Here is a 144,179-nt window from a genome sequence, read left to right as displayed (position 1 = left end):
GGTGTGCGCTCAGCCTCAGACGTTCCGCGCTTGCAGCTCTGGGTGTGCGCTGTGATGTTCTCCTGACTTCTTGTGTCTCCCGCAGTGAAGAGCCGGAAGCCGTCCATCGGAGAGCTGATCCTGCGGCACACTAACAGCCCCACGCGGGCGCGGCAGGCGGCACAGATGGCCTTCCAGCATGTCCGGGACGGGCAGGTCCTCCACGCCCTCTCGGGGACGTCCATCTTTAAGACCTCAGCAGAGAAGCAGAACGAGGCGCTGCGGGTCAAGAACGCCGTCTACTGTGCCGTCATCTTCACCGAGTTCATGAAGGAGCTGGCGGCCATCACCCAGGAGCACGCGGTGACCTCGCCGTATCCGGAGGCCGAGGAGTGAGCGGACACTCATGTGGTGTAACCACTCCCGGGGTCCGCGGACCTGTGACTGCCCCTCCACCACCCCGGACCAGGCAGTGGAGCCGTTATCAGGGGGCAGCTCTTCTCGGACCAAAATCGCCATCATCTGCGTCACAACCACCGGGGGGCGCAGTTTTTAACTTATTATTGCAGGTGTCTGTGTATATAGCTGTCTGTACATGTGTATATAGCCATATTTATAGACACGCTGCCGCACTGTGTATACGAGCCGTTGTGGCCTGCGCGGGGTGGACGGGTGGTCCCGGCCCTGCGGCAGCTTCTCGCCGTGTGTTGTGCTGTCCGTCATAATGACTGTGCCATAAGAAACGAGCCACTGTCCTGCCATCTGCTGCTCAGCACGGGAACTGCAGCGGAGACTCCGCCGTGTGCGAGACCGCTGCGCCCGATCCAAGATTGTAGTCTGATGTACGGTCTGTGAGTGACGGTCTGTGAGTGACTGTCACTGCGGCGTCTACGCTGTAACCTGCAAGAGTAGAGCGGCTGTGACATTGGGGGCCCGCGCTCCGCTCACCTCCAGAGCAGCTGTCACATCGGGGCCCGCGCTCCGCTCACCTCCAGAGCAGCTGTCACATCGGGGCGGTCTCTGCCCCGGTGTCTCTGTGAGTCTGATATTGGCACATTGACGCTTTTCAAACAAACACACATCCGAATTGTGAGCGCAGCTCTGGGGGTGACTGGAGGAAAAGGCATGATGTGTGACACCATTGGTGTGCAGGTGGGTGGAGTCTCATCGCGGCTTTTTAGTAAATGATTTTATTTTATTTTTTATTTCGATTGAATTTGAGAATGACGAATCTGATCCTGTATGAATTCTGTCTCATTAATCAGATTAATTGGTAATTATAGCGGCCGGGAGTCTGTACAATCCGCAAGTCTGTACAATCCGCGAGTCTGTACAGTTGTGATGATCTGTACAATCCGCTCTGCTCCGTTTGCCGCTGTTGGCGGTTGTTTACATTGCCTCCTGTGTACGAGGTGTCGGCGCTGCGGTTGACGCACGGTTTGTCGCAATTTTTACTCTCACGAATCATGTGTGAGGTCTGCGCAGACTAAGCTCTGCAGACGCTCTCTGCGCGGACTTTCTCGCTGTTTTGCACATTTAGCTTCCTGTTGATTTTATGTTTTGTGTTGCCAAATAGAAATAAGAGCGGTCCCGGCAGATGCTACATAGGAGTTGGGCTTCCTGCGAGGGGTTAGCGGTTGGGCCCGCGGGGTCGGAGGTTGGGACAGCGGCCGGGCCTATGGAGTCAGAGGTTGGGATGGCGGCTGGGCTCCCCATAATTTCCCCCCCAGGGTCGGAGGTTGGGACAGCGGCAGGGCCCCCCAGGGCTGGAGTTGGGAAGGTTGGGATGGTGGGGTCAGGGGGTTGGTTCGGTTGCTGAGCCCACGGGGTCAGAGGTTGCGATGGCGGCCGGGTCCCCGGGGCGGAGGTTGGGATGGTGGGCCGGGTCAGGGGGTTGGGACGGTGGCTGGGCCCGCGGGGTCGGGGGTTGGTTCGGTTGCCGAGCCCACGGGGTCAGAGGTTGGGATGGCGGCCGGGCCCGTGGGGTCAGGGGGATGTGACGGTGGCCGGGGTCATGGGGTTGTGACAGTGGCCGGGCCCGTGGGGTCAGGGGGTTGGTTCGGTCGCCGGGCCCACGGGGTCGGAGGTTGGGACGGTTGCCGGGCCCTCGGGGTCAGGGGGTTGGGACGGTTGCCGGGCCCTCGGGGTCAGGGGGTTGGGACGGTTGCCGGGCCCTCGGGGTTGGGACGGTTGCCGGGCCCACGGGGTCGGAGGTTGGGATGGCGGAGTCGGGGGTTGGTTCGGTTGCCGAGCCCACGGGGTCAGAGGTTGGGATGGCGGCCGAGCCCGTGGGGTCAGGGGGATGTGACGGTGGCCGGGGTCATGGGGTTGTGACAGTGGCCGGGCCCGTGGGGTCAGGGGGTTGGTTCGGTCGCCGGGCCCACGGGGTCGGAGGTTGGGACAGTTGCCGGGCCCGCGGGGTTGGGATGGTTGTCGGGGTCAGTGGGTTGGGACGGTTGCCGGGCCCTCGGGGCCAGGGGGTTGGGACGGTTGCCGGGCCCACGGGGTCGGAGGTTGGGACGGTTGCCGGGTCCTCGGGGTCAGGGGGCTGAGACTGTTGCCGGGACCCGGGGTGGAGGTTGGGACGGCTGCCGGGCCTGCGGGGTCAGGGGGTTGGGACGGTTGCTGGGCCCGTGGGGTCAGGGGGTTGGGACAGCGGGGTCAGGGGGTTGGTTCGGTCGCCGGGCCCACGGGGTCGGAGGTTGGGACGGTTGCCGGGCCCTCGGGGTTGGGATGGTTGCCGGGCCCTCGGGGTCAGGGGGTTGGGACGGTTGCCGGGCCTACGGGGTCGGAGGTTGGGACGGTTGCCGGGCCCTCGGGGTCAGGGGGCTGAGACTGTTGCCGGGACCCGGGGTGGAGGTTGGGACGGCTGCCGGGCCTGCGGGGTCAGGGGGTTGGGACGGTTGCTGGGCCCGCGGGGTCAGGGGGTTGGGACAGCGGGGTCAGGGGGTTGGTTCGGTCGCCGGGCCCACGGGGTCGGAGGTTGGGGCGGTTGCCGGGCCCTCGGGGTTGGGATGGTTGTCGGGGTCAGGGGGTTGGGACGGTTGCCGGGCCCTCGGGGTCAGGGGGCTGAGACTGTTGCCGGGACCCGGGGTGGAGGTTGGGACGGTTGCTGGGCCTGCGGGGTCAGGGGGTTGGGACGGCAGCCGGGCCCACGGGGTCGGAGGTTGGGACGGTCGCCGGGCCCTCGGGGTTGGGATGGTTGCCGGGCCCTCGGGGTCAGGGGGTTGGGACGGTTGCCGGGCCCTCGGGGTCAGGGGGTTGAGACTGTTGCCGGGACCCGGGGTGGAGGTTGGGACGGCAGCCGGGCACGCGGGGTCAGGGGGTTGGGACGGCAGCCGGGCACGCGGGGTCAGGGGGTTGGGACGGCGGCCGGGCCCGCGGGGTCATGCTCATCTCGCTGCACGTTTCTTTGTTTTAATTATTTTTTGCTGTAAGGGTTAAAAGGGAATTTAGGTGCCAGGATCGGGTCCATCAGGATCTGCTCCGTCCGGGCGTCACCCGTCTACCACGCTGTCCTCCCCCAGACAAGATGGCGTCCTGGCCGCCTGCGGTGCACTGCCAGGAGTCGCTGTGTTGCCCTCTGCGGCCGTCGCTCCGGGGGAGGGGATAACGAGGGGTCACATGAGCGGTCGCGCTGCCGCCTTCACACTGACCTATAGTGAGGTCCAGATGACGACGTCCAATAAATTGTGTCAATGATCCCTGTGTGGTCGTCTCTCGTGCTGTCGTCGTGGCGCTTCCATGTGGATCAGGCCATAGCAACCAACCAGATTCCAGCTTTCATTTGGCTTGGAAGTATAAAGCTGATTCGTTGCTTTGTTCAACTCCTCCTCCACATGGGGTGTAGTTAGCAGCAGCAACCAGTAAGCTTGTAGCTTCCTGACAGCCAATCAGATCACAGCTTACATCTACTGCCCTGCATAGGAAATAGCTAAGCTGGCAGCTGATTGGTTGCTGTTTTTCTCCTCAGCGTTGGCCGCTATGTTGAGGGGACATCTTGGGCACAGACTGACCGCCATGTCTAGTGAAGACATGAGCCGACTGGAGGCTGTGAAGAGCCACGAGGAGGAGTATGGCGCCAGGGCTGCCCTGTGCTGTGGCCCCTGCTGCTCATGCTTTAAACCAAAAAAAGTGGCCTTGGCGGAAGTGCTGCGGGCCCTGGAGGCTCAGGAAGGGTCCTCTCTACACTGTGAGCGGGACGCAGGGCCCCGGCCCATGATTCTGGGAGGACTGGACGCCATTCTGAGCTTATACACCAGGTACGGTCAGGTAACCATGGCAATGGGGAGGGAGAAAACTGCCGCGCAAAACCAAATGGGGCCCGCTATCTGCAGGACACACGGAAAGGAAAACATGGCCACCTCCACTCACTGATCCACTGCAACGAGCCGTCGGCCGTGACCGGAACGTCCCTGATGCATCATGACTAGTGATGAGCGAGTGCACTCGTTACTGGAGATTTCCTGAGCACGCTCAGTGTCCTCCGAGTATTTGTGACTGCTCAGAGATGAATGATTTACAGCTGCTAGCCAGCCTGAGTACATGTGGGGGTTGCCTGGTTGCTGGGGAATCCCCACATGTACTTCTGCTGTCTATCAGATGTAAATCGTTCAGCTGCGGCGATGAAAACGAAATCTCCGAGCGCTAAAGAATACTCGGAGGACCCCCGAGCATGCTGGGAAATCTCGAGTAACGAGTATATTCACTCATCACTAATCATAATGAGCCGTCTGCTGTGAGCGGAAACTGCTCTGTAGTGACCGGGTGTGGGGGTGTCTGGCTCTAACTACGGGGTGTGGGGGTGTCTGGCTCTATAACGATGGGGTGTGGGGGTGTCTGGCTCTATAACGATGGGGTGTGGGGGTGTCTGGCTCTAGTGACGGGGTGTGGGGGTGTCTGGCTCTATAACGATGGGGTGTGGGGGTGTCTGGCTCTAGTGACGGGGTGTGGGGGTGTCTGGCTCTAGTGACGGGGTGTGGGGGTGTCTGGCTCTATAACGATGGGGTGTGGGGGTGTCTGGCTCTAGTGACGGGGTGTGGGGGTGTCTGGCTCTATAACGATGGGGTGTGGGGGTGTCTGGCTCTATAACGACGGGGAGTGGGGGTGTCTGGCTCTATAACGACGGGGAGTGGGGGTGTCTGGCTCTATAACGACGGGGTGTGGGGGTGTCTGGCTCTATAACGACGGGGTGTGGGGGTGTCTGGCTCTATAACGACGGGGTGTGGGGGTGTCTGGCTCTAGTGATGGGGTGTGGGGGTGTCTGGCTCTGTAGTGATGGGGTGTGGGGGTGTCTGGCTCTAGTGACGGGGTGTGGGGGTGTCTGGCTCTATAACGACGGGGAGTGGGGGTGTCTGGCTCTATAACGACGGGGAGTGGGGGTGTCTGGCTCTATAACGACGGGGTGTGGGGGTGTCTGGCTCTATAACGACGGGGAGTGGGGGTGTCTGGCTCTAGTGATGGGGTGTGGGGGTGTCTGGCTCTGTAGTGATGGGGTGTGGGGGTGTCTGGCTCTGTAGTGATGGGGTGTGGGGGTGTCTGGCTCTAGTGACGGGGTGTGGGGGTGTCTGGCTCTATAATGATGGGGTGTGGGGGTGTCTGGCTCTAGTGACGGGGTGTGGGGGTGTCTGGCTCTATAACGGTGGGGTGTCTGGCTCTAGTGATGGGGTGTGGGGGTGTCTGGCTCTAGTGACGGGGTGTGGGGGTGTCTGGCTCTATAACGACGGGGAGTGGGGGTGTCTGGCTCTATAACGACGGGGAGTGGGGGTGTCTGGCTCTATAACGACGGGGTGTGGGGGTGTCTGGCTCTATAACGACGGGGAGTGGGGGTGTCTGGCTCTAGTGATGGGGTGTGGGGGTGTCTGGCTCTGTAGTGATGGGGTGTGGGGGTGTCTGGCTCTGTAGTGATGGGGTGTGGGGGTGTCTGGCTCTAGTGACGGGGTGTGGGGGTGTCTGGCTCTATAATGATGGGGTGTGGGGGTGTCTGGCTCTAGTGACGGGGTGTGGGGGTGTCTGGCTCTATAACGGTGGGGTGTCTGGCTCTAGTGATGGGGTGTGGGGGTGTCTGGCTCTATAATGATGGGGTGTGGGGGTGTCTGGCTCTAGTGATGGGGTGTGGGGGTGTCTGGCTCTATAACGACGGGGAGTGTGGGTGTCTGGCTCTGTAGTGACGGGGTCGGGGAGTGTGTGGCTCTAGTGACGGGGTGTGGGGGTGTCTGGCTGTGTAGTGATCGGGTGTGGGGGTTTCTGGCTCTAGTGTGGGGGTGTCTGGCTCTAACAATGGGGTGTGGGGGGGTGTCTGGCTCTAGTGTGGGGGTGTCTGGCTCTAGTGACGGGGTGTGGGGGTGTCTGGCTGTGTAGTGATGGGGTGTGGGGGTTTCTGGCTCTAGTGTGGGGGTGTCTGGCTCTAACAATGGGGTGTGGGGGGGTGTCTGGCTCTAGTGTGGGGGTGTCTGGCTCTAGTGACGGGGTGTGGGGGTGTCTGGCTGTGTAGTGATGGGGTGTGGGGGTTTCTGGCTCTAGTGTGGGGGTGTCTGGCTCTAACAATGGGGTGTGGGGGGGTGTCTGGCTCTAGTGTGGGGGTGTCTGGCTCAATGGGGTGTGGTGGTTTCTGGCTCTAGTGTGGGGGTGTCTGGCTCTAACGATGGGGTGTGGGGGGGTGTCTGGCTCTAGTGAGGGGTCACAGGGTGACAGATGCTCCTCGTGTCGCTCATGCTCTTTCTTTGTTGTCAGGAAGTCTCACACTGAACCCAGAGAGCCGATTTGCTGCCTGACGGAGCCGCAGGGTCCTGTGTGGCTGATCCAGATGTGCAGAGCCTGCGACACCCTTCACTACCAGCCCAACTACATCGAGCACTGCCTCCTGGAGCCCCCCGATCAGAGACCCTACAGGACACGGTGTGTGAGGAATGGAACGTAGAAAGCACATGGCGACCACGCTCTCCCCTCGCTGACGTATTTGCCCTCAGCAGTAGAGATGAGTGAATTTGTTCGGGTTCCCTCTTATTCAGCGAGCTGCAGGGGGAACCCGGCTTCTTGGATCGCGCTGGCTGATCGGCACCACAGCTGTATGTGTCGCGGCTGAGTCCCAGTCACCACACATGCGTGGAGAGCCCAACACACAGGCCATCTGTGTCACTGCAGGAGGAAGATCATCTCATCAGCACCGGATGTGAGGACTCGTGAGCCTCCTCCTGCTAAAGAAGGTGGTCGGCTCTCAACGACTGTTTAGACCAAGTCCAGGCGCTCGGTGATTCAGCCCGGCGACACGTCTATTTCCACCGTCACTCCTGCCTGTTCTCTCATTCTCCACCCCTCTCGTCTGTGATTGACAGCTGCGGCTTCATAGAGGGAAAGTGCAGAGAAATGATTGGCCGCCATGAAGGACCGAGCGCCTGGAATTGGTCTGAACAATCATCAAGTGCTGAGACATTCTCTTTAAATGGCTGATAATAGGGAGTAATAGATTGTAGGTCTTTTATGATAGAAAAATACTTCACGTGACACAACTACAATACATTACAAAATAAAACACAACTGAACAAAACATAAGAACAAAACTCCAATCAGACGACAGAATCACAAAGAATGGAACCAAAATGGAGAAAGTTCATGACCTACAAATCTGAGACAAGAAAGAAAAAAAACTCAAATAAAATAAAGAAAACAATACTAAAAGGGGGGAAAATATAACCATAGCTACATGAATACCCCCATAAAATAAATAGTATAATATCATGTAAGACTCCCAGCCCAGCTTCATTCATACTGCTATATACAACCCCAACTACATTCACACCGTCCTATATACAATATTATATACAATATATACACTATAAACACATTATACTAAACCAAATATTATACAACACCACAAACACAACAAAACCCTGCTGGTCCCACTGCCTTACCTTACAGCCCCCCATTACACCACCACATTCACCCTACAACAAACCTAAACACAACACAGTGTACAACATTAACATTTGTTTTTTTATTATATTTCCATTTTATTTTATATATATATATATATATATATATACACACACACACCTACTCTAACTATCCCGCCACCCCTGATCCAGCTCTGGCCACAAAGTTCAGGAATTATCCGAGCTAGGATCAGGCCCCAAAGTTTTTCCCCATGCGGGGCCTGGGCCAGGCCAGATCAGTCTCTTATCACCGCCATTGAACCCCCCAACCCCCCCACCCAACCTAACTAAGACCCTCTATTATACACACTATATACAATACAATATATACATAAACCAACATCACAGAACACAACCTACATTCTCACCACCCGAGGCTCAAGTTCGATGCCTGCAAACCTATTCAGGGAACAGAAATACAAAACAAAAATCTAGGGTGTAAAGACATCGGCCCACCACCAGGATATAGGAGCGCTAACGGACTAAGGCACCCTGAAGGAGAAACCCCTCCAGAGATGGGCCGCCCTCTGGGCACCCAGTCTTTCGCACTCCAGAGAACGCACCTTCACCAGGACACCTAGGATGCTGCTACAAACTTAATCTACACGGAGGATTTTACTCTGCGTCGAAACTAAAACTCGTGCGTTCCACGTGAAATACCTGACCACTGCGCTAACTAAGAAAAAGTGGCTCGGTCCCTTCTCCCGAGGTCTCTGAACGCTCCATAGGCCCACTCGGCATAGGACAGAGTGGCCAGCCGCGGCCAACCAATGGAAGCGCCCACCCTGTTGTACACCTCTGTATTAAAGGGACAATGAAGCAGGAAGTGCTCCATGCTTTCCAGCATGGTAGTACAAGCCTCATGGGGACAATTCCTGTCCTAGGAGCTCCTGTACTTCAAATTGTCCCTCACATACAACTTACCTTGGAAGCAGCCCCAAGTCAAGTCCCAATGCTTCTTGGGGATCCTGTTAGCATTTAACAAACTCAACCCAACCTCTAGATCCCGACTCGGGCAGTCCCAGAGGACCAATGGTCTCTGAAAATGCGAAAACAAGGCCCGCATGTCGAGCAGTTTCCTCCGGAGGGACCTCACCTCCCACATTCTCAGACCCCACCGGCGCATCATTTTCAGAACCGGGGTAACATAAGCCGGGAGATGCCCATGCGGTGTGCGAAGATCCTTGAACCTTTCCCCTGTCTCCCATTCCTGGAAGAAAGGCTGAAACCATCCCTTGCAGGAGAAAACCCATGGAGGAGCCCTCTCTTTCTAGAGGTTTGCTATATTAACTTTCAAAAAGTTATTCACTGGGAACACCACGGGATTCACCATATTCAACCCTCCTAGTCTCGTGCGATAAGTGACCTCCCGCTTTACTAGGTTCAGTCTATTCCCCCATAACATGGGGAAGAACAGACTGTAAACCTGTGTCCAGAGAGGCTCTGGCAAGACACAGACGCTGCCCAGGTAGATTAGCAAGGGGAGCAGGAAAGCTTTGCACAGGTTAACCCTTTCCCTCAGGGTCAAAGACCAACCCTTCCATTGGTCCACTCTTTGGGCAACAATTTTGATTCTGCTTTCCCAGTTTTTTGTGGGGTAATCACCCTGGTCAAATTTGATGCCTAGGACTTTGGCATGTTCTTACGGTTCAGGGAGGGTGTCCGGAAGATCAAACATAGGATCCCTGCCTCCCAGCCAGAGACTCTCACACTTATCATGGTTGAACTTGGACCCGGATGCCCCCGAGTAGCTCTCCACTTCTGACATCACCACCATCGCCTCTTGCGAAGAAACAAAGACGGTGATGTCGTCCGCGTAGGCCACTACCCTCAGGCTAGCCTCCGGCGCCACTGGTCCACGATCGACCCTTCTGAGGAAAGGATTGATCGCAAAAGAGTAAAGCAAAGGGCTAAGAGGGCAGCCCTTACGGACACCAGATCCTACCCTGAAAGGTTGTCCAATCCACCCGTTTACCAGAGGGAAAGTCTCAGCCCCTGCGTACAAGGTCTTCAGCCAGTCCACAAACCCTCCAGGCAGACCATACCTCAAAAGAGTGGACCAGAGGTACTCGTGGTCGACCCAATCAAAGGCTTTTGCCTGATCCAGAGTCCGCAAGAACCCCTTCCAAAGGCCCGCCCTGCTTTGCTCCACGGCCTCTCGGACACAAAGAACGACAGCGAAAGTGTTACGGCCAGGAACGCAACAGTGCTGGGCCTCCGAAAGGAGCTGTGGCGCAAACTTCACCAACCTCTTGAAAAGTACCTTAGCCAAAACCTTCCTGTCCACATTGAGAAGTGCTATGGGACGCCAATTCTCAATGTGTGACGGATCCTTACCCTTTGACAAAATGATCAAAGCTGACCTCATTAATGACCCCAGCAGAGTGCCCAAGGAGAGACCCTTATTAAACATCTGAGTCAAGAGGGGGACCAAGGAGTCCCTAAAGGTCCTAAAGAAATCGGATGTTAAGCCATCCGGACCTGGCGATTTTTTTGGGCCTGAGTCCATCGATCGCCAGTCTCACTTTCTCTTCTTTGATCGCTTCTGCCAAACCGCCCAGCGAGATGTCAGCCCCTGGCTCAGGAACAGCCAGGAAAGCCGATATCCTGTCATGATCCAGTTCCTTCCTTCCCAAGACGTGCGAGTAGTAAGAATTGACGACCTCTAAGATCCCTGATCTGGGCCTTCTCAGGGATCCCGTACTGTCTATCAGCCCTGTCACTATCTTACTATTCACTGACATCTTGCAGCTTCTGTAAGGGTCGAACGAGTAATACTTCCCGTAATCCCTCTCAAAAACCAAAGATGCGTGCCTATCGTACTGACACCTCTTCAGAAATGATTTCACACTGGAGATCTTGTGGCTACCCCCAGTCGAGACAAGATGCTCGAGTTTCCTCCTCAGGCTCTGATACAGGCAATCCCTGTTCAGGCTTCTGAGGTTCGAGAGTTGCCGGAAGAATCTCGCCACCCAATGTTTGAACATCTCCCATCACTCTGACTTAGTGTTACTTAAGGTACCTTCACACATAACGATATCGTTAACGATATCGTTGCTTTTTGTGACGTAGCAACGATATCGTTAATAAAATCGTTATGTGTGACAGCGACCAACGATCAGGCCCCTGCTGGGAGATCGTTGGTCGCTGAAGAAAGTCCAGAACTTTATTTCGTCGCTGGATCTCCCGTGGACATCGCTGGATCGGCGTGTGTGACACCGATCCAGCGATGTCTTCACTGGTAACCAGGGTAAACATCAGGTAACTAAGCACAGGGCCGTGCTTAGTAACCCGATGTTTACCCTGGTTACCATCCTAAAAATAAAAAAAACAAACAGTACATACTTACCTACAGCCGTCTGTCCTCCAGCGCTGTGCTCTGCACTCCTCCTGTACTGGCTGTGAGCGTCGGTCAGCCGGAAAGCAGAGCGGTGACGTCACCGCTCTGCTTTCCGGCCGCTGTGCTCACACAGACAGTACAGGAGGAGTGCAGAGCACAGCGCTGGAGGACAGACAGGGGTAGATAAGTATGTACTGTTTGTTTTTTTTACTTTTAGGATGGTAACCAGGGTAAACATCGGGTTACTAAGCGCGGCCCTGCGCTTAGTTACCCGATGTTTACCCTGGTTACCGGCATCGTTGGTCGCTGGAGAGCTGTCTGTGTGACAGCTCTCCAGCGACCAAACAGCGACGCTGCAGCGATCCGGATCGTTGTCTGTATCGCTGCAGCGTCGCTTAATGTGAAGGGGCCTTTAGGCCCAGCAGCGGTACCTGGCTCTGAAATTCCTCAAAGGACTGTCTTACAGCTCAAGGAGTGAGGAATTCAGCTTCCAATAACCTCTTCCCATCCGAGGAGTCCCTGTAACGCTCAGAGAAAACATAATCAAACAGTGATCAGAGAACTCAACAGCCGACAACGGTGAGGAGATGGCCTTCTCCTTCAAATAAAACCTGTCTAACCTAGATCTGCACTGACTACCTCTAAAAAAGGTGAATCCCGCGTGGCCTGTGTTGTGCTGGATGTGGACATCCACCAGGCGTGCCTCACTATCCTATTTAGCATGGCACTATCGTAAGCCAGCCGGTCACCGGAACCTCTATCACAGGATCTCGTGACACTGTTGAAATCCCCTCCAAAGACCACCTGCCGACTCGAAAATAAGAAAGGTTTGATCTTCATGAAGAGACACTTGCGGTCCCACTTGGACTTGGGACCATAGATGTTAATAAGCTGAAGCTCCTGTCCCCCCATGGAGACATCTAGGATCAAGCATTCAACTGCTGCGGTCTTAAATAGGACCGAAACTCCGCTATATGGCTCGGCTGCAAGAGACCAGTAGGAGGGCCCGTTCCTCCACTCCTGCCTTTACGCATGGTTGATAGGTCAGTCAACCAGGTCTCCTGCAAAAACAAAATGTCGGCGTTAAGTTGGCCGAGAAAATTAAAAGCCGCGTACCTTGCCGTTTCTGACTTTATGCTGGCAGCATTAATGGTTGTCAGCATCAACGGGGTGGGTGCCACCATCATGATTTATTGAATTAGACAGCCTTTTTCCCACCCCCAACAGCTTCTTCCTCTGACAATGATGAGTTTTTAGTGTGCTTAAGACAAACAGACTCATCCATTCTCTCCTTACATACACTCTGGCCCTTGTCTGGTGGACCTGAGGTAGTCCCATCCCCCCAGAAGGCTTTGTATTTGCCCCCTGAGAAGAAGACCCAGTGACCTCCTGAGCCCCAACTACCTTGTCTGCAACCTCCTGCTCCGGGTCCCCATCGCGCTCTCAGGAGGGGAGTCTCGGAGGGCCCGGAACCGGTTGAGAGATCCAACAGAGGGCGGGCGGCTGGACCTTCCAATGGCACCTGGATCAGGGCTACGGAGTCAGAGGGGTCGCACTCCAAGGAGGAGGCTCGAGGCCCGGACCCCTTCTTATCCTTAGTTGTTTTCCTGTTACCCTTTTTCTTTTGCTGTGACCACTCATCCTCTCCCTCATCCAAACTGTCACCGGATGAAGGTTCCTGGGCAGACATGGCGTCCTTTTCCTCCTTCGTTTCAAGTCTCTTGACTTCCTCGCTCAATTTGCTGTCTTTAGGATCCTCAGCTGCAAGTGAAGCACGCGGGTCAGAGTTTAGGGTCATTACTCCCTGCCCCCTGTTCCCATGGCGCTGCTCCTGCCGCCTGATATTGGATGGCGGCAGCCTGCTCCTCACCGGTTCCCTGCCTCCTCTGCCCCTACTGGTCCCTTCACCGGTGAGATTAGTCCCGGCTTTTGCCTGTCCCGCACACGCCAATTTCAGGACCGCATTGGCAAAGGAACGTGGACAGCGACTGAACGGTGACAGAGGTCACCACACAAGTTACACCTAATCCTGCCACAGGTCGCAGCGAGATGGCCGAGGTCCCCACACTGCGCATTTCTGGGTGGTACGCTGCGCACTGTAGTGTGTGGGGCTGCCGCACCTGTGACAGACCTTAGGCTGCCCCCAGTAGAAAATCAAGATCCTGTCCCTCCCCAAAAATGTTGAGGAAGGAATATGGGTAACGGTGTTTCCTGAAATCTTCAATTTCACCATGAAGGTCAAGGCCCCTGACCAGATACCATGGTCGTTGAGGGTCTTCTTGGGAATACCGACGATGTTGCCGTATCGACCAACTCAGGTGGAGATGTAAAAGGGGCAGCACCGCTTACCTGCCCAGGTCTCTGAACAAATGCCCTACAGGATGCAGCCAGCCCCCGTGGCAAAGATATCGGCAACACAGGTGCAAAATACCAAATAGACAGCCACTCACAGTGTAACTATTAATGAAGGGGGTGACTGCTTAGTATGTGTTTGAACAATAGAGGCCTGCATAGGGCGCTGTTCACATGCAGGTAATGCATAGTGTCTGGTTCTCAGTCTACTAGTCACGCCCATACTATTCAGTTAGGTGGGCTGGCCAGCACTTTCTCAATGCATCCCATGTGAACACCCATGGAGATGTCCATACAGGAAAATGACTCGTTACTGGTCAAAACAGTCACCTTCCTGACTGAGCTCTGGCAGGATTTCGCAACTGGAAAGAAACCTTGCCATTCAGGGCGACCCCAAGCCAGCTCGTGGCGAGACCAGAAAAGCTCAAGGCCCTCCGGTCTCACGAAGCTGACATCGAAGTAGGAGGTCCCATAGGGATGGATCAAGGCAAAGATGTCATGTGCCGCGAAGCCCATCCCCAGCAGGAGCTCAGCAACCTTTGACCGATCAGGACAGGCATCCTTGCTTACCCACTGGAGACGGGCCACGTTCCTACGGTTACTCCTCTGCCCCGGTGTCGGCAGAGACCAGACAGTCTCTGCCCCTCTATCTCGGAAGGCGGAAAGACCGTGTCTCTCTATCCAGAAAGACAGATCAACCTCCCTCCCCTCTACATTGATGGAACTCTCCCCTCTCCTCAGGGCGTCCAGGAAGCGCTGCTGCAAGTCACCATCCTCAGGGTCACCAGACAAGGGTGCACTACTACCCCCAGCAGTGACAGTTCCTGAATAGCTTGGGGCCGAAGCCCCCGCCACCGCTGGGGGGGCAGCGGGACCACTACCTGCTTCCCCTCCACCAACAGCAGTAATGCTCTCCTCATTCACTCCACCACTACTCCCATCATTCACTCCACCACTACTCCCACCATTCACTCCACTACTACTCCCATAATTTTCTGCACAGCTCCTTTCATTCCCCTTAGCATTATCGCCACCTTCCGTCACCCCATTCCCATTACTTTTACCACCATTAGTTCCACTGTTCTCTGCACCTTCCACAGTCACATCCATCCTTCCTCCCTTGTTTCTAGCCTCTGTACTCACACCTGCTGGACCGGGGGAGGAGTGCAGCACCACACCCAGTTTCCCTTGATCAGTGCTGGCTCCCTACTGTATTTCTGGAGCACCGTGCCCCCTATTCTCCTGGGAAGACTGTTTGTCAGCCACCTAGCCACAGACTTCGGGGGATTAGTGTCTTTTTTTTGCCACCGGGGCACACTGCCCCCCTGTCGTAGCGGTGCGCCCAGTATTCTTGGCAGTTTTAGTTTTTCCCTGCTGTTTTTCTGCAGGAACAGTCTTGACACACGGCTCCCCTGTCCCAGACACGTGCCTCTTCTCCTCTGTTGAGATGCACTGCATTGTCACAACAGTGCACCCCCCCTTTTGCCGCAACATGTGCCTCAGCCCTGCCCCCAAACCCCCGGCGTCAGCCGGCTCAGCCACAGTGAGTAGGGATGGAGTCTTCCCACACCGTCCCCCTCTTGCAAAGGTGTTTTCATCCCTCCAGGCCCCGGTGTTAACAGGCGTAGCCACAGAGGGCAGTGAAAGAAACTCCATGGGGTCCTCTTATGTCCGTCACCGTGAATACCTCCACAGCCTCATCCCCTGCACTGTTCCCTGCACAGACGGCAGCACCGCCGGACGTCCTCCTCCTCTCCCCACCTTGTCTATGACCCGGACCCAGTGCAGAGCCCGTGCCTTTAGGTTTGATGGGGTTTACACAGGAGGTGGTAGGTGTAACATCAGGCATTGGTACATATTGGTAACTTACGTGCAGTCTCCTTCTTCCTCTTTCTTGGTCTCCTCCATTGGTTCGTCCTCACCAAAGGAAAAGCGTTTCAGGTCAACAGGAGACTCCAGCTCTCGGATCTCCCTCAGCAAACCACACTTCTATTACTCCGCTGACACTCCGGCCTGTGCTGTCGTAGTCCTCTGCCGTGCCGGGAGGCCGCTTCCCTGTTGTCGGCTCTGTAATTCACTTTCCCGGCTTCTTCCAGCACGTGGGACTCCAGTCACGACTTCGTCCTCTTCCTCGTCGCTTAGGACGCCGGCTGGCGGTTCTCCTGAGGTATTTAACCCCTTCAGTTCTGAGAACCGCTGCTGGTTCTTAAACTTCTCCAGGAAGGGATCTGCGCTTTTCTCAATCCCCTCCCGGAGGAGCACTAACCGGACCACCTCATTTCTGAGGCCTCCTGCTGCTCCTCCTTTGGCCAGGTTAGTGATTTGCCAGCGTCCTCGTACTCGCGCAACATGGCGACCACGCGGGAGGAGAAGGAACTCGTAGACTCACTGGAGCTCATCTACCCCCAGGATGTTTCGTGGCTCTTCTTCCTGGGGTTCCCTTGTCTCCCTCTCTGGGTGGACGATGAGCCCTCTTGGGGTTGGAGTAGTTGGGTATGGTCTTCCTCAGCCGTCCTGATCTCCTCACTCTCTATTCGGCCGGTTGCTGCTACTGCTCTCTGTCCCCTGACGGCATACAACAGAAGGGGAACAGAAGCCTGGGAAGCCATGCCGGCCTCCCAGGAAGCCTACCTCTCCCTGGGGAGAAGAGAGGCAGACTCTGGGCCTCCTGCTGGAAGTGCTGGAGCTCCTGAGGAAGGTGCTACTCCTAGTAGGGTGTGACAGGGAGTACTAGATTGTTGTCACCTGTCCTACAGTCTCCTCCCCAGTAATGTCTGAGTAATAGACTGTATCTTTTTTCCTCTCTGTTTTCAGTGCTGGTCGTATGTCCTCCTCACACTGAGTCAGCACCGTTTCCATGAATGTGATCTTCTTGCATTTGGATTTGCTGGGCCCATTACCCACAGTCTGGAGCCCACTGTGACCGGTCACCCCAGGAGGTCGGGGGGAGTTTTCCCTTAGCATTAATAATAAAGCATATGTTCTTCACCACAAGACCTGTCTGTGTTGATCAGTGAATTGACAAAGGACACCCATTGTATGTCGTAGAGGGCCGCAGCTGTCCTGAAATCTGGGGTGACAGTCATGGCAGTAAACTCCTCCAGCATCATACAGGAGTCTGGCCCCCACACGGCAGGCAGGTTGGATGCGGAGCCACATAAAATTAAAGTTTCTGCCCCCCCCCACCCCCGCTGTGATAGGGGCAGAAGCACTGTGTAGTGCCGTCATATGACATCAGCACTGGATGCAGTCTGCTCCTCGGAGGCGGAGCTAAGGAGTATGAGCATGGGTGGGTTTAAAATGAATAAGAAAATACTTGAGCAGATATATTGGGCCAAAGAAAAGCTCAGTGTCCCGGCCAATGGCCATACAGTACTGGAACACATGACAGGGTGGGGTACAACACATCGATGGCCCACTAACATGAATCGCCTGTGACACTCTATCCTGAGGAAGATGCAATTCATAAACCTGAAGAGCAGCCATTCGTCCGCCTAGCCACGCCCACATCTCCACCCACATGTCACAAGTGGCAAACGGGCATAAAATTGCCAACTTTGTGGCAACTACTTCACATTGTAAAACTCCGTCCATTTTTAAGATACAATATGGGGATAACAGAAAATAGCAAAAGAAATACAATTTTTTTTTTGCATGAATACCCACAGTCCAATCCTGCATTCACCGGCCTCCAAGTACAGTGAGTGTATAGACTCCATAAGGGAGTGAATAGTTTTACAAGACACCTGCCCCTCCCCCGGCACAGGTATCACACACCGCTCTCCTCCCTCCCATCTGCTGCTGGACACACATCCTGGCCGTAACCTGGAGCCGGAGACAGGATCTGCTAGTTGTTGTTAGTAACCAGATCTGTACACAGAGGAGAAGACAGCGGGGGAATCCGCCATGATCTCAGGTGAGCGATGGGGGCGGGGGATACACAGGGGTCTCTACATGATGTCAGGTGTATGTACAGGTGAGTGACAGGAGGACGGGGGGATACACAGGGGTCTCTACATGATGTCAGGTGTATGTACAGGTGAGTGACAGGAGGACGGGGGATACACAGGGGTCTCTACATGATGTCAGGTCTATGTACAGGTGAGTGACAGGAGGACGGGGGGATACACAGGGGTCTCTACATGATGTCAGGTGTATGCACAGGTGAGTGACAGGAGGACTGGGGGATACACAGGGGTCTCTACATGATGTCAGGTGTATGTACAGGTGAGTGACAGGAGGACGGGGGGTACACAGGGGTCTCTACATGATGTCAGGTGTATGTACAGGTGAGTGACAGGAGGACGAGGGATACACAGGGGTCTCTACATGATGTCAGGTCTATGTACAGGTGAGTGACAGGAGGACGGGGGGATACACAGGGGTCTCTACATGATGTCAGGTGTATGTACAGGTGAGTGACAGGAGGACGGGGGGATACACAGGGGTCTCTACATGATGTCAGGTGTATGTACAGGTGAGTGACAGGAGGACGGGGGGATACACAGGGGTCTCTACATGATGTCAGGTGTATGCACAGGTGAGTGACAGGAGGACGGGGGGATACACAGGGGTCTCTACATGATGTCAGGTGTATGCACAGGTGAGTGACAGGAGGACGGGGGGATACACAGGGGTCTCTACATGATCTCAGGTGTATGTACAGGTGAGTGACAGGATGACGGGGGGATACACAGGGGTCTATACATGATGTCAGGTGTATGTACAGGTGAGTGACAGGAGGACGGGGGGATACACAGGGGTCTCTACATGATGTCAGGTGTATGTACAGGTGAGTGACAGGAGGACGGGGGGATACACAGGGGTCTCTACATGATGTCAGGTGTATGCACAGGTGAGTGACAGGAGGACGGGGGGATACACAGGGGTCTCTACATGATGTCAGGTGTATGCACAGGTGAGTGACAGGAGGACGGGGGGATACACAGGGGTCTCTACATGATCTCAGGTGTATGTACAGGTGAGTGACAGGATGACGGGGGGATACACAGGGATCTCTACATGATGTCAGGTGTACGTACAGGTGAGTGACAGGAGGACTGGGGGATACACAGGGGTCTCTACAAGATGTCAGGTGTATGTACAGGTGAGTGACAGGAGGACGGGGGGATACACAGGGGTCTCTACATGATCTCAGGTGTATGTACAGGTGAGTGACAGGAGGACGGGGGGTACACAGGGGTCTATACATGATGTCAGGTGTATGTACAGGTGAGTGACAGGAGGACGGGGGGATACACAGGGGTCTCTACATGATGTCAGGTGTATGTACAGGTGAGTGACAGGAGGACGGGGGGATACACAGGGGTCTCTACATGATGTCAGGTGTATGCACAGGTGAGTGACAGGAGGACGGGGGGATACACAGGGGTCTCTACATGATGTCAGGTGTATGCACAGGTGAGTGACAGGAGGACGGGGGGATACACAGGGGTCTCTACATGATGTCAGGTGTATGCACAGGTGAGTGACAGGAGGACTGGGAGATACACAGGGGTCTCTACATGATGTCAGGTGTATGTACAGGTGAGTGACAGGAGGACTGGGGGATACACAGGGGTCTCTACATGATGTCAGGTGTATGTACAGGTGAGTGACAGGAGGATGAGGGGATACACAGGGGTCTCTACATGATCTCAGGTGTACGTACAGGTGAGTGACAGGAGGACGGGGGATACACAGGGGTCTCTACATGATCTCAGGTGTATGTACAGGTGAGTGACAGGAGGACGGGGGGATACACAGGGATCTCTACATGATGTCAGGTGTACGTACAGGTGAGTGACAGGAGGACGGGGGGATACACAGGGGTCTCTACATGATGTCAGGTGTATGTACAGGTGAGTGACAGGAGGACGGGGGGATACACAGGGGTCTCTACATGATGTCAGGTGTATGTACAGGTGAGTGACAGGATGACGGGGGGATACACAGGGGTCTCTACACGATGTCAGGTGTATGTACAGGTGAGTGACAGGAGGACGGGGGAATACACAGGGGTCTCTACATGATGTCAGGTGTACGTACAGGTGAGTGACAGGAGGACGGGGGGATACACAGGGGTCTCTACATGATGTCAGGTGTACGTACAGGTGAGTGACAGGAGGACGGGGGGATACACAGGGGTCTCTACATGTTGTCAGGTGTATGTACAGGTGAGTGACAGGATGACGGGGGGATACACAGGGGTCTCTACATGATGTCAGGTATACGTACAGGTGAGTGACAGGAGGACTGGGGGATACACCAGAGTCTCTACATGATCTCAGGTGTATGTACAGGTGAGTGACAGGAGGACGGGGGATACACAGGGGTCTCTACATGATCTCAGGTGTATGTACAGGTGAGTGTCAGGAGGACGGGGGGACACACAGGGGTCTCTACATGATGTCAGGTGTATGTACAGGTGAGTGACAGGAGGACTGGGGGATACACAGGGGTCTCTACATGATGTCAGGTGTATGTACAGGTGAGTGACAGGAGGACTGGGGGACACACAGGGGTCTCTACATGATGTCAGTTGTATGTACAGGTGAGTGACAGGAGGACTGGGGGATACACCAGAGTCTCTACATGATCTCAGGTGTATGTACAGGTGAGTGACAGGAAGACTGGGGGATACACAGGGGTGTCTACATGAGCTCAGGTGTATGTACAGGTGAGTGACAGGATGACGGGGGATACACAGGGGTCTCTACATGATGTCAGGTGTATGTACAGGTGAGTGACAGGAGGACGGGGGGATACACAGGGGTCTCTACATGTTGTCAGGTGTATGTACAGGTGAGTGACAGGATGACGGGGGGATACACAGGGATCTCTACATGATGTCAGGTGTACGTACAGGTGAGTGACAGGAGGACGGGGGGATACACAGGGGTCTCTACATGTTGTCAGGTGTATGTACAGGTGAGTGACAGGATGACGGGGGGATACACAGGGGTCTCTACATGATGTCAGGTATACGTACAGGTGAGTGACAGGAGGACTGGGGGATACACCAGAGTCTCTAGATGATCTCAGGTGTATGTACAGGTGAGTGACAGGAGGACGGGGGATACACAGGGGTCTCTACATGATCTCAGGTGTATGTACAGGTGAGTGTCAGGAGGACGGGGGGACACACAGGGGTCTCTACATGATGTCAGGTGTATGTACAGGTGAGTGACAGGAGGACTGGGGGATACACAGGGGTCTCTACATGATGTCAGGTGTATGTACAGGTGAGTGACAGGAGGACTGGGGGACACACAGGGGTCTCTACATGATGTCAGTTGTATGTACAGGTGAGTGACAGGAGGACTGGGGGATACACCAGAGTCTCTACATGATCTCAGGTGTATGTACAGGTGAGTGACAGGATGACGGGGGATACACAGGGGTCTCTACATGATGTCAGGTGTATGTACAGGTGAGTGACAGGTGGACTGGGGGATACACCAGAGTCTCTACATGATCTCAGGTGTATGTACAGGTGAGTGACAGGAGGACTGTGGGATACACAGGGGTGTCTACATGAGCTCAGGTGTATGTACAGGTGAGTGACAGGATGACGGGGGATACACAGGGGTCTCTACATGATGTCAGGTGTATGTACAGGTGAGTAACAGGAGGACTGGGGGATACACAGGGGTCTCTACATGATCTCAGGTGTATGTACAGGTGAGTGTCAGGAGGACGGGGGGACACACAGGGGTCTCTACATGATGTCAGGTGTATGTACAGGTGAGTGACAGGAGGACTGGGGGATACACAGGGGTCTCTACATGATGTCAGGTGTATGTACAGGTGAGTGACAGGAGGACTGGGGGACACACAGGGGTCTATACATGATGTCAGTTGTATGTACAGGTGAGTGACAGGAGGACTGGGGGATACACAGGGGTCTCTACATGATCTCAGGTGTATGTACAGGTGAGTGACAGGAGGACTGGGGGATACACAGGGGTCTATACATTATCTCAGGAGTATGTACAGGTGAGTGACAGGAGGACTGGGGGATACACAGGGGTCTCTACATGATCTCAGGTGTATGTACAGGTGAGATACAGGAGGACTGGGGGATACACAGGGGTCTATACATGATGTCAGGTGTATGTACAGGTGAGTGACAGGAGGACTGGGGGACACACAGGGGTCTCTACATGATGTCAGTTGTATGTACAGGTGAGTGACAGGAGGACTGGGGGATACACAGGGGTCTCTACATGATGTCAGGTGTATGTACAGGTGAATGACAGGAGGACGGGGGATACACAGGGGTCTCTACATGATGTCAGGTGTATGTACAGGTGAGTGACAGGAGGACGGGGGGATACACAGGGGTCTCTACATGATCTCAGGTGTATGTACAGGTGAGTGACAGGAGGACGGGGGATACACAGGGGTCTCTACATGATCTAAGGTGTATGTACAGGTGAGTGACAGGAGGACGGGGGATACACAGGGGTCTCTACATGATGTCAGGTGTATGTACAGGTGAGTGACAGTAGGAATGGGGGATACACAGGGGTCTCTACATGATCTCAGGTGTATGTACAGGTGAGTGACAGGAGGACTGGGGGACACACAGGGGTCTCTACATGATGTCAGGTGTATGTACAGGTGAGTGACAGGATGACGGGGGATACACAGGGGTCTCTACATGATGTCAGGTGTATGTACAGGTGAGTGACAGGTGGACTGGGGGATACACCAGAGTCTCTACATGATCTCAGGTGTATGTACAGGTGAGTGACAGGAGGACTGGGGGATACACAGGGGTGTCTACATGAGCTCAGGTGTATGTACAGGTGAGTGACAGGATGACGGGGGATACACAGGGGTCTCTACATGATGTCAGGTGTATGTACAGGTGAGTAACAGGAGGACTGGGGGATACACAGGGGTCTCTACATGAGCTCAGGTGTATGTACAGGTGAGTGACAGGAGGACTGTGGGATACACAGGGGTCTCTACATGAGCTCAGGTGTATGTACAGGTGAGTGACAGGAGGAATGGGGGATACACAGGGGTCTCTACATGATCTCAGGTGTATGTACAGGTGAGTGACAGGAGGACGGGGGGATACACAGGGGTCTCTACATGATGTCAGGTGTATGTACAGGTGAGTGACAGGAGGACGGGGGGATACACAGGGGTCTCTACATGATGTCAGGTGTATGTACAGGTGAGTGACAGGAGGACGGGAGGATACACAGGGGTCTCTACATGATCTCAGGTGTATGTACAGGTGAGTGACAGGAGGACTGTGGGATACACAGGGGTCTCTACATGAGCTCAGGTGTATGTACAGGTGAGTGACAGGAGGACGGGGGATACACAGGGGTCTCTACATGATCTCAGGTGTATGTACAGGTGAGTGACAGGAGGACGGGGGATACACAGGGGTCTCTACATGATGTCAGGTGTATGTACAGGTGAGTGACAGGAGGACTGGGGGATACACAGGGGTCTCTACATGATCTCAGGTGTATGTACAGGTGAGTGACAGGAGGACTGGGGGATACACAGGGGTCTCTACATGATCTCAGGTGTATGTACAGGTGAGTGACAGGAGGACTGGGGGATACACAGGGGTCTCTACATGATCTCAGGTGTATGTACAGGTGAGTGACAGGAGGACTGGGGGACACACAGGGGTCTCTACATGATCTCAGGTGTATGTACAGGTGAGTGACAGGTGGACTGGGGGATACACCATAGTCTCTACATGATCTCAGGTGTATGTACAGGTGAGTGACAGGAGGACTGGGGGATACACAGGGGTGTCTACATGAGCTCAGGTGTATGTACAGGTGAGTGACAGGATGACGGGGGATACACAGGGGTCTCTACATGATGTCAGGTGTATGTACAGGTGAGTAACAGGATGACGGGGGACACACAGGGGTCTCTACATGATCTCAGGTGTATGTACAGGTGAGTGACAGGTGGACTGGGGGATACACCAGAGTCTCTACATGATCTCAGGTGTATGTACAGGTGAGTGACAGGAGGACTGGGGGATACACAGGGGTGTCTACATGAGCTCAGGTGTATGTACAGGTGAGTGACAGGATGACGGGGGATACACAGGGGTCTCTACATGATGTCAGGTGTATGTACAGGTGAGTAACAGGAGAACTGGGGGACACACAGGGGTCTCTACATGATCTCAGGTGTATGTACAGGTGAGTGACAGGTGGACTGGGGGATACACCAGAGTCTCTACATGATCTCAGGTGTATGTACAGGTGAGTGACAGGATGACGGGGGATACACAGGGGTCTCTACATGATGTCAGGTGTATGTACAGGTGAGTAACAGGAGGACTGGGGGATACACAGGGGTCTCTACATGATCTCAGGTGTATGTACAGGTGAGTGTCAGGAGGACAGGGGATACACAGGGGTCTCTACATGATCTCAGGTGTATGTACAGGTGAGTGAGAGGTGGACTGGGGGATACACCAGAGTCTCTACATGATCTCAGGTGTATGTACAGGTGAGTGACAGGAGGACTGGGGGATACACAGGGGTGTCTACATGAGCTCAGGTGTATGTACAGGTGAGTGACAGGATGACGGGGGGACACACAGGGGTCTCTACATGATGTCAGGTGTATGTACAGGTGAGTGACAGGAGGACTGGGGGATACACAGGGGTCTCTACATGATGTCAGGTGTATGTACAGGTGAGTGACAGGAGGACTGGGGGACACACAGGGGTCTCTACATGATGTCAGTTGTATGTACAGGTGAGTGACAGGAGGACTGGGGGATACACCAGAGTCTCTACATGATCTCAGGTGTATGTACAGGTGAGTGACAGGAAGACTGGGGGATACACAGGGGTGTCTACATGAGCTCAGGTGTATGTACAGGTGAGTGACAGGATGACGGGGGATACACAGGGGTCTCTACATGATGTCAGGTGTATGTACAGGTGAGTGACAGGTGGACTGGGGGATACACCAGAGTCTCTACATGATCTCAGGTGTATGTACAGGTGAGTGACAGGAGGACGGGGGATACACAGGGGTCTCTACATGATCTCAGGTGTATGTACAGGTGAGTGACAGGATGACGGGGGATACACAGGGGTCTCTACATGATGTCAGGTGTATGTACAGGTGAGTAACAGGAGGACTGGGGGATACACAGGGGTCTCTACATGATCTTAGGTGTATGTACAGGTGAGTGTCAGGAGGACGGGGGGACACACAGGGGTCTCTACATGATGTCAGGTGTATGTACAGGTGAGTGACAGGAGGACTGGGGGATACACAGGGGTCTCTACATGATGTCAGGTGTATGTACAGGTGAGTGACAGGAGGACTGGGGGACACACAGGGGTCTCTACATGATGTCAGTTGTATGTACAGGTGAGTGACAGGAGAACTGGGGGATACACAGGGGTCTCTACATGATCTCAGGTGTATGTACAGGTGAGTGACAGGAGGACTGAAGGATACACAGGGGTCTCTACACGATGTCAGGTGTATGTACAGGTGAGTGACAGGAGGACTGGGGGACACACAGGGGTCTCTACATGATGTCAGTTGTATGTACAGGTGAGTGACAGGAGGACTGGGGGATACACAGGGGTCTCTACATGATGTCAGGTGTATGCACAGGTGAGTGACAGGAGGACTGGGGGATACACAGGGGTCTCTACATGATGTCAGGTGTATGTACAGGTGAATGACAGGAGGACGGGGGATACACAGGGGTCTCTACATGATGTCAGGTGTATGTACAGGTGAGTGACAGGAGGACGGGGGGATACACAGGGGTCTCTACATGATCTCAGGTGTATGTACAGGTGAGTGACAGGAGGACGGGGGATACACAGGGGTCTCTACATGATCTCAGGTGTATGTACAGGTGAGTGACAGGAGGACGGGGGATACACAGGGGTCTCTACACGATGTCAGGTGTATGTACAGGTGAGTGACAGGAGGAATGGGGGATACACAGGGGTCTCTACATGATCTCAGGTGTATCTACAGGTGAGTGACAGGAGGACTGGGGGATACACCAGAGTTTCTACATGATCTCAGGTGTATGTACAGGTGAGTGACAGGAAGACTGGGGGATACACAGGGGTGTCTACATGAGCTCAGGTGTATGTACAGGTGAGTGACAGGATGACGGGGGATACACAGGGGTCTCTACATGATGTCAGGTGTATGTACAGGTGAGTGACAGGTGGACTGGGGGATACACCAGAGTCTCTACATTATCTCAGGTGTATGTACAGGTGAGTGACAGGAGGACTGGGGGATACACAGGGGTGTCTACATGAGCTCAGGTGTATGTACAGGTGAGTGACAGGAGGACTGTGGGATACACAGGGGTCTCTACATGAGCTCAGGTGTATGTACAGGTGAGTGACAGGAGGAATGGGGGATACACAGGGGTCTCTACATGATCTCAGGTGTATGTACAGGTGAGTGACAGGAGGACGGGGGGATACACAGGGGTCTCTACATGATCTCAGGTGTATGTACAGGTGAGTGACAGGATGACGGGGGATACACAGGGGTCTCTACATGATGTCAGGTGTATGTACAGGTGAGTAACAGGAGGACTGGGGGATACACAGGGGTCTCTACATGATCTCAGGTGTATGTACAGGTGAGTGACAGGAGGACTGTGGGATACACAGGGGTCTCTACATGATCTCAGGTGTATGTACAGGTGAGTGACAGGAGGACTGGGGGATACACAGGGGTCTCTACATGATCTCAGGTGTATGTACAGGTGAGTGACAGGAGGACTGTGGGATACACAGGGGTCTCTACATGATCTCAGGTGTATGTACAGGTGAGTGACAGGAGGAATGGGGGATACACAGGGGTCTCTACATGATCTCAGGTGTATGTACAGGTGAGTGACAGGAGGACGGGGGGATACACAGGGGTCTCTACATGATGTCAGGTGTATGTACAGGTGAGTGACAGGAGGACGGGGGGATACACAGGGGTCTCTACATGATCTCAGGTGTATGTACAGGTGGTGACAGGAGGACTGTGGGATACACAGGGGTCTCTACATGAGCTCAGGTGTATGTACAGGTGAGTGACAGGAGGACGGGGGATACACAGGGGTCTCTACATGATCTCAGGTGTATATACAGGTGAGTGACAGGAGGACGGGGGATACACAGGGGTCTCTACATGATCTCAGGTGTATGTACAGGTGAGTGACAGGAGGACGGGGGATACACAGGGGTCTCTACATGATGTCAGGTGTATGTACAGGTGAGTGACAGGAGGAATGGGGGATACACAGGGGTCTCCACATGATCTCAGGTGTATGTACAGGTGAGTGACAGGAGGACTGGGGGACACACAGGGGTCTCTACATGATGTCAGGTGTATGTACAGGTGAGTGACAGGAGGACTGGGGGATACACAGGGGTCTCTACATGATGTCAGGTGTATGTACAGGTGAGTGACAGGAGGACTGGGGGATACACAGGGGTCTCTACATGATCTCAGGTGTATGTACAGGTGAGTGACAGGAGGACTGGGGGATACACAGGGGTCTCTACATGATCTCAGGTGTATGTATAGGTGAGTGACAGGAGGACTGGGGGACACACAGGGGTCTCTACATGATCTCAGGTGTATGTACAGGTGAGTGACAGGTGGACTGGGGGATACACCAGAGTCTCTACATGATCTCAGGTGTATGTATAGGTGAGTGACAGGAGGACTGGGGGACACACAGGGGTCTCTACATGATCTCAGGTGTATGTACAGGTGAGTGACAGGTGGACTGGGGGATACACCAGAGTCTCTACATGAGCTCAGGTGTATGTACAGGTGAGTGACAGGAGGACTGGGGGATACACAGGGGTGTCTACATGAGCTCAGGTGTATGTACAGGTGAGTGACAGGATGACGGGGGATACACAGGGGTCTCTACATGATGTCAGGTGTATGTACAGGTGAGTAACAGGAGGACTGGGGGACACACAGGGGTCTCTACATGATCTCAGGTGTATGTACAGGTGAGTGACAGGAGGACTGTGGGATACACAGGGGTCTCTACATGAGCTCAGGTGTATGTACAGGTGAGTGACAGGAGGAATGGGGGATACACAGGGGTCTCTACATGATCTCAGGTGTATGTACAGGTGAGTGACAGGAGGACGGGGGGATACACAGGGGTCTCTACATGATGTCAGGTGTATGTATAGGTGAGTGACAGGAGGACGGGGGGATACACAGGGGTCTCTACATGATCTCAGGTGTATGTACAGGTGAGTGACAGGAGGACGGGGGATACACAGGGGTCTCTACATGATCTCAGGTGTATGTACAGGTGAGTGACAGGAGGACTGTGGGATACACAGGGGTCTCTACATGAGCTCAGGTGTATGTACAGGTGAGTGACAGGAGGACTGGGGGACACACAGGGGTCTCTACATGATCTCAGGTGTATGTACAGGTGAGTGACAGGAGGACGGGGGATACACAGGGGTCTCTACACGATGTCAGGTGTATGTACAGGTGAGTGACAGGAGGAATGGGGGATACACAGGGGTCTCTACATGATCTCAGGTGTATCTACAGGTGAGTGACAGGAGGACTGGGGGATACACCAGAGTTTCTACATGATCTCAGGTGTATGTACAGGTGAGTGACAGGAAGACTGGGGGATACACAGGGGTGTCTACATGAGCTCAGGTGTATGTACAGGTGAGTGACAGGATGACGGGGGATACACAGGGGTCTCTACATGATGTCAGGTGTATGTACAGGTGAGTGACAGGTGGACTGGGGGATACACCAGAGTCTCTACATTATCTCAGGTGTATGTACAGGTGAGTGACAGGAGGACTGGGGGATACACAGGGGTGTCTACATGAGCTCAGGTGTATGTACAGGTGAGTGACAGGAGGACTGTGGGATACACAGGGGTCTCTACATGAGCTCAGGTGTATGTACAGGTGAGTGACAGGAGGAATGGGGGATACACAGGGGTCTCTACATGATCTCAGGTGTATGTACAGGTGAGTGACAGGAGGACGGGGGGATACACAGGGGTCTCTACATGATCTCAGGTGTATGTACAGGTGAGTGACAGGATGACGGGGGATACACAGGGGTCTCTACATGATGTCAGGTGTATGTACAGGTGAGTAACAGGAGGACTGGGGGATACACAGGGGTCTCTACATGATCTCAGGTGTATGTACAGGTGAGTGACAGGAGGACTGTGGGATACACAGGGGTCTCTACATGATCTCAGGTGTATGTACAGGTGAGTGACAGGAGGACTGGGGGATACACAGGGGTCTCTACATGATCTCAGGTGTATGTACAGGTGAGTGACAGGAGGACTGTGGGATACACAGGGGTCTCTACATGATCTCAGGTGTATGTACAGGTGAGTGACAGGAGGAATGGGGGATACACAGGGGTCTCTACATGATCTCAGGTGTATGTACAGGTGAGTGACAGGAGGACGGGGGGATACACAGGGGTCTCTACATGATGTCAGGTGTATGTACAGGTGAGTGACAGGAGGACGGGGGGATACACAGGGGTCTCTACATGATCTCAGGTGTATGTACAGGTGGTGACAGGAGGACTGTGGGATACACAGGGGTCTCTACATGAGCTCAGGTGTATGTACAGGTGAGTGACAGGAGGACGGGGGGATACACAGGGGTCTCTACATGATCTCAGGTGTATGTACAGGTGAGTGACAGGAGGACGGGGGATACACAGGGGTCTCTACATGATCTCAGGTGTATGTACAGGTGAGTGACAGGAGGACGGGGGGATACACAGGGGTCTCTACATGATGTCAGGTGTATGTACAGGTGAGTGACAGGAGGAATGGGGGATACACAGGGGTCTCTACATGATCTCAGGTGTATATACAGGTGAGTGACAGGAGGACGGGGGATACACAGGGGTCTCTACATGATCTCAGGTGTATGTACAGGTGAGTGACAGGAGGACGGGGGATACACAGGGGTCTCTACATGATGTCAGGTGTATGTACAGGTGAGTGACAGGAGGAATGGGGGATACACAGGGGTCTCCACATGATCTCAGGTGTATGTACAGGTGAGTGACAGGAGGACTGGGGGACACACAGGGGTCTCTACATGATGTCAGGTGTATGTACAGGTGAGTGACAGGAGGACTGGGGGATACACAGGGGTCTCTACATGATGTCAGGTGTATGTACAGGTGAGTGACAGGAGGACTGGGGGATACACAGGGGTCTCTACATGATCTCAGGTGTATGTACAGGTGAGTGACAGGAGGACTGGGGGATACACAGGGGTCTCTACATGATCTCAGGTGTATGTATAGGTGAGTGACAGGAGGACTGGGGGACACACAGGGGTCTCTACATGATCTCAGGTGTATGTACAGGTGAGTGACAGGTGGACTGGGGGATACACCAGAGTCTCTACATGATCTCAGGTGTATGTATAGGTGAGTGACAGGAGGACTGGGGGACACACAGGGGTCTCTACATGATCTCAGGTGTATGTACAGGTGAGTGACAGGTGGACTGGGGGATACACCAGAGTCTCTACATGAGCTCAGGTGTATGTACAGGTGAGTGACAGGATGACGGGGGATACACAGGGGTCTCTACATGATGTCAGGTGTATGTACAGGTGAGTAACAGGAGGACTGGGGGACACACAGGGGTCTCTACATGATCTCAGCTGTATGTACAGGTGAGTGACAGGTGGACTGGGGGATACACCAGAGTCTCTACATGATCTCAGGTGTATGTACAGGTGAGTGACAGGAGGACTGGGGGATACACAGGGGTGTCTACATGAGCTCAGGTGTATGTACAGGTGAGTGACAGGATGACGGGGGATACACAGGGGTCTCTACATGATGTCAGGTGTATGTACAGGTGAGTAACAGGAGGACTGGGGGACACACAGGGGTCTCTACATGATCTCAGGTGTATGTACAGGTGAGTGACAGGTGGACTGGGGGATACACCAGAGTCTCTACATGATGTCAGGTGTATGTACAGGTGAGTGACAGGATGACGGGGGATACACAGGGGTCTCTACATGATGTCAGGTGTATGTACAGGTGAGTAACAGGAGGACTGGGGGATACACAGGGGTCTCTACATGATCTCAGGTGTATGTACAGGTGAGTGACAGGAGGACTGTGGGATACACAGGGGTCTCTACATGAGCTCAGGTGTATGTACAGGTGAGTGACAGGAGGAATGGGGGATACACAGGGGTCTCTACATGATCTCAGGTGTATGTACAGGTGAGTGACAGGAGGACGGGGGGATACACAGGGGTCTCTACATGATGTCAGGTGTATGTATAGGTGAGTGACAGGAGGACGGGGGGATACACAGGGGTCTCTACATGATCTCAGGTGTATGTACAGGTGAGTGACAGGAGGACTGTGGGATACACAGGGGTCTCTACATGAGCTCAGGTGTATGTACAGGTGAGTGACAGGAGGACTGGGGGACACACAGGGGGCTCTACATGATCTCAGGTGTATGTACAGGTGAGTGACAGGTGGACTGGGGGATACACCAGAGTCTCTACATGATCTCAGGTGTATGTACAGGTGAGTGACAGGAGGACTGGGGGATACACAGGGGTGTCTACATGAGCTCAGGTGTATGTACAGGTGAGTGATAGGATGACGGGGGATACACAGGGGTCTCTACATGATGTCAGGTGTATGTACAGGTGAGTAACAGGAGGACTGGGGGATACACAGGGGTGTCTACATGAGCTCAGGTGTATGTACAGGTGAGTGACAGGAGGACTGGGGGATACACAGGGGTCTCTACATGATCTCAGGTGTATGTACAGGTGAGTGACAGGAGGACGGGGGGTACACAGGGGTCTCTACATGATGTCAGGTGTATGTACAGGTGAGTGACAGGAGGACGGGGGATACACAGGGGTCTCTACATGATCTCAGGTGTATGTACAGGTGAGTGACAGGAGGACTGTGGGATACACAGGGGTCTCTACATGAGCTCAGGTGTATGTACAGGTGAGTGACAGGAGGACTGGGGGACACACAGGGGTCTCTACATGATCTCAGGTGTATGTACAGGTGAGTGACAGGTGGACTGGGGGATACACCAGAGTCTCTACATGATCTCAGGTGTATGTACAGGTGAGTGACAGGAGGACTGGGGGATACACAGGGGTGTCTACATGAGCTCAGGTGTATGTACAGGTGAGTGACAGGATGACGGGGGATACACAGGGGTCTCTACATGATGTCAGGTGTATGTACAGGTGAGTAACAGGAGGACTGGGGGATACACAGGGGTCTCTACATGATCTCAGGTGTATGTACAGGTGAGTGTCAGGAGGACAGGGGATACACAGGGGTCTCTACATGATCTCAGGTGTATGTACAGGTGAGTGAGAGGTGGACTGGGGGATACACCAGAGTCTCTACATGATCTCAGGTGTATGTACAGGTGAGTGACAGGAGGACTGGGGGATACACAGGGGTGTCTACATGAGCTCAGGTGTATGTACAGGTGAGTGACAGGATGACGGGGGGACACACAGGGGTCTCTACATGATGTCAGGTGTATGTACAGGTGAGTGACAGGAGGACTGGGGGATACACAGGGGTCTCTACATGATGTCAGGTGTATGTACAGGTGAGTGACAGGAGGACTGGGGGACACACAGGGGTCTCTACATGATGTCAGTTGTATGTACAGGTGAGTGACAGGAGGACTGGGGGATACACCAGAGTCTCTACATGATCTCAGGTGTATGTACAGGTGAGTGACAGGAAGACTGGGGGATACACAGGGGTGTCTACATGAGCTCAGGTGTATGTACAGGTGAGTGACAGGATGACGGGGGATACACAGGGGTCTCTACATGATGTCAGGTGTATGTACAGGTGAGTGACAGGTGGACTGGGGGATACACCAGAGTCTCTACATGATCTCAGGTGTATGTACAGGTGAGTGACAGGAGGACGGGGGATACACAGGGGTCTCTACATGATCTCAGGTGTATGTACAGGTGAGTGACAGGATGACGGGGGATACACAGGGGTCTCTACATGATGTCAGGTGTATGTACAGGTGAGTAACAGGAGGACTGGGGGATACACAGGGGTCTCTACATGATCTTAGGTGTATGTACAGGTGAGTGTCAGGAGGACGGGGGGACACACAGGGGTCTCTACATGATGTCAGGTGTATGTACAGGTGAGTGACAGGAGGACTGGGGGATACACAGGGGTCTCTACATGATGTCAGGTGTATGTACAGGTGAGTGACAGGAGGACTGGGGGACACACAGGGGTCTCTACATGATGTCAGTTGTATGTACAGGTGAGTGACAGGAGAACTGGGGGATACACAGGGGTCTCTACATGATCTCAGGTGTATGTACAGGTGAGTGACAGGAGGACTGAAGGATACACAGGGGTCTCTACACGATGTCAGGTGTATGTACAGGTGAGTGACAGGAGGACTGGGGGACACACAGGGGTCTCTACATGATGTCAGTTGTATGTACAGGTGAGTGACAGGAGGACTGGGGGATACACAGGGGTCTCTACATGATGTCAGGTGTATGCACAGGTGAGTGACAGGAGGACTGGGGGATACACAGGGGTCTCTACATGATGTCAGGTGTATGTACAGGTGAATGACAGGAGGACGGGGGATACACAGGGGTCTCTACATGATGTCAGGTGTATGTACAGGTGAGTGACAGGAGGACGGGGGGATACACAGGGGTCTCTACATGATCTCAGGTGTATGTACAGGTGAGTGACAGGAGGACGGGGGATACACAGGGGTCTCTACATGATCTCAGGTGTATGTACAGGTGAGTGACAGGAGGACGGGGGATACACAGGGGTCTCTACACGATGTCAGGTGTATGTACAGGTGAGTGACAGTTGGAATGGGGGATACACAGGGGTCTCTACATGATCTCAGGTGTATCTACAGGTGAGTGACAGGAGGACTGGGGGATACACCAGAGTTTCTACATGATCTCAGGTGTATGTACAGGTGAGTGACAGGAAGACTGGGGGATACACAGGGGTGTCTACATGAGCTCAGGTGTATGTACAGGTGAGTGACAGGATGACGGGGGATACACAGGGGTCTCTACATGATGTCAGGTGTATGTACAGGTGAGTGACAGGTGGACTGGGGGATACACCAGAGTCTCTACATTATCTCAGGTGTATGTACAGGTGAGTGACAGGAGGACTGGGGGATACACAGGGGTGTCTACATGAGCTCAGGTGTATGTACAGGTGAGTGACAGGAGGACTGTGGGATACACAGGGGTCTCTACATGAGCTCAGGTGTATGTACAGGTGAGTGACAGGAGGAATGGGGGATACACAGGGGTCTCTACATGATCTCAGGTGTATGTACAGGTGAGTGACAGGAGGACGGGGGGATACACAGGGGTCTCTACATGATCTCAGGTGTATGTACAGGTGAGTGACAGGATGACGGGGGATACACAGGGGTCTCTACATGATGTCAGGTGTATGTACAGGTGAGTAACAGGAGGACTGGGGGATACACAGGGGTCTCTACATGATCTCAGGTGTATGTACAGGTGAGTGACAGGAGGACTGTGGGATACACAGGGGTCTCTACATGATCTCAGGTGTATGTACAGGTGAGTGACAGGAGGACTGGGGGATACACAGGGGTCTCTACATGATCTCAGGTGTATGTACAGGTGAGTGACAGGAGGACTGTGGGATACACAGGGGTCTCTACATGATCTCAGGTGTATGTACAGGTGAGTGACAGGAGGAATGGGGGATACACAGGGGTCTCTACATGATCTCAGGTGTATGTACAGGTGAGTGACAGGAGGACGGGGGGATACACAGGGGTCTCTACATGATGTCAGGTGTATGTACAGGTGAGTGACAGGAGGACGGGGGGATACACAGGGGTCTCTACATGATCTCAGGTGTATGTACAGGTGGTGACAGGAGGACTGTGGGATACACAGGGGTCTCTACATGAGCTCAGGTGTATGTACAGGTGAGTGACAGGAGGACGGGGGATACACAGGGGTCTCTACATGATCTCAGGTGTATATACAGGTGAGTGACAGGAGGACGGGGGATACACAGGGGTCTCTACATGATCTCAGGTGTATGTACAGGTGAGTGACAGGAGGACGGGGGATACACAGGGGTCTCTACATGATGTCAGGTGTATGTACAGGTGAGTGACAGGAGGAATGGGGGATACACAGGGGTCTCCACATGATCTCAGGTGTATGTACAGGTGAGTGACAGGAGGACTGGGGGACACACAGGGGTCTCTACATGATGTCAGGTGTATGTACAGGTGAGTGACAGGAGGACTGGGGGATACACAGGGGTCTCTACATGATGTCAGGTGTATGTACAGGTGAGTGACAGGAGGACTGGGGGATACACAGGGGTCTCTACATGATCTCAGGTGTATGTACAGGTGAGTGACAGGAGGACTGGGGGATACACAGGGGTCTCTACATGATCTCAGGTGTATGTATAGGTGAGTGACAGGAGGACTGGGGGACACACAGGGGTCTCTACATGATCTCAGGTGTATGTACAGGTGAGTGACAGGTGGACTGGGGGATACACCAGAGTCTCTACATGATCTCAGGTGTATGTATAGGTGAGTGACAGGAGGACTGGGGGACACACAGGGGTCTCTACATGATCTCAGGTGTATGTACAGGTGAGTGACAGGTGGACTGGGGGATACACCAGAGTCTCTACATGAGCTCAGGTGTATGTACAGGTGAGTGACAGGATGACGGGGGATACACAGGGGTCTCTACATGATGTCAGGTGTATGTACAGGTGAGTAACAGGAGGACTGGGGGACACACAGGGGTCTCTACATGATCTCAGCTGTATGTACAGGTGAGTGACAGGTGGACTGGGGGATACACCAGAGTCTCTACATGATCTCAGGTGTATGTACAGGTGAGTGACAGGAGGACTGGGGGATACACAGGGGTGTCTACATGAGCTCAGGTGTATGTACAGGTGAGTGACAGGATGACGGGGGATACACAGGGGTCTCTACATGATGTCAGGTGTATGTACAGGTGAGTAACAGGAGGACTGGGGGACACACAGGGGTCTCTACATGATCTCAGGTGTATGTACAGGTGAGTGACAGGAGGACTGGGGGATACACCAGAGTCTCTACATGATCTCAGGTGTATGTACAGGTGAGTGACAGGATGACGGGGGATACACAGGGGTCTCTACATGATGTCAGGTGTATGTACAGGTGAGTAACAGGAGGACTGGGGGATACACAGGGGTCTCTACATGATCTCAGGTGTATGTACAGGTGAGTGACAGGAGGACTGTGGGATACACAGGGGTCTCTACATGAGCTCAGGTGTATGTACAGGTGAGTGACAGGAGGAATGGGGGATACACAGGGGTCTCTACATGATCTCAGGTGTATGTACAGGTGAGTGACAGGAGGACGGGGGGATACACAGGGGTCTCTACATGATGTCAGGTGTATGTATAGGTGAGTGACAGGAGGACGGGGGGATACACAGGGGTCTCTACATGATCTCAGGTGTATGTACAGGTGAGTGACAGGAGGACTGTGGGATACACAGGGGTCTCTACATGAGCTCAGGTGTATGTACAGGTGAGTGACAGGAGGACTGGGGGACACACAGGGGGCTCTACATGATCTCAGGTGTATGTACAGGTGAGTGACAGGTGGACTGGGGGATACACCAGAGTCTCTACATGATCTCAGGTGTATGTACAGGTGAGTGACAGGAGGACTGGGGGATACACAGGGGTCTCTACATGAGCTCAGGTGTATGTACAGGTGAGTGACAGGAGGACTGGGGGACACACAGGGGTCTCTACATGAGCTCAGGTGTATGTACAGGTGAGTGACAGGAGGACTGGGGGATACACAGGGGTGTCTACATGAGCTCAGGTGTATGTACAGGTGAGTGACAGGAGGACTGGGGGATACACAGGGGTCTCTACATGAGCTCAGGTGTATGTACAGGTGAGTGACAGGAGGACTGGGGGACACACAGGGGTCTCTACATGAGCTCAGGTGTATGTACAGGTGAGTGACAGGAGGACTGGGGGATACACAGGGGTCTCTACATGAGCTCAGGTGTATGTACAGGTGAGTGACAGGAGGACTGGGGGATACACAGGGGTGTCTACATGAGCTCAGGTGTATGTACAGGTGAGTGATAGGATGACGGGGGATACACAGGGGTCTCTACATGATGTCAGGTGTATGTACAGGTGAGTAACAGGAGGACTGGGGGATACACAGGGGTGTCTACATGAGCTCAGGTGTATGTACAGGTGAGTGACAGGAGGACTGGGGGATACACAGGGGTCTCTACATGATCTCAGGTGTATGTACAGGTGAGTGACAGGAGGACGGGGGGTACACAGGGGTCTCTACATGATGTCAGGTGTATGTACAGGTGAGTGACAGGAGGACGGGGGATACACAGGGGTCTCTACATGATCTCAGGTGTATGTACAGGTGAGTGACAGGAGGACTGTGGGATACACAGGGGTCTCTACATGAGCTCAGGTGTATGTACAGGTGAGTGACAGGAGGACTGGGGGACACACAGGGGTCTCTACATGATCTCAGGTGTATGTACAGGTGAGTGACAGGTGGACTGGGGGATACACCAGAGTCTCTACATGATCTCAGGTGTATGTACAGGTGAGTGACAGGAGGACTGGGGGATACACAGGGGTGTCTACATGAGCTCAGGTGTATGTACAGGTGAGTGACAGGATGACGGGGGATACACAGGGGTCTCTACATGATGTCAGGTGTATGTACAGGTGAGTAACAGGAGGACTGGGGGATACACAGGGGTGTCTACATGAGCTCAGGTGTATGTACAGGTGAGTGTCACGAGGACTGGGGGATACACAGGGGTCTCTACATGATCTCAGGTGTATGTACAGGTGAGTGACAGGAGGACTGTGGGATACACAGGGGTCTCTACATGAGCTCAGGTGTATGTACAGGTGAGTGACAGGAGGAATGGGGGATACACAGGGGTCTCTACATGATCTCAGGTGTATGTACAGGTGAGTGACAGGAGGACGGGGGGATACACAGGGGTCTCTACATGATGTCAGGTGTATGTACAGGTGAGTGACAGGAGGACGGGGGCATACACAGGGGTCTCTACATGATCTCAGGTGTATGTACAGGTGAGTGACAGGAGGACGGGGGATACACAGGGGTCTCTACATGATCTCAGGTGTATGTACAGGTATGTAATCTGCCTAAATTTATTTGCTTTAAATCGTTGGACTCTAGAATGAATCCAGCCACTGTACCATCCCCTGGTGACTCCATAAATGTGGTGAAACATGTTGAGTTGACTAGTGCGATAAATGTATATGTTCTATTCTGCCAGACAGGTGTCGGACCCCGGGATGCCACCCATTACGTACAATAAATAGAGCATCGAGCATAGAGCAATTTCATGTAAACTAATTTAGGCAGATTAGAGACTTTATTTTCATAACTTAAAGTCGTTTTTAATATAGATAATAAAAAATTTACATTTTAATGCTTTCTTGTGAGGATTTATTTGGGGTTCTTCCCAGTTTGTTAATAATGAATACATCCCTCCAAAGCCTTTTTTCATCCTCAAATTTGGAGTTTGTTATGCCGGTGTTAATGTCTCTTTATTTAAAGCAGTACATAGTACACAATATCCTACGGATCCCAGCCAGGAACCATATACTCCAGTTTACAGTCACTAAACACGCCAGTCCACCTCCTGAGACTTGTTACCGTGGGCGACCGCACTGCTGTGTACACTGTGGGGTGCCAGGCTTTTCAGCTGCCTTGGCAGTTCGGCTCCGCTGGCCGGTGTTGCCTCTTACAGGTGGAGCGCTGCAGAGCCTCCTTCTCCTGACACACCCAAAGCCTATACTGCAGGGTTTTTAACTTGAATTTGTGGCCTTCAGATACATGGCAAACCCAGCTAGGAACTAAACGGACTGCACCACTACCATCCTGTAGTCTGTTTCAAAACACAAAAGCCCAGAGCAGGTTTTCTTAAATCTGCCTTGGACAACCAGTATGTCCAAGACCTATACTTACTTTAGACTGTATTGCAACCACAGCTACGCCTGTGACTGCAATGCACTCTCATGGCTTCAATATGCCTCCGTGCGCATCCTGGGGGAAGATACAGTGACCCTCACATGTAACACAAGTCACTGCCTCACAGCATTGTTACATGAAGCAGCGAGTTTTCTGGTTGCGCAGTGTTATATGAGGCAGTGAGCTTGCGGATTACCCATTATTATATGAGGCAGCGAGCTTGCTGGTTACCCAGTATTATATGAGGCAGCGAGCTTGCTGGTTACCCAGTATTATATGAGGCAGCAAGCTTGCTGGTTACCCAGTATTACATGAGGCAGTGAGCTTGCCGGTTGCGCAGTGTTATATGAGGCAGTGAGCTTGCTGATTATGCAGTGTTACATGAAGCAGCGAGCTTGCCGGTTACCCAGTATTACATGAGGCAGTGAGCTTGGTGATTACGCAGTGTTACATGAAGCAGCAACCTTGCCGGTTACCCAGTGTTACATGAGGCAGCGAGCTTCCCGGTTATGCAGTGTTACATGAAGCAGCGAGCTTGCTGGTTGCTCAGTATTACATGAGGCAGCGAGCTTGCCGGTTACACAGTATTACATGAAGCAGTGAGCTTGCCGGATATGTAGTATTACATGAGGCAGCGAGCTTGCCGGTTACCCAGTATTACATGAGGCAGCGAGCTTGCCGGTTACCCAGTATTACATGAGGCAGCAATCTTGCCGGGTACCCAGTATTACATGAGGCAGCGAGCTTGCCGGTTGCACAGTGTTACATGAGGCAGTGAGCCTGTTGGTTACGCAGTGTTATTTGAAGCAGCGAGCTTGCCGGTTATGCAGTGTTACATGAAGCAGCGAGCTTGCTGGTTACGCAGTGTTACATGAAGCAGAGAGCTTGCCAGTTATGCAGTGTTACATGAGGCAGCGAGCTTGCCAGTTACACAGTGTTACAAGAGGCAACGAGCTTACCGGTTATGCAGTGTTACATGAGGCAGCAAGCTTGCCGGTTACACAGTGTTACATGAGGCAACGAGCTTGCCAGTTACACAGTGTTACATGAGGAAGCGAGCTTGCCGGTTACACAGTGTTACATGAGGCAACGAGCTTGCCGGTTACGCAGTGTTACATGAGGAAGCGAGCTTGCCAGTTACACAGTTACATGAAGCAGTGACCTTGCCAATTTCACAGTGTTACATGAGGCAGCGAGCTTGCCAGTTACACACTGTTACATGAGGCAGCGTGCTTGCCGATTACGCAGTATTACATGAGGCAGTGAGCTTTCCGGTTACACATTGTTACATGAGGCAGTGTGCTTGCCAGTTACACAGTTACATGAAGCAGTGACCTTGCCAGTTACACAGTGTTACACGAGGCAGCGAGCTTGCCAGTTACACACTGTTACATGAGGCAACAAGCTTACCGGTTATGCAGTGTTAAATGAGGCAGTGAGCTTGCCGATTACGCAGTATTACATGAGGCAGTGAGCTTTCCGGTTACACATTGTTACATGAGGCAACAAGCTTACCGGTTATGCAGTGTTAAATGAGGCAGTGAGCTTGCTGGTTTGTTGTGAATTCTGTGGCTGAGTTCACTTCTGTGGTCACAAGTGGTATTGCAGTCTCTGGGCTTCCTCCCTCAGGTGTTTTGGTGAGCTCGTTGGCTGCCTTGCTATTTAGCTCCACCTGAGTCTGTCTTCCTTGCTCCTTGTCAATGTTCCAGTGTTGGATCTGAGCTACTGCATCTTTCCTTGGGCCTGCTGCTCTGCTAGATAAGTGCTTCTAGTTTGTTTTCTGTTTTTTCTGTCCAGCTTGCTATTAACTTTTGCTGGAAGCTCTGAGAAGCAAAGGGGTGCACCGCCGTGCTGTTAGTTCGGCACGGTGGGTCTTTTTGCCCCTTTGCGTGGTTTTCGTTTTAGGGTTTTTTGTAGACTGCATAGTTCTCTTTGCTATCCTCGCTCTGTCTAGAATATCGGGCCTCACTTTGCTGAATCTATTTCATTCCTACGTTTGTCTTTTCATCTTGCTAACAGTCAGTATATGTGGGGGGCTGCCTATTCCTTTGGGGTATTTCTCTGAGGTAAGTCAGGCTTGTATTTCTATCTTCAGGCTAGTCAGCTCCTCAGGCAGTGCCGAGTTGCATAGGTAGTGATAGGCGCAATCCACTGCTGCTTATAGTTGTGTGAGGATAGATCAGGTACTGCAGTCTACAGAGATTCCACGTCTCAGAGCTCGTCCTATTGTTTTTTGGTTATTGCCAGATCTCTGTATGTGCGCTGATTACTGCATGCTGTGTTGCCTGATTGCCAGCCATAACAGTACAAGGAGCCAACCAATGATTCCCAATAGAGGGAAAAAAGAAATCCTGACATCATTTTTTTTTCTTAGCTCTGTCTTCAGTCTTTTTTTTCCCCTAGACATTAGAGTGCTTCAGGACACAGCTGTGGACATGGATATTCAGGCTCTGTGCTCCTCAATGGATAATCTCGTTGTAAATGTACAAAAGATTCAAGATACTATTGATCAGAAATCGATGCTAGAACCAAGAATTCCGATTCCTGATTTGTTTTTTGGTGACAGAACTAAGTTCCTGAGCTTCAGAAATAATTGTAAGCTATTTTTGGCCTTGAAACCTCATTCTTCTGGTAATCCTATTCAACAGGTTTTGATTATTATTTCTTTTTTGCGCGGCGACCCACAGGACTGGGCGTTTTCTCTTGCACCAGGAGATTCTGCATTGAGTAATGTTGATGCATTTTTCCAGGCGCTGGGATTGCTTTACGATGAGCCTAATTCAGTGGATCAGGCTGAGAAAAATCTGCTGGCTTTATGCCAGGGTCAGGATGATATAGAAGTATATTGTCAGAAATTTAGGAAGTGGTCAGTACTCACTCTGTGGAATGAATCTGCACTAGCGGCTTTGTTCAGAAAGGGTCTCTCTGAAGCTCTTAAGGATGTAATGGTGGGATTTCCTATGCCTGCTGGTTTGAATGAGTCTATGTCCTTGGCCATTCAGATCGGTCGTCGTTTGCGCAAGCGTAAATCTGTGCACCATCTGGCGGTATTGTCTGAGAGTAAACCTGAGCCTATGCAGTGCAATAGGACTATGACTAAAGTAGAACGGCAAGAACACAGACGTCTGAACAGACTGTGTTTCTATTGTGGTGATTCTACTCATGCTATTTCTAATTGTCCTAAACGCACTAGGCGGTTCGATAGCTCTGCCGTTATTGGTACTGTACAGTCCAAATTCCTTTTGTCCATTACCTTAATGTGCTCTTTGTCATCGTATTCTGTCATGGCGTTTGTGGATTCAGGCGCTGCCCTGAATCTGATGGATTTGGATTATGCTAAACGTTGTGGATTTTTCTTGGAGCCTTTGCGGTGTCCTATTCCGTTGAGAGGAATTGATGCTACACCTTTGGCCAAGAATAAGCCTCAGTACTGGGCCCAGCTGACCATGTGCATGGCTCCTGCACATCAGGAAGTTATTCGCTTTCTGGTACTGCATAATTTGCATGATGTGGTCGTGTTGGGGTTGCCATGGCTACAAACCCATAATCCAGTATTGGATTGGAACTCTATGTCGGTAACCAGCTGGGGTTGTCAGGGAGTACATGGTGATGTTCCATTTTTGTCTATTTCGTCATCCATTCCTTCTGACATCCCAGAGTTCTTGTCGGACTTTCAGGATGTATTTGAAGAGCCCAAGTCCGATGCCCTACCTCCGCATAGGAATTGTGATTGTGCTATCGATTTGATTCCTGGTAGTAAATTCCCTAAGGGTCGTTTATTTAATTTGTCCGTACCTGAACACACCGCTATGCGCAGTTATGTGAAGGAGTCCCTGGAGAAGGGACATATTCGCCCATCGTCGTCACCATTGGGAGCAGGGTTCTTTTTTGTAGCCAAGAAGGATGGTTCGCTAAGACCGTGTATTGATTACCGCCTTCTTAATAAGATCACTGTTAAGTTTCAGTATCCCTTGCCATTGATTTCTGACTTGTTTGCTCGGATTAAGGGGGCTAGTTGGTTTACTAAGATTGATCTTCGTGGTGCGTATAATCTGGTGAGAATCAGGCAGGGAGATGAATGGAAAACGGCATTTAATACGCCCGAGGGTCATTTTGAGTATCTGGTGATGCCGTTCGGACTTGCCAATGCTCCATCTGTTTTTCAGTCTTTTATGCATGACATTTTCCGTGAGTATCTGGATAAATTCTTTATTTGTTTACTTGGATGACATTTTGATCTTCTCAGATGATTGGGAGTCTCATGTGAAGCAAGTCAGAATGGTTTTCCAGGTACTGCGTGCTAATTCCTTGTTCGTGAAGGGATCAAAGTGTCTCTTCGGTGTGCAGAAAGTTTCATTTTTGGGGTTCATCTTTTCCCCTTCTACTATCGAGATGGATCCGGTTAAGGTTCAGGCCATCCAGGATTGGACTCAGCCGACATCTCTAAAAAGTCTGCAGAAATTCCTGGGCTTTGCTAATTTTTATCGTCGCTTCATCTGTAATTTTTCTAGCATTGCCAGACCATTGACCGATTTGACCAAGAGGGGTGCACTTCTCAAAAAATGTCGGTCATTTGGGTGGTCTGTGATCGCTTTTCTAAAATGGTCCATCTGGTGCCCTTGGTTAAATTGCCTTCCTCCTCTGATTTGGTGCCTTTGTTCTTCCAGCATGTGGTTCGTTTACATGGCATTCCTGAGAATATTGTTTCTGACAGAGGTTCCCAGTTTGTCTCGAGGTTCTGGCGAGCCTTTTGTGGTAGGATGGGCATTGACCTATCTTTCTCCTCGGCCTTCCATCCTCAGACTAATGGCCAGACCGAACGAACCAATCAGACCTTGGAAACATATCTGAGATGTTTTGTTTCCGCTGACCAGGATGATTGGGTGTCATTTTTGCCGTTGGCTGAGTTCGCCCTTAATAATCGGGCCAGCTCGGCTACCTTGGTCTCTCCATTTTTCTGCAATTCTGGGTTCCATCCTCGTTTCTCTTCAGGACAGGTTGAGTCTTCGGACTGTCCTGGTGTGGATTCTGTGGTGGACAGGTTGCAGCAGATCTGGACTCAGGTAGTGGACAATTTGACCTTGTCCCAGGACAAGGCTCAGCTTTTCGCTAATCGCAGACGCCGTGTGGGACCCCGACTTCGTGTTGGGGATCTGGTTTGGTTATCTTCTCGTCATATTCCTATGAAGGTTTCCTCTCCTAAATTTAAACCTCGTTTTATTGGTCCGTATAGGATTTCTGAGATTCTCAATCCGGTGTCTTTTCGTCTGACCCTCCCAGACTCCTTTTCCATACATAATGTATTCCATAGGTCGTTGTTGAGGAGATACGTGGCACCTATGGTTCCATCTGTGGAGCCTCCTGCCCCTGTTTTGGTGGAGGGGGAATTGGAGTATATTGTGGAGAAGATTTTGGATTCTCGTGTCTCTAGACGGAAACTCCAGTATCTGGTCAAATGGAAGGGTTATGCTCAGGAAGATAATTCCTGGGTTTTTGCCTCTGATGTCCATGCCCCAGATCTTGTTCGTGCCTTTCATGTGGCTCATCCTGGTCGGCCTGGGGGTTCTGGTGAGGGTTCGGTGACCCCTCCTCAAGGGGGGGGTACTGTTGTGAATTCTGTGGCTGAGTTCACTTCTGTGGTCACAAGTGGTATTGCAGTCTCTGGGCTTCCTCCCTCAGGTGTTTTGGTGAGCTCGTTGGCTGCCTTGCTATTTAGCTCCACCTGAGTCTGTCTTCCTTGCTCCTTGTCAATGTTCCAGTGTTGGATCTGAGCTACTGCATCTTTCCTTGGGCCTGCTGCTCTGCTAGATAAGTGCTTCTAGTTTGTTTTCTGTTTTTTCTGTCCAGCTTGCTATTAACTTTTGCTGGAAGCTCTGAGAAGCAAAGGGGTGCACCGCCGTGCTGTTAGTTCGGCACGGTGGGTCTTTTTGCCCCTTTGCGTGGTTTTCGTTTTAGGGTTTTTTGTAGACTGCATAGTTCTCTTTGCTATCCTCGCTCTGTCTAGAATATCGGGCCTCACTTTGCTGAATCTATTTCATTCCTACGTTTGTCTTTTCATCTTGCTAACAGTCATTATATGTGGGGGGCTGCCTATTCCTTTGGGGTATTTCTCTGAGGTAAGTCAGGCTTGTATTTCTATCTTCAGGCTAGTCAGCTCCTCAGGCAGTGCCGAGTTGCATAGGTAGTGATAGGCGCAATCCACTGCTGCTTATAGTTGTGTGAGGATAGATCAGGTACTGCAGTCTACAGAGATTCCACGTCTCAGAGCTCGTCCTATTGTTTTTGGTTATTGCCAGATCTCTGTATGTGCGCTGATTACTGCACGCTGTGTTGCCTGATTGCCAGCCATAACACTGGTTATACAGCCTTGCATGCATAGTTGACCCACTCTCACCCATCATGGACACACTACAGAATCTTAATTTGCTTAGTGGACCATAGATTTCCTATCCACTACACAGCAACCATGATTTTTTTGCTTGGATGAAATATGAACACTAAAGTCGATCAGTGAACTCCGACACCCCCGTTGGATGTTGAAGCTAATGGATCAGCCAATGATACAGCACAGAGCATGGAGGAGCAGCACCATAGGCCCATTAATAAGAGGTTGTTCATTAGTGGACTACCCCTTTAATAACATAGTACTCTGCATCACAGTAACATACCTGATTATATTGGCATAATACTACTGTGCGGGGGTTTTGCTAGGGGGCCACAACACTTAGAGAATGAAACACAAAGTACGGCCATCGGAGATATTCCACCACAAGAGGGTCAGTGACAGCATTCAGCAGATATGACCGTCTAAGACACCACAGTGGAGTCCATATAATGGTTCTGCCTTTCTTGTAGGAGGGCAGCGGAGCCATATTTAATGCTCTTACATTTTTCTGTAAGGTAGATAATGTGTCCATGATGAAGTCACTGTAGGATCGCTACTTCCAACAGGTGCGTTATAGAGTTCAAGTCCTCTTTTTCTCTGAAGAGGTCATTTGCATAATGATGTCACATGATGGTTGGTGAGGAACAGGTTTCTCCCATCCCTGGTGATCAGGTGATTGGTGAGGATCAGATTTCTCCCATCCCAGGTGATCAGATGATTGGTGAGGATCTAGCTTATTGCACCCACTGGTGATCAGCTGATTGGTTAGAATCTGGTTTATCCTGCCGCTGTGATCAGATGGTTGGTAAGGATCTGGTTTCTCCCACACCTGGTGATCAAATTATTGGTGAGGATCTGGTTTCTTCCTCCACTGGTTGTCAGATAATTGGTGAAGATCCAGCTTCTCGCAACCCCAGTGATCATATGATTATTGGCATCTAGTTTCTCCCACCAATAGTAATCAGATTACTGATGAGGATCTAGATTCTTCCTCCACTGATGATTAGATGATTGGTGAGGATCTGGTTTCTCCCACCCTTGGTGATCAGATGATTGTTGAGGACCTGGATTCTTCCTCCACTGGTTATCAGATGATTAATGAGTATCTGGCTGCCTCCTCCACTTGTCATCAGATGATTGGTGAAGACCTGGCTTCTTCCTGTACTGTGGTGATTAGATGATTAGTGAGGATCTGATTTCTCCCACCACTGGTGATCAGATGATTGTTGAGGATCTGGCATCTTCTTCCATTGCTCATCAGATGATTTTTGAGGATCTGGCATCTTCCTCCACTGGTCATCAGATGATTGGTGAGGATCTGGCATCTTCCTCCACTGGTCATCAGATGATTGGTGAGGATCTGGCATCTTCCTCCACTGGTCATCAGATGATTGGTGACAATCTGTCGTCGATTGGTGAAGATCTGGCTTCTGCCAACCCTGATGATTAGTGAGGATCTGGCTTCCTCCAACTCCAGCTTCTCACAACCCTGGTAATCAGTGATCAGGTGTCTGATGTTGGGGTCCCACCATGTTTAACTTATTATTTTTAGTGGGCTGTACCACATTTTGCCATCTGACCCAATTATTTCCACATTACCAGAGGATATTTGGTCTTTTGGTTGTGTCTCCTGTGTCTCTGAGCCTCATCCTGTTCTCATGTATAATCTATGATGTTTCTGATATCTTTTACACCGCGGCTGTGCTGCATCTGGACGCTGCTGATTCTTAAATGTTCAATGACTGTAAACTGAAGCGCAAAGCTCGCACTCCAGGTAATACAGTGCACACCACTTGTGACAGCAGCATGGCGTTCTGTAGAACATCCAGCGTTCCCATCATTCAATTCTATGGAGGGTGATCTACACAGGTAGACGTTCCTCAGCTGCAATCACACATTAGTTGCATCTCGTTGTGTTTAGAGTGGTCGAGTCCATGCCCATTTCTAGATCACCGCGGTCATACTCATCTCCTGCCGCATCATCAATGGTGTCACCTTAGTGGCAGATCCCCTCCATAGCACTTGGCATCATGTGGTGTAATGGCTGTGATTCGGTACATTGGGCTAGGAGGAACTTGTGCCAATTTGTCCACAGAGTGGAGAGAAAATGAGCAAGACGCACCATAATGTCCAGATTTTTCCTTACAAGCTAAAATGCAGACGAGTCCATGGCATTCAGAACTCATGTGGAAGCCCAATCAAACACCAACCAACTCATTCATACAAGATAATCTAGACATTTGCCTATGATTTCTTTTGGACACATAGCACATGTTGATGAAACTGCTTTGGATATTATGTCCTCCATGTTTTGGCCTCTAGGTCATTAGTGGGGGGAGCTTGTGGTTTTAGGTGGTTATTGTCAGGATAATGTATAAAATGGAGTTGGATTTTTCATTTTCCCCGTTATCACACATGCTGTGGGCTAGTCCAACCCTCCCCCCCCCCCCCCGTCTTCGCTTCTGCTGCTGTGTGTGTGTGTGAATCCGAAACCTCTCATTCCCTCCCACCAAAAGAATGTTTACTGCCCCTGTAGCTGGGGTAGACAATTCTCCCAGCTAGTACCAACTAAAACTCAAAATACATGAGCTTCTTTGTTCTATTATAGTAAAATATTGGGCCACCGATTTGGGCTAGGAAAATAAGGAGTACATATTGCGAATCTGTCAACCACTGTAAGTGCTAGCAGCTAAACACAACGAGCACAAAGTGCGGATTTCTCCTAAACCGTGTGGAACAACTAGTACAAATTTGGTATCATTAGAAAGAGAAAGCTAATTTCAAAATAAGATGAGTGAGGTGGTTGCCGTTACTCTGCTAGATACGTGAGCCAAGTTATGAGAATTATAAGTATTGCTGGTAAAATCTGTTACTTTGAGGAGAGGGGAGGGTGCAGGTAAACCAGCCCCTTTAGTGATGTCACAAGCCTGTAATTATAAGGCACAGCACTCAACCCAACCTTCAGTCTTGCCTGAGGAGCTGTTACAGCAGGTCCCTCTGATGAACTGGGACATTTGGCTCTGCTCACCCGTCTGGTTAGCTGAAATGATCTGAGCACATGTAAGTGTTACTTTCTGTTTTAATCCCTGTTTTTTATAATTGCTGTACATACTTTAAATTGTCTCATCTTGTAAAACCTTGATATACCTTTTATAAACACTGGCTAACCTTTTTATTGAATAAAAGTTATATTTACTAGCTTCGTTCCCTTGCTCTAAAACGTATCCTAAGTCTTCTGAAGTTAATTGCGCTACTAATTTGGGTTGGCTCTGAGCCTCTCTGTGGAGAAATCTGAGCTGGTGGCAGCGAAGTGTGTTCTGGGCTAGGTGGGTACAGCTGGCAGCGACGGTACATGGCTTTATATGCTATTATCTGGCTGCGGCCTGAGCATTTATAATTCCCTCGCTACAGTGTGCCTGCTAGCCCGTCCGAAGTGAAGAGGCCCATCCGGCGACCAATTATCCTAGGTGTAGTTCCCTGACCGACCTGAGGGTAAGGGGGGCGCCGGAGAGCTGCAAGTTCCGAAGCGGAACTGGAAAGCAGGATATACATAAATCCCTGCAGTTCGTGTTATGTTGTAGCAGCACTGGGATAACTAAAATAAGGCCCTGTGGTAAATTGGTAGGTCAATAGCCTTGTTTGTGTTTTCATCACATTGTAGCTGTGGTGGGATAACTAAGATAAGCCCCCTGCACATGTGATAGCCGTGTGCTGGCCAAAGGTCACCCCTGATCCGTGACATATTGGTGGCAGCACGGTGGGATTCATGACAGTTATTATTCACAGAAGCTTGATAAGAATTTCTGGTTGATCAGAGGTTGATTCTCACTGGAGTTTCTTTCTTTCTGCAGGCTGTTTTCCTGTTACTTGTGCTAGTGAACGCTGAGTAGATATGTGCGACTTCACCATTTTACTGGACAACCTTGCTCAAACCTGCCAAGAACTGGAACAGATCAAAGCACAGCAAGCAAAAGACCATGAGAGGGTGTCCAAGTCATTTGAAAAGACACTGCTTTCCATCCTTAAACAAGAGCAGTCCATCCTGAATCAGGTGGAGGAAGACCACCAGCGGCTGAAGGATGAGCTTTCCTCAATCCAGAGGGATAATGAGCTCGCCCTACATAACGGAGCCTGTGAGATTAATAGCATGGTACACACAATCTGCAATGTGTCATCCCAGCTGAAGCAAGCGCTGGTCACCTCCAGAAACAATGAGCTGGTTATGAGGCAAATTCAAGGAACAGTCTCCAACATCTTCTCGAAAAAGAACCACATCAACATCAGACTAAAGAAAGTTCACTTTTCCCCTCGTCCTCTGCAGACCACACCTTTAGGGGAGATTGGATGTGAAGAACAAACTCTTGGCTTATCCATCCCTTGTCTGAGTTCGGCATCCAACTGGAACAAGAATGTAACAAACAAACCAGTACTAGTAAGTGATGAAACTCCACCGTGGGAGGACAAGTCGGATGATCCTGAGAGATATGCGGGAGTAAAGATGGAGTATGACAGCGACCATGAGTCCCTGTCCACCACCACATACCAATCATCTGTGGATCTGAGGAAACAGCATGAAGATCAGAAGCTGAACCTTTCTCTGAGAGATCTGGCTGTTATGGAAGCAGACAATGCAGCTCTGTGTCCTCAGGTGGCCACCAAAATTTGGATCACAGGCAACAAAAATTCAGCACAGAAGCTTAACAACAAGCTGCATGGATCAAAAGCCATGGTAGCAAATGGAGACTTGTGTAAAAAACCCTCCACCCCACACCTAACCAGCAAAGGAACTAGGGGAAACCCTAGGAAAGAGGCATTTCAGCAGCTCAAATCATCCTCCAAACGTAATCAAGCAACTGGACTGAAAAAAGAGACCATGACGAGGCTGGAGTCAGAAATCCTGGGCAACCTCCAAGAAACCAATGATCAAAACGAGACCGAGACAATGTGTGAGGAGGAAAAACAAGATGGAGTCACCAACCAAGAGAAAAATACTTTATTTAGAGCAACTGCGGCCTATGTGTTTGAAGATGAGTTTGAGAGCTCAGAAGACATCGTGGAAGATATGGCGACAGATCATGTGAGGGATCCCAAAACTTGTAGACAAGTGGCCATCAGAGACAGCCGGGTCCCATCGGCCAAGAAGCAAAACAATGCAGAACAGGTACCCAGATTGAACTCATTGGACTACAGTACTCAAGACACAGAATCCAAGGAAACCTCACTAGAGAGCAACGCAATTCAAGTGACACATCACAGACCAGCCTCAGGCATTGACTACATGCGGATGTCTGATGAGACGTCAGATTCCCTCACTGGAGACTTTCTCAATGTTCCTCAGAGGTCATGTTCTCCCAGCGATAGTGTGAAGTCTTCATATACCTTCATCATTGAGTCTCCCAAAAAAAAGCATCCAGAAGTCAAGTGTGGTACATATTCCCATTCATCAAATCCCAATAGTCGAGAGTCTAGAAAAAGACCACCAGTGATCACACTGGAAAAATCTAAAATAAAATCAAAACAGCAAACTCCGGCTGTCCCAGATGGGAAGCAGAGACCAGGGACTAAAATCAGAAATCAAAGGCTGCAAGGCAACTGGAGACCTGTACTTCGCTCATCATCCTTGCCGTACATCGAGAGGTTATCTCGGCCACATACCGCTCCTTCGAGATCCACCAGACCAATGTCTGCCAAGGAAAGAAGAGATTCTGTGTCTAGTTCATCAAGCACTTGGTCGAATCCCAGGAGTGTGGCCACCTCCACACCATCAGGTGCTCTCCGTGAGATACGGGTCCGGGTCAAGTCTGCTCAGTATTCTAGAAAGCCTCCAAAGACATCCCCCCAGCATCCCAGAAGCCTGAGTAGGAGTGAGCCGAGCCTAGTTGACAACACTTTGGCGGCTCGTGGAGATGGCATCACCAGGCTTCTAAGACAGTTTGGTAAGTTTGGATCTGGACGGGCAGAGTTAAACCTGCCCCATGGTATTTGTGGCAGCAGCTCTGGCTCCATCTATATAGTGGATTATGGAAACAGACGGCTTCAGGTGATGGACATCAAGGGGAAACTTCTCCAACAATTTGCTTTGGAAGCAAAGAATTACTTTGATGTTGCCGTGAGTAATCGGGGCCTGGTGGCTGTGACCAACTCCAGTGACCGCTCCGTGGATGTATATAGTAAACACGGGCGCCTACTCCAAGTCATATGCCGAAACTGGGGAGCCCCGAGGGGCATCACTGCCAACTATAGAGACGAGTTCATAGTGGCAGACATGAAACTGGGAAACATCTGTGCCCTGAGCCTAGACCCTATCTCCGGACGTCAGAAGGAAATCACGGTGGTACCTGGATTTAACAAGCCTTACCTCCTGGCCTCCAATAGTCAGGGGCTCATGGCTGTGACTGAGAGGGGCTTAGATGGTGGCTGCTGTGTAAAGGTTTTAGGGGAGGACTGGCAACTCCTCAAGGTTCTAGGCCTCAAATCCAGCCCGGGCCCTGTTCTGTGCAATCCCTGGGGGGTCTGCGTGGACAGTCAGGGAGGAGTGCTGGTATCGGACTGGGCACAGACACATCGTCTTATCTACTACCCCGGCAGGAAACCGGCCCGTATCATAGTGTCAGGCGGCCTCAGCAGCCCCCGAGGACTGGCCGTGTGGCAGGACGGTCTGGTGCTGGTGGCTGACAGCATGCACAACTGTATGAAGTTATTCCAGTATCAGGACCCGGAGGACTGAGCTCACATCCTGGGGTTCATCTCATTCCTGGTGGGGCCCCTGGGAGCAGATAAGAAGGGACCCAGCAGTACTTGGAAAACTGTCCTAATAAGACAAGGCGATCATTGATGGAAGGTGACGACATGTCCAGAGGTTATTTACTGAACACAAAGAGCAGTGGCAGAAGCCAGAAGGTTTAAATTAGTCTATTGCTCTCTGTTATCAGCCAGTTGTATAGTGGTTCCACAACAGACAAATGACAGGAAGTTCTAAGCCTCCCGACCCCCAACAATCCCTGCTTTATATTGTCCTTCTTCTGATAATGCTCCAGCACTGTTCTAAGCTGAGCTCTCTGTGTAAAACCTACAAGAGAAAAAAATGAGCAAAAACCCTGCTGTAACTAAGAAACAGTGTAGGACCGTCCCGATCAGAGTCACCTTGTCGTGGTGGGATGGCTTTTATGCTATTTTTTTTAAATCAAAAACAGTATTACTATGAAGTCTGTGCCATTTAGATGCACTTGTTGCGTTTTCTTTATTTAATTACAGCAGGTTTTTTGCTCATTTTGCTTCTTGTAGCTTTTGTATGTTTTATGGCCAGTGTGAACATGAGTTTATGTGCTGCATGTATACCAACACAAGCCAAGCTCAGTTTTTGTGTTTTGACCTCTCTGTGTGTAGTAACAGATCCTGAGGTCCGGGGCGATGTCCGAGATCACATTACAGGACGGTCGAGAATTACCCGCACAAACTATAAAGATCACCCTGCAGTCTGACCACAAGGAGGAGCCGAGGTGTCCAACCCCGCTGTAGGAATGGAAAGGCAGCCCCATAACAGTGCATCATCCACAGATCCCCCATAACAGTGCGTCATCCACAGATCCCCATAACAGTGCATCATCCACAGATCCCCCATAACAGTGCGTCATCCACAGATCCCCATAACAGTGCATCATCCACAGATCCCCCATAACAGTGCGTCATCCACAGATCCCCATAACAGTGCATCATCCACAGATCCCCCATAACAGTGCATCATCCACAGATCCCCCATAACAGTGCATCATCCACAGATCCCCCATAACAGTGCGTCATCCACAGATCCCCCATAACAGTGCATCATCCACAGATCCCGCATAACAGTGCGTCATCCACAGATCCCCATAACAGTGCATCATCCACAGATCCCCCATAACAGTGCGTCATCCACAGATCCCCATAACAGTGCATCATCCACAGATCCCCCATAACAGTGCATCATCCACAGATCCCCCATAACAGTTCGTCATCCACAGATCCCCATAACAGTGCATCATCCACAGATCCCCCATAACAGTGCGTCATCCACAGATCCCCATAACAGTGCATCATCCACAGATCCCCCATAACAGTGCGTCATCCACAGATCCCCATAACAGTGCATCATCCACAGATCCCCCATAACAGTGCGTCATCCACAGATCCCCATAACAGTGCATCATCCACAGATCCCCCATAACAGTGCATCATCCACAGATCCCCCATAACAGTTCGTCATCCACAGATCCCCATAACAGTGCATCATCCACAGATCCCCCATAACAGCGCATCGTCCACAGATCCCCCAAAACAATGCATCATCCACAGATCCCCATAACAGTGCATCATCCACAGATCTCCCATAACAGTGCGTCTCCCACAGATCCCCCATAACAGTGCGTCATCCACAGATCCCCCATAAGAGTGCATCATCCACAGATCCCCCATAACAGTGCGTCATCCACAGATCCCCCATAAGAGTGCATCATCCACAGATCCCCCATAACAGTGCATCATCCACAGATCCCCATAACAGTGCATCATCCACAGATCCCCCATAACAGTGCGTCATCCACAGATCCCCCATAAGAGTGCGTCATCCACAGATCTCCCCATAACAGAGAGTCATCCACAGATCCCCCATAACAGTGCGTCATCCACAGATCCCTCATAACAGTGCGTCATCCACAGATCCCCCATAACAGTGCGTCATCCACAGATCCCCCATAACAGTGCATCACCAACAGATCCTCCATAACAGTGCATCATCCACAGATCCCCCATAACAGTGCGTCATCCACAGATCCCCCACAACAGTGCATCATCCACAGATCCCCATAACAGTGCGTCATCCACAGATCCCCCATAACAGTGCATCATCCACAGATCCCCCATAACAGAGCGTCATCCACAGATCCCCCATAACAGTGCATCATCCACAGATCCCCCATAACAGTGCATCATCCACAGATCCCCCATAACAGTACATCATCCACAGATCCCCATAACAGTGCGTCATCCACAGATCCCCCATAACAGTGCATCATCCACTGATCCCCTATAACAGTGCGTCATCCACAGATCCCCATAACAGTGCGTCATCCACAGATCCCCCATAACAGTGCATCATCCACAGATCCCCTATAACAGTGCATCATCCACAGATCCCCCATAACAGTGCTTCATCCACAGATCCCCCATAACAGTGCGTCCTCCACAGATCCCCATAACAGTGCGTCCTCCACAGATCCCCATAACAGTGCATCATCCACAGATCCCCATAACAGTGCTTCATCCACAGATCCCCCATAACAGTGCATCATCCACAGATCCCCCATAACAGTGCGTCATCCACAGATCCCCCATAACAGTGCGTCCTCCACAGATCCCCATAACAGTGCATCCTCCACAGATCTCCCATAACAGTGCATAATACAGAGATCCCCCATAACAGTGCATCATCCACAGATCCCCCATAACAGTGCATCATCCACAGATCCCCCATAACAGTGCATCGTTCACAGATCCCCAAAACAGTGCGTCATCCACAGATACCCATAACAGTGCATCATCCACAGATCCCCAATAACAGTGCATCATCCACAGATCCCCCATAAAAGTGCGTCATCCACAGATCCCCCATAACAGTGCATCATCCACATATCCCCATAACAGTGCGTCATCCACAGATCCCCATAACAGTGCATCATCCACAGATCCCCCAAAACAGTGCATCATCCACAGATCCCCATAACAGTGCGTCATCCAGAGAACCCCCATAAGAGTGCGTCATCCACAGATTCCCCATAACAGTGCGTCATCCACAGATCCCACATAACAGTGCGTCATCCACAGATCCCCCATAACAGTGCATCATCCACAGATCCCCCATAACAGTGCATCGTTCACAGATCCCCCATAACAGTGCGTCATCCACAGATCCCCCATAACAGTGCGTCATCCACAGATCCCCATAACAGTGCGTCATCCGCAGATCCCCATAAGAGTGCGTCATCCACAGATCCCCCATAACAGTGCGTTATCCACAGATCTCCATAACAGTGCATCATCCCCAGATCCCCCATAACAGTGCATCATCCAGATCCCCCATAACAGTGCAACGTCCACAGATCCCCCATAACAGTGCATCATCCACAGATCCTCCATAACAGTGCATCATCCACAGATCCCCCATAACAGTGCGTCATCCACAGATCCCCCATAACAGTGCATCATCCACAGATCCCCATAACAGTGCGTCATCCGCAGATCCCCATAAGAGTGCGTCATCCACAGATCCCCCATAACAGTGCGTTATCCACAGATCTCCATAACAGTGCATCATCCCCAGATCCCCCATAACAGTGCATCATCCAGATCCCCCATAACAGTGCAACGTCCACAGATCCCCCATAACAGTGCATCATCCACAGATCCTCCATAACAGTGCATCATCCACAGATCCCCCATAACAGTGCGTCATCCACAGATCCCCCATAACAGTGCGTCATCCACAGATCCCCCATAACAGTGCATCATCCACAGATCCCCCATAACAGAGCATCATCCACAGATCCCCATAACAGCGCATCATCCACAGATCCCCCATAACAGTGCATCATCCACAGATCCCCCATAACAGTGCATCATCCACAGATCCCCCATAACAGAGCGTCATCCACAGATCCCCATAACAGTGCATCATCCACAGATCCCCCATAACAGTGCATCATCCACAGATCCCCCATAACAGAGCGTCATAAACAGATCCCCCATAACAGTGCGTCATCCACAGATCCCCCATAACAGTGCATCATCCACAGATCCCCCATAACTCAGCGTCATCCACAGATCCCCATAACAGTGCATCATCCACCGATCCCCCATAACAGTGCATCATCCACAGATCCCCATAACAGTGCGTCATCCACAGATCCCCCATAACAGTGCCTCATCCACAGATCCCCATAACAGTGCGTCATCCACAGATCCCCCATAACAGTGCATCATCCACAGATCCCCCATAACAGAGCGTCATCCACAGATCCCCATAACAGTGCATCATCCACAGATCCCCCATAACAGAGCGTCATCCACAGATCCCCCATAACAGTGCCTCATCCACAGATCCCCATAACAGTGCATCATCCACAGATCCCCATAACAGTGCGTCATCCACAGATCCCCCATAACAGTGCCTCATCCACAGATCCCCATAACAGTGCATCATCCACAGATCCCCATAACAGTGCATCATCCACAGATCCTCCATAACAGTGCGCCATCCACAGATCCCCCATAACAGTGCGTCATCCACAGATCCCCATAACAGTGCATCGTCCACAGATCCCCATAACAGTGCCTCCTCCACAGATCCCCATAACAGAGCGTCATCCACAGATCCCCATAACAGTGCATCATCCACAGATCCCCCATAACAGTGCGTCATCCACAGATCCCCCATAACAGTGCATCATCCACAGATCCCGCATAACAGTGCATCATCCACAGATCCCCATAACAGTGCATCATCCACAGATCCCCCATAACAGTGCATCATCCACAGATCCCCCATAACAGTGCATCATCCACAGATCCCCATAACAGTGCGTCATCCACAGATCCCCATAACAGTGCCTCATCCACAGATCCCCATAACAGTGCATCATCCACAGATCCCCATAACAGAGCGTCATCCACAGATCCCCCATAACAGTGCGTCATCCACAGATCCCCCATAAAATATCATTTTCACAATGCGATTTCCAGTTTTCAAATGAGAACAAACATTTTAACTTCTTATTGGTTTGAATCTGTTCCTCAGGGGCGGCACCGATACATTTGAGATGATAAATCATGGCCCCGCCCCTGAGGAACACAAGCTTCAGTCTTATGAACTTTCCTCTCCAAACAAGAAACAAAGAAAAGAGAAAATATTTTTATTATATAAAAATGAATGTAAACAATGATCGGGGTCCTCCCTCCTCCCTGGGGTCTACAGCCTAATGTGCCCACACTGCAGCCTCTCCCCACAGGACGTCTCAACATTAACAGAAAATACTTGAAAAAATTCCTGATATAAAACATAAATTCTCCGTCATTTTTGAGTTGATGTCGGCAACATTCAGTCCTGAAATTAAAAATATACGGAGTCTGCTGTGTCGGTGGTCTGTGATATCTGTGGAAAGGAAAGAGAAAAAAATAAGAAAAATTATAGAACTGAGAAATATTCGGGCAACAAGCAATCAAGCCTGAAACACTCTCTGATGCTGAGACACATCACTAGCTCCCCCTAGTGGTGACTGCAGACAGATATTATCATGTATCTCTGTATACAGGGAGCTCCCCCTAGTGGTGACTGCAGACAGATATTATCATGTATCTCTGTATACAGGGAGCTCCCCCTAGTGGTGACTGCAGACAGGATCTTATCATGTATCTGTATACAGGGAGCTCCCCCTAGTGGTGACTGCAGACAGGATCTTATCATGTATCTCTGTATACAGGGAGCTCCCCCTAGTGGTGGCTGCAGACAGGATCTTATCATGTATCTCTCTATACAGGGGGCTCCCCCTAGTGGTGGCTGCAGACAGGATCTTATCATGTATCTCTGTATACAGGGAGCTCCCCCTAGTGGTGGCTGCAGACAGAATCTTATCATGTATCTCTGTATACAGGGAGCTCCCCCTAGTGGTGGCTGCAGACAGGATCTTATCATGTATCTGTATACAGGGAGCTCCCCCTAGTGGTGGTTGCAGACAGGATCTTATCATGTATCTCTGTATACAGGGAGCTCCCCCTAGTGGTGGCTGCAGACAGGATCTTATCATGTATCTCTGTATACAGGGAGCTCCCCCTAGTGGTGACTGCAGACAGGATCTTATCATGTATCTCTGTATACAGGGAGCTCCCCCTAGTGGTGACTGCAGACAGATATTATCATGTATCTCTGTATACAGGGAGCTCCCCCTAGTGGTGACTGCAGACAGATATTATCATGTATCTCTGTATACAGGGAGCTCCCCCTAGTGGTGGCTGCAGACAGGATCTTATCATGTATCTCTGTATACAGGGAGCTCCCCCTAGTGGTGGCTGCAGACAGGATCTTATCATGTATCTCTGTATACAGGGAGCTCCCCCTAGTGGTGGCTGCAGACAGATATTATCATGTATCTCTGTATACAGGGAGCTCCCCCTAGTGGTGGCTGCAGACAGGATCTTATCATGTATCTCTGTATACAGGGAGCTCCCCCTAGTGGTGGCTGCAGACAGGATCTTATCATGTATCTCTGTATACAGGGAGCTCCCCCTAGTGGTGGCTGCAGACAGATATTATCATGTATCTCTGTATACAGGGAGCTCCCCCTAGTGGTGGCTGCAGACGGGATCTTATCATGTATCTCTGTATACAGGGAGCTCCCCCTAGTGGTGGCTGCAGACAGGATCTTATCATGTATCTCTGTATACAGGGAGCTCCCCCTAGTGGTGGCTGCAGACAGGATCTTATCATGTATCTCTGTATACAGGGAGCTCCCCCTAGTGGTGGCTGCAGACAGGATCTTATCATGTATCTCTGTATACAGGGAGCTCCCCCTAGTGGTGGCTGCAGACAGGATCTTATCATGTATCTCTGTATACAGGGAGCTCCCCCTAGTGGTGGCTGCAGACAGGATCTTATCATGTATCTCTGTATACAGGGAGCTCCCCCTAGTGGTGGCTGCAGACAGATATTATCATGTATCTCTGTATACAGGGAGCTCCCCCTAGTGGTGGCTGCAGACGGGATCTTATCATGTATCTCTGTATACAGGGAGCTCCCCCTAGTGGTGGCTGCAGACAGGATCTTATCATGTATCTCTGTATACAGGGAGCTCCCCCTAGTGGTGGCTGCAGACAGGATCTTATCATGTATCTCTGTATACAGGGAGCTCCCCCTAGTGGTGGCTGCAGACAGGATCTTATCATGTATCTCTGTATACAGGGAGCTCCCCCTAGTGGTGGCTGCAGACAGGATCTTATCATGTATCTCTGTATACAGGGAGCTCCCCCTAGTGGTGGCTGCAGACAGGATCTTATCATGTATCTCTGTATACAGGGAGCTCCCCCTAGTGGTGGCTGCAGACAGGATCTTATCATGTATCTCTGTATACAGAGAGCTCCCCCTAGTGGTGACTACAGACAGGATCTTATCATGTATCTCTGCATACAGGGAGCTCCCCCTAGTGGTGGCTGCAGACTGGATCTTATCATGTATCTCTGTATACAGGGAGCTTCCCCTAGTGGTGACTGCAGACAGGATCTTATCATGTATCTCTGTATACAGGGAGCTCCCCCTAGTGGTGACTGCAGACTGGATCTTATCATGTATCTCTGTATACAGGGAGCTCCCCCTAGTGGTGACTGCAGACAGGATCTTATCATGTATCTCTGTATACAGGGAGCTCCCTCTAGTGGTGACTGCAGACAGAATCTTATCATGTATCTCTGTATACAGGGAGCTCCCCCTAGTGGTGACTGCAGACAGGATCTTATCATGTATCTCTGTATACAGGGAGCTCCCCCTAGTGGTGGCTGCAGACAGGATCTTATCATGTATCTCTGTATACAGGGAGCTCCCCCTAGTGGTGACTGCAGACAGGATCTTATCATGTATCTCTGTATACAGGGAGCTCCCCCTAGTGGTGGCTGCAGACAGGATCTTATCATGTATCTGTATACAGGGAGCTCCCCCTAGTGGTGGCTGCAGACAGGATCTTATCATGTATCTCTGTATACAGGGAGCTCCCCCTAGTGGTGGCTGCAGACAGGATCTTATCATGTATCTCTGTATACAGGGAGCTCCCCCTAGTGGTGGCTGCAGACAGGATCTTATCATGTATCTCTGTATACAGGGAGCTCCCCCTAGTGGTGGCTGCAGACAGAATCTTATCATGTATCTCTGTATACAGGGAGCTCCTCCTAGTGGTGACTGCAGACAGGATCTTATCATGTATCTCTGTATACAGGGAGCTCCCCCTAGTGGTGGCTGCAGACAGGATCTTATCATGTATCTGTATACAGGGAGCTCCCCCTAGTGGTGGCTGCAGACAGGATCTTATCATGTATCTCTGTATACAGGGAGCTCTCCCTAGTGGTGGCTGCAGACAGGATCTTATCATGTATCTCTGTATACAGGGAGCTCTCCCTAGTGGTGGCTGCAGACAGGATCTTATCATGTATCTGTATACAGGGAGCTCCCCCTAGTGGTGGCTGCAGACAGGATCTTATCATGTATCTCTGTATACAGGGAGCTCCCCCTAGTGGTGGCTGCAGACAGGATCTTATCATGTATCTGTATACAGGGAGCTCCCCCTAGTGGTGGCTGCAGACAGGATCTTATCATGTATCTCTGTACACAGGGAGCTCCCCCTAGTGGTGGCTGCAGACAGGATCTTATCATGTATCTCTGTATACAGGGAGCTCTCCCTAGTGGTGGCTGCAGACAGGATCTTATCATGTATCTGTATACAGGGAGCTCCCCCTAGTGGTGACTGCAGACAGGATCTTATCATGTATCTCTGTATACAGGGAGCTCCCCCTAGTGGTGGCTGCAGACAGGATCTTATCATGTATCTGTATACAGGGAGCTCCCCCTAGTGGTGGCTGCAGACAGGATCTTATCATGTATCTCTGTATACAGGGAGCTCCCCCTAGTGGTGGCTGCAGACAGGATCTTATCATGTATCTCTGTATACAGGGATCTCCCCCTAGTGGTGGCTGCAGACAGGATCTTATCATGTATCTCTGTATACAGGGAGCTCCCCCTAGTGGTGGCTGCAGACAGGATCTTATCATGTATCTCTGTATACAGGGAGCTCCCCCTAATGGTGACTGCAGACAGGATCTTATCATGTATCTCTGTATACCGGGAGCTCCCCCTAGTGGTGGCTGCAGACAGGATCTTATCATGTATCTCTGTATACAGGGAGCTCCCCCTAGTGGTGGCTGCAGACAGGATCTTATCATGTATCTCTGTATACAGGGAGCTCTCCCTAGTGGTGGCTGCAGACAGGATCTTATCATGTATCTCTGTATACAGGGAGCTCCCCCTAGTGGTGGCTGCAGACAGGATCTTATCATGTATCTCTGTATACAGGGAGCTCTCCCTAGTGGTGGCTGCAGACAGGATCTTATCATGTATCTCTGTATACAGGGAGCTCCCCCTAGTGGTGGCTGCAGACAGGATCTTATCATGTATCTGTATACAGGGAGCTCCCCCTAGTGGTGGCTGCAGACAGGATCTTATCATGTATCTCTGTATACAGGGAGCTCTCCCTAGTGGTGGCTGCAGACAGGATCTTATCATGTATCTCTGTATACAGGGAGCTCCCCCTAGTGGTGGCTGCAGACAGGATCTTATCATGTATCTCTGTATACAGGGAGCTCCCCCTAGTGGTGGCTGCAGACAGGATCTTATCATGTATCTCTGTATACAGGGAGCTCCTCCTAGTGGTGGCTGCAGACAGGATCTTATCATGTATCTCTGTATACAGGGAGCTCCCCCTAGTGGTGGCTGCAGACAGGATCTTATCATGTATCTCTGGATACAGGAAGCTCCCTCTAGTGGTGGCTGCAGACAGGATCTTATCATGTATCTCTGTATACAGGGAGCTCCCCCAAGTGGTGGCTGCAGACAGGATCTTATCATGTATCTCTGTATACAGGGAGCTCCCCCTAGTGGTGGCTGCAGACAGGATCTTATCATGTATCTGTATACAGGGAGCTCCCCCTAGTGGTGGCTGCAGACAGGATCTTATCATGTATCTCTGTATACAGGGAGCTCCCCCTAGTGGTGGCTGCAAATTGGATCTTATCATGTATCTCTGTATACAGGGAGCTCCCCCTAGTGGTGGCTGCAGACAGGATCTTATCATGTATATCTGTATACAGGGAGCTCCCCCTAGTGGTGACTGCAGACAGGATCTTATCATGTGTCTCTGTATACAGGGAGCTCCCCCTAGTGGTGGCTGCAGACAGGATCTTATCATGTATCTGTATACAGGGAGCTCCCCCTAGTGGTGGCTGCAGACAGGATCTTATCATGTATCTCTGTATACAGGGAGCTCCCCCTAGTGGTGGCTGCAGACAGGATCTTATCATGTATCTCTGTATACAGGGAGCTCCCCCTAGTGGTGGCTGCAGACAGGATCTTATCATGTATCTCTGTATACAGGGAGCTCCCCCTAGTGGTGGCTGCAGACAGGATCTTATCATGTATCTCTGTATACACGGAGCTCCCCCTAGTGGTGGCTGCAGACAGGATCTTATCATGTATCTCTGTATACACGGAGCTCCCCCTAGTGGTGGCTGCAGACAGGATCTTATCATGTATCTCTGTATACAGGGAGCTCTCCCTAGTGGTGGCTGCAGACAGGATCTTATCATGTATCTCTGTATACAGGGAGCTCCCCCTAGTGGTGGCTGCAGACAGGATCTTATCTTGTATCTCTGTATACAGGGAGCTCCCCCTAGTGGTGGCTGCAGACAGGATCTTATCATGTATCTCTGTATACAGGGAGCTCCCCCTAGTGGTGGCTTCAGACAGGCTCTTACCATGTATCTCTGTATACAGGGAGCTCCCCCTAGTGGTGACTGCAGACAGAATCTTATCATGTATCTCTGTATACAGGGAGCTCCCCCTAGTGGTGACTGCAGACAGGATCTTATCTTGTATCTCTGTATACAGGGAGCTCCCCCTAGTGGTGACTGCAGACAGGATCTTATCATGTATCTCTGTATACAGGGAGCTCCCCCTAGTGGTGGCTGCAGACAGGATCTTATCATGTATCTCTGTATACAGGGAGCTCTCCCTAGTGGTGGCTGCAGACAGGATCTTATCATGTATCTCTGTATACAGGGAGCTCCCCCTAGTGGTGGCTGCAGACAGGATCTTATCATGTATCTGTATACAGGGAGCTCCCCCTAGTGGTGGCTGCAGACAGGATCTTATCATGTATCTCTGTATACAGGGAGCTCTCCCTAGTGGTGGCTGCAGACAGGATCTTATCATGTATCTCTGTATACAGGGAGCTCCCCCTAGTGGTGGCTGCAGACAGGATCTTATCATGTATCTGTATACAGGGAGCTCCCCCTAGTGGTGGCTGCAGACAGGATCTTATCATGTATCTCTGTATACAGGGAGCTCCCCCTAGTGGTGACTGCAGACAGGATCATATCATGTATCTCTGTATACAGGGAGCTCCCCCTAGTGGTGGCTGCAGACAGGATCTTATCATGTATCTCTGTATACAGGGATCTCCCCCTAGTGGTGGCTGCAGACAGGATCTTATCATGTATCTCTGTATACAGGGAGCTCCCCCTAGTGGTGACTGCAGACAGGATCTTATCATGTATCTCTGTATACCGGGAGCTCCCCCTAGTGGTGGCTGCAGACAGGATCTTATCATGTATCTCTGTATACAGGGAGCTCCCCCTAGTGGTGGCTGCAGACAGGATCTTATCATGTATCTCTGTATACAGGGAGCTCTCCCTAGTGGTGGCTGCAGACAGGATCTTATCATGTATCTCTGTATACAGGGAGCTCCCCCTAGTGGTGGCTGCAGACAGGATCTTATCATGTATCTCTGTATACAGGGAGCTCCCCCTAGTGGTGGCTGCAGACAGGATCTTATCATGTATCTCTGTATACAGGGAGCTCTCCCTAGTGGTGGCTGCAGACAGGATCTTATCATGTATCTCTGTATACAGGGAGCTCCCCCTAGTGGTGGCTGCAGACAGGATCTTATCATGTATCTGTATACAGGGAGCTCCCCCTAGTGGTGACTGCAGACAGGATCTTATCATGTATCTCTGTATACAGGGAGCTCTCCCTAGTGGTGGCTGCAGACAGGATCTTATCATGTATCTCTGTATACAGGGAGCTGCCCCTAGTGGTGGCTGCAGACAGGATCTTATCATGTATCTCTGTATACAGGGAGCTCCCCCTAGTGGTGGCTGCAGACAGGATCTTATCATGTATCTCTGTATACAGGGAGCTCCTCCTAGTGGTGGCTGCAGACAGGATCTTATCATGTATCTCTATATACAGGGAGCTCCCCCTAGTGGTGGCTGCAGACAGGATCTTATCATGTATCTCTGGATACAGGAAGCTCCCTCTAGTGGTGGCTGCAGACAGGATCTTATCATGTATCTCTGTATACAGGGAGCTCCCCCTAGTGGTGGCTGCAGACAGGATCTTATCATGTATCTGTATACAGGGAGCTCCCCCTAGTGGTGGCTGCAGACAGGATCTTATCATGTATCTCTGTATACAGGGAGCTCCCCCTAGTGGTGGCTGCAAATTGGATCTTATCATGTATCTCTGTATACAGGGAGCTCCCCCTAGTGGTGGCTGCAGACAGGATCTTATCATGTATATCTGTATACAGGGAGCTCCCCCTAGTGGTGACTGCAGACAGGATCTTATCACGCATCTCTGTATACAGGGAGCTCCCCCTAGTGGTGGCTGCAGACAGGATCTTATCATGTATCTGTATACAGGGAGCTCCCCCTAGTGGTGGCTGCAGACAGGATCTTATCATGTATCTCTGTATACAGGGAGCTCCCCCTAGTGGTGGCTGCAGACAGGATCTTATCATGTATCTCTGTATACAGGGAGCTCCCCCTAGTGGTGGCTGCAGACAGGATCTTATCATGTATCTCTGTATACAGGGAGCTCTCCCTAGTGGTGGCTGCAGACAGGATCTTATCATGTATCTCTGTATACAGGGAGCTCCCCCTAGTGGTGGCTGCAGACAGGATCTTATCTTGTATCTCTGTATACACGGGCAGCACGGTGGCTCAGTGGATAGCACTGCAGCCTTGCAGCGCTGGGGTCCTGGGTTCGAATCCCACCCAGGACAACATCTGCAAAGAGTTTTTATGTTCTCTCCGTGTTTGCGTGGGTTTCCTCCGGGCACTCCGGTTTCCTCCCACATTCCAAAGACATACTGATAGGGATTCTAGATTGTGAGCCCCATTGGGGACAGCGATGATAATGTGTGCAAATTGTAAAGCGCTGCGGAATATGTTAGCGCTATATAAAAATAAAGATTATTATTTATTATCTTATCATGTATCTCTGTATACAGGGAGCTCCCCCTAGTGGTGACTGCAGACAGGATCTTATCATCTATCTCTGTATACAGGGAGCTCCCCCTAGTGGTGACTGCAGACAGGATCTTATCATGTATCTCTGTATACAGGGAGCTCCCTCTAGTGGTGGCTGCAGACTGGATCTTATCATGTATCTCTGTATACAGGGAGCTCCTCCTAGTGGTGGCTGCAGACAGGATCTTATCATGTATTTCTGTATACAGGGAGCTCCCCCTAGTGGTGACTGCAGACAGGATCTTATCATGTATCTCTGTATACAGGGAGCTCCCCCTAGTGGTGACTGCAGACAGAATCTTATCATGTATCTCTGTATACAGGGAGCTCCCCCTAGTGGTGGCTGCAGACAGGATCTTATCATGTATCTCTGTATACAGAGAGCTCCACCTAGTGGTGACTGCAGACAGAATCTTATCATGTATCTCTGTATACAGGGAGCTCCCCCTAGTGGAGGCTGCAGACAGGATCTTATCATGTATCTCTGGATACAGGGAGCTCCCCCTAGTGGTGACTGCAGACAGGATCTTATCTTGTATCTCTGTATACAGGGAGCTCCCCCTAGTGGTGGCTGCAGACAGGATCTTATCATGTATCTCTGTATACAGGGAGCTCCCCCTAGTGGTGGCTGCAGACAGGATCTTATCATGTATCTCTGGATACAGGGAGCTCCCCCTAGTGGTGGCTGCAGACAGGATCTTATCATGTATCTCTGTATACAGGGAGCTCCCCCTAGTGGTGGCTGCAGACAGGATCTTATCATGTATCTCTGTATACAGGGAGCTCCCCCTAGTGGTGGCTGCAGACAGGATCTTATCATGTATCTCTGTATACAGGGAGCTCCTCCTAGTGGTGGCTGCAGACAGGATCTTATCATGTATCTCTGTATACAGGGAGCTCCCCCTAGTGGTGGCTGCAGACAGGATCTTATCATGTATCTCTGGATACAGGAAGCTCCCTCTAGTGGTGGCTGCAGACAGGATCTTATCATGTATCTCTGTATACAGGGAGCTCCCCCTAGTGGTGGCTGCAGACAGGATCTTATCATGTATCTCTGTATACAGGGAGCTCCCCCTAGTGGTGGCTGCAGACAGGATCTTATCATGTATCTGTATACAGGGAGCTCCCCCTAGTGGTGGCTGCAGACAGGATCTTATCATGTATCTCTGTATACAGGGAGTTCCCCCTAGTGGTGGCTGCAAATTGGATCTTATCATGTATCTCTGTATACAGGGAGCTCCCCCTAGTGGTGGCTGCAGACAGGATCTTATCATGTATCTCTGTATACAGGGAGCTCCCCCTAGTGGTGGCTGCAGACAGGATCTTATCATGTATCTCTGTATACAGGGAGCTCCCCCTAGTGGTGGCTGCAGACAGGATCTTATCATGTGTCTCTGTATACAGGGAGCTCCCCCTAGTGGTGGCTGCAGACAGGATCTTATCATGTATCTGTATACAGGGAGCTCCCCCTAGTGGTGGCTGCAGACAGGATCTTATCATGTATCTCTGTATACAGGGAGCTCCCCCTAGTGGTGGCTGCAGACAGGATCTTATCATGTATCTCTGTATACAGGTAGCTCCCCCTAGTGGTGGCTGCAGACAGGATCTTATCATGTATCTCTGTATACAGGGAGCTCCCCCTAGTGGTGGCTGCAGACAGGATCTTATCATGTATCTCTGTATACAGGGATCTCCCCCTAGTGGTGGCTGCAGACAGGATCTTATCATGTATCTCTGTATACTGGGAGCTCTCCCTAATGGTGGCTGCAGACAGGATCTTATCATGTATCTCTGTATACAGGGAGCTCCCCCTAGTGGTGGCTGCAGACAGGATCTTATCATGTATCTCTGTATACAGGGAGCTCCCCCTAGTGGTGGCTGCAGACAGGATCTTATCATGTATCTCTGTATACAGGGAGCTCCCCCTAGTGGTGGCTGCAGACAGGATCTTATCATGTATCTCTGTATACAGGGAGCTCCTCCTAGTGGTGACTGCAGACAGGATCTTATCATGTATCTCTGTATACAGGGAGCTCCTCCTAGTGGTGACTGCAGACAGGATCTTATCATGTATCTCTGTATACAGGGAGCTCCCCCTAGTGGTGGTTGCAGACAGGATCTTATCATGTATCTCTGTATACAGGGAGCTCCCTCTAGTGGTGGCTGCAGACAGGATCTTATCATGTATCTCTGTATACAGGGAGCTCCTCCTAGTGGTGGCTGCAGACAGGATCTTATCATGTATCTCTGTATACAGGGAGCTCCCCCTAGTGGTGACTGCAGACAGCATCTCATCATGTATCTCTGTATACAGGGAGCTCCCCCTAGTGGTGGCTGCAGACAGAATCTTATCATGTATCTCTGTATACAGGGAGCTCCCCCTAGTGGTGACTGCAGACAGGATCTTATCATGTATCTCTGTATACAGGGAGCTCCCCCTAGTGGTGACTGCAGACAGCATCTCATCATGTATCTCTGTATACAGGGAGCTCCCCCTAGTGGTGGCTGCAGACAGGATATTATCATGTATCTCTGTATACAGGGAGCTCCCCCTAGTGGTGGCTGCAGACAGAATCTTATCATGTATCTCTGTATACAGGGAGCTCCCCCTAGTGGTGACTGCAGACAGGATCTTATCATGTATCTCTGTATACAGGGAGCTCCCCCTAGTGGTGACTGCAGACAGCATCTCATCATGTATCTCTGTATACAGGGAGCTCCCCCTAGTGGTGACTGCAGACAGGATCTTATCATGTATCTCTGTATACAGGGAGCTCCCCCTAGTGGTGGCTGCAGACAGGATCTTATCATGTATCTCTGTATACAGGGAGTTCCCCCTAGTGGTGGCTGCAGACAGGATCTTATCATGTATCTCTGTATACAGGGAGCTCCCCCTAGTGGTGGCTGCAGACAGGATCTTATCATGTATCTCTGTATACAGGAAGCTCCCCCTAGTGGTGGCTGCAGACAGGATCTTATCATGTATCTCTGTATACCGGGAGCTCCCCCTAGTGGTGGCTGCAGACAGGATCTTATCATGTATCTCTGTATACAGGGATCTCACCCTAGTGGTGGCTGCAGACAGGATCTTATCATGTATCTCTGTATACAGGGAGCTCCCCCTAGTGGTGGCTGCAGATAGGATCTTATCATGTATCTCTGTATACAGGGAGCTCCCCCTAGTGGTGACTGCAGACAGGATCTTAGCATGTATCTCTGTATACAGGGAGCTCCCCCTAGTGGTGGCTGCAGACAGGATCTTATCATGTATCTCTGTATACAGGGAGCTCCCCCTAGTGGTGGCTGCAGATAGGATCTTATCATGTATCTCTGTATACAGGGAGCTCCCCCTAGTGGTGGCTGCAGACAGGATCTTATCATGTATCTCTGTATACAGGGAGCTCCCCCTAGTGGTGGCTGCAGATAGGATCTTATCATGTATCTCTGTATACAGGGAGCTCCCCCTAGTGGTGACTGCAGACAGGATCTTATCATGTATCTTTGTATACAGGGAGCTCCCCCTAGTGGTGGCTGCAGACAGGATCTTATCATGGTTTTCTATATACAGGGAGCTCCCCCTAGTGGTGGCTGCAGATAGGATCTTATCATGTATCTCTGTATACAGGGAGCTCCCCCTAGTGGTGACTGCAGACAGGACATTATCATGTATCTCTGTATACAGGGAGCTCCCCCTAGTGGTGGCTGCAGATAGGATCTTATCATGTATCTCTGTATACAGGGAGCTCCCCCTAGTGGTGACTGCAGACAGGATCTTATCATGTATCTTTGTATACAGGGAGCTCCCCCTAGTGGTGGCTGCAGACAGGATCTTATCATGTATCTCTGTATACAGGGAGCTCCCCCTAGTGGTGGCTGCAGACAGGATCTTATCATGTATCTCTGTATACAGGGAGCTCCCCCTAGTGGTGGCTGCAGACAGGATCTTATCATGGTTTTCTATATACAGGGAGCTCCCCCTAGTGGTGGCTGCAGATAGGATCTTATCATGTATCTCTGTATACAGGGAGCTCCCCCTAGTGGTGACTGCAGACAGGACATTATCATGTATCTCTGTATACAGGGAGCTCCCCCTAGTGGTGGCTGCAGATAGGATCTTATCATGTATCTCTGTATACAGGGAGCTCCCCCTAGTGGTGGCTGCAGACAGGATCTTATCATGTATCTCTGTATACAGGGAGCTCCCCCTAGTGGTGGCTGCAGACAGGATCTTATCATGTATCTCTGTATACAGGGAGCTCCCCCTAGTGGTGGCTGCAGACAGGATCCTGCAGACAGGATCAGTTACAGAAGAAGAAGTAAGCAGGCTCCTTGCATCTTCTCGCCCGACCACTTGCACCAGTGACCCCATTCCGTCACATTTCCTCCAGTCCCTTTCCCCGGCTGTCACCTCTCACCTAACAAAAATATTCAACCTTTCCCTCACTTCCGGTATTTTTCCCTCCTCATTTAAGCATGCCATCATACATCCATTACTTAAAAAACCATCCCTCGACCAAAACTGTGCCGCTAATTATAGACCTGTCTCTAATCTTCCCTTCATCTCTAAACTCCTCGAACGCCTGGTCCACTCCCGTCTTACCCGCTATCTCTCAGATAACTCTCTTCTCGACCCTCTTCAATCTGGTTTCCGCTCTTTACACTCTACTGAAACTGCCCTCACTAAAGTCTCTAATGACCTACTAACAGCTAAATCTAATGGTCACTACTCCATGCTAATTCTCTTGGATCTCTCTGCAGCATTTGACACTGTGGATCATCAGCTCCTCCTCACTATGCTCCGCTCCATCGGCCTCAAGGACACCGCTCTCTCCTGGTTCTCCTCCTATCTCTCTGACCGATCCGTCACTGTATGTTTCGCTGGTTCCTCCTCCTCTCACCTTCCCCTTACTGTTGGGGTTCCTCAAGGATCAGTCCTAGGCCCCCTCCTCTTCTCTTTGTATACTGCCCCTATTGGACAAACAATCAGTAGATTTGGCTTCCAGTACCATCTCTATGCTGACGACACCCAACTATACACTTCTTCTCCTGATCTCACGCCTGCCTTATTAGAAAACACCAGTGATTGTCTTACCGCTGTCTCTAGCATCATGTCCTCCCTCTATCTGAAACTAAACCTGTCAAAAACTGAACTCCTCGTGTTTTCTCCCTCTACTAACCTACCTTTGCCTGACATTGCCATCTCCGTTTGCGGTTCCACCATTACTCCAAAGCAACATGCCCGCTGCCTTGGGGTCATCCTTGATTCTGACCTTTCATTCACCCCCCACATCCGATCACTGGCTCGCTCTTCTTACCTGCATCTCAAAAACATTTCTAGAATTCGCCCTTTTCTTACTTTCGACTCTGCAAAAACTCTTACTGTTTCACTTATTCATTCTCGTCTGGACTATTGTAACTCTCTACTAATCGGCCTCCCTCTTACCAAACTCTCCCCGCTCCAATCTGTCCTGAATGCTGCTGCCAGGATCATATTCCTCACCAACCGTTACACCGATGCCTCTACCTTGTGCCAGTCATTACACTGGTTACCCATCCACTCAAGAATCCAGTACAAAACTACTACCCTCATCCACAAAGCACTCCATGGCTCAGCACCACCCTACATCTCCTCTCTGGTCTCAGTCTACCACCCTACCCGTGCCCTCCGCTCCGCTGATGACCTCAGGTTAGCATCCTCAATAATCAGAACCTCCCACTCCCGTCTCCAAGACTTTACACGTGCTGCGCCGATTCTTTGGAATGCACTACCTAGGATAATACGATTAATCCCCAATCCCCACAGTTTTAAGCGTGCCCTAAAAACTCATTTGTTCAGACTGGCCTACCGCCTCAATGCATTAACCTAACGATCCCTGTGTGGCCTATATTAAAAAAAAAAAAAATTAACTGGTTCATGCAGCTTTACATGAACACCTGAGCCTTACACTATGGCTGGTCCGAATAACTATAGCAATTGTTACCATCCACCTCTCGTGTCTCCCCTTTTCCTCATAGTTTGTAAGCTTACGAGCAGGGCCCTCACTCCTCTTGGTATCTGTTTTGAACTGTATTTCTGTTATGCTGTAATGTCTATTGTATGTACAAGTCCCCTCTATAATTTGTAAAGCGCTGCGGAATATGTTGGCGCTATATAAATAAAAATTATTATTATTATTATTATTATCTTATCATGTATCTCTGTATACAGGGAGCTCCCCCTAGTGGTGGCTGCAGACAGAATCTTATCATGGTTTTCTATATACAGGGAGCTCCCCCTAGTGGTGGCTGCAGATAGGATCTTATCATGTATCTCTGTATACAGGGAGCTCCCCCTAGTGGTGGCTGCAGACACAATCTATTGCTAGTGCATATAACTTAGTGCGGCTCATACCTCACAGTGGTGTCTCCTTCCTGTAGTTGAATCCACAAGTGCGGCCCTCGAACTGCAGTTTGATGGCCTGCTTGAGGTGAAGTTGTGGGTCCATAGTGGTGATGGAGATAGGTGAGGAGTCTTGTCTCCTCGGGGAGTGGTCCTGGTTCTCCTTCACTGGAGATCTCAGAGGGTTTTTCTTACTATAGGAGAGAACAATGTCCACAGGGTTCCCAGCAGTCGTCACTGAATCTTCCTTGTGTGTAGGTGAGGTCAGTAGGTTTGATGGTTTGTTCTTAGGATCCATTGGATCTACAGTTGTTCTGGAGAAAGGCACCAGGGGATTAATGTTTCGTGGAGAGTAGACAGAGCCTGCATTCACACGAGGTTGCCAGGGCTCAAGTGTGATGTTTATTACTTTCTTTGGCGAGCTGATGATTTTGCCGTGGATCTCACCCACGGCGTGGCTGGAGGAGTACCCCGAGCTGCTGCTTTTACTTTGAGCATAGTCTGGTGCAGTGCTGTCAGGAGCGGGTCTTGTGTTATCCATAGAGTGCATGCTGTCCCCGGCCTTGAAGTGAGCGTAAGTCAGGCTCCCGTATTTGGGGTTGGTGAGTATCCCATTCCTCCTTAGCTCACGATCAGGAGAAGTCGGACTTTGGCTACAGATGGTAATCTCCTCCTCATGATCAGGTATTAGTCCAGGACAGGTTGAGGCAAGGAAGGCAGGAAAACCGACCATGCCAGAGAGGGCAACCGCTTGTCGAGAGCGGCTTCGTGGTAGCGAGTGTTGCTGAACCTTCTGGGTAAAGGTGAGGCTGTCCAGGGGCACGGTGGCCTGGGAATGGTATGTGGATGATGTCAGCACAGACCCCGCAGAGCTCTTCAGAGAGTTGTCGAGTGAGCGGCTGCCTGTCGACACAGGTGAAAGTGTGGACCAGCTGTCACCTCCACCATCCGCTCGCTGACTACCAGGAGCATCCTTTACTGGAGCCCTTACCACTGGTCCTTGGTAGGATGGCACACCATGAGCTTCCAAGAGATGAACTATGGCTGTGTGCCCTCCTTTGGCTGCTACGTTTATAGGGGTGCGTCCACAGTAGTCAGCATGGAAAGGGCTGGCATGTCCTTCCTCCAGGAGAACTTTGGCCAGGGCATGGTGGCCCTCCTGAGCTGCTATACAGAGAGGGGTGGCTCCCTGGGAACACTGAGCATCAGTGAACACCCCATGCTCCATCAGCAGTTGGGCGATATTGACATGGCCTCGCCACGCGGCGCAGTGAAGTGGAGTTCTCTTTTCTTTGTCGAAAGCATTGCAATTAGCCCTACCGACCTCCAGAAGAAGATGAGCCATGTCAGAGTCCCCTTGCCAACAGGAGGCATGCAAAGCCGTGCGTTCATCTGGGTCTCTCCCTTCGGCATCAGCACCGTGCTCCAATAGAACTTTTGCTATACTTGTAAGTCCTTGCAGGGCCAAGAGGTGCAGCAGTGGCTTCCCTTGGGTGGTCTTCATGTCAGGGTCTGCTCCTTTCCTCAGTAGTAACTCCACCGTGGTTTTGTGGCCTGCGAGAGCAGCAAAGCATAAAGCTGTCATGCCATCACTGCCACTCTGGTTGACGGAGGACCCTCGGTTAATCAGCAGTTCTACACAGCCTGTGTGCCCTTCTTCAGCTGCCAGGAGGAGAGGTGTGTACCCTTCTCTGTCCCTCAGTCCCACCTTGGCTCCTCCATCTAACAAGGCACGGCAAACACTTCTCCGACCCTCACAGGCCGCCCAGTGCAATGCTGTCCACCCCAGGTGGTCCTGATGATTCTCATTCAGGCCTCTATGTAGTAAGGCCCTCACTGCCTCCTCTCCTCGAGCTGTGGCTGCTGCCAGTTGGAGTGCCGACCTCCCTTCTTTGTCTGAGACATCTGCGGAGGCGCCCCATAGTAGTAGCACACGCACCGTTTCAGCATGTCCTCCAGAAGCAGCTGCCAAAAGTGGTGTCATCTGGTCCTTGCCAGGCCTATCCGGGTTGGCCCCAGCTTCAAGGAGAAGTTCTGCCACTTCTTCTTGCCCCTCGTAAGCAGCGACCAGAAGTGGGGTTAACCCTTCCATGTCCAGCAGCTCTGGATCTGCCCCATGTTCCAACAAAACAGATATCAGTTGTGGATGCCTCTGACCGGTGGGTGCACAGAGACATGCAACGGCCAGGGCAGATCGTCCTTCTTTATCCCATGTATTCACATTAGCCCCTGATTCCAGTAGTAATTCAGCCACTGCGCAATGGCCCATGTATGCCGCCGCCATGAGCGGAGTGCGGCCCTCCACATCAGCACGATCTATCTCTGCTCCAGCCTTCAGAAGAGCCTTGACGGGACCCTCGTGTCCACCCCACGCTGCTGCCCTCAGAGCAGTGCGTCCATTAGGACCAGATGTGTCTGGCTGAGCCCCAAATGCAAGCAGTGACTCCACTACCTCAGTGTGGCCCCCCCAAGCAGAAGCACGTAGAGGGCTCCAACCACGACTGTCACCATGGTCATGCCGTGCACCGTGTTCAAGAAGAAACTCCACCACCGGCAAGTGCCCCTGGTGTGCAGCCAGCCCCAGAGGAGTTTGTCCATCTTCATCTGTGGCCTCCAGACTGGCTCCTCTGGAAAGCATCAGCTTCACCGCGTCCAGGTTCCCAGCATGGGCCGCGGCCGCAAGCAGAGTTCGCCCGGACCTGTCCCTCTGATTCAGTCCACCCCCGGTGTCTAAGAGGAACTCCAGAGAAACGCCTCGTTCCAGGGTTCTCTTCAGGGAACTCGATTCCTCCACCATGGAGGCTCCGTCTACTTTAGGCCGGGCTAACAAAAGCAACTGTAAGACCTCCAACTCTAAAGGGACATTAGAGGCCAAACAGTCCGACACCGGCACCTCCGTCCACAGGAGCCACAGAGCCAAGTGACACGGCTCCAGCCCCCGAATGTCAGCCAGGAGGAGATGTGTGGCCAGCTGGGCGACCTCGGCTGGCAGCAGGTGTGGTGCCCGTGTAGATAAGCTCATGGCGAGCATGCAGTGCCCGTCGGTGACGTTACACAGGTACTTCTGGGTACAATACTTCACATCCAGTAGCCACTCCGAGAAGCTGTGATGGAAGAGCAGCACCTGGCCGCGATCCTGGGGGCGCAGCAGCATGGCGATGGATGCCAGGGTCTTGCTGAACTCCTCCGCCCTCCACCCTTCCATCTGTTTAGTCCACACGGCATTTTGGAGCTGCGGCCGGGACAGAGGAGCGGGAGCGGCCAAGATGACGTTCAGCAGCGTCCGCACCGGGCAGAACTGGTGTCCCGAGAAGAGGCGCTGGCACAGCCACAGGTACAGGCCATTCAGCGTTCCGGGGATGTGGCGGATCTCTCGCAGGAGGATGGACCCCTCCGACACGCCGTCCAGCACGCGCTCCAGGAACAGGAAGCAGCCATTGCTCTTTATGTGCAGCTGGTTCAGCATCTCGGCCGTGTCCAGGGTCAGGTGCTGCCGCAGAGCCGCCTCCAGGTCCAGGCGGCACAGGATGTAGCGCTGCACGTCACGCACAATGTGGGCCTTACGGAGGTCGTCCAGGCAGAGTCTGCGGAAACCTGCGGCGGGAGAAAACGCATCAGTCACCGGCAACAACTACAAGTCCCAGCATGTCCTGCCATCCGTCACTATCTGACAACCGGATATACAGGAAAGGCCAAGTATCTGACAACCTGACCTAAATGAGAGGCCAGATATCTGACAACCTGACCTAAAGGAGAGGCCGATTATCTGACAACCTGATCTACAGGAGAGGCTGATTATCTGACAACCTGATCTACAGGAGAGGCCGAGTATCTGACAACTAGATATACATGAGAGGCCGAGTATCTGACAACCTGATCTACAGGAGGAGCTGATTATCTGACAACCTGATCTGCAGGAGGAGCTGATTATCTGACAACCTGATCTACAGGAGGAGCTGATTATCTGACAACCTGATCTGCAGGAGGGGCCGATTATCTGACAACCTGATCTGCAGGAGGAGCTGATTATCTGACAACCTGATCTACAGGAGGGGCCGATTATCTGACAACCGGATCTACAGGAGGAGCTGATTATCTGACAACCTGATCTGCAGGAGGGGCCGATTATCTGACAACCTGATCTGCAGGAGGGGCCGATTATCTGACAACCTGATCTGCAGGAGGGGCCGATTATCTGACAACCTGATCTACAGGAGGAGCTGATTATCTGACAACCTGATCTACAGGAGGGGCCGATTATCTGACAACCGGATCTACAGGAGGAGCTGATTATCTGACAACCTGATCTGCAGGAGGGGCCGATTATCTGACAACCTGATCTGCAGGAGGGGCCGATTATCTGACAACCGGATCTGCAGGAGGAGCCGATTATCTGACAACCGGATCTACAGGAGGGGCTGATTATCTGACAACCGGATCTAGAGGAGGAGCCGATTATCTGACAACCGGATCTACAGGAGGAGCCGATTATCTGACAACCTGATCTACAGGAGGGGCCGATTATCTGACAACCTGATCTGCAGGAGGGGCCGATTATCTGACAACCGGATCTACAGGAGGAGCCGATTATCTGACAACCGGATCTACAGGAGGAGCCGATTATCTGACAACCTGATCTACAGGAGGAGCCGATTATCTGACAACCGGATCTACAGGAGGAGCTGATTATCTGACAACCATATCTACAGGAGGAGCTGATTATCTGACAACCGGATCTACAGGAGGGGCCGATTATCTGACAACCGGATCTACAGGAGGGGCCGATTTTCTGACAACCTGATCTGCAAGAGGGGACGATTATCTGACAACCTGATCTACAGGAGGAGCCGATTATCTGACAACCGGATCTACAGGAGGGGCCGATTATCTGACAACCTGATCTGCAGGAGGGGTCGATTATCTGACAACCTGATCTACAGGAGGGGCCGATTATCTGACAACCTGATCTACAGGAGGGGCCGATTATCTGACAACCTGATCTACAGGAGGGGCCGATTATCTGACAACCTGATCTACAGGAGGGGCCGATTATCTGACAACCTGATCTGCAGGAGGGGCCGATTATCTGACAACCGGATCTACAGGAGGAGCCGATTATCTGACAACCTGATCTACAGGAGGGGCCGATTATCTGACAACCGGATCTACAGGAGGGGCCGATTATCTGACAACCGGATCTACAGGAGGAGCCGATTATCTGACAACCTGATCTACAGGAGGGGCCGATTATCTGACAACCGGATCTACAGGAGGAGCCGATTATCTGACAACCTGATCTACAGGAGGGGCCGATTATCTGACAACCGGATCTACAGGAGGGGCCGATTATCTGCCAACCGGATCTACAGGAGGAGCCGATTATCTGACAACCTGATCTACAGGAGGGGCCGATTATCTGACAATCGGATCTACAGGAGGGGCCGATTATCTGACAACCTGATCTACAGGAGCGGCCGATTATCTGACAACCGGATCTACAGGAGGAGCTGACTATCTGACAACCGGATCTACAGGAGGGGCCGATTATCTGACAATCGGATCTACAGGAGGGGCCGATTATCTGACAACCGGATCTACAGGAGGGGCTGATTATCTGACAACCGGATCTACAGGAGGAGCCGATTATCTGACAACCTGATCTACAGGAGGGGCCGATTATCTGACAACCTGATCTACAGGAGGGGCCGATTATCTGACAACCGGATCTGCAGGAGGAGCCGATTATCTGACAACCGGATATACAGGAGGGGCCGATTATCTGACAACCGGATCTACAGGAGGGGCCGATTATCTGACAACCTGATCTACAGGAGGGGCCGATTATCTGACAACCGGATCTGCAGGAGGAGCCGATTATCTGACAACCGGATATACAGGAGGGGCCGATTATCTGACAACCGGATCTACAGGAGGAGCCGATTATCTGACAACCGGATCTACAGGAGGAGCCGATTATCTGACAACCGGATCTACAGGAGGGGCTGATTATCTGACAACCGGATCTGCAGGAGGGGCCGATTATCTGACAACCGGATCTACAGGAGGGGCCGATTATCTGACAACCGGATCTACAGGAGGAGCCGATTATCTGACAACCGGATCTACAGGAGGGGCCGATTATCTGACAACCGGATCTACAGGAGGGGCCGATTATCTGACAACCGGATCTACAGGAGGGGCCGATTATCTGACAACCGGATCTACAGGAGGGCTGATTATCTGACAACCGGATCTACAGGAGGAGCCGATTATCTGACAACCGGATCTACAGGAGGGGCCGATTATCTCATATTTATTAGGTCATGTGACTTGCATGGTGGGCGGAGCCTCCTTACCTGTGAACATCCTGGTGACGGCCTTGTTCTGCCTCCGCGAGGAGCACACCATTAGTAGCCATGGGGGGAGAAGCTCGTGGTGAGCGGCCAGCAGCTCCACTATGGTACAGCCAGGATCTCCAGAAAAGCCATCGGATCGACAGCAGCAGCAAACCTCATCCAGCGAATCCACGAGGAGCAGGAGGTTCTGCGAGGGTGGCGGCAGCTCTGCCAGCGGTGTCAGGACCACCCTGCAACACAGACGGCCAGTGAGTCAACCCCTGCAGAATACAGATTATTAGTGAGCCCACCCCTGCAGAACACATGATCAGTGATCCCACCCCTGCAGCACAGACTGTCAGTGAGCCCACCCCTGCAGAACACAGACTGTCAGTGAGCCCACCCCTGCAGCACAGACTGTCAGTGAGCCCACCCCTGCAGAATACAGACTGTCAGTGAGCCCACCCCTGCAGAACACAGACTGTCAGTGAGCCCACCACTGCAGCACAGATTGTCAGTGAGCCCACCCCTGCAGAACACATGATCAGTGATCCCACCCCTGCAGCACAGACTGTCAGTGAGCCCACCACTGCAGAACACAGACTGTCAGTGAGCCCACCCCTGCAGAACACAGACTGTCAGTGAGCCCACCCCTGCAGAATACAGACTGTCAGTGAGCCCACCCCTGCAGCACAGACTGTCAGTGAGCCCACCACTGCAGAACACAGACTGTCAGTGAGCCCACCCCTGCAGAACACAGACTGTCAGTGAGCCCACCCCTGCAGAATACAGACTGTCAGTGAGCCCACCCCTGCAGCACAGACTGTCAGTGAGCCCACCACTGCAGAACACAGACTGTCAGTGAGCCCACCCCTGCAGAACACAGACTGTCAGTGAGCCCACCACTGCAGAACACAGACTGTCAGTGAGCCCACCCCTGCAGAACACAGACTGTCAGTGAGCCCACTCCTGCAGAATACAGACTGTCAGTGAGCCCACCCCTGCAGCACAGACTGTCAGTGAGCCCACCCCTGCAGCACAGACTGTCAGTGAGCCCACCACTGCAGAACACAGACTGTCAGTGAGCCCACCCCTGCAGAACACAGACTGTCAGTGAGCCCACCACTGCAGAACACAGACTGTCAGTGAGCCCACTCCTGCAGCACAGACTGTCAGTGAGCCCACCACTGCAGAACACAGACTGTCAGTGAGCCCACCACTGCAGAACACAGACTGTCAGTGAGCCCACCCCTGCAGAACACAGACTGTCAGTGAGCCCACCACTGCAGAACACAGACTGTCAGTGAGCCCACCCCTGCAGCACAGACTGTCAGTGAGCCCACCCCTGCAGAACACAGACTGTCAGTGAGCCCACCACTGCAGAACACAGACTGTCAGTGAGCCCACCCCTGCAGAACACAGACTGTCAGTGAGCCCACCCCTGCAGAACACAGACTGTCAGTGAGCCCACCCCTGCAGAATACAGACTGTCAGTGAGCCCACCCCTGCAGCACAGACTGTCAGTGAGCCCACCACTGCAGAACACAGACTGTCAGTGAGCCCACCACTGCAGAACACAGACTGTCAGTGAGCCCACCCCTGCAGAACACAGACTGTCAGTGAGCCCACCCCTGCAGAACACAGACTGTCAGTGAGCCCACCCCTGCAGAATACAGACTGTCAGTGAGCCCACCCCTGCAGAACACAGACTGTCAGTGAGCCCACCCCTGCAGAACACAGACTGTCAGTGAGCCCACCCCTGCAGAATACAGACTGTCAGTGAGCCCACCCCTGCAGCACAGACTGTCAGTGAGCCCACCACTGCAGAACACAGACTGTCAGTGAGCCCACCCCTGCAGAACACAGACTGTCAGTGAGCCCACCCCTGCAGAACACAGACTGTCAGTGAGCCCACTCCTGCAGCACAGACTGTCAGTGAGCCCACCCCTGCAGAAAAGACTGTCAGTAACTCCACCCCTGCAACAGAGACTGTCAGTGAGCCCACCCCTGCAGAAAAGACTGTCAGTGAGTCCACCTTTGGAGCACAGATTGTCAGTGAGCCCACCCCTGGAGAACACAGAATGTAAGTGAGCACACCCCTGCAGAACAGAGACTATCAGTGAGCCCACCCCTGCAGAACAGAGACTATCAGTGAGCCCACCCCTGCAGAACAGAGACCATCAGTGAGCCCACCCCTACAGAATACAGACTGTCAGTGAGCCCACCCCTGCAGAACACAGACTGTCAGTAAGCCCACCCCTGCAACAGAGACTGTCAGTGAGCCCACCCCTGCAGCACAGACTGTCAGTGAGCCCACCACTGCAGCACAGACTGTCAGTGAGCCCACCACTGCAATAGAGACTGTCAGTGAGCCCACCCCTGCAACAGAGACTGTCAGTGAGCCCACCCCTGCAACAGAGACTGTCAGTGAGCCCACTCCTGCAGAAAAGAATGTCAGTGAGTCCACCTTTGGAGCACAGATTGTCAGTGAGCCCACCCCTGCAGAACAGACAGTCAATGAGCCCACCCCTGCAGAACAGAGACCATCAGTGAGCCCACCCCTGCAGAACAGAGACCATCAGTGAGCCCACCCCTGCAGATCACAGACTGTCAGTAACTCCACCCCTGCAACAGAGACTGTCAGTGAGCCCACCCCTGCAGCACAGACTGTCAGTGAGCCCACCCCTGCAGCACAGACTATCAGTGAGCCCACCACTGCAATAGAGACTGTCAGTGAGCCCACCCCTGCAGCACAGACTATCAGTGAGCCCACCACTGCAATAGAGACTATCAGTGAGCCCACCACTGCAATAGAGACTGTCAGTGAGCCCACCCCTCCAGCACTGACTGTCAGTGAGCCCACCACTGCAATAGAGACTGTCAGTGAGCCCACCCCTGCAGCACAGACTGTCAGTGAGCCCACCACTGCAGCACAGACTGTCAGTGAGCCCACCCCTGCATAACAGAGACTATCAGTGAGCCCACCCCTGCAGCACAGGCTGTCAGTGAGCCCACTCCTGCAGAACACAGACTGTCAGTAAGCCCACCCCTGCAGCACAGACTGTCAGTGAGCCCACTCCTGCAGAACACAGACTGTCAGTGAGCCCACCACTGCAGCACAGACTGTCAGTGAGCCCACTCCTCCAGCACAGACTGTCAGTGAGCCCACCCCTGCAGAACAGAGACTATCAGTGAGCCCACCCCTGCAGAATACAGACTGTCAGTGAGCCCACCCCTGCAACAGAGACTGTCAGTGAGCCCACCCCTGCAGAACACAGACTGTCAGTAACTCCACCCCTGCAATAGACTGTCAGTGAGCCCACCCCTGCAGCACAGACTGTCAGTGAGCCCACCCCTGCAGCACAGACTGTCAGTGAGCCCACCCCTGCAGAACACAGACTGTCAGTAAGCCCACCCCTGCAACAGAGACTGTCAGTGAGCCCACCCCTGCAACAGAGACTGTCAGTGAGCCCACCCCTGCAACAGAGACTGTCAGTGAGCCCACTCCTGCAGAAAAGAATGTCAGTGAGTCCACCTTTGGAGCACAGATTGTCAGTGAGCCCACCCCTGCAGAACAGACAGTCAATGAGCCCACCCCTGCAGAACAGAGACCATCAGTGAGCCCACCCCTGCAGAATACAGACTGTCAGTAACTCCACCCCTGCAACAGAGACTGTCAGTGAGCCCACCCCTGCAGCACAGACTGTCAGTGAGCCCACCCCTGCAGCACAGACTGTCAGTGAGCCCACCACTGCAATAGAGACTGTCAGTGAGCCCACCCCTGCAGCACAGACTGTCAGTGAGCCCACCACTGCAGCACAGACTGTCAGTGAGCCCACCACTGCAGCACAGACTGTCAGTGAGCCCACTCCTGCAGAACACAGACTGTCAGTGAGCCCACCACTGCAGCACAGACTGTCAGTGAGCCCACTCCTCCAGCACAGACTGTCAGTGAGCCCACCCCTGCAACAGAGACTGTCAGTGAGCCCACCCCTGCAGAACACAGACTGTCAGTAACTCCACCCCTGCAATAGACTGTCAGTGAGCCCACCCCTGCAGCACAGACTGTCAGTGAGCCCACCCCTGCAGAACACAGACTGTCAGTAAGCCCACTCCTGCAGCACAGACTGTCAGTAACTCCACCCCTGCAATAGAGACTGTCAGTGAGCCCACCCCTGCAGCACAGACTGTCAGTGAGCCCACCCCTGCAGAACACAGACTGTCAGTAACTCCACCCCTGCAATAGAGACTGTCAGTGAGCTCACCCCTGCAGCACAGACTGTCAGTGAGCCCACCCCTGCAGCACAGACTGTCAGTGAGCCCACCACTGCAGCACAGACTGTCAGTGAGCCCACCACTGCAGCACAGACTGTCAGTGAGCCCACTCCTGCAGAACACAGACTGTCAGTGAGCCCACCACTGCAGCACAGACTGTCAGTGAGCCCACTCCTCCAGCACAGACTGTCAGTGAGCCCACCCCTGCAACAGAGACTGTCAGTGAGCCCACCCCTGCAGAACACAGACTGTCAGTAACTCCACCCCTGCAATAGACTGTCAGTGAGCCCACCCCTGCAGCACAGACTGTCAGTGAGCCCACCCCTGCAGAACACAGACTGTCAGTAAGCCCACTCCTGCAGCACAGACTGTCAGTAACTCCACCCCTGCAATAGAGACTGTCAGTGAGCCCACCTCTGCAGCACAGACTGTCAGTGAGCCCACCCCTGCAGCACAGACTGTCAGTGAGCCCAGCCCTGCAGAATAGACTGTCATTGAGCCCAACCCTGCAGCACAGACTGTCAGTAACTCCACCCCTGCAATAGAGACTGTCAGTAACTCCACCCCTGCAGCACAGACTGTCAGTGAGCCCACCCCTGCAGAACACAGACTGTCAGTAACTCCACCCCTGCAATAGAGACTGTCAGTGAGCCCACCCCTGCAGCACAGACTGTCAGTGAGCCCACCCCTGCAGAACACAGACTGTCAGTAACTCCACCCCTGCAATAGAGACTGTCAGTGAGCCCACCCCTGCAGCACAGACTGTCAGTGAGCCCACCCCTGCAGAACAGACTGTCAGTGAGCCCACCCCTGCAGCACAGACTGTCAGTGAGCCCACCCCTGCAGCACAGACTGTCAGTAACTCCGCCCCTGCAGCACAGACTGTCAGTGAGCCCACCCCTGCAGAACACAGACTGTCAGTAACTCCACCCCTGCAATAGAGACTGTCATTGAGCCCACCCCTGCAGCACAGACTGTCATTGAGCCCACCCCTGCAGAACAGACTGTCAGTAACTCCAAACCACTAGGGGCAGAACCGGCAAGGTAGCATCGTCATTGATAGCCAAGAAGTCAGTACACAGGAGAAGCAATGTAGTTTTAGAATGAAGGAGCAGATGAAAGGAAGCATGCCTAAAAGCCAGTAGCTCAATAATCTTGCAAGGCAGGGAGTGCTATGCCAGCTTTAAATAGGGTGTTCAATCAGGGTGGAGCCAATCAGAAACTTAGGGTAGAGCCAATCAGGGACTCAGGGTGGAGCCATTCAGGAACAACACAGGTACTAGTATCAGGGTTAGCATGGAACTGTCCAGCGACCAGAATATTTGGGAGGGAAGAGCTGCCGCCTGGTGCAGAAGAGCTGCTGGGTTCGAGTCCTGACAGTGTCAGTGAGCCCAGCCCTGCAACAGACTGTCAGTGAGCCCACTCATGCAGAACAAAGACTGTCAGTGAGCCCACCCATGCAGAACAGGGTTATTATGGGATGGTATCTAAAGCATCACATGATTTGTCAGGTGATCAGTGAACCTGGTTCTCACCTCTTGAAGATTTCGTGCAGATCTCCCCCACAGGTGGCGCCGTCGGCCGCTCCCTTGTAGCCGATGATCAGGGGGCTCCTCTGCAGCTGCTGCACCAGGTTCTGGATGAAGTGATGCGGGTCGAGGCTGGCATGACTGTGCGCCTGACAGAAGTGGTACGCCAGAACCCGAGAACTGAGCCTGGAAGACCTTCCAGCCTCCGAGGAGGGCCACAGGATCTCTGCACACAGGGCTGTCTTTCCTGCACCAGGGGCCCCAGTAATAAGAATGCCGGGGGCCCGAGCTCCACTCAGCCCCTCCAGACAGTGCTGAAGCCTTTGAAAGGCCCATTCCCGACAGTAGAAGGGCCGACCCCGCAGATCACTGGATGTCATCACACAGGGAAAGCAGCCAACATAATGGTGGCAGCAGGTGGACGAGACAGCGAGGAGACCGCACTGCGGGAAAAAGAGGAGACAGCACATTGTAATAACAGCGAGGTAGAGCGCACCTGAGAGAGTGGACCAGGGAGAGAGCACAGCCATGAGAGAGAGCGGCTGAGAGACACGGAGACAGCACAGCCATGAGAGAGAGCGGCTCAGAGAGAGACAGGGAGAGAGCACAGCCATGAGAGGGGCCCAGAGAGAGACAGGGAGACAGCACAGTCACGAGAGAGAGAGCGGCTGAGAGACACGGAGACAGCACAGCCATGAGAGAGAGCGGCTCAGAGAGAGACAGGGAGACAGCCCAGCCATGAGAGAGAGCGGCTGAGAGACACGGAGACAGCACAGCCATGAGAGAGAGCGGCTCAGAGAGAGACAGGGAGAGAGCACAGCCATGAGAGGGGCCCAGAGAGAGACAGGGAGACAGCACAGTCACGAGAGAGAGAGCGGCTGAGAGACACGGAGACAGCACAGCCATGAGAGAGAGAGTGGCTCAGAGAGAAACAGGGAGAGAGCACAGCCATGAGAGGGGCCCAGAGAGAGACAGGGAAACAGCCCAGCCATGAGAGAGAGCGGCTGACAGACACAGAGACAGCACAGCCATGAGAGAGAGCGGCTCAGAGAGAGACAGGGGGAGAGCACAGCCATGAGAGGGGCCCAGAGAGAGACAGGGAGACAGCACAGTCACGAGAGAGAGTGGCTGAGAGACACAGAGACAGCACAGCCATGAGAGAGAGCGGCTCAGAGAGAGACAGGGACAGAGCACAGCCATGAGAGGGGCCCAGAAAGAGACAGGGAGACAGCACAGCCATGAGAGAGAGCGGCTGACAGACACGGAGACAGCACAGCCATGAGAGAGAGCGGCTCAGAGAGAGACAGGGAGAGAGCACAGCCATGAGAGGGGCCCAGAAAGAGACAGGGAGACAGCCCAGCCATGAGAGAGAGAGAGCGGCTCAGAGAGAGACAGGGAGAGAGCACAGCCATGAGAGAGTGGCCCAGAGAGAGACAGAGGGAGCATTGCCATGAAAAAGAGTGATTGAGAGAGAGAGAGCGTGGCCATGAAAGAGAGCGGTTAAGATATTGAGAGAGCACCAATATGAGAGAGTGCACCCAAGGGAGCGACAGGGAGAAAGCACAGCCAAGAGAGAGTGGCCCAGAGAGAGACAGGGAGAAAGCACAGCCATGAGAAAGAACAGCCAAGGATACAGGGAGAATGGACAGCCATGAGAGAGAACAGCCAAGGATACAGGGAGAATGGACAGCCATGAGAGAGAACAGCCAAGGATACAGGGAGAATGGACAGCCATGAGAGAGAACGGCCCAGAGAGAGTGACAGGGATAGTGTGGCCTTAAAAGAGAGCTGCTAAGAGAGAGACAGAGACAGAACACGGCCATGAGAGAGTGCAGGCCAGGAAACAACAGAGAGAGAGCACGATCATTAGAGAGAGCGGCCCAGAACGAGAGCACGGCCAAGAAAGAGCAACTTAGAAAGAGTGCAGCTCAGAGAGATAGGAAGAGAGGGCAACCATGAGAGAGAGTGGCCCAGAGAGTGATCAGTCCAGAAAGAGAGGCCTAGAAAATAGCAGTCCAAAGAGAGAAAAAGGAAGAAAACACAGTTGTGAACGAGAGTTCCAGAGAGCGAGTAGCCCAGATAGAGACAAAGAGAAAGCATTTGAGAGAGAGGCCTAGAAAGATCTGTCAAGAGAGAAAGAGAGAAACAAGAAGAGCGTGCCACCATGAGAAAAACAGGCACACAGAGAGATGCCCAGAAAAAGATTACCCTGGAGAAATAAGACGAGACTGCAGCTGTGAGAGTGAAAGAATCAGAGAGACAGGAAGAGAGAAGCTCTGAAAAAGAACAACCCAGACAGAGACAAGAAGACAGCACAGCTGTGAAAGAGAGTGGCCCAGAGAGACAGAAAGAGAGCAGCTCTGAAAGCAAACAGTCTAGAAAGAGAGCAGTCCAGAGAGAGAAAAGAAAAGAGTGCCACCATGAGAGAACATGGCACAGAAAGAGGAGCCGAGAAAGAGAGCATGGCCTTAAGAGAGCAGCCCACAGAAAGACAGGAAGAGAGCGGCTCAGAAGGACAACAGTCCAGAGAGAGACAGCAAGAGGCCGTGGCTGTGAAAGAGAGTGGGCCACAAGAGAGCATCTATGAGAAAAACAGGAAGAAAGCGTCCCTGAGAGACGTAGAAAGAAAGCAGTCCAGAGAGAGACGGAAAGACAGAACCACCATGACAGTGTGCGGACCAGAAAGACAGGAAAAGAGTAATCTATCAAGAAAGGCCTAGAAAGAGACCAGAGAGGGAGACAAGAGAGTGTTGCCATGAGAGAAAGAGTCCTAGACAGAGCAGCCCAAAAAGAGAGCAAGACGGAGAGAATGATAGAAGGACAGCCATATTACTATATATATTACTATATCACACTGAGGAGAAGGGCGGCCATATTACTATATATATTACTATATCACACTGAGGAGAAGGGCGGCCATATTACTATATATATTACTATATCACACTGAGGATAAGGGCTGCCATATTACTATATATATTACTATATTACACAGAGGAGAAGGGCGGCCATATTACTATATATATTACTATATCACACTGAGGAGAAGGGCGGCCATATTACTATATATATTACTATATCACACTGAGGAGAAGGGCGGCCATATTACTATATATATTACTATATCACACTGAGGAGAAGGGCGGCCATATTACTATATCACACTGAGGAGAAGGGCGGCCATATTACTATATATATATAACTATATCACACTGAGGAGAAGGGCGGCCATATTACTATATATATTACTATATCACACTGAGGAGAAGGGCGGCCATATTACTATATATATTACTATATCACACTGAGGAGAAGGGCGGCCATATTACTATATATATTACTATATCACACTGAGGAGAAGGGCGGCCATATTACTATATATATTACTATATCACACTGAGGAGAAGGGCGGCCATATTACTATATATATTACTATATCACACTGAGGAGAAGGGCGGCCATATTACTATATCACACTGAGGAGAAGGGCGGCCATATTACTATATATATATAACTATATCACACTGAGGAGAAGGGCGGCCATATTACTATATATATTACTATATCACACTGAGGAGAAGGGCGGCCATATTACTATATATATTACTATATCACACTGAGGAGAAGGGCGGCCATATTACTATATATATTACTATATCACTACTGAGGTGAAGGGCGGCCATATTACTATATATATTACTATATCACACTGAGGAGAACGGCGGCCATATTACTATATATATTACTATATTACACTGAGGAGAAGGGCGGCCATATTACTATATATATTACTATATCACACTGAGGAGAAGGGCAGCCATATTACTATATATATATTACTATATTACACTGAGGAGAACGGCGGCCATATTACTATATATATTACTATATCACACTGAGGAGAAGAGAGGCCATATTACTATATATATTACTATATCACACTGAGGAGAAGAGCGGCCATATTACTATATATATATTACTATATCACACAGAGGAGAAGGGTGGCCATATTACTATATATATTACTATATCACACTGAGGAGAAGGGTGGCCATATTACTATATATATATTACTATATCACACAGAGGAGAAGGGCGGCCATATTACTATATATATTACTATATCACACTGAGGAGAAGGGCGGCCATATTACTATATATATTACTATATCACACTGAGGAGAAGAGCGGCCATATTACTATATATATATTACTATATCACACAGAGGAGAAGGGTGGCCATATTACTATATATATTACTATATCACACTGAGGAGAAGGGCGGCCATATTACTATATATATTACTATATCACACAGAGGAGAAGGGCGGCCATATTACTATATCACACTGAGGAGAAGGGCGGCCATATTACTATATATATTACTATATCACACTGAGGAGAAGGGCGGCCATATTACTATATATATTACTATATCACACTGAGGAGAAGGGCGGCCATATTACTATATATATATTACTATATCACACAGAGGAGAAGGGCGGCCATATTACTATATATATTACTATATCACACAGAGGAGAAGGGCGGCCATATTACTATATATATTACTATATCACACTGAGGAGAAGGGTGGCCATATTACTATATATATATTACTATATCACACAGAGGAGAAGGGCGGCCATATTACTATATATATTACTATATCACACTGAGGAGAAGGGCGGCCATATTACTATATATATTACTATATCACACAGAGGAGAAGGGCGGCCATATTACTATATATATTACTATATCACACTGAGGAGAAGGGTGGCCATATTACTATATATATATTACTATATCACACAGAGGAGAAGGGCGGCCATATTACTATATATATTACTATATCACACTGAGGAGAAGGGCGGCCATATTACTATATATATTACTATATCACACAGAGGAGAAGGGCGGCCATATTACTATATATATTACTATATCACACTGAGGAGAAGGGCGGCCATATTACTATATATATTACTATATCACACTGAGGAGAAGAGCGGCCATATTACTATATATATTACTATATCACACTGAGGAGAAGGGTGGCCATATTACTATATATATTACTATATCACACTGAGGAGAAGAGCGGCCATATTACTATATATATTACTATATCACACTGAGGAGAAGGGCGGCCATATTACTATATATATTACTATATCACACTGAGGAGAAGGGCGGCCATATTACTATATATATTACTGTATCACACTGAGGAGAAGGGTGGCCATATTACTATATATATATTACTATATCACACAGAGGAGAAGGGCGGCCATATTACTATATATATTACTGTATCACACTGAGGAGAAGGGCGGCCATATTACTATATATATATTACTATATCACACTGAGGAGAAGGGCGGCCATATTACTATATATATTACTATATCACACTGAGAAGAAGGGCGGCCATATTACTATATACAGGTCCTTCTAAAAAAATTAGCATATAGTGTTAAATTTCATTATTTACCATAATGTAATGATTACAATTAAACTTTCATATATTATAGATTCATTATCCACCAACTGAAATTTGTCAGGTCTTTTATTGTTTTAATACTGATGATTTTGGCATACAACTCCTGATAACCCAAAAAACCTATCTCAATAAATTAGCATATTTCACCCATCCAATCAAATAAAAGTGTTTTTTAATAACAAACAAAAAAAACAACAAATAATAATGTTCAGTTATGCACTCAATACTTGGTCGGGAATCCTTTGGCAGAAATGACTGCTTCAATGCGGCGTGGCATGGAGGCAATCAGCCTGTGACACTGCTGAGATGTTATGGAGGCCCAGGATGCTTCAATAGCGGCCTTAAGCTCATCCAGAGTGTTGGGTCTTGCGTCTCTCAACTTTCTCTTCACAATATCCCACAGATTCTCTATGGGGTTCAGGTCAGGAGAGTTGGCAGGCCAATTGAGCACAGTAATACCATGCTCAGTAAACCATTTACCAGTGGTTTTGGCACTGTGAGCAGGTGCCAGGTCGTGCTGAAAAATGAAATCTTCATCTCCATAAAGCATTTCAGCCGATGGAAGCATGAAGTGCTCCAAAATCTCCTGATAGCTAGCTGCATTGACCCTGCCCTTGATGAAACGCAGTGGACCAACACCAGCAGCTGACATGGCACCCCACACCATCACTGACTGTGGGTACTTGACACTGGACTTCAGGCATTTTGGCATTTCCTTCTCCCCAGTCTTCCTCCAGACTCTGGCACCTTGATTTCCGAATGACATGCAAAATTTGCTTTCATCAGAAAAAAGTACTTGGGACCACTTAGCAACAGTCCAGTGCTGCTTCTCTGTAGCCCAGGTCAGGCGCCTCTGCCGCTGTTTATGGTTCAAAAGTGGCTTTACCTGGGGAATGCGGCACCTGTAGCCCATTTCCTGCACACGCCTGTGCACGGTGGCTCTGGATGTTTCCACACCAGACTCAGTCCACTGCTTCCTCAGGTTCCCCAAGGTCTGGAATCGGTCCTTCTCCACAATCTTCCTCAGGGTCCGGTCTCCTCTTCTCGTTGTACAGCGTTTTCTGCCACATTGTTTCCTTCCAACAGACTTACCATTGAGGTGCCTTGATACAGCACTCTGGGAACAGCCTATTTGTTGAGAAATTTCTTTCTGGGTCTTACCCTCTTGCTTGAGGGTGTCAATGATGGCCTTCTTGACATCTGTCAGGTCGCTAGTCTTACCCATGATGGGGGTTTTGAGTAATGAACCAGGCAGGGAGTTTACAAAAAAGCCTCAGGTATCTTTTGCATGTGTTTAGAGTTAATTAGTTGATTCAGAAGATTAGGGTAATAGGTCGTTTAGAGAACCTTTTCTTGATATGCTAATTTATTGAGACAGTTTTTTTGGGTTATCAGGAGTTGTATGCCAAAATCATCAGTATTAAAACAATAAAAGACCTGACAAATTTCAGTTGGTGGATAATGAATCTATAATATATGAAAGTTTAATTGTAATCATTACATTATGGTAAATAATGAAATTTAACACTATATGCTAATTTTTTGAGAAGGACCTGTATATTACTATATCACACTGAGGAGAAGGGTGGCCATATTACTATATATATATTACTATATCACACTGAGGAGAAGGGCAGCCATATTACTATATATATTACTATACCACACTGAGGAGAAGGGCGGCCATATTACTAAATATTACTATATCACACTGAGGAGAACGGCGGCCATATTACTATATATATTACTATATCACACTGAGGAGAAGGGCGGCCATATTACTATATATATTACTATACCACACTGAGGAGAAGGGCGGCCATATTACTATATATATATTACTATATCACACTGAGGAGAAGGGCAGCCATATTACTATATATATTACTATATCACACAGAGGAGAAGGGCGGCCATATTACTATATATATTACTATATCACACTGAGGAGAAGGGCGGCCATATTACTATATATATTACTATATCACACTGAGGAGAAGGGCGGCCATATTACTATATATATTACTATATCACACAGAGGAGAAGGGCAGCCATATTACTATATATATTACTATATCACACTGAGGAGAAGGGCGGCCATATTACTATATATATTACTATATCACACTGAGGAGAAGGGCAGCCATATTACTATATATATTACTATATCACACTGAGGAGAAGGGCGGCCATATTACTATATATATTACTATACCACACTGAGGAGAAGGGCAGCCATATTACTAAATATTACTATATCACACGGAGGAGAAGGGCGGCCATATTACTATATACATTACTATATCACACTGAGGAGAAGGGCGGCCATATTACTATATACATTACTATATCACACTGAGAAGGGCAGCCATATTACTATATACATTACTATATCACACTGAGGAGAAGGGCGGCCATATTACTATATATATTACTATATCACACTGAGGAGAAGGGCGGCCATATTACTATATATATTACTCTATCACACTGAGGAGAAGGGCGGCCATATTACTATATATATTACTATACCACACTGAAGAGAAGGGCGGCCATATTACTATATATATTACTATATCACACTGAGGAGAAGAGCGGCCATATTACTATATATATATTACTATATCACACTGAGGAGAAGGGCGGCCATATTACTATATATATTACTATATCACACTGAGGAGAAGGGCGGCCATATTACTAAATATTACTATATCACACTGAGGAGAACGGCGGCCATATTACTATATATATTACTATATCACACTGAGGAGAAGAGCGGCCATATTACTATATATATATTACTATATCACACTGAGGAGAAGGGCGGCCATATTACTATATATATTACTATACCACACTGAGGAGAAGGGCAGCCATATTACTAAATATTACTATATCACACTGAGGAGAACGGCGGCCATATTACTATATCACACTGAGGAGAAGGGCGGCCATATTACTATATATATTACTATACCACACTGAGGAGAAGGGCGGCCATATTACTATATATATTACTATATCACACTGAGGAGACAACGGCGATATTACTATATATATTACTATATCACACTGAGGAGAAGGGCGGCCATATTACTATATACATTACTATATCACACTGAGGAGAAGGGCGGCCATATTACTATATACATTACTATATCACACTGAGGAGAAGGGCGGCCATATTACTATATATTACTATATCACACTGAGGAGAAGGGCGGCCATATTACTATATATATTACTATGTCACGCTGAGAAGGGCGGCCATATTACTATATACATTACTATATCACACTGAGGAGAAGGGCGGCCATATTACTATATATATTACTATATCACACTGAGGAGAAGGGCGGCCATATTACTATATATATTACTCTATCACACTGAGGAGAAGGGCAGCCATATTACTAAATATTACTATATCACACTGAGGAGAACGGCGGCCATATTACTATATATATTACTATATCACACTGAGGAGAAGAGCGGCCATATTACTATATATATATTACTATATCACACTGAGGAGAAGGGCGGCCATATTACTATATATATTACTATACCACACTGAGGAGAAGGGCAGCCATATTACTAAATATTACTATATCACACTGAGGAGAACGGCGGCCATATTACTATATATATTACTACATCACACTTAGGAGAAGGGCGGCCATATTACTATATATATTACTATATCACACTTAGGAGAAGGGCGGCCATATTACTATATACATTACTATATCACACTGAGGAGAAGGGCGGCCATATTACTATATACATTACTATATCACACTGAGGAGAAGGGCGGCCATATTACTATATACATTACTATATCACACTGAGGAGAAGGGCGGCCATATTACTATATATATTACTATATCACACTGAGGAGAAGGGCAGCCATATTACTATATATATTACTATATCACACTGAGGAGAAGGGCGGCCATATTACTATATACATTACTATATCACACTGAGGAGAAGGGCGGCCATATTACTATATACATTACTATATCACACTGAGGAGAAGGGCAGCCATATTACTATATAAATTACTATATCACACTGAGGAGAAGGGCGGCCATATTACTATAAAAATTACTATACCACACTGAGGAGAACGGCGGCCATATTACTATATATATTACTATATCACACTTAGGAGAAGGGCGGCCATATTACTATATATGTTACTATATCACACTGAGGAGAAGGGCGGCCATATTACTATATATATATATTACTATATCACACTGAGGAGAAGGGCGGCCATATTACTATATACATTACTATATCACACTGAGGAGAAGGGCGGCCATATTACTATATAAATTACTATACCACACTGAGGAGAACGGCGGCCATATTACTATATACAGTGGGGCAAAAAAGTATTTAGCCAGTCAGCAATAGTGCAAGTTCCACCACTTAAAAAGATGAGAGGTGTCTGTAATTTACATCATAGGTAGACCTCAACTATGGGAGACAAACTGAGAAAAAAAAATCCAGAAAATCACATTGTCTGTTTTTTTAACAATTTATTTGCATATTATGGTGGAAAATAAGTATTTGGTCAGAAACAAACAATCAAGATTTCTGGTGTCACAGACCTGTAACTTCTTCTTTAAGAGTCTCCTCTTTCCTCCACTCATTACCTGTAGTAATGGCACCTGTTTAAACTTGTTATCAGTATAAAAAGACACCTGTGCACACCCTCAAACAGTCTGACTCCAAACTCCACTATGGTGAAGACCAAAGAGCTGTCAAAGGACACCAGAAACAAAATTGTAGCCCTGCACCAGGCTGGGAAGACTGAATCTGCAATAGCCAACCAGCTTGGAGTGAAGAAATCAACAGTGGGAGCAATAATTAGAAAATGGAAGACATACAAGACCACTGATAATCTCCCTCGATCTGGGGCTCCACGCAAAATCCCACCCCGTGGGGTCAGAATGATCACAAGAACGGTGAGAAAAAATCCCAGAACCACGCGGGGGGACCTAGTGAATGAACTGCAGAGAGCTTGGACCAATGTAACAAGGCCTACCATAAGTAACACACTATGCCACCATGGACTCAGATCCTGCAGTGCCAGACGTGTCCCACTGCTTAAGCCAGTACATGTCCGGGCCCGTCTGAAGTTTGCTAGAGAGCATTTGGATGATCCAGAGGAGTTTTGGGAGAATGTCCTATGGTCTGATGAAACCAAACTGGAACTGTTTGGTAGAAACACAACTTGTCGTGTTTGGAGGAAAAAGAATACTGAGTTGCATCCATCAAACACCATACCTACTGTAAAGCATGGTGGTGGAAACATCATGTTTTGGGGCTGTTTCTCTGCAAAGGGGCCAGGACGACTGATCCGGGTACATGAAAGAATGAATGGGGCCATGTGTCGTGAGATTTTGAGTGCAAACCTCCTTCCATCAGCAAGGGCATTGAAGATGAAACGTGGCTGGGTCTTTCTACATGACAATGATCCAAAGCACACCGCCAGGGCAACGAAGGAGTGGCTTCGTAAGAAGCATTTCAAGGTCCTGGAGTGGCCTAGCCAGTCTCCAGATCTCAACCCTATAGAAAACCTTTGGAGGGAGTTGAAAGTCTGTGTTGCCAAGCGAAAAGCCAAAAACATCACTGCTCTAGAGGAGATCTGCATGGAGGAATGGGCCAACATACCAACAACAGTGTGTGGCAACCTTGTGAAGACTTACAGAAAACGTTTGACCTCTGTCATTGCCAACAAAGGATATATTACAAAGTATTGAGATGAAATTTTGTTTCTGACCAAATACTTATTTTCCACCATAATATGCAAATAAAATTATAAAAAAACAGACAATGTGATTTTCTGGATTTTTTTTCTCAGTTTGTCTCCCATAGTTGAGGTCTAACTATGATGTAAATTACAGACGCCTCTCATCTTTTTAAGTGGTGGAACTTGCACTATTGCTGACTGACTAAATACTTTTTTGCCCCACTGTATATTACTATATCACACTGAGAAGAAGGGCGGCCATATTGCTATATATATATTATTATATCACACTGAGGAAAAGGGCAGACATATTACTATATATATTACTATACCACACTGAGGAGAAGGGCGGCCATATTACTAAATATTACTATATCACACTGAGGAGAACGGCGGCCATATTACTATATATATTACTATATCACACTGAGGAGAAGGGCCGCCATATTACTATATATATTACTGTATCACACTGAGGAGAAGGGCGGCCATATTGCTATATATATATTACTATATCACACTGAGGAGAAGGGCGGCCATATTACTATATATATTACTATATCACACTGAGGAGAAGGGCGGCCATATTACTATATATATTACTATATCACACTGAGGAGAAGGGCGGCCATATTACTATATATATTACTATATCACACTGAGGAGAAGGGCAGCCATATTACTATATAAAATACTATATCACACTGAGGAGAAGAGCGGCCATATTACTATATATATATTACTATATCACACTGAGGAGAAGGGCGGCCATATTACTATATATATTACTATATCACACTGAGAAGAATGGCGGCCATATTACTATATATATTACACTGAGGAGAACGGCGGCCATATTACTATATATATTACTATATCACACTGAGAAGAAGGGCGGCCATATTACTATATATATTACTATATCACACTGAGGAGAAGAGCGGCCATATTACTATATCATACTGAGGAGAAGGGCAGCCATATTACTACATATATTACTATATCACACTGAGGAGAAGGTTGGCCATATTACTATATCACACTGAGGAGAAGGGCGGCCATATTACTATATATATTACTATATCACACTGAGGAGAAGGGCGGCCATATTACTATATATATATTACTATATCACACTGAGGAGAAGCGCGGCCATATTACTATATATATTACTATATCACACTGAGGAGAAGAGCGGCCATATTACTATATATATTACTATATCACACTGAGGAGAAGGGCGGCCATATTACTATATATATTACTATATCACACTGAGGAGAAGAGGCGGCCATATTACTATATATATTACTATATCACACTGAGGAGAAGGGCGGCCATATTACTATATATATTACTATATCACACTGAGGAGAAGGGCGGCCATATTACTATATATATATTACTATATCACACTGAGGAGAAGGGCGGCCATATTACTATATATATTACTATATTACACTGAGGAGAAGGGCGGCCATATTACTATATATATTACTATATCACACTGAGGAGAAGGGCGGTCATATTACTATATATATTACTGTATCACACTGAGGAGAAGAGCGGCCATATTACTATATATATTACTATATCACACTGAGGAGAAGGGCGGCCATATTACTATATACCGTATATACTCGAGTATAAGCCGACCCGAGTATAAGCCGACCCCCCTAATTTTGCCACAAAAAACTGGGAAAACTTATTGACTCGAGTATAAGCCTAGGGTGGAAATGCAGCAACTACCGGTGAATTTCAAAAATAAAAATAGATCATTATTTCCCCATAGCTGTGCCATATAGTGCTCTACACCATTCATATTTCCCCATAGCTGTGCCCCATATAGTGCTCTGCACCGTTCACTGTGCCCCCTAGCTGTGCCATATACGGTGCTCTGCACCGTTCATTGTGCCCCCTAGCTGTGCCATATACGGTGCTCTGCACCGTTCATTGTGCCCCATAGATGCTCCACATTAATCTGTGCTGCCGCTGCTACTGCTGCAATAAAAAAAAAAAACCACATACTCACCTCCCTTGATTGCAGCTCCCAGCGTCTCGTTCCGGCGCCTCCATCTTCCCGGCGTCTCTGCTCTGACTGATCAGGCAGAGGGCGCCACGCACACTGTATGCGTCATCGCGCCCTCTGCCTGATCAGTCAGAGAGCGCAGACGCCGGGAAGATGGAGGCGCCGGCCGGGAAGATGGATCGGCGCCCGGCGGCTGGAACGAGGACAGGTGAATATGCTATACTTACCTAGTCCTGGCGATCCTCGCGCTGTCCCCTCCTGTCTTCGGCGCTGCAGCTCTTCCTGTCAGCGGTCACCGGCACCGCTGATTAGAGAAATGAATAAGCGGCTCCGCCCCTATGGGAGGTGGAGCCGCTCATTCATTTCTGTAATGAGCGGTCCCACGTGACCGCTGAAGAGAGGAAGAAGCTGCAGCGCCGAAGCCCGTGGGACGGCAGGGACAGCGCGAGGATCGCTGGGACTAGGTAAGTATACCCCAGCGCCCTCACCCCCTCACCTGCCGACCCCACCGCTACCGTGACTCGAGTATAAGCCGAGGAGGGCACTTTCAGCCCTAAAATTTGGGCTGAAAATCTCGGCTTATACTCGAGTATATACGGTATATATATTACTATATCACACTAAGGAGAAGGGCGGCCATATTACTATATATATTACTATATCACACTGAGGAGAAGGGCGGCCATATTACTATATATATTACTATATCACACTGAGGAGAAGGGCGGCCATATTACTATCATCATCAGGAGGGCGTTAAACTAGAAGAAGAGGGGACGGGAAGAAAAACATTAGACTCGAACAAAGACGACCCAGGAAAACATACTCAGAAGGGAGGTAAGAACATTTCTAAAACAATCCACAGTGAGGAGATTGGAACAAAACAAAATCCTCTAAACTGCATGCTCGCAAACGCCAGAAGCCTGACAAACAAGATGGAAGAACTAGAAGCAGAAATATCTACAGGTAACTTTGACATAGTGGGAATAACCGAGACATGGTTAGATGAAAGCTATGACTGGGCAGTTAACTTACAGGGTTACAGTCTGTTTAGAAAGGATCGTAAAAATCGGAGAGGAGGAGGGGTTTGTCTCTATGTAAAGTCTTGTCTAAAGTCCACTTTAAGGGAGGATATTAGCGAAGGGAATGAGGATGTCGAGTCCATATGGGTTGAAATTCATGGAGGGAAAAATGGTAACAAAATTCTCATTGGGGTCTGTTACAAACCCCCAAATATAACAGAAAGCATGGAAAGTCTACTTCTAAAGCAGATAGATGAAGCTGCAACCCATAATGAGGTCCTGGTTATGGGGGACTTTAACTACCCGGATATTAACTGGGAAACAGAAACCTGTGAAACCCATAAAGGCAACAGGTTTCTGCTAATAACCAAGAAAAATTATCTTTCACAATTGGTGCAGAATCCAACCAGAGGAGCAGCACTTTTAGACCTAATACTATCTAATAGACCTGACAGAATAACAAATCTGCAGGTGGTCGGGCATTTAGGAAATAGCGACCACAATATTGTGCAGTTTCACCTGTCTTTCACTAGGGGGACTTGTCAGGGAGTCACAAAAACATTGAACTTTAGGAAGGCAAAGTTTGACCAGCTTAGAGATGCCCTTAATCTGGTAGACTGGGACAATATCCTCAGAAATGAGAATACAGATAATAAATGGGAAATGTTTAAGAACATCCTAAATAGGCAGTGCAAGCGGTTTATACCTTGTGGGAATAAAAGGACTAGAAATAGGAAAAACCCAATGTGGCTAAACAAAGAAGTAAGACAGGCAATTAACAGTAAAAAGAAAGCATTTGCACTACTAAAGCAGGATGGCACCATTGAAGCTCTAAAAAACTATAGGGAGAAAAATACTTTATCTAAAAAACTAATTAAAGCTGCCAAAAAGGAAACAGAGAAGCACATTGCTAAGGAGAGTAAAACTAATCCCAAACTGTTCTTCAACTATATCAATAGTAAAAGAATAAAAACTGAAAATGTAGGCCCCTTAAAAAATAGTGAGGAAAGAATGGTTGTAGATGACGAGGAAAAAGCTAACATATTAAACACCTTCTTCTCCACGGTATTCACGGTGGAAAATGAAATGCTAGGTGAAATCCCAAGAAACAATGAAAACCCTATATTAAGGGTCACCAATCTAACCCAAGAAGAGGTGCGAAACCGGCTAAATAAGATTAAAATAGATAAATCTCCGGGTCCGGATGGCATACACCCACGAGTACTAAGAGAACTAAGTAATGTAATAGATAAACCATTATTTCTTATTTTTAGGGACTCTATAGCGACAGGGTCTGTTCCGCAGGACTGGCGCATAGCAAATGTGGTGCCAATATTCAAAAAGGGCTCTAAAAGTGAACCTGGAAATTATAGGCCAGTAAGTCTAACCTCTATTGTTGGTAAAATATTTGAAGGGTTTCTGAGGGATGTTATTCTGGATTATCTCAATGAGAATAACTGTTTAACTCCATATCAGCATGGGTTTATGAGAAATCGCTCCTGTCAAACCAATCTAATCAGTTTTTATGAAGAGGTAAGCTATAGACTGGACCACGGTGAGTCATTGGACGTGGTATATCTCGATTTTTCCAAAGCGTTTGATACCGTGCCGCACAAGAGGTTGGTACACAAAATGAGAATGCTTGGTCTGGGGGAAAATGTGTGTAAATGGGTTAGTAACTGGCTTAGTGATAGAAAGCAGAGGGTGGTTATAAATGGTATAGTCTCTAACTGGGTCGCTGTGACCAGTGGGGTACCGCAGGGGTCGGTATTGGGACCTGTTCTCTTCAACATATTCATTAATGATCTGGTAGAAGGTTTACACAGTAAAATATCGATATTTGCAGATGATACAAAACTATGTAAAGCAGTTAATACAAGAGAAGATAGTATTCTGCTACAGATGGATCTGGATAAGTTGGAAACTTGGGCTGAAAGGTGGCAGATGAGGTTTAACAATGATAAATGTAAGGTTATACACATGGGAAGAGGGAATCAATATCACCATTACACACTGAACGGGAAACCACTGGGTAAATCTGACAGGGAGAAGGACTTGGGGATCCTAGTTAATGATAAACTTACCTGGAGCAGCCAGTGCCAGGCAGCAGCTGCCAAGGCAAACAGGATCATGGGGTGCATTAAAAGAGGTCTGGATACACATGATGAGAGCATTATACTGCCTCTGTACAAATCCCTAGTTAGACCGCACATGGAGTACTGTGTCCAGTTTTGGGCACCGGTGCTCAGGAAGGATATAATGGAACTAGAGAGAGTACAAAGGAGGGCAACAAAATTAATAAAGGGGATGGGAGAACTACAATACCCAGATAGATTAGCGAAATTAGGATTGTTTAGTCTAGAAAAAAGACGACTGAGGGGCGATCTAATAACCATGTATAAGTATATAAGGGGACAATACAAATATCTCGCTGAGGATCTGTTTATACCAAGGAAGGTGACGGGCACAAGGGGGCATTCTTTGCGTCTGGAGGAGAGAAGGTTTTTCCACCAACATAGAAGAGGATTCTTTACTGTTAGGGCAGTGAGAATCTGGAATTGCTTGCCTGAGGAGGTGGTGATGGCGAACTCAGTCGAGGGGTTCAAGAGAGGCCTGGATGTCTTCCTGGAGCAGAACAATATTGTATCATACAATTATTAGGTTCTATAGAAGGACGTAGATCTGGGTATTTATTATGATGGAATATAGGCTGAACTGGATGGACAAATGTCTTTTTTCGGCCTTACTAACTATGTTACTATGTTACTATGTTACTATATATATTACTATATCACACTGAGGAGAAGGGCAGCCATATTACTATATATATTACTATATCACACTGAGGAGAAGGGCGGCCATATTACTATATATATTACTATATCACACTGAGGAGAAGGGCAGCCATATTACTATATATATTACTATATCACACTGAGGAGAAGGGCAGCCATATTACTATATATATTACTATATCACACTGAGGAGAAGGGCAGCCATATTACTATATATATTACTATATCACACTGAGGAGAAGGGCAGCCATATTACTATATATATTACTATATCACACAGAGGAGAAGGGCGGCCATATTACTATATACATTACTATATCACACTGAGGAGAAGGGCGGCCATATTACTATATATATTACTATATCACACTGAGGAGAAGGGCAGCCATATTACTATATATATTACTATATCACACTGAGGAGAAGGGCAGCCATATTACTATATATATTATTATATCACACTGAGGAGAAGGGCGGCCATATTACTATATATATATATTACTATATCACACTGAGGAGAAGGGCAGCCATATTACTATATATATTACTATATCACACTGAGGAGAAGGGCAGCCATATTACTATATATATTACTATATCACACTGAGGAGAAGGGCGGCAATATTACTATATATATTACTATATCACACTGAGGAGAAGGGCGGCCATATTACTATATATATTACTATATCACACTGAGGAGAAGGGCAGCCATATTACTATATATATTACTATATCACACTGAGGAGAAGGGCGGCCATATTACTATATATATTACTATATCACACTGAGGAGAAGGGCAGCCATATTACTATATATATTACTATATCACACTGAGGAGAAGGGCGGCCATATTACTATATATATTACTATATCACACTGAGGAGAAGGGCGGCCATATTACTATATATATTACTATATCACACTGAGGAGAAGGGCAGCCATATTACTATATATATTACTATATCACACTGAGGAGAAGGGCAGCCATATTACTATATATATTACTATATCACACTGAGGAGAAGGGCAGCCATATTACTATATATATTACTATATCACACTGAGGAGAAGGGCAGCCATATTACTATATATATTACTATATCACACAGAGGAGAAGGGCGGCCATATTACTATATATATTACTATATCACACTGAGGAGAAGGGCGGCCATATTACTATATATATTACTATATCACACTGAGGAGAAGGGCAGCCATATTACTATATATATTACTATATCACACTGAGGAGAAGGGCAGCCATATTACTATATATATTATTATATCACACTGAGGAGAAGGGCGGCCATATTACTATATATATATATTACTATATCACACTGAGGAGAAGGGCAGCCATATTACTATATATATTACTATATCACACTGAGGAGAATGGCGGCCATATTACTATATATATTACTATATCACACTGAGGAGAAGGGCAGCCATATTACTATATATATTACTATATCACACTGAGGAGAAGGGCAGCCATATTACTATATAGTAACATAGTAACATAGTAACATAGTTAGTAAGGCCGAAAAAAGACATTTGTCCATCCAGTTCAGCCTATATTCCATCATAATAAATACCCAGATCTACGTCCTTCTACAGAACCTAATAATTGTATGATACAATATTGTTCTGCTCCAGGAAGACATCCAGGCCTCTCTTGAACCCTTCGACTGAGTTCGCCATCACCACCTCCTCAGGCAAGCAATTCCAGATTCTCACTGCCCTAACAGTAAAGAATCCTCTTCTATGTTGGTGGAAAAACCTTCTCTCCTCCAGACGCAAAGAATGCCCCCTTGTGCCCGTCACCTTCCTTGGTATAAACAGATCCTCAGCGAGATATTTGTATTGTCCCCTTATATACTTATACATGGTTATTAGATCGCCCCTCAGTCGTCTTTTTTCTAGACTAAATAATCCTAATTTCGCTAATCTATCTGGGTATTGTAGTTCTCCCATCCCCTTTATTAATTTTGTTGCCCTCCTTTGTACTCTCTCTAGTTCCATTATATCCTTCCTGAGCACCGGTGCCCAAAACTGGACACAGTACTCCATGTGCGGTCTAACTAGGGATTTGTACAGAGGCAGTATAATGCTCTCATCATGTGTATCCAGACCTCTTTTAATGCACCCCATGATCCTGTTTGCCTTGGCAGCTGCTGCCTGGCACTGGCTGCTCCAGGTAAGTTTATCATTAACTAGGATCCCCAAGTCCTTCTCCCTGTCAGATTTACCCAGTGGTTTCCCGTTCAGTGTGTAATGGTGATATTGATTCCCTCTTCCCATGTGTATAACCTTACATTTATCATTGTTAAACCTCATCTGCCACCTTTCAGCCCAAGTTTCCAACTTATCCAGATCCATCTGTAGCAGAATACTATCTTCTCTTGTATTAACTGCTTTACATAGTTTTGTATCATCTGCAAATATCGATATTTTACTGTGTAAACCTTCTACCAGATCATTAATGAATATGTTGAAGAGAACAGGTCCCAATACTGACCCCTGCGGTACCCCACTGGTCACAGCGACCCAGTTAGAGACTATACCATTTATAACCACCCTCTGCTTTCTATCACTAAGCCAGTTACTAACCCATTTACACACATTTTCCCCCAGACCAAGCATTCTCATTTTGTGTACCAACCTCTTGTGCGGCACGGTATCAAACGCTTTGGAAAAATCGAGATATACCACGTCCAATTACTCACCGTGGTCCAGTCTATAGCTTACCTCTTCATAAAAACTGATTAGATTGGTTTGACAGGAGCGATTTCTCATAAACCCATGCTGATATGGAGTTAAACAGTTATTCTCATTGAGATAATCCAGAATAACATCCCTCAGAAACCCTTCAAATATTTTACCAACAATAGAGGTTAGACTTACTGGCCTATAATTTCCAGGTTCACTTTTAGAGCCCTTTTTGAATATTGGCACCACATTTGCTATGCGCCAGTCCTGCGGAACAGACCCTGTCGCTATAGAGTCACTAAAAATAAGAAATAATGGTTTATCTATTACATTACTTAGTTCTCTTAGTACTCGTGGGTGTATGCCATCCGGACCCGGAGATTTATCTATTTTAATCTTATTTAGCCGGTTTCGCACCTCTTCTTGGGTTAGATTGGTGACCCTTAATATAGGGTTTTCATTGTTTCTTGGGATTTCACCTAGCATTTCATTTTCCACCGTGAATACCGTGGAGAAGAAGGTGTTTAATATGTTAGCTTTTTCCTCGTCATCTACAACCATTCTTTCCTCACTATTTTTTAAGGGGCCTACATTTTCAGTTTTTATTCTTTTAATATTGATATAGTTGAAGAACAGTTTGGGATTAGTTTTACTCTCCTTAGCAATGTGCTTCTCTGTTTCCTTTTTGGCAGCTTTAATTAGTTTTTTAGATAAAGTATTTTTCTCCCTATAGTTTTTTAGAGCTTCAATGGTGCCATCCTGCTTTAGTAGTGCAAATGCTTTCTTTTTACTGTTAATTGCCCGTCTTACTTCTTTGTTTAGCCACATTGGGTTTTTCCTATTTCTAGTCCTTTTATTCCCACAAGGTATAAACCGCTTACACTGCCTATTTAGGATGTTCTTAAACATTTCCCATTTATTATCTGTATTCTCATTTCTGAGGATATTGTCCCAGTCTACCAGATTAAGGGCATCTCTAAGCTGTTCAAACTTTGCCTTCCTAAAGTTCAATGTTTTTGTGACTCCCTGACAAGTCCCCCTAGTGAAAGACAGGTGAAACTGCACAATATTGTGGTCGCTATTTCCTAAATGCCCAACCACCTGCAGATTTGTTATTCTGTCAGGTCTATTAGATAGTATTAGGTCTAAAAGTGCTGCTCCTCTGGTTGGATTCTGCACCAATTGTGAAAGATAATTTTTCTTGGTTATTAGCAGAAACCTGTTGCCTTTATGGGTTTCACAGGTTTCTGTTTCCCAGTTAATATCCGGGTAGTTAAAGTCCCCCATAACCAGGACCTCATTATGGGTTGCAGCTTCATCTATCTGCTTTAGAAGTAGACTTTCCATGCTTTCTGTTATATTTGGGGGTTTGTAACAGACCCCAATGAGAATTTTGTTACCATTTTTCCCTCCATGAATTTCAACCCATATGGACTCGACATCCTCATTCCCTTCGCTAATATCCTCCCTTAAAGTGGACTTTAGACAAGACTTTACATAGAGACAAACCCCTCCTCCTCTCCGATTTTTACGATCCTTTCTAAACAGACTGTAACCCTGTAAGTTAACTGCCCAGTCATAGCTTTCATCTAACCATGTCTCGGTTATTCCCACTATGTCAAAGTTACCTGTAGATATTTCTGCTTCTAGTTCTTCCATCTTGTTTGTCAGGCTTCTGGCGTTTGCGAGCATGCAGTTTAGAGGATTTTGTTTTGTTCCAATCTCCTCGCTGTGGATTGTTTTAGAAATGTTCTTACCTCCCTTCTGAGTATGTTTTCCTGGGTCGTCTTTGTTCGAGTCTAATGTTTTTCTTCCCGTCCCCTCTTCTTCTAGTTTAACGCCCTCCTGATGAGTGTAGCGAGTCTTCTGGCGAATGTGTGTTTCCCAGGTTTGTTGAGGTGTAGTCCGTCTCTGGCGAGGAGTCCATCATACCAGTAATTCACACCGTGGTCCAGGAATCCAAATCCTTGTTGTCTGCACCATCGTCTTAGCCAGTTGTTTGCATCAAGGATCCTGTTCCATCTCCTGGTGCCATGCCTGTCTACTGGAAGGATAGAAGAAAAAACTACCTGTGCATCCAGTTCCTTTACTTTCTTCCCCAACTCTTCAAAGTCCTTGCAGATTGTCGGTAGGTCCTTCCTTGCCGTGTCATTGGTGCCAACATGTATCAGAAGAAATGGGTGGACGTCCTTGGAGCTGAAGAGCTTTGGTATCCTATCGGTCACATCCTTGATCATCGCACCTGGAAGGCAGCATACTTCTCTTGCAGTTATGTCCGGTCTGCAGATGGCTGCTTCGGTGCCTCTCAGTAGTGAGTCTCCCACCACCACCACTCTTCGTTGCTTCTTGGCTGTACTTTTTGCTGTCACTTGTTGCTGTGTGCCCTTTTCTTTTTTGCTTGCTGGTATTGCTTCATTCTTAGGTGTGCCATCTTCATCCTCTACAAAGATTTGATATCGGTTCTTCAGTTGTGTGGTTGGTGATTTCTCCATGGTCTTCTTGCTTCTTTTGGTCACATGCTTCCACTCATCTGCTTTTGGAGGTTCTCTGACACTTTTTGCACCTTCTGTGACCAGTAGAGATGCTTCTGTTCTGTCTAGAAAGTCTTCATTCTCTTTGATGAGTTTCAAAGTTGCTATTCTTTCTTCCAGACCCCGCACCTTTTCTTCTAAAAGGGCCACTAGTCTACACTTCTGACAGGTGAAATTGGATTCTTCTTCTGGTCGATCTGTGAACATGTAGCACATGCTGCAGCTCACCATGTAGGTTGTCACATCTGCCATGTTGCTCCTAGATCCTGCTGACTTGCTGTGTGTTTTCCTTCTTGTGTAATCTACTCAGCCAAGCTCTCTTGCAATAATGTCCTATATATATATTACTATATCACACTGAGGAGAAGGGCAGCCATATTACTATATATATTACTATATCACACTGAGGAGAAGGGCGGCCATATTACTATATATATTACTATATCACACTGAGGAGAAGGGCAGCCATATTACTATATATATTACTATATCACACTGAGGAGAAGGGCGGCCATATTACTATATATATTACTATATCACACTGAGGAGAAGGGCGGCCATATTACTATATATATTACTACATCACACTGAGGAGAAGGGCAGCCATATTACTATATATATTACTATATCACACTGAGGAGAAGGGCAGCCATATTACTATATAAAATACTATATCACACTGAGGAGAAGGGCAGCCATATTACTACATATATTACTATATCACACTGAGGAGAAGGACGGCCATATTACTATATATATTACTATATCACACTGAGGAGAACGGCGGCCATATTACTATATATATTACTATATCACACTGAGGAGAAGGGCGGCCATATTACTATATATATTACTATATCACACTGAGGAGAAGGGCGGCCATATTACTATATATATTACTATATCACACTGAGGAGAAGGGCGGCCATATTACTATATATATTACTATATCACACTGAGGAGAAGGGCGGCCATATTACTATATATATTATTATATCACACTGAGGAGAACAGCGGCCATATTACTATATATATATATTACTATATCACACTGAGGAGAAGGGCGGCCATATTACTATATATATTACTATATCACACTGAGGAGAAGGGCAGCCATATTACTATATATATTATTATATCACACTGAGGAGAACAGCGGCCATATTACTATATATATATATTACTATATCACACTGAGGAGAAGGGCGGCCATATTACTATATATATTACTATATCACACTGAGGAGAAGGGCGGCCATATTACTATATCACACTGAGGAGAAGGGCGGCCATATTACTATATATATTACTATATCACTCTGAGGAGAAGGGCGGCCATATTACTATATACGGTATATTCCTATATCACACTGAGGAGAAGGGCGGCCATATTGCTATATATATTACTATATCACACTGAGAAGAAGGGCGGCCATATTACTATATATATTACTATATCACACTGAGGAGAAGGGCAGCCATATTACTATATATATTACTATATCACACTGAGGAGAAGGGCGGCCATATTACTATATATATTACTATATCACACTGAGGAGAAGGGCAGCCATATTACTATATATATTACTATATCACTCTGAGGAGAAGGGCGGCCATATTACTATATACGGTATATTCCTATATCACACTGAGGAGAAGGGCGGCCATATTGCTATATATATATTACTATACCACACTGAGGAGAAGGGCGGCCATATTACTATATACATTATTATATCACACTGAGGAGAAGGGCGGCCATATTACTATATATATTACTATACCACACTGAGGAGAAGGGCGGCCATATTACTATATATATTACTATATCACACTGAGGAGAAGGGCGGCCATATTACTATATATATTACTATATCACACTGAGGAGAAGGGCGGCCATATTACTAAATATATTACTACTAGATTGTGGCCCGATTCTAACGCATCGGGTATTCTAGAATATGCATGTCCCCGTAGTATATGGACAATGATGATTCCAGAATTCGCGGCAGACTGTGCCCGTCGCTGATTGGTCGAGGCAACCTTTATGACATCATTGTCACCATGGCAACCATTATGACATCATCGTCGCTGTGCCCGTTGCTGATTGGTCGAAGAAACCTTTATGACATCATTGTCGCCATGGCAACCATTATGACATCATCGTCGCTGTGCCCGTCGCTGATTGGTCGAAGAAACCTTTATGACATCATTGTCGCCATGGCAACCATTATGACATCATCGTCGCTGTGCCTGTCGCTGATTGGTCGAAGAAACCTTTATGACATCATTGTCGCCATGGCAACCATTATGACATCATCGTCGCTGTGCCCGTCGCTGATTGGTCGAAGAAACCTTTATGACATCATTGTCATAAAGCAGGATGGCACCATTGTAGCTCTAAAAAACTATAGGGAGAAAAATACTTTATCTAAAAAACTAATTAAAGCTGCCAAAAAGGAAACAGAGGAGCACATTGCTAAGGAGAGTAAAACTAATCCCAAACTGTTCTTCAACTATATCAATAGTAAAAGAATAAAAACTGAAAATGTAGGCTCCTTAAAAAATAGTGAGGAAAGAATGGTTGTAGATGACGAGGAAAAAGCTAACATATTAAACACCTTCTTCTCCACGGTATTCACGGTGGAAAATGAAATGCTAGGTGAAATCCCAAGAAACAATGAAAACCCTATATTAAGGGTCACCAATCTAACCCAAGAAGAGGTGCGAAACCGGCTAAATAAGATTAAAATAGATAAATCTCCGGGTCCGGATGGCATACACCCACGAGTACTAAGAGAACTAAGTAATGTAATAGATAAACCATTATTTCTTATTTTTAGTGACTCTATAGCGACAGGGTCTGTTCCGCAGGATTGGCGCATAGCAAATGTGGTGCCAATATTCAAAAAGGGCTCTAAAAGTGAACCTGGAAATTATAGGCCAGTAAGTCTAACCTCTATTGTTGGTAAAATATTTGAAGGGTTTCTGAGGGATGTTATTCTGGATTATCTCAATGAGAATAACTGTTTAACTCCATATCAGCATGGGTTTATGAGAAATCGCTCCTGTCAAACCAATCTAATCAGTTTTTATGAAGAGGTAAGCTATAGGCTGGACCACGGTGAGTCATTGGACGTGGTATATCTCGATTTTTCCAAAGCGTTTGATACCGTGCCGCACAAGAGGTTGGTACACAAAATGAGAATGCTTGGTCTGGGGGAAAATGTGTGTAAATGGGTTAGTAACTGGCTTAGTGATAGAAAGCAGAGGGTGGTTATAAATGGTATAGTCTCTAACTGGGTCGCTGTGACCAGTGGGGTACCGCAGGGGTCAGTATTGGGACCTGTTCTCTTCAACATATTCATTAATGATCTGGTAGAAGGTTTACACAGTAAAATATCGATATTTGCAGATGATACAAAACTATGTAAAGCAGTTAATACAAGAGAAGATAGTATTCTGCTACAGATGGATCTGGATAAGTTGGAAACTTGGGCTGAAAGGTGGCAGATGAGGTTTAACAATGATAAATGTAAGGTTATACACATGGGAAGAGGGAATCAATATCACCATTACACACTGAACGGGAAACCACTGGGTAAATCTGACAGGGAGAAGGACTTGGGGATCCTAGTTAATGATAAACTTACCTGGAGCAGCCAGTGCCAGGCAGCAGCTGCCAAGGCAAACAGGATCATGGGGTGCATTAAAAGAGGTCTGGATACACATGATGAGAGCATTATACTGCCTCTGTACAAATCCCTAGTTAGACCGCACATGGAGTACTGTGTCCAGTTTTGGGCACCGGTGCTCAGGAAGGATATAATGGAACTAGAGAGAGTACAAAGGAGGGCAACAAAATTAATAAAGGGGATGGGAGAACTACAATACCCAGATAGATTAGCGAAATTAGGATTATTTAGTCTAGAAAAAAGACGACTGAGGGGCGATCTAATAACCATGTATAAGTATATAAGGGGACAATACAAATATCTCGCTGAGGATCTGTTTATACCAAGGAAGGTGACGGGCACAAGGGGGCATTCTTTGCGTCTGGAGGAGAGAAGGTTTTTCCACCAACATAGAAGAGGATTCTTTACTGTTAGGGCAGTGAGAATCTGGAATTGCTTGCCTGAGGAGGTGGTGATGGCAAACTCAGTCGAGGGGTTCAAGAGAGGCCTGGATGTCTTCCTGGAGCAGAACAATATTGTATCATACAATTATTAGGTTCTGTAGAAGGACGTAGATCTGGGGATTTATTATGATGGAATATAGGCTGAACTGGATGGACAAATGTCTTTTTCGGCCTTACTAACTATGTTACTATGTTACTATGTTACTATTGTCGCCATGGCAACCATTATGACATCATCGTCGCTGTGCCCATTGCTGATTGGTCGAGGCCTGGCGGCCTCGACCAATCAGAGAGCTGGGATTTCCAGGACAGACAGACAGACAGACAGACAGACGGAAAAACCCTTAGACAATTATATATATATATATATATATATATATATATATATATATATATATATATATATATATAGATATCACACTGAGGAGAAGAGCGGCCATATTACTATATCACACTGAGGAGAAGGGCGGCCATATTACTATACAGTCATGGCCAAAAGCATTGGCACCCCTGCAATTCTGTCAGATAATACTCAGTTTCTTCCTGAAAATGATTGTAATCACAAATTACATAGTAAGGCCGAAAAAAGCCATTTGTCCATCCAGTTCAGCCTATATTCCATCATAATAAATCCCCAGATCTACGTCCTTCTACAGAACCTAATTGTATGATACAATATTGTTCTGCTCCAGGAAGACATCCAGGCCTCTCTTGAACCCCTCGACTGAGTTCGCCATCACCACCTCCTCAGGCAAGCAATTCCAGATTCTCACTGCCCTAACAGTAAAGAATCCTCTTCTATGTTGGTGGAAAAACCTTCTCTCCTCCAGACGCAAAGAATGCCCCCTTGTGCCCGTCACCTTCCTTGGTATAAACAGATCCTCAGCGAGATATTTGTATTGTCCCCTTATATACTTATACATGGTTATTAGATCGCCCCTCAGTCGTCTTTTTTCTAGACTAAATAATCCTAATTTCGCTAATCTATCTGGGTATTGTAGTTCTCCCATCCCCTTTATTAATTTTGTTGCCCTCCTTTGTACTCTCTCTAGTTCCATTATATCCTTCCTGAGCACCGGTGCCCAAAACTGGACACAGTACTCCATGTGCGGTCTAACTAGGGATTTGTACAGAGGCAGTATAATGCTCTCATCATGTGTATCCAGACCTCTTTTAATGCACCCCATGATCCTGTTTGCCTTGGCAGCTGCTGCCTGGCACTGGCTGCTCCAGGTAAATTTATCATTAACTAGGATCCCCAAGTCCTTCTCCCTGTCAGATTTACCCAGTGGTTTCCCATTCAGTGTGTAATGGTGATATTGATTCTTTGGTATTATTATCTTCATTTAATTTGTCTTAAATGAAAAAACACAAAAGAGAATGAAGCAAAAAGCAAAACATTGATCATTTCACACAAAACTCCAAAAATGGGCCAGACAAAAGTATTGGCACCCTCAGCCTAATACTTGGTTGCACAACCTTTAGCCAAAATATCTGCGACCAACCGCTTCCGGTAACCATCAATGAGTTTCTTACAATGCTCTGCTGGAATTTTAGACCATTCTTCTTTGGCAAACTGCTCCAGGTCCCTGATATTTGAAGGGTGCCTTCTCCAAACTGCCATTGTTAGATCTCTCCGCAGGTGTTCTATGGGATTCAGGTCTGGACTCATTGCTGCCACCTTAGAAGTCTCCAGTGCTTTCTCTCAAACCATTTTCTAGTGCTTTTTGAAGTGTGTTTTGGGTCATTGTCCTGCTGGAAGACCCATGACCTCTGAGGGAGACCCAGCTTTCTCACACTGGGCCCTACATTATGCTGCAAAATTTGTTGGTAGTCTTCAGACTTCATAATGCCATGCACACGGTCAAGCAGTCCAGTGCCAGAGGCAGCAAAGCAACCCCAAAACATCAGGGAACCTCCACCATGTTTGACTGTAGGGACCGTGTTCTTTTCTTTGAATGCCTCTTTTTTTCTCCTGTAAACTCTATGTTGATGCCTTTGCCCAAAAAGCTCTACTTTTGTCTCATCTGACCAGAGAACATTCTTCCAAAACGTTTTAGGCTTTTTCTGGTAAATTTTGGCAAACTCCAGCCTGGCTTTTTTATGTCTCTGGGTAAGAAGTGGGGTCTTCCTGGGTCTCCTACCATACAGTCCCTTTTCATTCAGACGCCGACGGATAGTACGGGTTGACACTGTTGTACCCTCGGACTGCAGGGCCGCTTGAACTTGTTTGGATGTTAGTCGGGGTTCCTTAACCAACATCCGCACAATCTTGCGTTGAAATCTCGTCAATTTTTCTTTTGCGTCCACATCTAGGGAGGTTAGCCACAGTGCCATGGGCTTTACACTTCTTGATGACACTGCGCACGGTGGACACAGGAACATTCAGGTCTTTGGAGATGGACTTGTAGCCTTGAGATTGCTCATGCTTCCTCACAATTTGGTTTCTCAAGTCCTCAGACAGTTCTTTGGTCTTCTTTCTTTTCTCCATGCTCAATGTGGTCACACAAGGACACAGGACAGAGGTTGAGTCAACTTTAATCCATGTCAACTGGCTGCAAGTGTGATGTAGTTATTGCCAACAACTGTTAGGTGCACAGGTAAGTTACAGGTGCTGTTAATTACACTAATTACAGAAGCATCACAGGATTTTTCCAACAGTGCCAATACTTTTGTCCACCCCCTTTTTTATGTTTGGTGTGGAATTATATCCAATTTGGCTTTAGGACAATGCTTTTTGTGTTTTTTTCATTTAAGACAAATTAAATGAAGATAATAATACCAAATAATTTGTGTTTGCAATCATTTTCAGGAATAAACTGAGTATTATCTGACAGAATTGCAGGGGTGTGAATACTTTTGGCCATGACTGTATATATGTGTCTCACTGATATCTATCTATCTATCTATATATATATATATATATATATATATATATATATATACAGTGCCTACAAGTAGTATTCAACCCCCTGCAGATTTGCAGATTTAGCAGGTTTACAGGTTTGGAATTAACTTGGCATTGTGACATTTGGACTGTAGATCAGCCTGGAAGTGTGAAATGCACTGCAGCAAAAATAATGTTATTTCTTTGTTTATTTATTTTTTAAATTGTGAAAAGTCTTTTCAGAGGGTCATTTATTATTCAACCCCTCAACCCACCAGAATTCTGTTTGGTTCCCCTAAAGTATTAAGAAGTAGTTCAGGCACAAAGAACAATGAGCTTCACATGTTTGGATTAATTATCTCTTTTTCCAGCCTTTTCTGACTATTTAAGACCCTCCCCAAACTTGTGAACAGCACTCATACATGGCCAACATGAGAAAGACAAAGGAGCATTCCAAGGCCATCAGAAACAAGATCGTGGAGGGTCACAAGGCTGGCAAGGGGTACAAAACCCTTTCCAAGGAGTTGGGCCTACCTGTCTCCACTGTTGGGAGCATCATCCGGAAGTGGAAGGCTTATGGAACTACTGTTAGCCTTCCACGGCCTGGACAGCCTTTGAAAGTTTCCTCCCGTGCTGAGGACAGGCTTGTCCGAAGAGTCAAGGCTAACCCAAGGACAACAAGGAAGGAGCTCCGGGAAGATCTCATGGCAGTGGGGACATTGGTTTCAGTCAATACCATAAGTAACATACTCCACCGCAATGGTCTCCGTTCCAGACGAGCCCGTAAGGTACCTTTACTTTCAAAGCGTCATGTCAAGGCTCGTCTACAGTTTGCTCATGATCACTTGGAGGACTCTGAGACTGACTGGTTCAAGGTTCTCTGGTCTGATGAGACCAAGATCGAGATCTTTGGTGCCAACCACACACGTGACGTTTGGAGACTGGATGGCACTGCATACGACCCCAAGAATACCATCCCTACAGTCAAGCATGGTGGTGGCAGCATCATGCTGTGGGGCTGTTTCTCAGCCAAGGGGCCTGGCCATCTGGTCCGCATCCATGGGAAGATGGATAGCCTACCTGGAGATTTTGGCCAAGAACCTCCGCTCTTCCATCAAGGATCTTAAGATGGGTCGTCATTTCATCTTCCAACAAGACAACGACCCAAAGCACACAGCCAAGAAAACCAAGGCCTGGTTCAAGAGGCAAAAAATCAAGGTGTTGCAGTGGCCTAGTCAGTCTCCTGACCTTAACCCAATTGAAAACTTGTGGAAGGAGCTCAAGATTAAAGTCCACATGAGACACCCAAAGAACCTAGATAACTTGGAGAAGATCTGCATGGAGGAGTGGGCCAAGATAACTCCAGAGACCTGTGCCGGCCTGATCAGGTCTTATAAAAGACGATTATTAGCTGTAATTGCAAACAAAGGTTATTCCACAAAATATTAAACCTAGGGGTTGAATAATAATTGACCCACACTTTTATGTTTAAAATTTATAAAAAATTTAACTGAGCAACAAAACTTTTTGGTTTGTAAGATTTATGCATCTGTTAATAAATCCTGCTCTTGTTTGAAGTTTGAAGGCTCTAACTTATTTGCATCTTATTAAACCTGCTAAATCTGCAGGGGGTTGAATACTACTTGTAGGCACTGTATACTGTATATATATAGACTGTATATATGTTTTTACAAACATTTGACGCCATGGGTCCATTCTATGTCCATTTTGCAAGGTGGGGAGAAAATCTCGCCACACAGATAATTTTTGGAGAAAAACATCTCATCCTCGCGGATCAGTGTTGAGGACATTGTCTCCGTATCTCGGCCATCGCCGTATTTGTATACGTTGTGTGTGACTCCGGCTTTAGGTGTCCTCCCGGACTGTTACATTTGGAATTGTGGATTTTTTCGTGTGAACTTTTTTTGTTCAGAATTGTCTTATTTTTTTCACACATAAAAATCTTTTTCCACTAAACCATTTGTCCTTTTTTTCTTCCAAAATTAGATTTATAGCTTGCATATGTCTTGTGTTGGTGACATGTTCATGCTTCTGTGGAGGAAGCAAAGATGAACCTTGGGATCCTGAAAAGTCCGAATCTGGGGTGTAGCAGGTATCAGGGTGCAGGGTCCGGATATCTGGGGTGTAGCAGGTATCAGGGTGCAGGGTCCGGATATCTGGGGTGTAGCAGGTATCGGGGTGCAGGGTCCCGATATCTGGGGTGTAGCAGGTATCGGGGTGCAGGGTCCTGATATCTGGGGTGTAGCAGGTATCGGGGAGCAGGGTCCGGATATCTGGGGTGTAGCAGGTATCGGGGTGCAGGGTCCTGATATCTGGGGTGTAGCAGGTATCGGGGTGCAGGGTCCTGATACCTGGGGTGTAGCAGGTATCGGGGTGCAGGGTCCTGATATCTGGGGTGTAGCAGGTATCGGGGTGCAGGGTCCTGATATCTGGGGTGTAGCAGGTATCAGGGTGCAGGGTCCCGATATCTGGGGTGTAGCAGGTATCGGGGTGCAGGGTCCTGATATCTGGGGTGTAGCAGGTATCGGGGTGCAGGGTCCTGATATCTGGGGTGTAGCAGGTATCGGGGTGCAGGGTCCTGATATCTGGGGTGTAGCAGGTATCGGGGTGCAGGGTCCTGATATCTGGGGTGTAGCAGGTATCGGGGTGCAGGGTCCTGATATCTGGGGTGTAGCAGGTATCGGGGTGCAGGGTCCGGATATCTGGGGTGTAGCAGGTATCGGGGTGCAGGGTCCCGATATCTGGGGTGTAGCAGGTATCGGGGTGCAGGGTCCCGATATCTGGGGTGTAGCAGGTATCGAGGTGCAGGGTCCTGATATCTGGGGTGTAGCAGGTATCGGGGTGCAGGGTCCTGATATCTGGGGTGTAGCAGGTATCGGGGTGCAGGGTCCGGATATCTGGGGTGTAGCAGGTATCGGGGTGCAGGGTCCTGATATCTGGGGTGTAGCAGGTATCGGGGTGCAGGGTCCTGATATCTGGGGTGTAGCAGGTATCGGGGTGCAGGGTCCTGATATCTGGGGTGTAGCAGGTATCGGGGTGCAGGGTCCTGATATCTGGGGTGTAGCAGGTATCGGGGTGCAGGGTCCGGATATCTGGGGTGTAGCAGGTATCGGGGTGCAGGGTCCTGATATCTGGGGTGTAGCAGGTATCGGGGTGCAGGGTCCTGATATCTGGGGTGTAGCAGGTATCGGGGTGCAGGGTCCTGATATCTGGGGTGTAGCAGGTATCGGGGTGCAGGGTCCTGATATCTGGGGTGTAGCAGGTATTGGGGTGCAGGGTCCTGATATCTGGGGTGTAGCAGGTATCGGGGTGCAGGGTCCTGATATCTGGGGTGTAGCAGGTATCGGGGTGCAGGGTCCCGATATCTGGGGTGTAGCAGGTATCGGGGTGCAGGGTCCTGATATCTGGGGTGTAGCAGGTATCGGGGTGCAGGGTCCTGATATCTGGGGTGTAGCAGGTATCGGGGTGCAGGGTCCTGATATCTGGGGTGTAGCAGGTATCGGGGTGCAGGGTCCTGATATCTGGGGTGTAGCAGGTATCGGGGTGCAGGGTCCTGATATCTGGGGTGTAGCAGGTATCGGGGAGCAGGGTCCTGATATCTGGGGTGTAGCAGGTATCGGGGTGCAGGGTCCTGATATCTGGGGTGTAGCAGGTATCGGGGAGCAGGGTCCTGATATCTGGGGTGTAGCAGGTATCGGGGTGCAGGGTCTCTATAACTGGGCAGCAGTACAGACATTACATGGAGAGACGTACAGGGTGTAAAGTTTGGGGGTCGTCACCTGTGGGGGCTGCAGTCACTGGGGGTCCATCCTCCTCCCTCTGGTCTCGCTGTATTGGCTGCGGTCTCTTCTTCTACATTGGACCCACATGCAGCTCTCGGGCTCCGCTGTCTCACACTACACTGCGCTCTCTCCACAGACACCGAACAGTCTCCATTGCGCTCTCTCCTGTGTTCTCAGACTTCCTCCACTCCGGACCAGCTCTCTAGGACTCTCCGACCCTCCGCACACCGACCCTGCACTCTGTGATTCTCCTGCACTCTCTCTTCTCCTGCACTCTCTCTTCTCTCTTCTCCTCTCTCTCTTCTCTCTCTTCTCCTCTCTCTCTTCTCTCTCTTCTCCTCTCTCTCTTCTCTCTCTTCTCCTCTCTCTCTCTCTCTTCTCTCTTCTCCTCTCTCCTGCACTCTCTGACTTCCTCTGCAGTCTCTGTGCCCGGGGGTGACAGCAGGTTCCGCCTCTCATTCTTGCACACCCAACTCTGCTGCTCCGGCCATTCCCAGCATTCCAGGCCAGTGATACATTGTATCCACAGAGTATAAACACGAGACACAATGTGACCCCCAGTATCACACAGGATAGGATTAGATACACGGCTCAGCAGTCAGTATCACACAGTATAGGATTAGATACAGGGCTCAGCAGTCAGTATCACACAGGAGAGGATTAGATACACGGCTCAGCAGTCAGTATCACACAGTATAGGATTAGATACAGGGCTCAGCAGTCAGTATCACACAGGAGAGGATTAGATACACGGCTCAGCAGTCAGTATCACACAGTATAGGATTAGATACAGGGCTCAGCAGTCAGTATCACACAGGAGAGGATTAGATACACGGCTCAGCAGTCAGTATCACACAGGATAGGATTAGATACACGGCTCAGCAGACAGTATCACACAGGAGAGGATTAGATACACGGCTCAGCAGTCAGTATCACACAGGAGAGGATTAGATACACGGCTCAGCAGTCAGTATCACACAGGAGAGGATTAGATACACGGCTCAGCAGACAGTATCACACAGGATAGGATTAGATACACAGCTCAGCAGACAGTATCACACAGGATAGGATTAGATACACGGCTCAGCAGTCAGTATCACACAGGAGAGGATTAGATACACAGCTCAGCAGACAGTATCACACAGGATAGGATTAGATACACGGCTCAGCAGACAGTATCACACAGGATAGGATTAGATACACGGCTCAGCAGACAGTATCACACAGGATAGGATTAGATACACAGCTCAGCAGACAGTATCACACAGGATAGGATTAGATACACGGCTCAGCAGTCAGTATCACACAGGACAGGATTAGATACACAGCTCAGCAGTCAGTATCACACAGGATAGGATTAGATACACAGCTCAGCAGACAGTATCACACAGGAGAGGATTAGATACTCAGCTCAGCAGTCAGTGTCACACAGGAGAGGATTAGATACACGGCTCAGCAGTCAGTATCACACAGGAGAGGATTAGATACACGGCTCAGCAGTCAGTATCACACAGGATAGGATTAGATACACGGCTCAGCAGTCAGTATCACACAGGAGAGGATTAGATACACGGCTCAGCAGACAGTATCACACAGGATAGGATTAGATACACGGCTCAGCAGACAGTATCACACAGGATAGGATTAGATACACAGCTCAGCAGACAGTATCACACAGGATAGGATTAGATACACGGCTCAGCAGTCAGTATCACACAGGACAGGATTAGATACACAGCTCAGCAGTCAGTATCACACAGGATAGGATTAGATACACAGCTCAGCAGACAGTATCACACAGGAGAGGATTAGATACACAGCTCAGCAGTCAGTATCACACAGGAGAGGATTAGATACACGGCTCAGCAGTCAGTATCACACAGGATAGGATTAGATACACAGCTCAGCAGTCAGTATCACACAGGAGAGGATTAGATACACGGCTCAGCAGTCAGTATCACACAGGATAGGATTAGATACACGGCTCAGCAGTCAGTATCACACAGGATAGGATTAGATACACGGCTCAGCAGACAGTATCACACAGGATAGGATTAGATACACGGCTCAGCAGACAGTATCACACAGGATAGGATTAGATACACGGCTCAGCAGACAGTATCACACAGGATAGGATTAGATACACGGCTCAGCAGACAGTATCACACAGGATAGGATTAGATACACAGCTCAGCAGACAGTATCACACAGGATAGGATTAGATACACGGCTCAGCAGACAGTATCACACAGGATAGGATTAGATACACAGCTCAGCAGTCAGTATCACACAGGATAGGATTAGATACACGGCTCAGCAGTCAGTATCACACAGGACAGGATTAGATACACAGCTCAGCAGTCAGTATCACACAGGATAGGATTAGATACACAGCTCAGCAGACAGTATCACACAGGAGAGGATTAGATACACAGCTCAGCAGTCAGTATCACACAGGAGAGGATTAGATACACGGCTCAGCAGTCAGTATCACACAGGATAGGATTAGATACACAGCTCAGCAGTCAGTATCACACAGGAGAGGATTAGATACACGGCTCAGCAGTCAGTATCACACAGGATAGGATTAGATACACGGCTCAGCAGTCAGTATCACACAGGATAGGATTAGATACACGGCTCAGCAGACAGTATCACACAGGAGAGGATTAGATACACAGCTCAGCAGTCAGTATCACACAGGAGAGGATTAGATACACAGCTCAGCAGTCAGTATCACACAGGAGAGGATTAGATACACGGCTCAGCAGTCAGTATCACACAGGATAGGATTAGATACACGGCTCAGCAGACAGTATCACACAGGATAGGATTAGATACATGGCTCAGCAGTCAGTATCACACAGGACAGGATTAGATACACAGCTCAGCAGACAGTATCACACAGGATAGGATTAGATACACGGCTCAGCAGACAGTATCACACAGGATAGGATTAGATACACGGCTCAGCAGACAGTATCACACAGGATAGGATTAGATACACGGCTCAGCAGTCAGTATCACACAGGACAGGATTAGATACACAGCTCAGCAGTCAGTATCACACAGGAGAGGATTAGATACACGGCTCAGCAGTCAGTATCACACAGGACAGGATTAGATACACAGCTCAGCAGTCACTATCACACAGGAGAGGATTAGATACACGGCTCAGCAGTCAGTATCACACAGGATAGGATTAGATACACGGCTCAGCAGTCAGTATCACACAGGACAGGATTAGATACACAGCTCAGCAGTCAGTATCACACAGGAGAGGATTAGATACACGGCTCAGCAGTCAGTATCACACAGGACAGGATTAGATACACGGCTCAGCAGACAGTATCATACAGGATAGGACTAGATACACGGCTTAGCAGACAGTATCACACAGGAGAGGATTAGATACATGGCTCAGCAGACAGTATCACACAGGATAGGATTAGATACACGGCTTAGCAGACAGTATCACACAGGAGAGGATTAGATACACGGCTCAGCAGTCAGTATCACACAGGAGAGGATTAGATACACGGCTCAGCAGTCAGTATCACACAGGATAGGATTAGATACACGGCTCAGCAGTCAGTATCACACAGGACAGGATTAGATACACAGCTCAGCAGTCAGTATCACACAGGAGAGGATTAGATACATGGCTCAGCAGTCAGTATCACACAGGACAGGATTAGATACATGGCTCAGCAGTCAGTATCACACAGGAGAGGATTAGATACACGGCTCAGCAGACAGTATCACACAGGAGAGGATTAGATACATGGCTTAGCAGACAGTATCACACAGGAGAGGATTAGATACATGGCTCAGCAGACAGTATCACACAGGATAGGATTAGATACACGGCTTAGCAGACAGTATCACACAGGAGAGGATTAGATACACGGCTCAGCAGTCAGTATCACACAGGACAGGATTAGATACACGGCTCAGCAGTCAGTATCACACAGGAGAGGATTAGATACACGGCTCAGCAGTCAGTATCACACAGGAGAGGATTAGATACACGGCTCAGCAGTCAGTATCACACAGGACAGGATTAGATACATGGCTCAGCAGTCAGTATCACACAGGATAGGACTAGATACACGGCTTAGCAGACAGTATCACACAGGAGAGGATTAGATACATGGCTCAGCAGACAGTATCACACAGGATAGGATTAGATACACGGCTTAGCAGACAGTATCACACAGGAGAGGATTAGATACACGGCTCAGCAGTCAGTATCACACAGGACAGGATTAGATACATGGCTCAGCAGTCAGTATCACACAGGAGAGGATTAGATACACGGCTCAGCAGACAGTATCACACAGGAGAGGATTAGATACACGGCTCAGCAGACAGTATCACACAGGAGAGGATTAGATACACGGCTCAGCAGACAGTATCACACAGGAGAGGATTAGATACACGGCTCAGCAGTCAGTATCACACAGGAGAGGATTAGATACACGGCTCAGCAGACAGTATCACACAGGATGGGATTAGATACACGGCTCAGCAGTCAGTATCACACAGGAGAGGATTAGATACACGGCTCAGCAGACAGTATCACACAGGATGGGATTAGATACACGGCTCAGCAGTCAGTATCACACAGGAGAGGATTAGATACACGGCTCAGCAGACAGTATCACACAGGTCAGGATTAGATACACGGCTCAGCAGTCAGTATCACACAGGACAGGATTAGATGCACGGCTCAGCAGTCAGTATCACACAGGACATGATTAGATACACGGCTCAGCAGACAGTATCACACAGGAGAGGATTAGATACACGGCTTAGCAGACAGTATCACACAGGAGAGGATTAGATACACGGCTCAGCAGACAGTATCACACAGGAGAGGATTAGATACACGGCTTAGCAGACAGTATCACACAGGAGAGGATTAGATACACGGCTTAGCAGACAGTATCACACAGGAGAGGATTAGATACACGGCTCAGCAGTCAGTATCACACAGGACAGGATTAGATACACGGCTCAGCAGTCAGTATCACACAGGATAGGATTAGATACACGGCTCAGCAGTCAGTATCACACAGGAGAGGATTAGATACACGGCTTAGCAGACAGTATCACACAGGAGAGGATTAGATACACGGCTCAGCAGTCAGTATCACACAGGACAGGATTAGATACACGGCTCAGCAGTCAGTATCACACAGGATAGGATTAGATACACGGCTCAGCATACAGTATCACACAGGAGAGGATTAGATACACAGCTCAGCAGACAGTATCACACAGGAGAGGATTAGATACACGGCTCAGCAGTCAGTATCACACAGGAGAGGATTAGATACACGGCTCAACAGACAGTATCACACAGGAGAGGATTAGATACATGGCTCAGCAGTCAGTATCACACAGGATAGGATTAGATACACGGCTCAGCAGTCAGTATCACACAGGAGAGGATTAGATACACGGCTCAGCAGGCAGTATCACACAGGATAGGATTAGATACACGGCTCAGCAGTCAGTATCACACAGGAGAGGATTAGATACACGGCTCAGCAGTCAGTATCACACAGGATAGGATTAGATACACGGCTCAGCAGACAGTATCACACAGGAGAGGATTAGATACACGGCTCAGCAGTCAGTATCACACAGGAGAGGATTAGATACACGGCTCAGCAGATAGTATCACACAGGAGAGGATTAGATACATGGCTCAGCAGTCAGTATCACACAGGATAGGATTAGATACACGGCTCAGCAGTCAGTATCACACAGGAGAGGATTAGATACACGGCTCAGCAGACAGTATCACACAGGATGGGATTAGATACACGGCTCAGCAGTCAGTATCACACAGGAGAGGATTAGATACACGGCTCAGCAGACAGTATCACACAGGATGGGATTAGATACACGGCTCAGCAGTCAGTATCACACAGGAGAGGATTAGATACACGGCTCAGCAGACAGTATCACACAGGTCAGGATTAGATACACGGCTCAGCAGTCAGTATCACACAGGACAGGATTAGATGCACGGCTCAGCAGTCAGTATCACACAGGACATGATTAGATACACGGCTCAGCAGACAGTATCACACAGGAGAGGATTAGATACATGGCTTAGCAGACAGTATCACACAGGAGAGGATTAGATACACGGCTCAGCAGACAGTATCACACAGGAGAGGATTAGATACATGGCTTAGCAGACAGTATCACACAGGAGAGGATTAGATACACGGCTCAGCAGACAGTATCACACAGGATAGGATTAGATACATGGCTCAGCAGACAGTATCACACAGGAGAGGATTAGATACACGGCTTAACAGACAGTATCACACAGGAGAGGATTAGATACACAGCTCAGCAGTCAGTATCACACAGGATAGGATTAGATACACGGCTCAGCAGACAGTATCACACAGGAGAGGATTAGATACACGGCTTAACAGACAGTATCACACAGGAGAGGATTAGATACACGGCTTAGCAGACAGTATCACACAGGAGAGGATTAGATACACGGCTCAGCAGACAGTATCACACAGGAGAGGATTAGATACACGGCTTAGCAGTCAGTATCACACAGGAGAGGATTAGATACACGGCTCAGCAGACAGTATCACACAGGAGAGGATTAGATACACGGCTCAGCAGACAGTATCACACAGGAGAGGATTAGATACACGGCTTAGCAGACAGTATCACACAGGAGAGGATTAGATACACGGCTCAGCAGTCAGTATCACACAGGAGAGGATTAGATACACGGCTCAGCAGTCAGTATCACACAGGAGAGGATTAGATACACGGCTCAGCAGTCAGTATCACACAGGAGAGGATTAGATACACGGCTCAGCAGTCAGTATCACACAGGAGAGGATTAGATACACGGCTCAGCAGACAGTATCACACAGGAGAGGATTAGATACACGGCTCAGCAGTCAGTATCACACAGGAGAGGATTAGATACACGGCTCAGCAGTCAGTATCACACAGGAGAGGATTAGATACATGGCTCAGCAGACAGTATCACACAGGATGGGATTAGATACACGGCTCAGCAGACAGTATCACACAGGATAGGATTAGATACACGGCTCAGCAGACAGTATCACACAGGAGAGGATTAGATACACGGCTCAGCAGTCAGTATCACACAGGAGAGGATTAGATACACGGCTCAGCAGTCAGTAGCATTAAGCAGAATATCTTTGGATCTCTTCATCCTGAGCTCTGTGATTCCTGGAGGTCCCTGACATTTATGTACAGATATATTGGTGCCATCATGTGTCAGCAGTAGATGGCGGAGCTCCCTGTACCCAGGGCGCAGCTTGTGTTCTGTGCGGCTGCAGGGCAGGTTCAGTTACCGCCGATCATTCCTCCCCAAGCAAGTCCCGACATGTCGCACTGTCCACAGCCTGAGTCACCGCGACAAGATGGGACGACAACGCAAACCGGAGATTATAACAGTGCTGGAGCGATATAAGAGGAGCGGTGATATCACATCTTATTACAGTACAGGGGATATAAGAGGAGCGGTGATATCACATCTTATTACAGTACAGGGGATAGAAGAGGAGCGGTGAAATCACATCTTATTACAGTACAGGGGATAGAAGAGGAGCGGTGAAATCACATCTTATTACAGTACAGGGGATATAAGGGGAGCGGTGATATCACATCTTATTACAGTACAGGGAGATATAAGAGGAGCGGTGATATCACATCTTATTACAGTACAGGGTGATATAAGAGGAGCGGTGATATCACATCTTATTACAGTACAGGGGTGATATAAGAGGAGCGGTGATATCACATCTTATTACAGTACAGGGGATATAAGAGGAGCGGTGATATCACATCTTATTACAGTACAGGGGATAGAAGAGGAGCGGTGAAATCACATCTTATTACAGTACAGGGGATATAAGGGGAGCGGTGATATCACATCTTATTACAGTACAGGGAGATATAAGAGGAGCGGTGATATCACATCTTATTACAGTACAGGGGGATATAAGAGGAGCGGTGATATCACATCTTATTACAGTACAGGGGATAGAAGAGGAGCGGTGATATCACATCTTATTACAGTACAGGGGATATAAGAGGAGCGGTGATATCACATCTTATTACAGTACAGGGGGATATAAGAGGAGCGGTGATATCACATCTTATTACAGTACAGGGGATATAAGAGGAGCGGTGATATCACATCTTATTACAACACAGGGGGATATAAGAGGAGCGGTGATATCACATCTTATTACAGTACAGGGGATATAAGAGGAGCGGTGATATCACATCTTATTACAGTACAGGGGATAGAAGAGGAGCGGTGATATCACATCTTATTACAGTACAGGGTGATATAAGAGGAGCGGTGATATCACATCTTATTACAGTACAGGGTGATATAAGAGGAGCGGTGATATCACATCTTATTACAGTACAGGGGTGATATAAGAGGAGTGGTGATATCACATCTTATTACAGTACAGGGGGATATAAGAGGAGCGGTGAAATCACATCTTATTACAGTACAGGGAGATATAAGAGGAGCGGTGATATCACATCTTATTACAGTACAGGGGTGATATAAGAGGAGCGGTGATATCACATCTTATTACAGTACAGGGAGATATAAGAGGAGTGGTGATATCACATCTTATTACAGTACAGGGGGATATAAGAGGAGCGGTGAAATCACATCTTATTACAGTACAGGGAGATATAAGAGGAGTGGTGATATCACATCTTATTACAGTACAGGGAGATATAAGAGGAGCGGTGATATCACATCTTATTACAGTACAGGGGGATATAAGAGGAGTGGTGATATCACATCTTATTACAGTACAGGGAGATATAAGAGGAGCGGTGATATCACATCTTATTACAGTACAGGGGATATAAGAGGAGCGGTGATATCACATCTTATTACAGTACAGGGAGATATAAGAGGAGTGGTGATATCACATCTTATTACAGTACAGGGGGATATAAGAGGAGCGGTGATATCACATCAAGGATGTGACCGATAGGATACCAAAGCTCTTCAGCTCCAAGGACGTCCACCCATTTCTTCTGATACATGTTGGCACCAATGACACGGCAAGGAAGGACCTACCGACAATCTGCAAGGACTTTGAAGAGTTGGGGAAGAAAGTAAAGGAACTGGATGCACAGGTAGTTTTTTCTTCTATCCTTCCAGTAGACGGGCATGGCACCAGGAGATGGAACAGGATCCTTGATGCAAACAACTGGCTAAGACGATGGTGCAGACAACAAGGATTTGGATTCCTGGACCACGGTGTGAATTACTGGTATGATGGACTCCTCGCCAGAGACGGACTACACCTCAACAAACCTGGGAAACACACATTCGCCAGAAGACTCGCTACACTCATCAGGAGGGCGTTAAACTAGAAGAAGAGGGGACGGGAAGAAAAACATTAGACTCGAACAAAGACGACCCAGGAAAACATACTCAGAAGGGAGGTAAGAACATTTCTAAAACAATCCACAGCGAGGAGATTGGAACAAAACAAAATCCTCTAAACTGCATGCTCGCAAACGCCAGAAGCCTGACAAACAAGATGGAAGAACTAGAAGCAGAAATATCTACAGGTAACTTTGACATAGTGGGAATAACCGAGACATGGTTAGATGAAAGCTATGACTGGGCAGTTAACTTACAGGGTTACAGTCTGTTTAGAAAGGATCGTAAAAATCGGAGAGGAGGAGGGGTTTGTCTCTATGTAAAGTCTTGTCTAAAGTCCACTTTAAGGGAGGATATTAGCGAAGGGAATGAGGATGTCGAGTCCATATGGGTTGAAATTCATGGAGGGAAAAATGGTAACAAAATTCTCATTGGGGTCTGTTACAAACCCCCAAATATAACAGAAAGTATGGAAAGTCTACTTCTAAAGCAGATAGATGAAGCTGCAACCCATAATGAGGTCCTGGTTATGGGGGACTTTAACTATCCGGATATTAACTGGGAAACAGAAACCTGTGAAACCCATAAAGGCAACAGGTTTCTGCTAATAACCAAGAAAAATTATCTTTCACAATTGGTGCAGAATCCAACCAGAGGAGCAGCACTTTTAGACCTAATACTATCTAATAGACCTGACAGAATAACAAATCTGCAGGTGGTTGGGCATTTAGGAAATAGCGACCACAATATTGTGCAGTTTCACCTGTCTTTCACTAGGGGGACTTGTCAGGGAGTCACAAAAACATTGAACTTTAGGAAGGCAAAGTTTGACCAGCTTAGAGATGCCCTTAATCTGTTAGACTGGGACAATATCCTCAGAAATAAGAATACAGATAATAAATGGGAAATGTTTAAGAACATCCTAAATAAGCAGTGTAAGCGGTTTATACCTTGTGGGAATAAAAGGACTAGAAATAGGAAAAACCCAATATGGCTAAACAAAGAAGTAAGACAGGCAATTAACAGTAAAAAGAAAGCATTTGTACTACTAAAGCAGGATGGCACCATTGAAGCTTTAAAAAACTATAGGGAGAAAAATACTTTATCTAAAAAACTAATTAAAGCTGCCAAAAAGGAAACAGAGAAGCACATTGCTAAGGAGAGTAAAACTAATCCCAAACTGTTCTTCAACTATATCAATAGTAAAAGAATAAAAACTGAAAATGTAGGCCCCTTAAAAAATAGTGAGGAAAGAATGGTTGTAGATGACGAGGAAAAAGCTAACATATTAAACACCTTCTTCTCCACGGTATTCACGGTGGAAAATGAAATGCTAGGTGAAATCCCAAGAAACAATGAAAACCCTATATTAAGGGTCACCAATCTAACCCAAGAAGAGGTGCGAAACCGGCTAAATAAGATTAAAATAGATAAATCTCCGGGTCCGGATGGCATACACCCACGAGTACTAAGAGAACTAAGTAATGTAATAGATAAACCATTATTTCTTATTTTTAGGGACTCTATAGCGACAGGGTCTGTTCCGCAGGACTGGCGCATAGCAAATGTGGTGCCAATATTCAAAAAGGGCTCTAAAAGTGAACCTGGAAATTATAGGCCAGTAAGTCTAACCTCTATTGTTGGTAAAATATTTGAAGGGTTTCTGAGGGATGTTATTCTGGATTATCTCAATGAGAATAACTGTTTAACTCCATATCAGCATGGGTTTATGAGAAATCGCTCCTGTCAAACCAATCTAATCAGTTTTTATAAAGAGGTAAGCTATAGGCTGGACCACGGTGAGTCATTGGACGTGGTATATCTCGATTTTTCCAAAGCGTTTGATACCGTGCCGCACAAGAGGTTGGTACACAAAATGAGAATGCTTGGTCTGGGGGAAAATGTGTGTAAATGGGTTAGTAACTGGCTTAGTGATAGAAAGCAGAGGGTGGTTATAAATGGTATAGTCTCTAACTGGGTCGCTGTGACCAGTGGGGTACCGCAGGGGTCAGTATTGGGACCTGTTCTCTTCAACATATTCATTAATGATCTGGTAGAAGGTTTACACAGTAAAATATCGATATTTGCAGATGATACAAAACTATGTAAAGCAGTTAATACAAGAGAAGATAGTATTCTGCTACAGATGGATCTGGATAAGTTGGAAACTTGGGCTGAAAGGTGGCAGATGAGGTTTAACAATGATAAATGTAAGGTTATACACATGGGAAGAGGGAATCAATATCACCATTACACACTGAACGGGAAACCACTGGGTAAATCTGACAGGGAGAAGGACTTGGGGATCCTAGTTAATGATAAACTTACCTGGAGCAGCCAGTGCCAGGCAGCAGCTGCCAAGGCAAACAGGATCATGGGGTGCATTAAAAGAGGTCTGGATACACATGATGAGAGCATTATACTGCCTCTGTACAAATCCCTAGTTAGACCGCACATGGAGTACTGTGTCCAGTTTTGGGCACCGGTGCTCAGGAAGGATATAATGGAACTAGAGAGAGTACAAAGGAGGGCAACAAAATTAATAAAGGGAATGGGAGAACTACAATACCCAGATAGATTAGCGAAATTAGGATTATTTAGTCTAGAAAAAAGACGACTGAGGGGCGATCTAATAACCATGTATAAGTATATAAGGGGACAATACAAATATCTCGCTGAGGATCTGTTTATACCAAGGAAGGTGACGGGCACAAGGGGGCATTCTTTGCGTCTGGAGGAGAGAAGGTTTTTCCACCAACATAGAAGAGGATTCTTTACTGTTAGGGCAGTGAGAATCTGGAATTGCTTGCCTGAGGAGGTGGTGATGGCGAACTCAGTCGAGGGGTTCAAGAGAGGCCTGGATGTCTTCCTGGAGCAGAACAATATTGTATCATACAATTAGGTTCTGTAGAAGGACGTAGATCTGGGGATTTATTATGATGGAATATAGGCTGAACTGGATGGACAAATGTCTTTTTTCGGCCTTACTAACTATGTTACTATGTTACTATGTTACTTTGTTACATGTTATTACAGTACAGGGAGATATAAGAGGAGCGGTGATATCACATCTAATTACAGTACAGGTGATATAAGAGGAGCGGTGATATCACATCTTATTACAGTATAGGAGGATATAAGAGGAGCGGTGATATCACATCTTATTACAGTACAGGGGGATATAAGAGGGGCGGTGATATCACATCTTATTACAGTACAGGGGGATATAAGAGGAGCGGTGATATCACATCTTATTACAGTACAGCGGTGATATAAGAGGAGCGGTGATATCACATCTTATTACAGTACAGGGGGATATAAGAGGAGCGGTGATATCACATCTTATTACAGTACAGGATGATATAAGAGGAGCGGTGATATCACATCTTATTACAGTACAGGGGGATATAAGAGGGGCGGTGATATCACATCTTATTACAGTACAGGGGGATATAAGAGGAGCGGTGATATCACATCTTATTACAGTACAGGGGGATATAAGAGGAGCGGTGATATCATCTTATTACAGTACAGGGGGATATAAGAGGAGCGGTGATATCACATCTTATTACAGTACAGGGGGATATAAGAGGAGCGGTGATATCACATCTTATTACAGTACAGCGGTGATATAAGAGGAGCGGTGATATCACATCTTATTACAGTACAGGGGGATATAAGAGGAGCGGTGATATCACATCTTATTACAGTACAGGATGATATAAGAGGAGCGGTGATATCACATCTTATTACAGTACAGGGGATATAAGAGGGGCGGTGATATCACATCTTATTACAGTACAGGGGGATATAAGAGGAGCGGTGATATCACATCTAATTACAGTACAGGGGGATATAAGAGGAGCGGTGATATCACATCTTATTACAGTACAGGGGATATAAGAGGAGCGGTGATATCACATCTTATTACAGTACAGGGGGATATAAGAGGGGCGGTGATATCACATCTTATTACAGTACAGGGGGATATAAGAGGGGCGGTGATATCACATCTTATTACAGTACAGGGGGATATAAGAGGAGCGGTGATATCACATCTAATTACAGTACAGGGGGATATAAGAGGAGCGGTGATATCACATCTTATTACAGTACAGGGGATATAAGAGGAGCGGTGATATCACATCTTATTACAGTACAGGGGGATATAAGAGGGGCGGTGATATCACATCTTATTACAGTACAGGGGGATATAAGAGGGGCGGTGATATCACATCTTATTACAGTACAGGGGGATATAAGAGGAGCGGTGATATCACATCTTATTACATTACAGGGGATATAAGAGGAGCGGTGATATCACATCTTATTACAGTACAGGGGGATATAAGAGGGGCGGTGATATCACATCTTATTACAGTACAGGGGGATATAAGAGGAGCGGTGATATCACATCTAATTACAGTACAGGGGGATATAAGAGGAGCGGTGATATCACATCTTATTACAGTACAGGGGATATAAGAGGAGCGGTGATATCACATCTTATTACAGTACAGGGGGATATAAGAGGGGCGGTGATATCACATCTTATTACAGTACAGGGGGATATAAGAGGAGCGGTGATATCACATCTTATTACAGTACAGAGGGATATAAGAGGAGCGGTGATATCACATCTTATTACAGTACAGGGGGATATAAGAGGAGCGGTGATATCACATCTTATTACAGTACAGGGGGATATAAGAGGAGCGGTGATATCACATCTTATTACAGTACAGGGGGATATAAGAGGAGCGATGATATCACATATTATTACAGTACAGGGGGATATAAGAGGAGCGATGATATCACATCTTATTACAGTACAGGGGATATAAGAGGAGCGGTGATATCACATCTTATTACAGTACAGGGGAATATAAGAGGAGCGGTGATATCATCTTATTACAGTACAGGTGATGTAAGAGGAGCGGTGATATCACATCTTATTACTGTACAGGGGGATATAAGAGGAGCGGTGATATCACATCTTATTACAGTACAGGGGGATATAAGAGGATTGGTGATATCACATCTTATTACAGTACAGGGTGATATAAGAGGAGCGGTGATATCACATCTTATTACAGTACAGGGTGATATAAGAGGAGCGGTGATATCACATCTTATTACAGTACAGGGGATATAAGAGAAGCGGTGATATCACATCTTATTACAGTACAGGGGATATAAGAGAAGCGGTGATATCACATCTTATTACAGTACAGGGGGATATAAGAGGAGCGGTGATATCACATCTTATTACAGTACAGGGGGATATAAGAGGAGCGGTGATATCACATCTTATTACAGTACAGGGGATATAAGAGGAGAGGTGATATCACATCTTATTACAGTACAGGGGATATAAGAGGAGCGGTGATATCACATCTTATTACAGTACAGGAGGATATAAGAGGAGCTGTGATATCACATCTTATTACAGTGCAGGGTGATATAAGAGGAGCGGTGATATCACATCTTATTACAGTACAGGGGGATATAAGAGGAGCGGTGATATCACATCTAATTACAGTACAGGGGATATAAGAGGAGCGGTGATATCACATCTTATTACAGTACAGGGAGATATAAGGGGAGCGGTGATATCACATCTTATTACAGTACAGGGGGATATAAGAGGATTGGTGATATCACATCTTATTACAGTACAGGGTGATATAAGAGGAGCGGTGATATCACATCTTATTACAGTACAGGGAGATATAAGAGGAGCGGTGATATCACATCTTATTACAGTACAGGGGATATAAGAGGAGCGGTGATATCACATCTTATTACAGTACAGGGGGATATAAGAGGAGCGTGATATCACATCTTATTACAGTACAGCGGGATATAAGAGGAGCGGTGATATCACATCTTATTACAGTACAGGGAGATATAAGAGGAGCGGTGATATCACATCTTATTACAGTACAGGGGGATATAAGAGGAGCGTGATATCACATCTTATTACAGTACAGGGGATATAAGAGGAGCGGTGATATCACATCTTATTACAGTACAGGGGGATATAAGAGGAGCGGTGATATCACATCTTATTACAGTACAGGGGATATAAGAGGAGCGGTGATATCACATCTTATTACAGTACAGGGGGATATAAGAGGAGCGTGATATCACATCTTATTACAGTACAGGGGGATATAAGAGGAGCGGCGATATCACATCTTATTACAATACAGGGGATATAAGAGGAGCGGTGATATCACATCTTATTACAGTACAGGATAATATAAGAGGAGCGGTGATATCACATCTTATTACAGTACAGGGTGATATAAGAGGATCGGTGATATCACATCTTATTACAGTACAGGGAGATATAAGAGGAGCGGTGATATCACATCTTATTACAGTACAGGGGATATAAGAGGAGCGGTGATATCACATCTTATTACAGTACAGGGAGATATAAGAGGAGCGGTGATATCACATTATTACAGTACAGGAGGATATAAGAGGAGCTGTGATATCACATCTTATTACAGTACAGGGGGATATAAGAGGAGCGGTGATATCACATCTTATTACAGTACAGGGAGATATAAGAGGAGCGGTGATATCACATCTTATTACAGTACAGGGAGACATAAGAGGAGCGGTGATATCACATCTTATTACAGTACAGGGGAATATAAGAGGAGCGGTGATATCACATCTTATTACAGTACAGGGGATATAAGAGGAGCGGTGATATCACATCTTATTACAGTACAGGGAGATATAAGAGGAGCGGTGATATCACATCTTATTACAGTACAGGGAGATATAAGAGGAGCGGTGATATCACATCTTATTACAGTACAGGAGATATAAGAGGAGCGGTGATATCACAGCTTATTACAGTACAGGGGGATATAAGAGGAGCGGTGATATTACACCTTATTACAGTACAGGGGGATATAAGAGGAGCGGTGATATCACATATTATTACAGTTCAGGGGGATATAAAAGGAGCGGTGATATCACATCTTATTACAGTACAGGGAGATATAAGAGGAGCGGTGATATCACATCTTATTACAGTACAGGGGATATAAGAGGAGCGGTGATATCACATCTTATTACAGTACAGGGGGATATAAGAGGAGCTGTGATATCACATCTTATTACAGTACAGGGGGATATAAGAGGAGCGGTGATATCACATCTTATTACAGTACAGGGGGATATAACAGGAGCGGTGATATCACATCTTATTACAGTACAGGGGGATATAAGAGGAGGGGTGATATCACATCTTATTACAGTACAGGAGGATATAAGAGGAGCGGTGATATCACATCTTATTACAGTACAGGGTGATATAAGAGGAGCGGTGATATCACACCTTATTACAGTACAGGATAATATAAGAGGAGCGGTGATATCACATCTTATTACAGTACAGGGTGATATAAGAGGAGCGGTTATATCACATCTTATTACAGTACAGGGTGATATAAGAGGAGCGGTGATATCACATCTTATTACAGTACAGGGTGATATAAGAGGATCGGTGATATCACATCTTATTACAGTACAGGGAGATATAAGAGGAGCGGTGATATCACATCTTATTACAGTACAGGGGATATAAGAGGAGCGGTGATATCACATCTTATTACAGTACAGGGGATATAAGAGGAGCGGTGATATCACATCTTATTACAGTACAGGGAGATATAAGAGGAGCGGTGATATCACATTATTACAGTACAGGAGGATATAAGAGGAGCTGTGATATCACATCTTATTACAGTACAGGGGGATATAAGAGGAGCGGTGATATCACATCTTATTACAGTACAGGGAGATATAAGAGGAGCGGTGATATCACATCTTATTACAGTACAGGGAGACATAAGAGGAGCGGTGATATCACATCTTATTACAGTACAGGAGATATAAGAGGAGCGGTGATATCACATCTTATTACAGTACAGGGGGATATAAGAGGAGCGGTGATATTACACCTTATTACAGTACAGGGGGATATAAGAGGAGCGGTGATATCACATATTATTACAGTTCAGGGGGATATAAAAGGAGCGGTGATATCACATCTTATTACAGTACAGGGAGATATAAGAGGAGCGGTGATATCACATCTTATTACAGTACAGGGGATATAAGAGGAGCGGTGATATCACATCTTATTACAGTACAGGGGGATATAAGAGGAGCTGTGATATCACATCTTATTACAGTACAGGGGGATATAAGAGGAGCGGTGATATCACATCTTATTACAGTACAGGGGGATATAACAGGAGCGGTGATATCACATCTTATTACAGTACAGGGGGATATAAGAGGAGGGGTGATATCACATCTTATTACAGTACAGGAGGATATAAGAGGAGCTGTGATATCACATCTTATTACAGTACAGGGTGATATAAGAGGAGCGGTGATATCACACCTTATTACAGTACAGGGAGATATAAGAGGAGCGGTGATATCACATCTTATTACAGTACAGGGGGATATAAGAGCGGTGATATCACATCTTATTACAATACAGGATGATATAAGAGGAGCGGTGATATCACATCTTATTACAGTACAGGGGGATATAAGAGGAGCGGTGATATCACATCTTATTACAGTACAGGATAATATAAGAGGAGCGGTGATATCACATCTTATTACAGTACAGGGGGATATAAGAGGAGCGGTGATATCACATCTTATTACAGTACAGGATAATATAAGAGGAGCGGTGATATCACATCTTATTACAGTACAGGGGGATATAAGAGGGGCGGTGATATCACATATTATTACAGTACAGTGTTGTTCGGCGTTGTTCACACTGTACGTTAATGAGGTAGTGACCCAGGAAAGTTGAAAGCAAAATGTCTTTAATGTCCAAAACTCACAAATGAAAAGCAAACAGTATCATTTGGATAGCAGTCAGGGCGTCAAAACAGTCCGTATTCGATACCTGTTTACGTGGGCGACTGCACCACCGTGTCACGCTGAGGAGAAGCCAGGCGTTCGCTTCCCTTGGCTCCGTGTTACTTCACACAAGCCGGATGTTGCAGAGGCACCTGCTCTGTAGATTGCAAACCAATAATGACACATCCAAACCTTTGCTGCAGGGTTTTAAATGAGATCTGTGGCCATGGACCACTTGTACGACCTGGCTGGAGGGAGTGAACCGCCCCACTGCCATCCTGTAGTTCACTCCAAAAATAAAAGCCTATGCCAGTGTCATGAACCAGGGGTGTTTGTTTGCCCCCAGTTCTTCATCAGGGATTTATTTATATCCCACTTCCCAGTTTGGAACTTGCGCCCCCCCTTACCCTCAGGTCAGTCAGGGAACTGCACCTAGGATAGTCACCAGAAAAGCTACCTTGCTATGTACTGGCTATTGGGCACACTGCCGTGAGAGTGATATAATTACTCCCGCTCAGGCGGGAAATACAATTATCAAACGGCGACCGTCGCTGCCAGTTTCCCCAAAAGCTCAGGATGTTTCGCTGCCACCAGCACTTATTACTTATAATTAATAACGGGTCATGAGCCAACCCAATCAGTAGCGATGACTTATTTCGGAGGACTTAGGGGTACGTTATTAGGGCAAGGAAAACGAAACTAGTAAGTATTATAGTTTTTACTCAATAAAAAAGATTAGGCAGTGTTTACAAAAGTAGATAAAAGATGTTACAAAAACGAGACAATTATAGTATGTACAGGCAATTACAAAATAAAATGGATTAAAGGTGGAAAAACACTTACAGCCATCTCAGACAATGGCAAGCCATGTGGTTGGGAAAGGGAGCGACATCCCAATGCATCAGGCTGGCTACATAGCCTCTCGTAACTGACTTCCTGGGCAAAAGGCCACTCCTAAAATGAGGATAAATTTTTTTTATACCCTCTGGTCGTGACATCACTGAGGGGGTGGATACGCCCTCCTTTGAAAGTTATGAAAAACCTTCTATTAAATATAGCTCTTGGGGGAAGCTCGTAGAGGGACGACAAAAGGATTACATGTCTTCTCACGAGATTAGCTTACATATACAGTTAGGGCCAGAAATATTTGGACAGTGACACAATTTTCGCGAGTTGGGCTCTGCATGCCACCACATTGGATTTGAAATGAAACCTCTACAACAGAATTCAAGTGCAGATTGTAACGTTTAATTTGAAGGGTTGAACAAAAATATCTGATAGAAAATGTAGGAATTGTACACATTTCTTTACAAACACTCCACATTTTAGGAGGTCAAAAGTAATTGGACAAATAAACATAACCCAAACAAAATATTTTTATTTTCAATATTTTGTTGCAAATCCTTTGGAGGCAATCACTGCCTTAAGTCTGGAACCCATGGACATCACCAAATGCTGGGTTTCCTCCTTCTTAATGCTTTGCCAGGCCTTTACAGCCGCAGCCTTCAGGTCTTGCTTGTTTGTGGGTCTTTCCGTCTTAAGTCTGGATTTGAGCAAGTGAAATGCATGCTCAATTGGGTTTAGATCTGGAGATTGACTTGGCCATTGCAGAATGTTCCACTTTTTGGCACTCATGAACTCCTGGGTAGCTTTGGCTGTATGCTTGGGGTCATTGTCCATCTGTACTATGAAGCGCCGTCCAATCAACTGTGCAGCATTTGGCTGAATCTGGGCTGAAAGTATATCCCGGTCCACTTCAGAATTCATCCGGCTACTCTTGTCTGCTCTTATGTCATCAATAAACACAAGTGACCCAGTGCCATTGAAAGCCATGCATGCCCATGCCATCACGTTGCCTCCACCATGTTTTACAGAGGATGTGGTGTGCCTTGGATCATGTGCCGTTCCCTTTCTTCTCCCCATCATTCTGGTACAGGTTGATCTTTGTCTCATCTGTCCATAGAATACTTTTCCAGAACTGAGCTGGCTTCTTGAGGTGTTTTTCTGTCTATTTTTGGTATTGATGAATGGTTTGCATCTAGATGTGAACCCTTTGTATTTACTGTCATGGAGTCTTCTCTTTACTGTTGACTTAGAGACAGATACACCTACTTCACTGAGAGTGTTCTGGATTTCAGTTGATGTTGTGAACGGGTTCTTCTTCACCAAATTAAGTATGCGGCGATCATCCACCACTGTTGTCATCCGTGGACGCCCAGGCCTTTTTGAGTTCCCAAGCTCACCAGTCAATTCCTTTTTTCTCAGAATGTACCCAACTGTTGATTTTGCTACTCCAAGCATGTCTGCTATCTCTCTGATGGATTTTTTCTTTTTTTTCAGCCTCAGGATGTTCTGCTTCACCTCAATTGAGAGTTCCTTTGACCGCATGTTGTCTGCTCACAGCAACAGCTTCCAAATGCAAAACCACACACCTGGAATCCACCCCTGACCTTTTAACTACTTCATTGATTACAGGTTAACGAGGGAGACGCCTTCAGAGTTAATTGCAGCCCTTAGAGTCCATTGTCCAATTACTTTTGGTCCCTTGAAAAAGAGGACGCTATGCATTACAGAGCTATGATTCCTAAACCCTTTCTCCGATTTGGATGTGGAAACTATCATATTGCAGCTGGGAGTGTGCACTTTCAGCCCATATTACATATATAATTTTATTTCTGAACATGTTTTTGTAAACAGCTAAAATAACAAAACTTGTGTCAGTGTCCAAATATTTCTGGCCCTAACTGTAAATCTAAACATGAGGTAGCTGTGTGACCTGGTTAAAGGGAACTTGTCACCCCGAAAATCGCGGGTGAGGTAAGCCCACCGGCATCAGGGGCTTATCTCCAGCATTCTGTAATGCATTCTGTAATGCTGTAGATAAGCCCCCGATGTTACCTGAAAGAGGAGAAAAAGACGTTAGATTATACTCACCCAGGGGCGGTCCCGCTGCTGGTCCGATCAAACGGGTGTCTCTGGTCCGCTGTGGCGCCTCCCACCTTCATTCCAAGGCGTCCTCTTCTGATCTTCAGCCACGGCTCCGGCGCAGGCGTACTTTGTCTGCCCTGTTGAGGGCAGAGCAAAGTACTGCAGTGCGCAGGCGCCGGGCCTCTCTGACCTTTCCCAGCACCTGCGCACTGCAGTACTATCCTCTGCCCTCAACAGGACAGACAAAGTACGCCTGCGCCGGAGCCGTGGCTGAAGATCAGAAGAGGACGTCTTGGAATGAAGATGGGAGGCGCCGCAGCGGACCAGAGACGCTCATCCGACCTGACCAGCAGCGGGACCGCCCCTGGGTGAGTATAATCTAACGTCTTTTTCTCCTCTTTCAGGTAACATCGGGGGCTTATCTACAGCATTACAGAATGCTGCAGATAAGCCCCTGATGCCGGTGGGCTTACCTCACCCGCGATTTTCGGGGTGACAGGTTCCATTTAAGTACAAATCCATTCCTCGAATTCTGCTGGTTCTGGAACCTAGGAAAATCACTGTGTGGTCGCTCTACTGATGCACATTCCAAAAATGTAAGATTCCCCCTATCTCACTTAATCAATGCCATTATATTTGGTCTTAAAATTAACACTGTACTAGACAAAGAGATGGCCATGAGGCTGTAGGCTGCTTTCCACCAGTTCAGAGCCATAAAACTAACCAGCGAGGGCTGCTAGCACACTGGTTTCACATTACAGCTGTACAGCAGGGGAGAGGGAGGCTTGTGCAGGCATGCAAATTCATGATAGCCAGGTTTTCTTAAATCTGCCTTGGGCAAGTAGCTTGACCAGTTCCACACTTACTTTTATTCTGCACTGCCAGCACAGCTATGCCTGTGACTGCAATGCACTCCAGGGGCCTCAATATGCTTCTATGTGCATCCTGGGGGATAGTTATCGCCCCTCACATATCCCCCCCCCCCTCTGTTCAAACTTGTGGGGTTGAACATTTGTCACAATACAAGGGACCCATGACAGGGCATGCGCATTTCTCTGTGTCTTCTCTGCCCAACTAAAATTTTGTAGGGGCAGGAACCATCTGGTGACCCGAGCATTCCTCTCTTTTGCATTTCTCATCCAGACAAGAGGTGAATTGTCCATTACCAAACAAAACTGATGCCTGAGCAAATAGTGTAGGGACTCCAAGGCCCACTAAATCCCCGAGCACTCCTTCTCCACTACGCTATAACTTTTCTCTGCCTGGGATGTTCATCCCCGTTCACCTCTTGCAACAGCACCGATGCTAGGCCTACCTCCGAGGCATCTGTTTGAACGATAAAGGTGAAGTCTGGGCTGATGAGGACTGGCTGTACACACAACGCCGACATCAGGGACTGGAATGCTTCCTCCGCTTGAGAGTTCCACTGGACCATAACCGATTTCTTTCCCTTTAACAGGTCGGTTAGGGGTGCCGATCTCCCAGCAAAATTAGGTATAAACCGGCAGTAGTATCCAATGATGTCAAGGAACGCTCTCACTTGCTTTGTATTTAATGGCTTGGGCCAGTTCTGAATGGCCGCCATCTTGTTTACTTGGGGTTTGATAACCCCGTGGCCGATCACGTACCCTAAGTATCGGGCTTCCGTGAGCCCTATCATGTATTTCTTTGAGTTCGCTGTTAACCATGTGATTGTGAGGGACTCCAGCACTGCTTGTACCTGTGACAGGTGGGTATTCCAGTTGGTACTAAAGATGACGATATCATCTAAATATGCCGATGCGTACTTCTGATGAGGCTCTAACACTATGTCCATCAGCCTCTGGAATATTGCCGGAGACCCATGTAACCCAAAAGGCAAGACGACATAGTGCTAGAGGCCCTCTGGCGTTAGAAATGCGGTCTTTTCTATTGCCAATTCTGTCAGTGGAACCTGCCAGTAACCTTTGGTAAGATCGAGCGTGGTGAAGTACTGGGCCTCCCACAGTCTCCCAATTAGCTCGTCCACCTGGGGCATTGGATAGAGGTCAAATTTTGACACATTCATTTTCTGGAAGTCATTGCAAAAACGTAAAGACCCGTCTGGCTTCGGAATTAGGACAATGGGGCTGGCCCACTCTGGGATTCCTCGATGACTCCTAACTGGAACATTTGCTTCACTTCAGCCACGATGGCTTGCCTCCGGGCTTCTGGCACTCAGTACGGTTTCATCCGTACCCTTACCCAAGGCTTGGTGACAATGTCATGTCGGATCACCAAGGTCCACCCCAGCAGTTCTGAGAATACATCCGTATTCTGTTGCCCCAAAACCTGAGCCTCCCGTCACTGCTGTTTTATGAGAGCGTCATCTATTTTAACGTCACCCCCGGCCGCGTCCCTGGCTGGTGACAGAGGGTTCTCTGATGGTACGGCCGGAGTCACCTCTGTAACCAAACATTCCCGGTTCTTCCAGGCTTTTAGCAGGTTCACATGGTACAGTTGTTCTGGTTTTCTCTTTCCAGGCTCGTACACTCTATAATTCAATTCTTCCAACTTTTCCAGTACCTCATATGACCCTTGCCACTTGGCCATGAGTTTACTCTCTGCCGTGGGCACAAGCACTAACACTCTATTCCCTTCTTTAAAGGACCTGGCCTGGGCATCCTTCAGATGCTCTTTTACTATGGGCCTGACTGCCGCAATCTGGTCCTGCATGCTCGCCAGGCTCTCAATGACACTCTTATGCACAGTTGGCTCCTGTTCCCCCGTCTCCTTGGCCATGCCAAAACCAGGGATTCAAGCTTCAGGAGGCTAATTTGCATATTCCAGGTGCCTTCTGGGAGAAGCGAAGTCTCCCTAAGCTAGAAGATCGTTGGGTACAGCCGGGACCAGCTGCTTCGAAATCATCACCAAACCAGGGATTCAAGCTTCAGGAGGCTAATTTGCATATTCCAGGTGCCTTCTGGGAGAAGCGAAGTCTCCCTAAGCTAGAAGATCGTTGGGTACAGCCGGGACCAGCTGCTTCGAAATCATCACCAAACCAGGGATTCAAGCTTCAGGAGGCTAATTTGCATATTCCAGGTGCCTTCTGGGAGAAGCGAAGTCTCCCTAAGCTAGAAGATCGTTGGGTACAGCCGGGACCAGCTGCTTCGAAATCATCACCAAACCAGGGATTCAAGCTTCAGGAGGCTAATTTGCATATTCCAGGTGCCTTCTGGGAGAAGCGAAGTCTCCCTAAGCTAGAAGATCGTTGGGTACAGCCGGGACCAGCTGCTTCGAAATCATCACCAAACCGCGCGCCTTACGGCGCGCGAATTTTTGCCTGTAGGACATTATTGCAAGAGAGCTTGGCTGAGTAGATTACACAAGAAGGAAAACACACAGCAAGTCAGCAGGATCTAGGAGCAACATGGCAGATGTGACAACCTACATGGTGAGCTGCAGCATGTGCTACATGTTCACAGATCGACCAGAAGAAGAATCCAATTTCACCTGTCAGAAGTGTAGACTAGTGGCCCTTTTAGAAGAAAAGGTGCGGGGTCTGGAAGAAAGAATAGCAACTTTGAAACTCATCAAAGAGAATGAAGACTTTCTAGACAGAACAGAAGCATCTCTACTGGTCACAGAAGGTGCAAAAAGTGTCAGAGAACCTCCAAAAGCAGATGAGTGGAAGCATGTGACCAAAAGAAGCAAGAAGACCATGGAGAAATCACCAACCACACAACTGAAGAACCGATATCAAATCTTTGTAGAGGATGAAGATGGCACACCTAAGAATGAAGCAATACCAGCAAGCAAAAAAGAAAAGGGCACACAGCAACAAGTGACAGCAAAAAGTACAGCCAAGAAGCAACGAAGAGTGGTGGTGGTGGGAGACTCACTACTGAGAGGCACCGAAGCAGCCATCTGCAGACCGGACATAACTGCAAGAGAAGTATGCTGCCTTCCAGGTGCGATGATCAAGGATGTGACCGATAGGATACCAAAGCTCTTCAGCTCCAAGGACGTCCACCCATTTCTTCTGATACATGTTGGCACCAATGACACGGCAAGGAAGGACCTACCGACAATCTGCAAGGACTTTGAAGAGTTGGGGAAGAAAGTAAAGGAACTGGATGCACAGGTAGTTTTTTCTTCTATCCTTCCAGTAGACGGGCATGGCACCAGGAGATGGAACAGGATCCTTGATGCAAACAACTGGCTAAGACGATGGTGCAGACAACAAGGATTTGGATTCCTGGACCACGGTGTGAATTACTGGTATGATGGACTCCTCGCCAGAGACGGACTACACCTCAACAAACCTGGGAAACACACATTCGCCAGAAGACTCGCTACACTCATCAGGAGGGCGTTAAACTAGAAGAAGAGGGGACGGGAAGAAAAACATTAGACTCGAACAAAGACGACCCAGGAAAACATACTCAGAAGGGAGGTAAGAACATTTCTAAAACAATCCACAGTGAGGAGATTGGAACAAAACAAAATCCTCTAAACTGCATGCTCGCAAACGCCAGAAGCCTGACAAACAAGATGGAAGAACTAGAAGCAGAAATATCTACAGGTAACTTTGACATAGTGGGAATAACCGAGACATGGTTAGATGAAAGCTATGACTGGGCAGTTAACTTACAGGGTTACAGTCTGTTTAGAAAGGATCGTAAAAATCGGAGAGGAGGAGGGGTTTGTCTCTATGTAAAGTCTTGTCTAAAGTCCACTTTAAGGGAGGATATTAGCGAAGGGAATGAGGATGTCGAGTCCATATGGGTTGAAATTCATGGAGGGAAAAATGGTAACAAAATTCTCATTGGGGTCTGTTACAAACCCCCAAATATAACAGAAAGCATGGAAAGTCTACTTCTAAAGCAGATAGATGAAGCTGCAACCCATAATGAGGTCCTGGTTATGGGGGACTTTAACTACCCGGATATTAACTGGGAAACAGAAACCTGTGAAACCCATAAAGGCAACAGGTTTCTGCTAATAACCAAGAAAAATTATCTTTCACAATTGGTGCAGAATCCAACCAGAGGAGCAGCACTTTTAGACCTAATACTATCTAATAGACCTGACAGAATAACAAATCTGCAGGTGGTTGGGCATTTAGGAAATAGCGACCACAATATTGTGCAGTTTCACCTGTCTTTCACTAGGGGGACTTGTCAGGGAGTCACAAAAACATTGAACTTTAGGAAGGCAAAGTTTGAACAGCTTAGAGATGCCCTTAATCTGGTAGACTGGGACAATATCCTCAGAAATGAGAATACAGATAATAAATGGGAAATGTTTAAGAACATCCTAAATAGGCAGTGTAAGCGGTTTATACCTTGTGGGAATAAAAGGACTAGAAATAGGAAAAACCCAATGTGGCTAAACAAAGAAGTAAGACAGGCAATTAACAGTAAAAAGAAAGCATTTGCACTACTAAAGCAGGATGGCACCATTGAAGCTCTAAAAAACTATAGGGAGAAAAATACTTTATCTAAAAAACTAATTAAAGCTGCCAAAAAGGAAACAGAGAAGCACATTGCTAAGGAGAGTAAAACTAATCCCAAACTGTTCTTCAACTATATCAATAGTAAAAGAATAAAAACTGAAAATGTAGGCCCCTTAAAAAATAGTGAGGAAAGAATGGTTGTAGATGACGAGGAAAAAGCTAACATATTAAACACCTTCTTCTCCACGGTATTCACGGTGGAAAATGAAATGCTAGGTGAAATCCCAAGAAACAATGAAAACCCTATATTAAGGGTCACCAATCTAACCCAAGAAGAGGTGCGAAACCGGCTAAATAAGATTAAAATAGATAAATCTCCGGGTCCGGATGGCATACACCCACGAGTACTAAGAGAACTAAGTAATGTAATAGATAAACCATTATTTCT

General features: G+C 48.3%; 2 protein-coding genes across 7 annotated transcripts in view; one reads left to right on the top strand and one right to left on the bottom strand.

Annotated features, from left to right (window-relative positions):
* FHIP1B (FHF complex subunit HOOK interacting protein 1B) overlaps positions 1 to 1,210 on the top strand; it is a 50,189-nt gene extending 48,979 nt beyond the window's left edge. For 2 of the 3 annotated variants that reach the window (XM_069759601.1, XM_069759602.1), the window contains exon 13: positions 86 to 1,210. In XM_069759601.1, coding sequence (XP_069615702.1) covers positions 86 to 375 — 290 coding nt within the window. In that variant the 3' untranslated portion in view covers positions 376 to 1,210. The remainder of the gene's footprint in view (positions 1 to 85) is intronic. The other variant, XM_069759603.1, reaches the window with a different exon arrangement.
* Positions 1,211 to 57,076: 55,866 nt separating this feature from the next.
* Positions 57,077 to 142,317, bottom strand: LOC138671430 (ankyrin repeat domain-containing protein 50-like). 4 transcript variants are annotated; one of them, XM_069759599.1, is made up of 5 exons: positions 142,176 to 142,317; positions 83,825 to 84,261; positions 78,036 to 78,265; positions 71,692 to 75,273; positions 57,077 to 57,330 (listed from the first exon to the last, which is right to left on the bottom strand). In XM_069759599.1, exons 2-4 carry the CDS (start codon positions 84,196 to 84,198, stop codon positions 71,693 to 71,695), a joined length of 4,185 nt encoding a protein of 1,394 aa, XP_069615700.1. In that variant the 5' UTR covers positions 84,199 to 84,261; positions 142,176 to 142,317; the 3' UTR covers positions 57,077 to 57,330; position 71,692. The 4 variants fall into 4 exon arrangements, with proteins under 4 accessions (XP_069615700.1, XP_069615698.1, XP_069615699.1 ...); XM_069759597.1 differs by lacking the exon at positions 142,176 to 142,317 and adding an exon at positions 117,015 to 117,430; XM_069759598.1 differs by lacking the exon at positions 142,176 to 142,317 and adding an exon at positions 116,989 to 117,334.
* Between the last annotated feature and the right edge of the window lie 1,862 nt (positions 142,318 to 144,179).

Source organism: Ranitomeya imitator, chromosome 3, assembly GCF_032444005.1.
Source record: "Ranitomeya imitator isolate aRanImi1 chromosome 3, aRanImi1.pri, whole genome shotgun sequence".
Taxonomy (NCBI): Eukaryota; Metazoa; Chordata; class Amphibia; order Anura; family Dendrobatidae; genus Ranitomeya; species Ranitomeya imitator.
The sequence above is the reverse complement of the archived record's forward strand: the minus strand, read 5'-3'. Positions and strand labels throughout refer to the sequence as shown.

Bases quoted from the DNA above. Each gene is read 5' to 3' on its own strand.
- LOC138671430 (XM_069759599.1), bottom strand. From the start codon at position 84,198: ATGACATCCAGTGATCTGCGGGGTCGGCCCTTCTACTGTCGGGAATGG. The intron at 78,266-83,824 runs GTGAGAACCAGG...TCTGTGTTGCAG, and splicing joins CTGCACGAAATCTTCAAGAG to GGTGGTCCTGACACCGCTGG. The intron at 75,274-78,035 runs GTAAGGAGGCTC...CTCCCGCCGCAG, and splicing joins CGTCACCAGGATGTTCACAG to GTTTCCGCAGACTCTGCCTG.